Source organism: Phytophthora cinnamomi (assembly GCF_018691715.1).
Source record: "Phytophthora cinnamomi strain GKB4 chromosome Unknown Contig0, whole genome shotgun sequence".
NCBI classification, from domain to species: Eukaryota; Oomycota; class Peronosporomycetes; order Peronosporales; family Peronosporaceae; genus Phytophthora; species Phytophthora cinnamomi.
In genome coordinates, this window is record NW_027150933.1 from 2,736,770 (window position 1) to 2,879,353 (window position 142,584).

The window sequence follows — 142,584 nt, forward strand, 5'->3', positions numbered from 1 at the left end:
CTGTAAATTATCCACAAAAACGTCGAGCTTACCGAGGTCCAGCCGATCGAAATACGTCATTAACTCGTGCTCGCCGACCAAGAAGTCATCGCCGCGCACACCTTTCTTGCTCTCGCCGGGCTTGATGTAGAAGAATCCATTGGATAGGCCTGCTGGGCGCTTGGAGGCCCAGCCTGCGCGCTTGAGCTCTCTCCAGCGAGCTTGGAACGCCACGACGCGGACGTTTGGCTGGAGCGAGGGAGATTTCGAACTGAACTGAAAATGAGTGGCGCGCAAAACCACCTTCCACTTTCGATACGAATATGTGTCCCACACATAAAGTCTTCGAGATGGTATATTCTTGTAGTTCAACGTGGTTGCATCTCTATGTAAGCCTGCGCACAACCCATGCACACTTGTGCAGGAACGATGTGCGGAACCACATCCCTATTTGACGTCAAATTTGTATAAGCCCATACAAAAACTAAGTATAAAATTCCTTAACGTGCCTTATACAACATTAAGCTTTTTTCTTATCGTGCCTTATACAACGTCTCGGGTTGGGGGGGGGGGTTAGAAACACAAATAGAGATTCTGTGACCCCCCCAAAGGTCGACATGTCATAGACTCGTTTGGGGAATCCCTAACATGCACAATACCTAGGAGGAAAATGTCTTCGGGCTAATACATGATCACAAACGCGGGGAGCTCAAAACTACAGCGTTTTTCCAGCACAGCATAGTGCAAAGAAGATAAACATAATCTTACATTCCGAATTGGACTGCTCCCGTAAGCAGAAGAGCGAGTCTGGTACGGCGGGTCGCTCAACCACTACATGTATGAAGAGCAGGACGCTCATGATGACGCCGGCGGCGGCGTAGTTGCGTCCCTGGGGAGGAGGAGAGATGAGGAGCTCCAAGCCAATATTGGTGTGTTTGCCCATAGACGCTGTGCTAATTGGAAACTATGGGGATCGCTGCGACAGATGTGCCCGCCTCTTCTTCACCTTTTCTTTACAGCAGAACCTGGATTAGATTGAAACTACTTTGCATTGCACCTACCCCGGCCCACGCCCCGACCATTGCAGAACTCCGCTTCGCTCGGTTGCAAACGGTCTCTCTGAGGCCTCATAGTGCGTGTCACCAGGCGCATTGACTGAGGCTCCCGCTCGTTCGCTAGAGGTGCTTACAACCGGCACATTCGCTTACAACACGTAGTGCACTGACATCAACAAGGAACTAATGTAACGCGCCACGAAGGGTTTGCCCTCGCCTTCAAAGTACATGCACACTTACTTAAGTATTAGGAAAAGGGTATGCAGGTGGTTGACTACGGGTTGAGTGCGAAGTCGCTGCAGAGCGGTCGCATAGCGCGAGGGTAACGCGGGTATGAGCGCCATGAGAGCAAGTCACTACAAATATGAAATTTCATGTTTGGGAATTATTCATTCCGTTAATGTTATCGGTCGCACAACATTGGCAGGATTTGCATGTTGGTTTAACCTTTTGAGTCCAGGGGTTATGAATAGTGAGTCTTCCGCGCGCACGGGTAGGATCAATCTTGAAAACAATGTTTGAACGCTACAGAGCTCGAATCGACAAGCAAGATCGACGAAGAAAAAGTAGAAAACCTGACGAGTACTCAGCTTTTACCTTGGTTTGATTCGAGAAATCTATCATGTCCAAACTGCAGTCGGATGTTGTGCAAAGTGATACAAAGTTACCAAAAGTTTGTTTTGGGAAAACCAGAGATGCAACGGAGAAATGGCTTAATGCGGTAGAAGACAACCATTTAGAGCGTTAGACAATGCTCAGAGATACTTGAAACGAGCAAAGATCAATGTCTAACCAAGTTAACCTAAAAAAATATCGCGAAAACGTAGGCTAAGATTGCCAATTTTTGGTCGGGTACGGCCCGTCCTCCCGGTAGACGGCACCGAGCTGAGCCTCGGCGTCGCTCTGCGGGCGCTGCCTTCGGGTTGCGTCTATTTCCTAGAGGGCAGGCAGTGGAATCTCGTTTCGCGACCGCGTCTGGCTGACGACTACACTGCGAGCTCTACACGCTAATACAACAAGCCCAGGATGAGAATTCAGGCGTCGGACAGGGCCAAGGAGCGGGGCGAGCTCTTGTCAAGCCTCTACTACTCGACTGAAGACTTTTAAGGTGCTGGATCGAGAACACGAGGATGAGAACAGATTCTACGATCAAGGCGCAAGGATCCGGCTCCGCTGCCGCCCGCCAAGTCGGCTGGGAAAGCTATGCGTGAAGAATTCAAGAGATGCATGGAATCTCTTGCACAGCTCTCGGTGCGGGCAGATAGCGGAACCTCGATCGCCTGGGGTCGACGAAGAGGACGGACCAGGAGGAGCGACGCGGCCAGTGCTTCCTCCGCTGGACGGGCGGAGGGGGGGGGGGGGGGGGGGGGGGGGGGGGGGGGGCGAGGAGAGCAACTAGGAGATCGAGACTCTCAAAGGCACTGCGCTCTTGTGGGCGCTGCCAAGGTCAAGACTGCACAGACCACTGAGTCGTGTGGTGGCGTCCGTGAAGCTAAGCTAGGAAACACCAATATGCTCGGTTCAACTGAAAATCAATAATGATTCGTGTTCTTGTGTAGGGGAAAGCTTCGCAAGCGTCAAAACCCCGTAGACCTAATTTGACTATTCTGGTCCCTGTTTAGTGGGAGCGCACTCATGCACGAGCAATTCCGGGAAGTCCGCGGACTTCTCTTTGGAATTCTCCCTCGCAGTCACCGTCACTCACAACAACCACTTCAACCTAGCTGCCGGACACCCACTCCGCAAGTATGTTTATGCAGCCATAGCGACATGACTCGCAGCCAAGTCTCGTACTCCCACTTCGCTCTGGATGCAAAGTCCATACACACCATGAACGTACTCGAGTAGAAGAACCTATTTCCATTCGAAAGGAAAACACAACTGCACCTTGCACTCACAAAATCTGGTTTGCCATCTGGTGAAGGAAACAACATTCCTCCCTTCATGCCTCAGCGCACACACGTATCCACTATCAACGCTGCTGCCAAGCTTTTCGGACATCTTCTATGTTGAGGCGGTCGCGCAGACGCTCAATCACGCGGCACATGTCTCATCAGCTACACTGCCCTGCTTCTTGCTCTGCCAGTGCCAGGCATTATCGTTCAAACGCAGCACCCTTCCGCTCACAGACTTACTCGTGTCTGGGCCGTATCTCCCAAGTGTTGCCACCACATTAACCAAATCAGGTCGAGTACAGTGCACCAGGTATTGCAAGGAGCCAACCATTTCGCGAAATGGTAGCTTCGGGTTGTTGATCAAAGCTGGATCCTTCTGCACTTTGAGTGTCGGCTCGTTTTGCATCTGCGGAGATCTCACTGTTCTCGCCTCTGTCATACCAAACTTCTTTAGCAACCGTTCTACGTAGGACGTCTGCGATATGCATAACATTTTTCCTGCTTCATAATTAATCTCCATGCCAAGTAGGAATCTAAGACGACCCAAATCTTTCAGCTTGAATTTAGCGCCAAGGTCCGTTACCACCCTTTCAATATCCACAGTGTCGCCGGCGATCTCCAAGTTGACATAGATTGTGACGTAGATGATGTTGCTGTCACCTCGCTCCCAGTATATTCCAGCATCGAACGTACATTTCTAAAATTCTAGTGTTTCCAAGTGCTTGTGAAGGGTTTGGTTCCATATTCGTGATGCCTGTTTCAGACCGTAGAGGCCTTTCAACAGCAAACACACTCTGTCAGTACCGTCATCGTAACCCTCAGGTTGTTCCATATAAATGTTCACACCACTCAACACTCCATTCAGAAACGCTGCGATGAAATCTATCTGTCCAGCATCCAACCCAAGTAGTAGAGCTAGAAGCAAGATCAATCGCACAGACTCAATCCGTACTACCGGAGAACATGTCTCCAAGTAATCTATGCCATACTTCTGTCTGCATCCTTTTATCGCGAGTCGCGCCTTATGCCTATCTGTAACGGGGTTACACGTACAAGTGGCTGCAAGCCACTTGTGAATTTAACAGATAGGTTATCTGTTAAAAGTTTTGGATACTTCCTCACCTTGGTGTAAGACACACCAATGGATACATTGAAGTGGACCACCACAATGAGTGGTCCCCACATACCCAAAGATCCTATTGGTAGAAAGCAGCATCTTTCTACCAATCAGAGTCATGCATATTAGCGGGGCTCTGACAGCCAGCCGCTGTCAACCCTTTCATAGATGATAAACAGTTTTTAGCAGATGTTAGAGGAAGATCAATTTACAAGCAATACAGTTCTCATTTTACCTACTCTAAGTCACTTGGAATCCTATCTTACTTAACTTATATTTGTGTATTCAAATATAATTAACCTAAGTAATTACTAAGTACTTACGCTTCCTCATACACGTTGCGCAACGTGTAAGCTAAAGTAGTGAGTCAAGTTAGACCCACTACACACTACACCTGGTAGCACTTGTAGTCCGTCCAACGACCGACTGCTTGACGTTCGTACGCGGTGTACGAACGCGGAGCCGAGAACCACATGAGCACGGAGGTGCCCATGGAGAGCTCCAACACGCCTGCAACGCATGTTGCACGCGCTGACTGCCCCCACCTGTCTGACCCAGAGTGGGAGGCCCTCCAACGACTGTCAACAGTCATTGGAGAAGCGGCGATAGCTACAATGCTGCGTACGCTATCGCCGACGGAGCAACATGGTGTTGCTCTGGGATTCATCATGAAGGAGCAGCGTGACGCTGCTTCCTCAGTGACGGCGTCGTCAGGGACGACACCGCGTGCTCAACCATTAAAGTTGAGCGTAAGCAATTACGTGGGAAGAGAGGGCGAGCCTATCCTCCGATGGCTTGTCGAACTCGACACAGCCATAGCGGCTCGACGCATCGTCGACCCGCTGTCGAAGGTCGCGTTCGCCATGTCCTGCCTTGGCGGACGCGCAAGGAGTTGGGCGTATGGACGCCGACTCTCCGATCCTACGTGCTTCAGCACGTACGAAGTGTTCAAAGAGGAGCTCAAACAAGCGTTTGAGCCCCCGCAAAACGAGTTCCGGTCGAGGGCGGAGTTCCTCGACCTTCAGCAGGGTAAGCATGACGTCCATGCTTACGCGCAGCGCGCACGATATTTGGTATCAAATATCGTGACTAACCCGATTGACGAGGCGACCAAGGTCGTCACGTTCATGAAGGGGCTTAGAGATGGGCCTGTGAAGACCTATCTCTTCCGAGAGTACCCGAGTACTCTCGAAGCTGCAATCACTCTTGCCATGCAAGAAGAGTTTAGCCTGCGGCAGGCTAAACTCCATGTAAACGTACCGAGGCCGCAACCGCGCCCGGTAGCGAGGCCGGGAGGTCCGGAACCAATGGACCTCTCGAACGCAACAACTGCTGGCTACCAGCAGCAGGGAGGCAACGTGCGATGCTTCCGTTGCGGAAGGATCGGTCACTTTGCTCGGGAGTGCACAGATCCCATGCCCCCTGGAGGTGGCCGTCGTGGCGATGCTAGGCATCGCCGCGGACCAACAAAAAACGCGAACATCCAGGCAGGCGCGGGGAGCCCTACTGGTAATGCAGTCGCGCGTGCCGACATCGGGCACGCGACACTGAGGACTGCAGCCCCAGTGAGACCAGCTCTCACTGCAAGAAACAAGATGACAGGCCGAACCTAGTCATCTTGAAGGTTTACTCGAAGAGAGCGAGTGACTCTCTTCGAGCTTTGGTGGATTCAGGCGCGTCGAACAACTTTGTTCGACTACGAAGCCTGCCGAGACTTGACTTCGAGGAGGTAGATACACCTCGAAGTCTTCTGGAGGTACGCCTGGCAACAGGTGTCATCGTGAAGACCGAGAAGCGCGTCGTGAACGTGCGCTTCTCGTACAAACAACGAGTGTTTGTCGAACACTTTATCGTCCTGGACCTGGACGATAAATTCGACGTGGTAATGGGCATGCCGTGGCTTGCACGGCATGAACCGGTGATAGACTGGAAGAAGCGCACGCTCGTGCGCTTCGGTCGCGACTGCGGAACAGAGAGCGATGGCCCTGTTACCGCAGCGCACGCACCAGCAGGTGCGCGCGGCTCACCAGTCGAGACAGCGCTTAATGCCGCTGTTCCAGAATGCCCAAGAAGTGCGCGAGGGCGCGCACAAGTGAGACCCACGTCGGCAATGCTGCCGACGTCGGAAGAAAAAGATGTGCTGGTTCCGGGAACCAACACCCACATTCAAGCGTGTAAGGGACAGTCCCTGACCCGAAGAGGTCAGGTCGACAACGACGCGTCGGCTCCGGGAGCCGACGCACCCTCGGTCATGAGGGGCTCCGCCAATGAATGGCGTCGAAGTGACGAAGGCGTGTCAACTCCGGGAGTTGACACTGCAAACAGTGCGGACGGTTGCAAACGTACCGCACTGACGCAATTTGCATGCTGTCGTGCAGCCGGGCTGCACGACGAAGCGCCATGCGATCAAGCCGGGCTTGATATCGCGCGCCCGCAGACAGGGTCTGCCGGCGAAGAGACACATTACCGTGCAGCCGGGCTGCACGAAGGAACATGTGGTCAAGCCGGGCTTGATACCGCGCGCCCGCGGACAGGGTCCGCCGGCAAACAACTGTCCACGGCCGGGCCTGGACCAGAAGAACAACTGTGCGGAGCCGGGCTCCGCACAACAAGAAGACGGCGCAAGCGGAAAACGCTGCGCAAGTCTCGGTCCGGGACCGAGACGCAACAAGAGCAGTCTGCTGGGCAGACTGCGGCAGTGACGCCGGACGTCGAGACGCTAAGCGTCTTGACGCGCACCGATACTGGATTCCAGTATCAGGAAATGGAACTCGTTAGTCCTCCGACGACGGCGTCGGAGTTGACTTCGCTTCCAGCCATGAGCTGGAAGCGCTTCACGCGCGACTTGCACGATGGACGCATCGAGCAAGTCTGCGTTCTTTCGGACAGCGAAAGAACGGCAAGCGAGAGCGAAGAGCTGAGGCAGCTCTTCATGGGAAATACCACTGAGAGTGAAGACACTCTCAGTGCGAAGACGAAGCGAGAGCGCTTCGAGGAACAAGGTTGGGACTCGCTGAAGTCGAGTCCCTATTACGAACTGTTGAGGGAGTACAAAGACGTACTCCCGGAAGAGATTCCTGCGGAGCTTCCGCAGAATAAGGGCATTCAGCACGAGATTGATCTCGTGCCGGGCACGAAGTACTGTGTCACGCGGCAGTGGCCACTGCCGCGAGAGCAAGTAAAAGCAATCGATGACTTCTTTGAAAGTCGTCGCAAAGCAGGACAAGTGCGGGAATCAAAGTCCCAGCACAGTGCTCCGACGTTCTGTGTCAAGAAGCCACAGGGCGGATGGCGCATCGTTCATGCCTACAACAAGCTGAACGATGCGACGGTACCGGCGCAGACGCCGATACCGCGAAACGATGTTATCATCGATTCGATGGTCGAGAGCACCGTTTACAGTGCTCTCGACTTGCGAGACGGATTCTATCAGATCCTAATGCGTGAGAGCGATATCCCTCTCACGGCAGTGAGCACGCCAAGCGGCATGCTCTGGGAATGGTTAGTAATGCCACAGGGGCTTAAGAATGCCCCTGCGACTTTCAACAGGTGCGTGACGCACTTGTTGCGCTCGGTGCGCGATTTCGCACCGAGCTACTTCGATGATGTGTTTATCCACAGCCGGGCTGTGGACGGGAAGACCGACGTAGAGATGCACAGGGTGCATCTCCGGAAGCTACTCGAGCTTATGCGAAAGCATAAGCTCTACGCAAACCTGAAGAAGTGTATCTTCGGGGCGAGCGAGATACCCGTCCTCGGGTGTCTCGTAGGGAAGAATGGTGTCCGCCCTGACCCAGAAAAGGTCAGAGTGATTAACGAATGGCCAACGCCTTCAAGTGTCAAGGAACTGAGGCAGTTCCTTGGCTTGGCCACGTACTTGTGCAAGTACGTGGAGCACTATGCGGGCAAGATCCGCCCGCTGTCACAGCTTCTTAAGAAAGAAGCTGTGTGGAATTGGACACCCGATTGCCAAAAGGCATTCGATGCAGTCAAGCGGGGCTTGACTGAGGCGCCGATCTTGGCAGTGGCTGACCAAGATCGCCCATTTCACGTAGTGTGTGACGCATCCGATTTCGCGATCGGATGCGCATTGATGCAGCACGATCACGAGGGCCGTGATCGTGTCGTCTACTACCAATCGCGTCAGCTGAAGCCAGCTGAGGGCAACTATCCGGTGCATGACAAGGAACTCCTTGCCATGAAGTATGCACTCGCAAAGTCCCGAGTGTATTTGCTTGGGAGTAGACCATTTGTGGTATACACCGACCATGCATCACTGCGCACCGCAGTGAAGTCGCCACACATATCACAAAGAATGGCGAGATGGCTCTCATTCTTTGCGGAGTATAACTTCCGGGTCGAATACAAACCCGGAAGATTGAATGTAGTGGCCGACGCGTTATCACGTCGGCCGGACTATGCAGAAGCTGTTGACGTCAATGCCATTGACGCCATGCGATCGAGCAAACCCACATCATCTCTGTTGGATGATGTGAAGGCCGCGTTCGCGCACAACGCGGACGCGAAACTCTTGCTGGCCTATGGCACAGCGCCTTCTGACAAGTCCCGTCAGAAGCTGCCCAAGCACCTTCGTGCGCGTGCACACCGCTTTCGTGTGCACGACGGACTGCTTCTTTATAATGCAGTCGACGACAACGCGGACCGCGTTGTCGTGCCAAATGACCATGACCTGCGACTCAGGATCATGTACGAGTATCATGACGCCCCGACCGCGGGACATCTCGGACGCGAGAAGACATACGTCCTTCTCACGCGCGACTTCTACTGGCACCACCAGTATAAGTGGGTGCGCAAGTACATCCGTGCTTGCGAGGTATGCCAACGCGTAAAGCCTGCGCCATTCGCGCAGGCCCCTCTGCAATCACTACCGACTCCGTCGGAGTGTTGGAAGTCCATGTCTTTGGACTTCATCATTGGTCTTCCCCCGGACAGCGGAGGGAATACCGGTGTTGTGGTCTTCGTCGACCGCTTCAGCAAGATGGTACATCTTAGTGCCGGCAGAAGTGACCGCGAAGCAGACGGCCCGTCTGTTCGTCGACATGGTGTTTAAACACCATGGCATGCCGTCCGACATCGTGTCGGACAGAGACCCGCGCTTCACAGCGCATCTGTGGCAAGAAGTGTTTACACTTCTTGGGAGCCAGCTTTCAATGTCGACTGCGGATCATCCGCAGACGGACGGTCAAACCGAGCGCGTGAATCGCGTGCTCGTCGACATTTTGAAGAGCTACGCTCACTCGTTCCAATACTGGAGCGAGTGCTTATCGATGGCAGAGTTTGCCATCAATAACTCAGTGCATGCCTCGACCGGGCATACACCGTTCTACGTGAATGCCATGCGGCATCCACGTCTACCGAGTTTACTCGGAGTGATGGCTCCCACTTTAAGTGGGGGAGGATCTACGACTGCAATACAGCAGCCGCAGAAAACCGCTGACACTTGCACAGTGTCAGCTGCAACAATGGACAAACCACATGAGTCTGCGCAGGGCGCAGACTTCCCCAACAACATGGCCAACGACCACGGGTCTGCGCAGGGCGCAGACACGGCAAAGAACCACGCAGAGGCCGGGCCTCTAGCGGAGAGCGAGCTGAATGACTTCAGCTCGGATGCAATCAGTTTCATCACCAAAAGACAAGCCGTGATTCGGTTTGTCCAAGACACAATAGCAGCTTCTGTTGATCAACAGAAGCTGAACGCAGACAATGCGGGCAGAGGCAACACAAATGAATTTAAAGTTGGTTCATTAGTTTTGTTAGCTACACAAAACCTGCCTAGACATGCAGTTTCAGATTTCGGAGCAAGCAAGCTTGCTCCGCGCTTCATCGGGCCGTTCACTGTGTTGGCACGGCACGGCAACGCATACACGCTAGACATACCGTCTAGCATGCGCCTCCATCCGACCTATTACGTCGGACGGCTGAAGCCATACCGGCAGCACGAGCCATCTAGCTCGGCTGACCCGAAGCCTCGGCAGGAGCCGAGGCAGAAGCGGAGGACTTGGCCTCGGCGACGAGCAACCTCTCCTCCAGCGCGCGGACGCGCTGGAGCAACCCCTTCATCTGGGTCCCCAGCTCGACCTGGATATTCGAGGCGGTCTGCGAGACCGCCGCGACTTGGGCCTTCTGGTTCGCCAGCTCCTGTTTTAGGGCGGCGAACTCAGCGCCCTGCAGACGCTCCACGACGGTCACCCGGTCGTGGAGAGGCGCATACTGATCAGCCCGGGGCTGATCATACCCGGGGCGTGTTCCCACCCCCGCCACCGCCGATCCGTGACGCCCGCGGCTCAACCCGCTGGATTGTTGAGCGGATTGTTGACCATAGTATCCCGAAAACGAACCCTCAATGGGCTCGTTTTCGTATTCGTTGGAGAGGATTTCCTCCCCATCGAGATACATGGGAGCTGCGGAACGTCTTGCTGGAGGACGTTCCGGAAATGGTGAGGGCGTACGAGGAGCAGTACGCGCTGGTGCAGCGGAAGTAGTACGAGCGCTGCGATCATCGCCAGCGCCCGAACCCACACGTGCTAAGAACTTAGCACGGAGCTCTTTGAGACTCTCGGGCACACGGAACGACGTGTACCCGTTCAGGTCGCGGTCGCTCAAGCGGACCGCGTCTGGGAAGCACTTCGTGCACTGAAAGCCCTCGGGCACAGCGCACGGCACATTTGCCTCCTCAGCAGCAACGTGGAGTTGCTCCAGCTTTCCACGCTTCGAGTACGTCTCGAAGCGATCACGCGCTTGCTTAATCCGATCACGGTAAGCACTCGGCTTCTTGTTGAAGTTCTCAACAAAGGCGTTCCAACTTTGACAAAGTGCCTGCCATTCGGGCACTTTGCTGCGAGAAGAGGTCTTCTTGCTTTGAAACCATCGGAGCTCATGAAAGAGTCCGATGTAGTAATCGCGCCTTTGATGCGTTTCCGCATCAAAGTGCAGCTCGGCAGCCACAGCGTCATCTTTGATGGCGCTGCATACGTACAGCGGCACCTCATTCGGAGGTACCGAGTTCCCATACCGGTCCGCGATCTCGGACGCGGACGGCATCCATGGATCGCGCGCTGCAGGCGCAGCGCGCGGAGTACTGAGAGCCCAGCGGAAGCGAGTGGGGTATCGCTCTCAGTACGCGAACGCTTCCGACTCGAAGCGTCCCATTCGTCCCCTTCACGCGGGCGAACGTTCTTGGCGTGAGGGTCGAGCGATTCGCTCGACACTAAGTCCCTGCGTCTTGAGGACGAGTCCTTCTCGCCCTCTATATCTTCATCGTCGTCGTCGAAGTCGACGACGTCGCCGTACTTCGCCTTCTGGCGTTCGAAGTAGTCGTCGATGGAGAGATGACTCCCCACCGACTTTGTGGACTTCTTCTGAGGCGCGCTCATCGTTGAATGAGCGCTGATTTCTTCTCCAAACGCGGAGAATTGACGAATGGTCAATTCCGAAGATTGACGTGCGGAGACCCCTCGCGTCTAACCTTAAGGGGGGTGGTGGTGTAACGGGGTTGCACGCACAAGTGGCTGCAAGCCACTTGTGAATTTAACAGATAGGTTATCTGTTAAAAGTTTTGGATACTTCCTCACCTTGGTGTAAGACACACCAATGGATACATTGAAGTGGGCCACCACAACGAGTGGTCCCCACATACCCAAAGATCCTATTGGTAGAAAGCAGCATCTTTCTACCAATCAGAGTCATGCATATTAGCGGGGCTCTGACAGCCAGCCGCTGTCAACCCTTTCATAGATGATAAACAGTTTTTAGCAGATGTTAGAGGAAGATCAATTTACAAGCAATACAGTTCTCATTTTACCTAATCTAAGTCACTTGGAATCCTATCTTACTTAACTTATATTTGTGTATTCAAATATAATTAACCTAAGTAATCACTAAGTACTTACGCTTCCTCATACACGTTGCGCAACGTGTAAGCAAAAGTAGTGAGTCAAGTTAGACCCACTACATGTCGACAGACGGCGTACTCGGACGCGCAGAACCTTTCCACAAGCAGCAATGACACACGAAAGGGTACGTATTAAATGACTTGTCCTATATAACCATTGCACTGCTGACACTATCATATATTATACAGAATCGTATCAGTCAGCGCAGACCCCAGCGCTGACCGAAGGCAGGGACGACCCGGGTAATCCGACGGTTGCAGGTAAATGGTGGCTTTATTTGCCACTTCTATTCTATATACTGACAATCGTTATCACCACGTAGAGTCCCCAGTTAGCCGTGTGTTGATTGAACGTCGCCACACGTAATGAGCGAAGGGGAAAGCGCGACAAGCTCACAAAGTGGTGACAGCACAACCGGCAGGCGAGTTTTGCTGACAATGCTATTGATTTGGGTGGGAACTAACCGGTGTGTGGATACTGTCTCCAGTCGCTGTAGCTGATGATGGCAGTAGTGATGAAGGACCTGATTCATCCTCGGATGACGAAGAAACATCAAATGGGTCTACGGCTCCCATTCGCACGCACGCACTATACGAAGAAACGGAGGAAGGCGAAAAGCCCTACAACATTCGGTATGTGTATCGTGTACTTACACGCTAATGATACATGTTATCAAACTTAAAGTGTATTGTTATATTGTGTTAGACGCTTTTGCAGAGGATCCAAACATTGTCCTCTCTGGTGATAACAGACCGCTCTTGGAACGTTCCTGCGTTTTGTGGTACCCCAACTGTTGGATAAAATCGAAGGAGCGAATAATGGCTACTTTGACGAGAACGTTGACTAGAACGTTGACGAGAACGTTGACGAGAACGTTGACGAGAACGTTGACGCGCGCGTGCAAGCACAACATGTCAAGAAAACAGACCCGGCACGAAGGCGACCAACTTTTCTAGTGCAAACCGCACAACAAATCAAGACAACTGTGAGAAAAAAACTTGAAATGTCGGGTCAGAAATCCTTGCATCTTTATTGGTCTTCTTACAGTCATTCGGGCCCAATTCACTCGCTGGTGGGGTAACCAAGGGGTCTTCGTGTTCGCAGCAGGAGGCAGCGCTACGCAGGATCGCATTGTACGTCGTGATCCAGCTACCGGAGAACAAGCTGAATTAGTATATCCATGAATCAAGAAGGACTACCAGACATTCGTGGGCGGTGTTGATGTCCACGATCAACTACGCCAAAGGCGACAAGTTCCCTAATCGTGTACACACAACGTTTCGCAAAATGGCCAACGAGTAACATACAACAGGTATTCGCTTCAGCTGACCAGATGCTTCAAAAAGTACTACAAGTCGTTGTTTCTCGGCCTAATTGGCATGCCAATTAGCAATGCCTTCTTCATTCACAATGCACGCCGCATCACCGATGGTAAGAGCAAGGTATCTCGTCAACTCTCTAAGCAGCTACACATGGAGCTCTGTCAGTTCTAACCGAGCCAATGGGGATCAACTGCGGCATCACGGCCTCCAGCATTGTACATACTGACGAGTGGGGGAAGGGCAGCGGCGAGGAAATGCGGAAGCGCAGACGGCGAGCGTGCAAAGTTTGATTAGTGTTGAAGGGCGCGAGTAAAGCGCGTGAAGGGGAGACGGCATTTTTACTGTGTGGTATGTAATCTGAAGGCCGCCTCGGTGGTAAATGCGATTTGGTTGGCTAGTCGAGCGACGATTCGGCAAGTGTCGCGAAGCGGCTTCAGCGTACACACGCCATTGATGACTCGGACACAGTCCACGTAGGTGTAATTGACTCGATGATAATATACTACATCACGTAGTCGTGCTTGCACATCGCCATCTGCCGTTACTTCAACAAATTTGTGCGCTGAATACTCATCGATTGCTCCGTCTGTGACTAGACAGTGCTCGTTCCCTATCACCAAAAGACACGATTTACGTGTTATCATGTATTATCCTTTATCGAGGAGACACGTTGTAGCCGATATACACGGTAAGGAAGTTGAGGAAGAGCTAGGGGTCGGGTGCCGTACCGACTTTGATAAGGGCACGTTACCAAATATGTTGATTTCACTATAGAAGCCCATCCTAGGGATAAAAATTATCGTGTCTAGGGATTCGGTTAATGGGCGGAACCAAAAGGCCTCGGGTTGGGGGGGATAACTATAGAGTCCTGGATTTTTCTAGAGTGGCTATTGTGGTCCACAAACAATTTCTGACTGTTCACAATCTGGGATTCTGGAGATGAAAATCTTCACCTCGAAGACTTTGCGACGTTTCTGCTCTCACTCACCCGATCTGATGCAAATGGTGAATCGTCTCTATTAGTTCTACATGTAACTACAAGATTCAGCATGTTTCCCGAAAGCAAGGCCTTGAGACCGCGCAGTATTACCTGTACTATGTGGTACTTCTAGTTTACGCGGACAGTGTCACTGTTGCTTGTTTCCATAGACCGTATGTCCACATTGGACACACGGTCTATGGAAGTTTGGAAGTTTGGACTCCAAAGCCTTGAAACGTTCCCAGCTGGCTGGAGGTATAATAGTGAGGATTGGGGCAAATCTTGCCTTTCATCACGTAAGCTGGAGCTACAGCTACTGTATCTAATACAAGAACGTGAAGCTCAGTCCTTGTCACAGCCAGTAAAGCGCCCACTCTCCAACATTCCGCGTTGGGCTCAAGTCAACTCCCACCCCACGGTCGCAACAATGCGCTTTCGTGCCTTCCTCCTCGCCACCGTTGGTTGTCTCGCTGCCGTGCAAGCCAAGGTCAACTGGATCAACCACGACCAAGTCAAGCCGTTCGCTCAACTTGCGCCTACCAACGCTTCCGAGAAGGCCGCGATCAAGTTCAAGCCGCAACTGGATATCTCCTACGGCTGCCATCCTTACCCTGCAGTTCAAGCTGACGGATCGGTCAGTGCCGGTCTGAAATGGGGCGGCAAGGCCGATGGGAAATGTAAAGGTTCCGGCTGGGGTTCCCAAGTGTACTCGCGCTCGGCTTGGTACGAGGGCAAGTGGGCCATCATGTACGCTTGGTACTTCCCTAAAGGCTTTGAGAAAAGAGCTAAGTATAATTATAGCCACCGCCACTTGTGGTTGTATCTCGTTCTGTGGATTGACAACCCTGAGGCCGAGAACCCGGCGATCCTCGGAGTGTGGGTGCGCACCGCGGGCGGGAACGAGCGGCGGACTCCTCCGGACGCGAAGTTCATCGACGGTTCGAGCCTGAAACTCGACTATTACAAGAGCTCCTGGCATGGCAAGACGGGGCTGCAGCTAACGGAAAACACGGGCGAGTTCCAAGACCTCATCACATGGGAACAAATGACGGAGGAGGCTCGCAAGGCCCTGAGCGAAGCCGACTTTGACGGCCACTGGCGGGAGAGGAAGGATACAGACGTCCCCTTCATTGACAGTGAATTCACGGGGAACCTCAAGAAGGCCTGGGTGTTTTAATTCAGCGTGTACAGAGGTTCTATCTAGGTAGGGATCTCCTCTAAGACGCTAGGGATGGAATAAATGGTGCCTTAACCCCCCAACGCCCAATCCTTGCTTAACAGCTGGCAAAACCTATTACAATTATGCGTTACTCGAGTGCTTAGACCGCAAGATATTGCTTATGGGTCAACTTTGTGCACCACTGTGTCATGAGATATTCTTGGGCAAGTCTTGCCTTCCAGCGACTATATTTCGTGTAAACCGGAACTCATAACGCAAAATTGATCGCGAACGCTGGATCAAAAATCCCCCACTGAACTCTCCCCAGCCACAGAGAGCTCACTCGCTCACTCTCCAATCCTCCGTGTTCCAACTTCCATTGAGCGGTCGCAGCGATGAACTTGACGGCTTTCGTTCTAGCCACACTCGTGTCACTGGCTGCAGTTCAGACTCAGGTGACCTACATCAACTACGACCAAGTCGAGCCTTTCCCTCGACGTAGGCCAAAAGCCACCACAGAACGAGCCGCGGTAAAGTACAAGTCCCAATTTCACGTTTCCTTCGGATGTCACCCGTACCCTGCGGTTCACGCTGACGGATTCGTGAGTGCTGGTCTGATAAGATCCGGATTGTCGGGTGGCGATTGCAAGAGCCCCAGTTTCGTTTTGCAAATGTACGTGCGTTTGGACTGGTTCAAGGACAGAGGGCCGTCACGTTCGCGTGATATTTGCCCAATGGACGGTTCAGCAGGTTCCAGCGTCGTCACTTTTGGGAGGTTGCTGTCGGCTGGATCGACGACCCCGCCCTTAAGAACTCGACCATGCTGGGCGTGTCGTTGAATTACAACATGCGGCTCAGCACGCAAACTCCAAAGTATTTGGACGGTAACAGTTTGATGCTCGCCTCGTTCCTTGGATTGAGGTTTCTCAGAGAAGAAGGGCGAGTTCCAGGACATGCTTCCCGTACGCTTTCAAACCTGGAGACAAAAGACTAACGACTTCCAAAACGGTCAGGACTTCTTGTTTGTCAGCGAAGTTTCCGTCAGAATGAGTGACCATGTATCCGGATAGACTTGTTAATGCAGGTTTGAAAACTGATTTCATTTTTTGCAGAATTGGCGAGCTGAAATTCTTCATGCCCGTGACTACATGTACCACCTTCTCGCTGTCATGGCAGTCGAGCATGTTCGAAGTGGAAGCCGTCGTCCTTCAAATGCATTCTCTTCACCTTTCCCTTAAATTAAAGATTTTCGAGTCGAACGTAGACTCCGAGCGTACGAAGCCTTGTATCGTTTTTGCTGTCCATATGTAAGGTAATACAAACCTTCATATTAAACTATCGGAGACCCGCGTACGGTGGGAGCAGCTGACGGATGCGGATCGAAATCCGAGATTTGATGATGACGACGATTTACGCGTTCGCGTAAACAGTTACAATATGCTACACCTAGACTCTGTACTGTACCTGTACAAACAAAATATGGTAGACAAGATACCACTAGGTACAATGCCGGCATGCTTTCCGCATACGTCAGGATTTGTTGCTCTCCCCCCCCCCGCCCGTCCAGCGGAGGAAGCACTAGCCGCGTCGCTCCTCCTGGTCCGTCCTCTTCGTCGACCCCAGGCGATCGAGATTCCGCTGTCTGCCCACACCGAGAGCTGTGCAAGAGATTCCATGCATCTCTTGAATTCTTCACGCATAGCTTTCCCAGCCGACTTGGCGGGCGGCAGCGGAGCCGGATCCTTGCGCCTTGATCGTAGAATCTGTTCTCATCCTCGTGTTCTCGATCCAGCACCTTAAAAGTCTTCAGTCGAGTAGTAGAGGCTTGACAAGAGCTCGCCCCGCTCCTTGGCCCTGTCCGACGCCTGAATTCTCATCCTGGGCTTGTTGTATTAGCGTGTAGAGCTCGCAGTGTAGTCGTCAGCCAGACGCGGTCGCGAAACGAGATTCCACTGCCTGCCCTCTAGGAAATAGACGCAACCCGAAGGCAGCGCCCGCAGAGCGACGCCGAGGCTCAGCTCGGTGCCGTCTACCGGGAGGACGGGCCGTACCCGACCAAAAATTGGCAATCTTAGCCTACGTTTTCGCGATATTTTTTTAGGTTAACTTGGTTAGACATTGATCTTTGCTCGTTTCAAGTATCTCTGAGCATTGTCTAACGCTCTAAATGGTTGTCTTCTACCGCATTAAGCCATTTCTCCGTTGCATCTCTGGTTTTCCCAAAACAAACTTTTGGTAACTTTGTATCACTTTGCACAACATCCGACTGCAGTTTGGACATGATAGATTTCTCGAATCAAACCAAGGTAAAAGCTGAGTACTCGTCAGGTTTTCTGCTTTTTCTTCGTCGATCTTGCTTGTCGATTCGAGCTCTGTAGCGTTCAAACATTGTTTTCAAGATTGATCCTACCCGTGCGCGCGGAAGACTCACTATTCATAACCCCTGGACTCAAAAGGTTAAACCAACATGCAAATCCTGCCAATGTTGTGCGACCGATAACATTAACGGAATGAATAATTCCCAAACATGAAATTTCATATTTGTAGTGACTTGCTCTCATGGCGCTCATACCCGCGTTACCCTCGCGCTATGCGACCGCTCTGCAGCGACTTCGCACTCAACCCGTAGTCAACCACCTACATACCCTTTTCCTAATACTTAAGTAAGTGTGCATGTACTTTGAAGGCGAGGGCAAACCCTTCGTGGCGCGTTACATTAGTTCCTTGTTGATGTCAGTGCACTACGTGTTGTAAGCGAATGTGCCAGTTGTAAGCACCTCTAGCGAACGAGCGGGAGCCTCAGTCAATGCGCCTGGTGACACGCACTATGAGGCCTCAGAGAGACCGTTTGCAACCGAGCGAAGCGGAGTTCTGCAATGGTCGGGGCGTGGGCCGGGGTAGGTGCAATGCAAAGTAGTTTCAATCTAATCCAGGTTCTGCTGTAAAGAAAAGGTGAAGAAGAGGCGGGCACATCTGTCGCAGCGATCCCCATAGTTTCCAATTAGCACAGCGTCTATGGGCAAACACACCAATATTGGCTTGGAGCTCCTCATCTCTCCTCCTCCCCAGGGACGCAACTACGCCGCCGCCGGCGTCATCATGAGCGTCCTGCTCTTCATACATGTAGTGGTTGAGCGACCCGCCGTACCAGACTCGCTCTTCTGCTTACGGGAGCAGTCCAATTCGGAATGTAAGATTATGTTTATCTTCTTTGCACTATGCTGTGCTGGAAAAACGCTGTAGTTTTGAGCTCCCCGCGTTTGTGATCATGTATTAGCCCGAAGACATTTTCCTCCTAGGTATTGTGCATGTGACTGGCTACAGTATCCCCTACAAACGAATCTATGACATGTCGACCCATGAGTAGCTATTGTGGTCCACAAACAATTTCTGACTGTTCACAATCTGGGATTCTGGAGATGAAAATCTTCACCTCGAAGACTTTGCGACGTTTCTGCTCTCACTCACCCGATCTGATGCAAATGGTGAATCGTCTCTATTAGTTCTACATGTAACTACAAGACTCAGCATGTTTCCCGAAAGCAAGGCCTTGAGACCGCGCAGTATTACCTGTACTATGTGGTACTTCTAGTTTACGCGGACAGTGTCACTGTTGCTTGTTTCCATAGACCGTATGTCCAATGTGGACATACGGTCTATGGAAGTTTGGAAGTTTGGACTCCAAAGCCTTGAAACGTTCCCAGCTGGCTGGAGGTATAATAGTGAGGATTGGGGCAAATCTTGCCTTTCATCACGTAAGCTGGAGCTACAGCTACTGTATCTAATACAAGAACGTGAAGCTCAGTCCTTGTCACAGCCAGTAAAGCGCCCACTCTCCAACATTCCGCGTTGGGCTCAAGTCAACTCCCACCCCACGGTCGCAACAATGCACTTTCGTGCCTTCCTCCTCGCCACCGTTGGTTGTCTCGCTGCCGTGCAAGCCAAGGTCAACTGGATCAACCACGACCAAGTCAAGCCGTTCGCTCAACTTGCGCCTACCAACGCTTCCGAGAAGGCCGCGATCAAGTTCAAGCCGCAACTGGATATCTCCTACGGCTGCCATCCTTACCCTGCAGTTCAAGCTGACGGATCGGTCAGTGCCGGTCTGAAATGGGGCGGCAAGGCCGATGGGAAATGTAAAGGTTCCGGCTGGGGTTCCCAAGTGTACTCGCGCTCGGCTTGGTACGAGGGCAAGTGGGCCATCATGTACGCTTGGTACTTCCCTAAAGGCTTTGAGAAAAGAGCTAAGTATAATTACAGCCACCGCCACTTGTGGTTGTATCTCGTTCTGTGGATTGACAACCCTGAGGCCGAGAACCCGGCGATCCTCGGAGTGTGGGTGCGCACCGCGGGCGGGAACGAGCGGCGGACTCCTCCGGACGCGAAGTTCATCGACGGTTCGAGCCTGAAACTCGACTATTACAAGAGCTCCTGGCATGGCAAGACGGGGCTGCAGCTAACGGAAAACACGGGCGAGTTCCAAGACCTCATCACATGGGAACAAATGACGGAGGAGGCTCGCAAGGCCCTGAGCGAAGCCGACTTTGACGGCCACTGGCGGGAGAGGAAGGATACAGACGTCCCCTTCATTGACAGTGAATTCACGGGGAACCTCAAGAAGGCCTGGGTGTTTTAATTCAGCGTGTACAGAGGTTCTATCTAGGTAGGGATCCCCTCTAAGACGCTAGGGATGGAATAAATGGTGCCTTAACCCCCCAACGCCCAATCCTTGCTTAACAGCTGGCAAAACCTATTACAATTATGCGTTACTCGAGTGCTTAGACCGCAAGATATTGCTTATGGGTCAACTTTGTGCACCACTGTGTCATGAGATATTCTTGGGCAAGTCTTGCCTTCCAGCGACTATATTTCGTGTAAACCGGAACTCATAACGCAAAATTGATCGCGAACGCTGGATCAAAAATCCCCCCACTGAACTCTCCCCAGCCACAGAGAGCTCACTCGCTCACTCTCCAATCCTCCGTGTTCCAACTTCCATTGAGCGGTCGCAGCGATGAACTTGACGGCTTTCGTTCTAGCCACACTCGTGTCACTGGCTGCAGTTCAGACTCAGGTGACCTACATCAACTACGACCAAGTCGAGCCTTTCCCTCGACGTAGGCCAAAAGCCACCACAGAACGAGCCGCGGTAAAGTACAAGTCCCAATTTCACGTTTCCTTCGGATGTCACCCGTACCCTGCGGTTCACGCTGACGGATTCGTGAGTGCTGGTCTGATAAGATCCGGATTGTCGGGTGGCGATTGCAAGAGCCCCAGTTTCGTTTTGCAAATGTACGTGCGTTTGGACTGGTTCAAGGACAGAGGGCCGTCACGTTCGCGTGATATTTGCCCAATGGACGGTTCAGCAGGTTCCAGCGTCGTCACTTTTGGGAGGTTGCTGTCGGCTGGATCGACGACCCCGCCCTTAAGAACTCGACCATGCTGGGCGTGTCGTTGAATTACAACATGCGGCTCAGCACGCAAACTCCAAAGTATTTGGACGGTAACAGTTTGATGCTCGCCTCGTTCCTTGGATTGAGGTTTCTCAGAGAAGAAGGGCGAGTTCCAGGACATGCTTCCCGTACGCTTTCAAACCTGGAGACAAAAGACTAACGACTTCCAAAACGGTCAGGACTTCTTGTTTGTCAGCGAAGTTTCCGTCAGAATGAGTGACCATGTATCCGGATAGACTGTTAATGCAGGTTTGAAATACTTGATTTCATTTTTTGCAGAATTGGCGAGCTGAAATTCTTCATGCCCGTGACTACATGTACCACCTTCTCGCTGTCATGACAGTCGAGCATGTTCGAAGTGGAAGCCGTCGTCCTTCAAATGCATTGTCTTCACCTTTCCCTTAAATTAAAGATTTTCGAGTCGAACGTACACTCCGAGCGTACGAAGCCTTGTATCGTTTTTGCTGTCCATATGTAAGGTAATACAAACCTTCATATTAAACTATCGGGGACCGCGCGTACGGTGGGAGCAGCTGACGGATGCGGATCGAAATCCGAGATTTGATGAGCACGACGATTTACGCGTTCGCGTAAACAGTTACAATATGCTACACCTAGACTCTGTACTGTACCTGTACAAACAAAATATGGTAGACAAGATACCACTAGGTACAATGCCGGCATGCTTTCCGCATACGTCAGGATTTGTTGCTCTCCCCCCCCCCCCCCCCGCCCGTCCAGCGGAGGAAGCACTAGCCGCGTCGCTCCTCCTGGTCCGTCCTCTTCGTCGACCCCAGGCGATCGAGGTTCCGCTGTCTGCCCACACCGAGAGCTGTGCAAGAGATTCCATGCATCTCTTGAATTCTTCACGCATAGCTTTCCCAGCCGACTTGGCGGGCGGCAGCGGAGCCGGATCCTTGCGCCTTGATCGTAGAATCTGTTCTCATCCTCGTGTTCTCGATCCAGCACCTTAAAAGTCTTCAGTCGAGTAGTAGAGGCTTGACAAGAGCTCGCCCCGCTCCTTGGCCCTGTCCGACGCCTGAATTCTCATCCTGGGCTTGTTGTATTAGCGTGTAGAGCTCGCAGTGTAGTCGTCAGCCAGACGCGGTCGCGAAACGAGATTCCACTGCCTGCCCTCTAGGAAATAGACGCAACCCGAAGGCAGCGCCCGCAGAGCGACGCCGAGGCTCAGCTCGGTGCCGTCTACCGAGAGGACGGGCCGTACCCGACCAAAAATTGGCAATCTTAGCCTACGTTTTCGCGATATTATTTAGGTTAACTTGGTTAGACATTGATCTTTGCTCGTTTCAAGTATCTCTGAGCATTGTCTAACGCTCTAAATGGTTGTCTTCTACCGCATTAAGCCATTTCTCCGTTGCATCTCTGGTTTTCCCAAAACAAAATTTTGGTAACTTTGTATCACTTTGCACAACATCCGACTGCAGTTTGGACATGATAGATTTCTCGAATCAAACCAAGGTAAAAGCTGAGTACTCGTCAGGTTTTCTGCTTTTTCTTCGTCGATCTTGCTTGTCGATTCGAGCTCTGTAGCGTTCAAACATTGTTTTCAAGATTGATCCTACCCGTGCGCGCGGAAGACTCACTATTCATAACCCCTGGACTCAAAAGGTTAAACCAACATGCAAATCCTGCCAATGTTGTGCGACCGATAACATTAACGGAATGAATAATTCCCAAACATGAAATTTCATATTTGTAGTGACTTGCTCTCATGGCGCTCATACCCGCGTTACCCTCGCGCTATGCGACCGCTCTGCAGCGACTTCGCACTCAACCCGTAGTCAACCACCTACATACCCTTTTCCTAATACTTAAGTAAGTGTGCATGTACTTTGAAGGCGAGGGCAAACCCTTCGTGGCGCGTTACATTAGTTCCTTGTTGATGTCAGTGCACTACGTGTTGTAAGCGAATGTGCCAGTTGTAAGCACCTCTAGCGAACGAGCGGGAGCCTCAGTCAATGCGCCTGGTGACACGCACTATGAGGCCTCAGAGAGACCGTTTGCAACCGAGCGAAGCGGAGTTCTGCAATGGTCGGGGCGTGGGCCGGGGTAGGTGCAATGCAAAGTAGTTTCAATCTAATCCAGGTTCTGCTGTAAAGAAAAGGTGAAGAAGAGGCGGGCACATCTGTCGCAGCGATCCCCATAGTTTCCAATTAGCACAGCGTCTATGGGCAAACACACCAATATTGGCTTGGAGCTCCTCATCTCTCCTCCTCCCCAGGGACGCAACTACGCCGCCGCCGGCGTCATCATGAGCGTCCTGCTCTTCATACATGTAGTGGTTGAGCGACCCGCCGTACCAGACTCGCTCTTCTGCTTACGGGAGCAGTCCAATTCGGAATGTAAGATTATGTTTATCTTCTTTGCACTATGCTGTGCTGGAAAAACGCTGTAGTTTTGAGCTCCCCGCGTTTGTGATCATGTATTAGCCCGAAGACATTTTCCTCCTAGGTATTGTGCATGTGACTGGCTACAGTATCCCCTACAAACGAATCTATGACATGTCGACCCATGAGTAGCTATTGTGGTCCACAAACAATTTCTGACTGTTCACAATCTGGGATTCTGGAGATGAAAATCTTCACCTCGAAGACTTTGCGACGTTTCTGCTCTCACTCACCCGATCTGATGCAAATGGTGAATCGTCTCTATTAGTTCTACATGTAACTACAAGATTCAGCATGTTTCCCGAAAGCAAGGCCTTGAGACCGCGCAGTATTACCTGTACTATGTGGTACTTCTAGTTTACGCGGACAGTGTCACTGTTGCTTGTTTTCATAGACCGTATGTCCAATGTGGACATACGGTCTATGGAAGTTTGAAGTTTGGACTCCAAAGCCTTGAAACGTTCCCAGCTGGCTGGAGGTATAATAGTGAGGATTGGGGCAAATCTTGCCTTTCATCACGTAAGCTGGAGCTACAGCTACTGTATCTAATACAAGAACGTGAAGCTCAGTCCTTGTCACAGCCAGTAAAGCGCCCACTCTCCAACATTCCGCGTTGGGCTCAAGTCAACTCCCACCCCACGGTCGCAACAATGCGCTTTCGTGCCTTCCTCCTCGCCACCGTTGGTTGTCTCGCTGCCGTGCAAGCCAAGGTCAACTGGATCAACCACGACCAAGTCAAGCCGTTCGCTCAACTTGCGCCTACCAACGCTTCCGAGAAGGCCGCGATCAAGTTCAAGCCGCAACTGGATATCTCCTACGGCTGCCATCCTTACCCTGCAGTTCAAGCTGACGGATCGGTCAGTGCCGGTCTGAAATGGGGCGGCAAGGCCGATGGGAAATGTAAAGGTTCCGGCTGGGGTTCCCAAGTGTACTCGCGCTCGGCTTGGTACGAGGGCAAGTGGGCCATCATGTACGCTTGGTACTTCCCTAAAGGCTTTGAGAAAAGAGCTAAGTATAATTATAGCCACCGCCACTTGTGGTTGTATCTCGTTCTGTGGATTGACAACCCCGAAGTCGAGAACCCGGCGATCCTCGGAGTGTGGGTGCGCACCGCGGGCGGGAACGAGCGGCGGACTCCTCCGGACGCGAAGTTCATCGACGGTTCGAGCCTGAAACTCGACTATTACAAGAGCTCCTGGCATGGCAAGACGGGGCTGCAGCTAACGGAAAACACGGGCGAGTTCCAAGACCTCATCACATGGGAACAAATGACGGAGGAGGCTCGCAAGGCCCTGAGCGAAGCCGACTTTGACGGTCACTGGCGGGAGAGGAAGGATACAGACGTCCCCTTCATTGACAGCGAATTCACGGAGAACCTCAAGAAGGCCTGGGTGTTTTAATTCAGCGTGCAGAAAGGTTCTATCTAGGTAGGAATCTCCTCTAAGACGCTAGGGATGGAATAAATGGTGCCTTAACCCTTTGACTACCAGCCAGCTGGAGTGATTTATAGGTCCATAGGGACCCATGAGAGGTCTAATCGCAAGATGCGATTGGCCAAAACTAAAAGCTACGAGACGACGGCAAAGCACTGTACAACCTAACAGGTCTTCATGGACCTGTAAAATGCATTACCGCACGAGCCACAAACAGTTCGTGTGACCTGCCATAATTGTTTTCTCGTCTAGCTAGCAGCCCCGCCTCCCCTTCGTGGACAAAAGAACTTCGATGCGTTGTTCAATGTAGCCGACGACGACACGTGAGACTGGGAGACCGACACGGACCCTGGCCTGGAAGGGTGCGGAGCAGGTTCTAATGTATACGAGCTAATATTCAAATTCATACATCAGGCAACGCTACAGAATCCTAACCAAACTAGATAAGCTTACAGTGATAGCGTTATAGCAAGCCAATGTGAATGTTACGCAGGATTGCATGTGCAGGAGTGCGAGCGGTTGGCGGATGTAGATTGGAAACTGCTACTACATCTACTACATGGGGTGCTCGGCTAAGCACGCATACTTGGGATAATGCTATAACGAAATGACGCTGAGTCGAGAGCGCGCGGGCTCCGACGCCACCGCTCGGAGGTCAGCATCCTCAGTGGGCTCGCCGTGATGCCCACCCCAAACGGCTCCTACTTCCGTAGACCATTGCCGTTGTAGCGACACTGACCAGGGCGCGACGGCATGTAGCTCGACCTCTCAAACTTTTGATTGGGAGTACCGTGAAGTAAACCACCGTCGCCACGTGTAAAAATTGGTGTTTTTGATTGGTCGTTTTTTTCCCTGTGCGTTGAATTGATTTGCTGGAGCCATAGGTCCAAGGAGACCCGTAAGAAATCTCTGGTAGTGAAAGGGTTAACCCCCCAACGCCCAATCCTTGCTTAACAGCTGGCAAAACCTATTACAATTATGCGTTACTCGAGTGCTTAGACCGCAAGATATTGCTTATGGGTCAACTTTGTGCACCACTGTGTCATGAGATATTCTTGGGCAAGTCTTGCCTTCCAGCGACTATATTTCGTGTAAACCGGAACTCATAACGCAAAATTGATCGCGAACGCTGGATCAAAAATCCCCCCCACTGAACTCTCCCCAGCCACAGAGAGCTCACTCGCTCACTCTCCAATCCTCCGTGTTCCAACTTCCATTGAGCGGTCGCAGCGATGAACTTGACGGCTTTCGTTCTAGCCACACTCGTGTCACTGGCTGCAGTTCAGACTCAGGTGACCTACATCAACTACGACCAAGTCGAGCCTTTCCCTCGACGTAGGCCAAAAGCCACCACAGAACGAGCCGCGGTGAAGTACAAGTCCCAATTTCACGTTTCCTTCGGATGTCACCCGTACCCTGCGGCTCAAGCTGACGGATTCGTGAGTGCTGGTCTGAAAAGATCCGGATTTTCGGACGGCGATTGCAAGGGCCCCAGCTTGGGCTTGCAAGTGTACGCGCGTCTGGACTGTTTCAAGGACAGAGGGCCGTCACGTTCGCGTGATATTTGCCCAATGGACGGTTCAGCAGGTTCCAGCGTCGTCACTTTTGGGAGGTTGCTGTCGGCTGGATCGACGACCCCGCCTTAAGAACTCGACCATGCTGGGCGTGTCGTTGAATTAGATCATGCGGCTCAGCACGCAAACTCCAAAGTATTTGGACGGTAACAGTTTGATGCTCGCCTCGTTCCTTGGATTGAGGTTTCTCAGAGAAGAAGGGCGAGTTCCAGGACATGCTTCCCGTACGCTTTCAAACCTGGAGACAAAAGACTAACGACTTCCAAAACGGTCAGGACTTCTTGTTTGTCAGCGAAGTTTCCGTCAGAATGAGTGACCATGTATCCGGATAGACTGTTAATGCAGGTTTGAAATACTTGATTTCATTTTTTGCAGAATTGGCGAGCTGAAATTCTTCATGCCCGTGACTACATGTACCACCTTCTCGCTGTCATGACAGTCGAGCATGTTCGAAGTGGAAGCCGTCGTCCTTCAAATGCATTGTCTTCACCTTTCCCTTAAATTAAAGATTTTCGAGTCGAACGTACACTCCGAGCGTACGAAGCCTTGTATCGTTTTTGCTGTCCATATGTAAGGTAATACAAACCTTCATATTAAACTATCGGGGACCCGCGTACGGTGGGAGCAGCTGACGGATGCGGATCGAAATCCGAGATTTGATGAGCACGACGATTTACGCGTTCGCGTAAACAGTTACAATATGCTACACCTAGACTCTGTACTGTACCTGTACAAACAAAATATGGTAGACAAGATACCACTAGGTACAATGCCGGCATACCTTCCGCATACGTCAGGATTTGTTGCTCCCCCCCCCCCCCCGCCCGGCCAGCGGAGGAAGCACTGGCCGCGTCGCTCCTCCTGGTCCGTCCTCTTCGTCGACCCCAGGCGATCGAGATTCCGCTGTCTGCCCACACCGAGAGCTGTGCAAGAGATTCCATGCATCTCTTGAATTCTTCACGCATAGCTTTCCCAGCCGACTTGGCGGGCGGCAGCGGAGCCGGATCCTTGCGCCTTGATCGTAGAATCTGTTCTCATCCTCGTGTTCTCGATCCAGCACCTTAAAAGTCTTCAGTCGAGTAGTAGAGGCTTGACAAGAGCTCGCCCCGCTCCTTGGCCCTGTCCGACGCCTGAATTCTCATCCTGGGCTTGTTGTATTAGCGTGTAGAGCTCGCAGTGTAGTCGTCAGCCAGACGCGGTCGCGAAACGAGATTCCACTGCCTGCCCTCTAGGAAATAGACGCAACCCGAAGGCAGCGCCCGCAGAGCGACGCCGAGGCTCAGCTCGGTGCCGTCTACCGAGAGGACGGGCCGTACCCGACCAAAAATTGGCAATCTTAGCCTACGTTTTCGCGATATTATTTAGGTTAACTTGGTTAGACATTGATCTTTGCTCGTTTCAAGTATCTCTGAGCTTTGTCTAACGCTCTAAATGGTTGTCTTCTACCGCATTAAGCCATTTCTCCGTTGCATCTCTGGTTTTCCCAAAACAAACTTTTGGTAACTTTGTATCACTTTGCACAACATCCGACTGCAGTTTGGACATGATAGATTTCTCGAATCAAACCAAGGTGAAAGCTGAGTACTCGTCAGGTTTTCTACTTTTTCTTCGTCGATCTTGCTTGTCGATTCGAGCTCTGTAGCGGTCAAACATTGTTTTCAAGATTGATCCTACCCGTGCGCGCGGAAGACTCACTATTCATAACCCCTGGACTCAAAAGGTTAAACCAACATGCAAATCCTGCCAATGTTGTGCGACCGATAACATTAACGGAATGAATAATTCCCAAACATGAAATTTCATATTTGTAGTGACTTGCTCTCATGGCGCTCATACCCGCGTTACCCTCGCGCTATGCGACCGCTCTGCAGCGACTTCGCACTCAACCCGTAGTCAACCACCTACATACCCTTTTCCTAATACTTAAGTAAGTGTGCATGTACTTTGAAGGCGAGGGCAAACCCTTCGTGGCGCGTTACATTAGTTCCTTGTTGATGTCAGTGCACTACGTGTTGTAAGCGAATGTGCCAGTTGTAAGCACCTCTAGCGAACGAGCGGGAGCCTCAGTCAATGCGCCTGGTGACACGCACTATGAGGCCTCAGAGAGACCGTTTGCAACCGAACGAAGCGGAGTTCTGCAATGGTCGGGGCGTGGGCCGGGGTAGGTGCAATGCAAAGTAGTTTCAATCTAATCCAGGTTCTGCTGTAAAGAAAAGGTGAAGAAGAGGCGGGCACATCTGTCGCAGCGATCCCCATAGTTTCCAATTAGCACAGCGTCTATGGGCAAACACACCAATATCGGCTAGGAGCTCCTCCTCTCTCCTCCTCCCCAGGGACGCAACTACGCCGCCGCCGGCGTCATCATGAGCGTCCTGCTCTTCATACATGTAGTGGTTGAGCGACCCGCCGTACCAGACTCGCTCTTCTGCTTACGGGAGCAGTCCAATTCGGAATGTAAGATTATGTTTATCTTCTTTGCACTATGCTGTGCTGGAAAAACGCTGTAGTTTTGAGCTCCCCGCGTGTGTGATCATGTATTAGCCCGAAGACATTTTCCTCCTAGGTATTGTGCATGTGACTGGCTACAGTATCCCCTACAAACGAATCTATGACATGTCGACCCATGAGTAGCTATTGTGGTCCACAAACAATTTCTGACTGTTCACAATCTGGGATTCTGGAGATGAAAATCTTCACCTCGAAGACTTTGCGACGTTTCTGCTCTCACTCACCCGATCTGATGCAAATGGTGAATCGCCTCTATTAGTTCTACATGTAACTACAAGATTCAGCATGTTTCCCGAAAGCAAGGCCTTGAGACCGCGCAGTATTACCTGTACTATGTGGTACTTCTAGTTTACGCGGACAGTGTCACTGTTGCTTGTTTCCATAGACCGTATGTCCAATGTGGACATACGGTCTATGGAAGTTTGGAAGTTTGGACTCCAAAGCCTTGAAACGTTCCCAGCTGGCTGGAGGTATAATAGTGAGGATTGGGGCAAATCTTGCCTTTCATCACGTAAGCTGGAGCTACAGCTACTGTATCTAATACAAGAACGTGAAGCTCAGTCCTTGTCACAGCCAGTAAAGCGCCCACTCTCCAACATTCCGCGTTGGGCTCAAGTCAACTCCCACCCCACGGTCGCAACAATGCGCTTTCGTGCCTTCCTCCTCGCCACCGTTGGTTGTCTCGCTGCCGTGCAAGCCAAGGTCAACTGGATCAACCACGACCAAGTCAAGCCGTTCGCTCAACTTGCGCCTACCAACGCTTCCGAGAAGGCCGCGATCAAGTTCAAGCCGCAACTGGATATCTCCTACGGCTGCCATCCTTACCCTGCAGTTCAAGCTGACGGATCGGTCAGTGCCGGTCTGAAATGGGGCGGCAAGGCCGATGGGAAATGTAAAGGTTCCGGCTGGGGTTCGCAAGTGTACTCGCGCTCGGCTTGGTACGAGGGCAAGTGGGCCATCATGTACGCTTGGTACTTCCCTAAAGGCTTTGAGAAAAGAGCTAAGTATAATTACAGCCACCGCCACTTGTGGTTGTATCTCGTTCTGTGGATTGACAACCCTGAGGCCGAGAACCCGGCGATCCTCGGAGTGTGGGTGCGCACCGCGGGCGGGAACGAGCGGCGGACTCCTCCGGACGCGAAGTTCATCGACGGTTCGAGCCTGAAACTCGACTATTACAAGAGCTCCTGGCATGGCAAGACGGGGCTGCAGCTAACGGAAAACACGGGCGAGTTCCAAGACCTCATCACATGGGAACAAATGACGGAGGAGGCTCGCAAGGCCCTGAGCGAAGCCGACTTTGACGGCCACCGGCGGGAGAGGAAGGATACAGACGTCCCCTTCATTGACAGCGAATTCACGGAGAACCTCAAGAAGGCCTGGGTGTTTTAATTCAGCGTGCAGAAAGGTTCTATCTAGGTAGGAATCTCCTCTAAGATGCTAAGGATGGAATAAAAGGAGTATTAACCACCCAACACCCACTCGTTGATTAACAGCTACTAAAACCTGACTACCACCTCCGTTCGGAAATTGATAACCGTTTCCAATCATATTTCAGCCTACTCAACATAATTCCCCTTCTAAACCGATCGGGTTTGAATTCTGAATCTCACGCGCTTTTCCCTGCTCACTGGTCACCGCACACTGCCCCCCGCACACTGGCTTCTGGATTCAAATCGAAAGTTGGCGCCTGAGGGAGATTACGGATACGGGTAGTGAACGTCAGGCCGTCTGGGAAACCCTACTGCTTCGCAACGTAGGAGGCGTGCTTAGGCCCGTTCTTAAGTTCCCGGGAGGAATTCCGGGAAAACACCGTCCCAGAGTCCCAAAATAAGAATGGCAAGTGGGAATTTTGTGTTTTGAACACAACCTTACGAATGTCATAGCCCTACAATACAGCTTATAAATTTCAGCAAATTTGACACCATTCATTATTCACAGTTACGACGACGAAGACATGGTGCAGCAACTACTGATGCAGTGCGATCAAGCAGCAGGTGAGTACGCGGAGCAGGTGAGTGTGTGGGCTCTGGTATACATGGATGCATTGAACCAACGTCGTGAAAAAGCTATAGTGCCACCCTTTCGGTGGCATGAATACGTTGTTGGGGTGCTAGCACACCCTGGGCGCTTTCAGCGTCGATACCGTGTGAGCTTCGATGCATTCAGCCAATTGTGTAGTCTGCTAGAGCCTAAACTATGTGTTCTGCATCCATACTCAACTGTTTGTGTTGAAATCGTCTTGCATTGTATGTCGCGGTGGTTAGCTGGGGGCTCATATGAAGACATTTCCGCTATTGCCATGATGTCTGTACCTACGTTTTTTCGTTATGTGAATTCTGGTATGTGTGCGTTACTTGCATGTGAGGAATTGGCTATAAAGTCTCCTAAAACGAGAGATGAGATGAAAGCACAATGCGAAGCATTTGCTACAAAAAGTTCGGATGGGCTGTTAAGAGGTTCTGTTCGGTGTCCCTGGCGTTCGCGACCGGGGACTCGTGGCCAAAAGAGGAAATTGCAAAGTGAATGAATTAGCCTGCTTAGAAAAAATGCAACCGAGACTGTGAATGTTCCCTACGAGGCTCGAGGCGCTTTCACAGCGCCCTCACGTGCCTCCATGACCCAGGTGTGATATCCTACGGCCTCGGTGAGATCTCAGCTCCATCGACATGGGTGGATCATCCTTGTTTACATGAATCCAGCCCCCTGATGCTCATCATCTGGGGGCATCATCTGGCAGCCGCCAGAACACTTCCCCTCCGCAGAGTTAGCGGTGTCTGCGGCTGCGTGTCGGGCAGGTGGGGTGGGCCGACTACTCGGTGGAGTGTCGAAACCCGGATTGACGAGACCGCTGTAGACGAGGCCTTGGTTGAAGAGACACGGCTTGCAGCATCTCTGCAAACTGCGGCCCCTCCTTGTGCGCCTCGCAGTATCGAGCTAGCAGCACCGGAACATCCGTCTGGAGTGATGCATAGGATTCCCACGTATTCTCGAGCTCGTCCAGGCCAGGCCATTTCACCTCCACCTGCCACTGATTAGCAGTGGTGTTAAGGCGAATCCCACGGAATTCTTCGACACAGTGGCCGCCTTGTGCATGCAGAGCGTGTTGCAGTAGGTCTTCAGTGACTTCCCGCGCTGACTCAGCGTAGAAGCGCGGTCGAGACACGTGGTGTGTAGACGTCACGTGAGGCTTCACCAAGTCTTCGACTTCAAAGATCCAGTCACTAACGGCCTTCGTGACGCGTTTTGGACCGTGCCACTTGATCGACAGCTTGTTTGGGGCCGCTACAACCGACGCAACGAGCACAAAATCACCAACGACAAAATTCGGGGGCTTGGCTCGGGCGGCACGACGAGCTCGCGCTTGCATCCGGCGCTGGTTACTGATTTCCGCCACATCTCAGTGCATTGCCTCCAGCGCCTTGGCAGTTGACGATAGGTGTTCCTGAATCTTTACGTGCAGCGTTCCTTCATCCATCTCGGAAACGGATCCCAACGAAAAAATCGTCGATAGCGGGGTGGTGGCTGGGAGACCCACGAACGCTGTAACAGGAGCACGCCCGCCTAACTTGTCTGATGGTTGCTGGTTCAGGGCTGCCTGCGCCATCCCAACAATGCTTTCCCATTTCGCTGGGGAGAGGCGCCGCTCACTTAGCACCGCTCTCATGCATTTCAGCAGCAACCGATTCACCACTTCCACCGTGCCGTTTGCCCACGGGCAGTAGGCTGTCGTAAAGTGGTGATTTGCGCCGACGGCCTTGGCCAGTTCATCGATGACTTGGTTCTTGAAGTGGGTACCCTGATCGGAAACCCACTGCTTCGCAACACCATAGCGGTTGAACCACGCTTGCAAAGCCGTAGAACATGAGCTGGCGTCCGGGTTTGCCGTCGTCCACAGTTCCACGAAGCCACTAAAGTCGTCCTTCAGCACCAGAATATACTTGCTACCTGAATCTTCATCTTCCGGTAGCGTGAGATAGTCAAAATGCAGCACTTCGTTTGGTGCGGTGGCATGTATCGCGGGGCCGTATGGGCGTGGCTCCTTTCCATCACGCGTCGAGACGCAATGAATACACGACTTGACAAACCGGGACACATCTTCACGGAGTTTAGGCCACCAGCATAAAGCAGAAATAGCTGACGCGGTGGTGCGTTCGCCTCGGTGCCCGCTTCCTCCGGCGTGCGCCACCACACATATCCTCGGAATGAGATCGCCGTTATCTGGGATCCAAACTCGGTCACCTCCAAACACAAAACATGCCTTACTTTCGTCCCACGTGACATGCTCAGGCCTTGACTCCTGCAGCTGCTGCGCGGCGCAAATTTCGGCAAACGTTGGTTACTCAATAGAATTCTCCGTGAGTGGCGATACCGCCGGCACAACCACGACCTGATGCACTCGAGCGACCGATTGACCCATGAGCGTCGGTGGACTACCCCACCTACTGAGCAGATCAGCCCAAATATTGTCTTCTCCACGAACGTGTTCGATGACATACCGATAGGTGGTCATCGTCATTGACCAGCGTTGCAGCTTGTCGGCTTGGTACCTCTGCATGCTGGAATCAGTTGCGAACGGGTTGAACATGTACACCAGGTTCCGGTGGTCCGTGAAGAGATGGAAACCTCCTGGACGTAGTAGCAGGTACTCGAGCCTTTTCGCAGATTCGACTATCGCGTAGGCGTCCTTTTCAATCGTAGGTCATTTGAGCTGTGCCCCCGTAAATCGCCCGCTTAGAAATGCAAGAGGAAGGTGGTCTTGCTCACTCAACGGCTTACCCAGGTCCTGCTCAGATACTTGGGTACAGATGGCTCCCCACGAATCTTGCGACGCATCACAAAACAGACACACGGCTTGTGTGGGATCCGGGTGCGCAAGCGGCACCATCATCATCAAAGTCTCGCGAACTACGCCCAAAGCATCTACATGCTCGCGATTCCAGCCAACTTCAGAGAGAGTGAGACCTTGGAGAGTTGCTTTGATTTTCGACTTCCAGCTTTCTTGGCGGCAGCGTCCACGACGGCCAGTAGTGGTGCAGCGAGAGTCGCATATTGCGGGATATGCTGTCTCATCCAGTTGATAGCACACATTAGCTGCTGCAGTTGGCCGGCATTTGTGGGGTCCGGCATCTCGACCAGGCCCTGCACCCGCGTAGGGCTGTGACGGATACCCTCCTTGCTCACCAACCTTCCACACCATTTAGCCTCCTGAAGAAAAAATGGCACTTTCCCGGATGTAATTTCAGTCCAAAGCTGCGGCACGCCGCGAGCACGCGCTCCAACACCTCCGGCAGGTTAACAGGATCAGCCGCGTAGCCCAGGATGTCATCTAGCCAGGCAAGCACCCCTTTATAGAGGACGGGTCGGAATACCTCCTCAACCACGTGCTGGCAGTAGGCACCCGAGTCTGTCCCGCCCATCGACACCCTAGTAGGTGTAATAATGCCGCGATGCGTCACGATAGAGAACATCTCTTGAGAGGCGGGTTCCAGTGGCAACTGCCAATAGCCCCGAAACCAGTCAAGCGTAAAGTAGCAGGTCGATCCTTCCAGCAATCCGAGGGCGGCCTCCAGGATAGGCATCGACCACAGGATTGTCTCCGTCCTGGCATTCACGGCTCTCATGTCCACAGTCATTCGATAGGTCCCAGGATCGCTCTTGGAAACAATACGCGGCGGGGATGCCCAGCGACTCGAGGGGTTAATGAACGCCAGACCGTTATCTAGCAGCTCCTGTACATGCTGATCAAGGTATGCCATGTGAGCTGGTGGATACCGTCGTGTATTGCTCCTCACAGGAGTGGCGCCTTCGCGATGCCGAATGCGTAACGGCTCTACGCGCACTGGAGGATCTCGACCAAACTCCACGCGAAACACACCTGGTAGTCCTGCAGTATGGTTCTCAGCCGCTCGACTTCCTCAGGCGCTAATCCAGCGTCCGCAGCCTCGACGACCCGGTCCGCTAAAATCGCTGCCACCTGCGCTTGGGCGTTGTCACCCGCAACCCCTAAGTCTGGCGTCGCCGCTCTCAGCTCGGCGGCATTGATCTCGGCGGCTCTTCGAGGTGCGTGCTGAAGGGAAGGTTCTCGAATGAGATGGATGGCACCCCCGTCGCTTCCACTGAGATCCTGCATATCCCACTCGCGGCTGGTGTCACACGCTTGCGCCAAGATAGCATCCACTGAATAGCCGAGCCGCTCCATCACCGGGCGTGACAGCACCAAAGTATGCTTCTCTTTCTCATGCTCAAACATCCAAGCAGGCGTGTTGCGGAGTAGCAATGGGCCCGCTGTTGTCTGGACCTGGATAGCGCCGAACCTGACACGCTTCGTGACTTCAAAATGACTACCATCGAAGGTAGCCAACGTACAGGGACTGCAGGTCTCCTTCCGCACAGCGACACCTCGATCCTTCAGTTCGTGTATCAGCCCCCGGCTAGCCACATTGACATCCGCTCCTGAATCCAGTAGCACGTTGTCCAAGTCGAGGACATTTTCAAGGCGCGCCAGGCAGCCACTTCCGGCTTGCGGAGGGACCTCTTGAAGCTGTAGGGCCTTGACGTGGTGGACTGGTTCAGCGGGCGCGGCGGCCGGCGGCGCGCGCTTCTCCCGCCATTCTCGCAAGAGCTTTTCCGCCTCCCCTGCACCAGCGCGGGGACAATCTTTCACCCGGTGTTCTTCACTGCCACACTTCAGGCAGGTCCGCTTGCGACGCGCTGTCGGAGGTGTTTTCGTGGGGGCACCTTTGGTGGGAGGTGGAATCGGTTTCTTAGCGGGCGATTTGCCCGTAGATGGAGCCTTGGGACTTACTCGGGGCTCCCAGCGCACATACTCCTTGCAGCTGGTGCGCAACCACTTGATAAATGCAACGACGTTCTTGGTGAGCGGCTTATTCGACTCCCGCGCTAACTCGTTCTTCACCGTGCGCCGGAATTGATCTGGAGCCAGGGCATCGGTAAGGTAGCTAACGATTTTCTTCGGCTCCCTCTCCACCATCCACTCCATGTTCTCCTTCTCGAGAAGCTGGTACATCCCGTGCGCGAGCTTTGAGACACGCGAGTCCGCGTCCGCCAACTGGACGTCCATGCTCAGCTTGGTGCTCATAAGCGCCTTCACCTTGTCAAAATCGAGCTCACCCGCAATGCGCCCTTCCCAAAAGTAGTCGATCCAGTCCTCCTCCGTAATATCATCGAGGGGCTTGCAGATATCAAACAGCGCGATGAGGCGGCGACGTTCATCTTCGACACACGCGCCCACAGGCATACGGAAAGGCCGAAAGAATGCTGTTTCCAAGGCGGAGAGCTGCCGACAGTACGCTTCGTACTTCTTCATGAACATCTGCTTGTCTTGTGCCGTAGATCCTCGAAACACCGGTGGGGTTGGCAGGGTTGGCATGGTCTGCACACGTTTGCTCGATGGCGCCTCCTCCTTCCTCTCAGCGAACCCGTCGTTGGATTCGCCGCTCACGTCCACCATGTCGACGTCCTCGTCACCGGAATAATCACGGCACGGCAGCGCAAAGGGACCACCAGCATGAGACAGGGAGCGTGCTCTGGGACGACGGGGAGCGGCACCTTGGGTTGACGGGACCGCCGTGGTCGGCGCGAGGCTTGCAGGCTGGCCCTCGTCAGCCTCCACGGGGAGTTGTGGGGCGAGGGGCTCGACCGGCGGGTCCTCGCCGTCAGAAAGTGTGAACCCGGCCATCACGGAGCGGGGGGTTCAGGGCGACTTGCACAGTCAGGAAAGCGCTTGCCCAGCGACGAGTCGACTTGCACAGCCGGAGAGAGAAGCTTGCACAGCAGTCCACTTGCACAGTGAGGTCCTTTGCAATTAGTACACAGTACTAATGCTAGCTTTGTTCTCTATCCCTGGCGTTCGCGACCGGGGACTCGTGGCCAAAAGAGGAAATTGCAAAGTGAATGAATTAGCCTGCTTAGAAAAAATGCAACCGAGACTGTGAATGTTCCCTACGAGGCTCGAGGCGCTTTCACAGCGCCCTCACGTGCCTCCATGACCCAGGTGTGATATCCTACGGCCTCGGTGAGATCTCAGCTCCATCGACATGGGTGGATCATCCTTGTTTACATGAATCCAGCCCCCTGATGCTCATCATCTGGGGGCATCATCTGGCAGCCGCCAGAACAGGTTGCGTAGGAGCTGTGGATGGATGGTTGTGAAGAATTAAACTCCCTCGAAACGTGAAGTAGCTCACGTAACATCTTATTTTTCTGGCCATTATCACTGCTATGGTGTCAATATACAAGCTTCATGTGATTATCTATCTGGTTTTACATCGTTTTCCATAAAGTGCCCAGGGGGTACGAACGATGTGCGAGCCTTTCAATTATCTTCATTGCGTAACGTATGTTCAAATCTTCCACTCGGCCTGTATCTAGCGGGAGACAACGCATACATACCTACAGAAGGAATGCTGACTCCATACACGTATGCTGACGGAATAAATGAAAGTAAAGATATGTTTAATTTTTTTCTTAGTCAGTTACGTATCAGGATCGAACAGGCATTTAGACTAATGGTTACCAAGTGGAGAATTCTTAAAAAAAAACCACTTGAAGTATCCTTAAAAATGTTCCTAATCTAGTCCATACAATTATGCGGCTTCATAATTTCTGTATCAACAGTCGCGAAAATGGATATGGCAGTGCAGTCGACGTCGAGAGGATTTTTGTGCAGCACCAAAACGATACCAGAGAACTTGGCTACATTCCCTCAAGCATTGAAGTTACAAGCGAACGGCCCCGAACGTGTGTTCTTCGAGACGATATTTGCATGTTTATTTAGTCACAAGGCAACCGCAGACCTCAATACAACATCGACCGCAACACGTTGACGCGATCAAGCGACGTACCAATATAACAAGAGCCAATATCGCATAACACATGAGTTAATACAAACAGCAGCATTAGCACAATATAATGACAGCAACAAACATACAAAAGTAGGCCCCAACCATTTTTATTTGCATCGAGTAGGACAACTAGTCCTATTACAGGCATGCTTCCATCTCGTTGCGCAGCTTTGCATTGCAGCACCGTAATTCTACAACCGCTACGTCGTCATGAAGGCGCCCTGCTTCTGTGAGCTCGGAGAGGCGGCGGCGCATTTCGGTAAGCGACCGCTGCAGACTGACCAACAGCTCGATACCTTCTTTTTTTTGCGGATAGCGGCCGCTCGCATCGTCACTGCATGTTCTGTTTCGCTTCGAGCATCTTTTTGACGCTTTAGCGTCATGCTTTCGTCAAAGAAGGCGATCTGGCGCTTTGTCAGAAACGTCCTCTCTTCGTTGAACAGCAGCTCCTTCAACACGTCAACCACGCCGTCCCCACGTTTACCTATTACACACTGCAAAATATAAACACACGGGTAATTAGTTATTATTAAAAAATATTTTCTAATGCTATGTCAGAAAAAATATTACCGTTGCGTTCATGAGGCGGCTTGGCAATCATCGTCTGAGAAGTCGATGAAATCTCCATGGAATCCACAGCAATTGAGGCGGGCAACATGTGGGTGATGCATTTGTGGAGGTTTGGGCGAGTGATGGTGGTCAGTAGATGCAGGTAGTAGACGTCCATGCGTCTACCATGAAATGCAGCGAAAGGTTTGTGGTTTCCTGACTTCGTGAAATTCGCATACACCTCGCGGTACTTGCACGTCAGGCTCTTCCACATTGCCCACAACTTGGCGCCATCGTGCCGGCGGAAGTTCGCGGCGTCGATACTCCCAAACTCGTTCAGCAGGTGCAGGATAGCGTTGAAGCTTTCATTTTCCTCATCGTTGCAGTCACTAGTCACATGATTCCATATGACCGAATCGCATCCGGTAGCACGGGTGCCCAGAGCTTCACGACTAGCCAGGTCACCAAGACTTGCAAGTCGCTCACAGTGAACACCCGAAAACGGTACATTAAGGAGCCTAAACATACAATCCACCGTCTTGCGATCGGCTACCCCCTGTTGAAACGGATCCTCCGTCACCCCAGTTGCTTGAATCGACTCAGAAACGATGAGCGAGGTCCGGAGAGCTGCCAAGTACGCCGCCTGGTTAAGCGAGGCAGGAGAAACCTTAAAGTGGCGGCATTCTGCCCGCAGTGCGTTTGCTCCCCACGTCTTGTACGTCGCCATCGCGCCTTCGACTCGATCTAGCTCCTCACTTGGCTGCTGTTGCGTATGAGGCGCTGGAACCAACACCAGGACGTTGCTGTGTCACTCTATGCTCTCGTGCCTCCGCCACCGATGCTGCTCTCACGGCGGGATCGTCGACGACAGCAACCTCCCACAAGTAACGACGCTGGAACCTGCTGAACCGTCGTTTGGGCAAATATCACGCGGACGTGATGGCCCTCTGTCCTTGAACCAGTCCAAGCGCGCGTACACTTGCAAGCCCAAGCTGGGGCTCTCTAGATCAGGCCGAGAGGATGATCCGTTTTCCGACAAGGAAGGAGGCGACGACGCTATTCTTAGGGTAGGCACGTAGGCACGACAGCCTGGGCGGAGTAGGACTGGCCCACGAAGGGTCATTCGGAGTTTTGCGACGCGAACGAAACAAGTCAAGCTTCAGCCTTTCTACAACTTCTACCTCAGCTAGGATGTCCTCTGCTCAAGTTACCATCGGGGATCTTGCTTTCGTGGGACCTATGCATGTTCCGGAGTTGTCGGAGTTTACTTGCGTTCGTGTTCAGCGTGTTGATGGGGACACGACGCATATCACAACAGTGGGAGCGGAGGAAGATGTGGATGGCCAGGAGTTGTCTGCCCCAACCGCCACTATAGCTTTGCGCACGGTGGAGGCATCTGAAATCACTTTGTTGCCAGGTTCCTATGTCGGTCGACTCGTGGCGTTTGTGCACCCTGCAGGATCACGGGATGGTACTTGGGCTTATGGTGTCGTCACCCCCTACGATCATAACGTTAGCGGTGATCTTCTTCACGTAATGGCGGGGAAAATGACTGTGCCTGTTCGCGTACAAGATCCGCCCACTTCGATCATTTAGGTAGACCCTATCAACTCTATTTACAAGTCGGCGCGTCCATTTCGGACATGGTGCTCAATTCGCTAGAGCTGCTCCAGCAACAGGACATGGTCTGTGGCGTGTACCGCAAGCGTCGTAGCGTGATTCCGCGTGAGGTTCGAGCTTTGTTACCTAAGAACTTGTGCCCCTAGTGCGTCCCCATGATTTGCAAGTCGTTAGTGTCCGGCGTCAACACGTACTGGAGGTGACAATGGGATCAAGGAAACGTAATGGGCTTAGTTTATACCGTGACCCGCAGGCGACAACAGGCTTAGCAGACCGCGCGCGTAGGGACAATGACGACGCTGATAGCGACGACGCGATTCCGAGCCTTTCCAGCATCACCAGCGAGCGCGAGGACGTAGATGTCGTGGCGCTGCAACACCAGCATCGCACTCTTGGCAAGCGACAGCGGCACGTTGGGCATCCCATCGATTCAAGGGGTGATGAGGTTGAGGATTATGCGAGCGATCCAGATCAAACGCGGGTACGAGGTTCGTTTCGGCCCTCGGCTATTCAGCGCCAAGTCCATCGCGTGATTGTTAACGTGCGACACCAAGGTAAGCACCCTCAATCTTTGCTAGAATTTTTGCAACATTCTGTCCATGCCCAGTTCCTGGCGCCGCCACCCGTACTTCGGGGTCTCTACGATTTTAGCTTTGGGGTCCGAGGGCTATCCATCATGCATTGTCGGCCTGCTGATGTGCTGACCCGGGTGGAAGCCCTGGAAGCAACCTCGGCATCCGCAGATTTTTCCGAGAAGACCAAATTGGGCCCAGCAGCTTCAGCCTCGTCGCGGTCCGACGTTCTCGAGGCGCTTTGCTGCCTGCACGTGTTTGCCACCTATTTCTACAACCAAGATGTGGCCAACCTAATAGACGTGGCTATACGCTTCATTCGGCGTTCGGTTGGAAACTCGTGTTGGGTGACCAGCAAGTTCTGTAAGTATCGTGGTCTCATCGTGGAAAGCAACCTTCAAGCGGCTGTGACAGTACATGCAGAGTTCTCCCGTAATGATGAAGAACTCCTGGAGCTACTCAACGTGAGGGCAACTCACAGTCCTACGACATCATCTTCCCGTCACGCCGGACACGGCTCCGAGCCGCGACAACAAGACCGAATTCGGCGACCGCAAAGCACCGTTCCGATTGCGGTACTATCAGCCCTCCCTTGCCAAGGTGATAAACGCCTCTGCATGAAGTTTCTATCTAACATGGGATGCACGGAAACGAACAAGGAGGGTGTTTCGATCAAAAACGAGCTCATTTTCGCCCGAGTCAACTTCCAGACGTGGTCAAGACTCATATTCAGGAGAAGTTTAATGGTCTCGCGCAGGCGAACCAATATCTCTGACTAGCGGCCTCACAGGATTACGTTGCTGGGGGCAGTGGTTTAGCCAAGCGCCTACCGACTGCACTAGATCGGACAACCTGCATTCTCCAGCGGCTTTACGAGGAGGAAATTACCGCCATTCATCGTCAGTTGTCCACATTTGCCTCCCGGTACGGTGTCGTCATGCCTGCGTTTAGACGTGACTCCACGGCTATCGAAGTTGTTCAAGTTCATTATTTATCAGCTTTAGCTCGTCAGTCCAAGCTCTCCCTACCAGCATTCGTACGACTTATCCGAGGTCAGACGGAGGCTGATCCCCGACCGAATAAAGCGCTGCAAGTGCTCCCTGTGTCAGACGACCTGGCTGTTCGTGCCACGTACGAAGCATGGAACGACATTGTTCATCACGGTGTGCGCCCTATCTGGAAGCCCTCCAAACCACATCTGCAAAACGTTCGACCATCTAACCACAAAATCCCGTCAACTCATATATCAAAGGTGCGGAAACACATCCGTCAAGGTTAACTTGAAGGATGCTACCTTGTGCTCGACACGGAGGTTCTAAGTCTATGGCCGGAAATTTTTATCAGCCCTGTGGGTGTGGTGGAAAAGGGGGACAGCGATATCCGAGTAATCAACAACTATTCATTTCCGACGGATGCTTCAGTCAATGATTTCACAGACACCACCGACTTTCCGGAGATTACATATAATCCTCCGCGCGATATCGCATCCCGTATACACGTGTTCCGGGTGCAGCACCCTCACGCTGATGTGTTAATCATGCTCGGAGACGTCTCCGGCGCATTTTGGCACGTGCCGATGTGCGAATACGATGTGCATATGTTCGCTTTCCTTTTCGATGACTACGTGGTCATCGATCTATCTTGTGGATTCGGGTGGTGCGGCTCACCCGCGTATTATTATGTGGCAGGGAAAATAATCAACAATCAGTACGAGTGCTCACGCCCGACCGATCCGTCGCCCCTCGATGCCACTACCTTCAGCGGGAACGTCTGGTGCGACGACCACACCTGCGTCGAGGTGGATACTGGATCCCGGTGTCGGGACGCGAATATTGCCCTACGACGTGCGATGATTACGGTGCTCGGCCCCTTCGCCGTTAATGAGAAGAAGTTTACGCAGTGGAGTACACAGAGCAAGGCATTGGGTTTAAATTTCGATACAAAGAAGGGAACCGTTTCGATACCGGAAGACAAGATGGCACGGGCTTATCGGGATGCCCAGCTGCTTTTAAAGTCTTGGCAGGCCTCCAAAACGGAGCTGAACAAGCTTCTAGGTGTTTTCCGACACTTGGCTGTGTGTTTTCCGTCTGCACGAGCATTTTATCAAAGGATTCACGAATTTTCTATTCGATTGCATTCGTTCCAGAAACGCCAGCTGAATGAGGGTGTGGTCGACGACTTGAGATGGTTTCGTACGGTTCTCACCTTTCAGTCTCGGTTCAACAGCATCCCGGTGGAACAATTTGCACACGTCCTTCAGCTCTCCATTCACGTGTTCATGGACGCGTCCAACACAGGGCTTTGCGCCATCAACCCGATGCGGCACGAATACATCCGTGCCCAGTTTGATAGAGCAGAACTAGCGGCCATTCGATCAGAGACATACGAATTTTCGATCAATGTGCGTGAACTCACGAGTGCAGTATTGGCAGCTCTCCACTGGGGCCCATTGTGGCAGCAGTGTGCCTCAGGAGCCACAACGCACGTCCGATTCCACATTGACAACATATCGGCTGTATCATGGTCAAACCGGCGTCTGAGCAGTCATCCCAGAGCCCAGATGCTGAATCGACTTTTATCGTTAGCGGAACTTCAATACCGGTGCCTATTCACAGCCGAACACATCGCCGGTCGGGCAATATAATGGCCGACGCAGGTTCAAGAGCATGGACTCCAACGGACCCTTTATGGACTAATTGGACTAAACTCTCCGCTTCTTGGTCGCAGGTCGCTGTCAGTCCTCCCTTCGACAATCTCTCCGCCATCTGGGAAGCATGCTGTGCGACCGAGCTCTGGCGGTCACTACCACAACCAAATATCGGGGAGCATGGAAGCAGTGGTCGAAGTACTCACGAATGATGGGTTGGTCACCATGGTTGTCGGGCGTGGGGCGAACTAGCGGCAATAAATTGGGCTACTTTGCGGTGTATCTGTGGAAATTCGGATGGAACACGGCAAGCCCAGGGAATCAATACCCCACGATTCAAACGAAGATTTCGTCGGTCATATGGTTTCACAAGCGGTATCAAGGCATCGACGTTATCCGGTTGCCTCGGCTTCGCATGATATTACAAGGCATAAGACAGCTTTCCGACCCAGTCCGGAAGAAATTTCCAGTCACACCCGCTTTTCTACGCGTGCTGCGACGATCGATCACGATCACCTCCCCTCAGCATCGCCTTCTGTGGGGTAGCGTGTTGATTGCATATTTCTTCCTGCTGCGACGGTCAGAGGACCTGGTTATCGGTCATAAGAGAAGTGAATACCGTCTAAAGTACCAAAACGTCTACTTCGCAGACGAGAAAGGAACTCCGGTCACGCCTGCAAAAGCTAAAGCAGTAACAATCGGTCTGGAGGGTTCGAAGAACGACCAGTACGGCCGCGGTGCATGGCGAACCATGCACGCGTCCGGAGACAAACTGCTCTGTCCAGTTAGAGCACTTCGTCACATCAAAGTAGCAAGGAAGCAGCTTGGAGTCACAGACGCAGAACATTTGTGCGTGGACCTGAACGCAGCAACGGTGGCAAGAATGCTGAAAACGACCGCAGTTATCGCAAAGGTGCCCCCGCGAAATTACGCGACTCACTCACTAAGGATTGGTGGGGCATCGGCATTGATGAACGGCCGAGTCGACAGTCTATCAATTAAGCTTTTGGGGCGGTGGGTGTTAAACTGCTATGAAGCATATCCCGTGCAAGCGGCAGCAGCGACCAGAGGACTCGCGGGCCGAATGGTGTAAGCTTCGAGCATCCCGACGCCGTGAGTTGCATTTTCTTTGGGGGGCCGCCACTCCACGCCCTCGAGATTTACGAAGCAATACAGTATGCAAATTGACCCCCACGTCGAGCCAGTTGAGTGAGGAAATTGCAATCGCGGCCCGACAATCGGGATCCTATCAGACCAGCACTCACGAATCCGTCAGCGTGAACCGCAGGGTACGGGTGACATCCGAAGGAAACGTCAAGCTGGGGCTTGTACTTTACCACGGCTCGTTCAGCGTGGCTTTTGGACTTGGCCGAGGGAAAGGCTCGACTTGGTTGTAGTTGATATAGGTCACCTGAGCCTGAACTGCAGCCAATGACGCGAGTGCGGCTAGAACGAAAGCCCTCAAGTTCATCGCTGCGACCGCTGAATAGAAGTTGAAACGCGGAGGATTGGAGAGTGAGCGGGTGAGCGCTCTGTGGCTAGGGAGAGTTCACTGGGGGGGGGGGGATGTTTGATCCAGCGATAACGATCAATTTTGCGTTATGAGTTCCGGTTCACATGATAAATAGTCGCTGGAAGGCAAGATTTGCCTCAGCATTTCTCATGACACAGTGATAAAGTTGACCCATAAGCTTATGGCATCGATATCGTTTCGTCTGAAGCACTCGAGTAACACACAATTGTAATAGTAGTAGTCAGGTTTTAGTAGCTGTTAATCAACGAGTGCGCGTTGGGAGGTTAATACACCTTTTATTCCATCCTTAGCATCTTAGAGGAGATTCCTACCTAGATAGAACCTTTCTGCACGCTGAATTAAAACACCCAGGCCTTCTTGAGGTTCTCCGTGAATTCGCTGTCAATGAAGGGGACGTCTGTATCCTTCCTCTCCCGCCAGTGACCGTCAAAGTCGGCTTCGCTCAGGGCCTTGCGAGCCTCCTCCGTCATTTGTTCCCATGTGATGAGGTCTTGGAACTCGCCCGTGTTTTCCGTTAGCTGCAGCCCCGTCTTGCCATGCCAGGAGCTCTTGTAATAGTCGAGTTTCAGGCTCGAACCGTCGATGAACTTCGCGTCCGGAGGAGTCCGCCGCTCGTTCCCGCCCGCGGTGCGCACCCACACTCCGAGGATCGCCGGGTTCTCGACTTCGGGGTTGTCAATCCACAGAACGAGATACAACCACAAGTGGCGGTGGCTATAACTATACCTACCTCTTTTCTCAAAGCCTTTAGGGAAGTACCAAGCGTACATGATGGCCCACTTGCCCTCGTACCAAGCCGAGCGCGAGTACACTTGCGAACCCCAGCCGGAACCTTTACATTTCCCATCGGCCTTGCCACCCCATTTCAGACCGTCACTGACCGATCCGTCAGCTTGAACAGCAGGGTAAGGATGGCAGCCATAGGAGATATCCAATTGCGGCTTGAACTTGATCGCGGCCTTCTCCGAAACTTTGGTAGGCGCAAGTTGGGCGAATGGCTTGACTTGGTCGTGGTTGATCCAGTTGACCTTGGCTTGCACGGCAGCGAGACAACCAACGGCGGCGACGAGGTAGGCACGAAAGTGCATTGTTGCGCACGTGGGGTGGAAGTTGACTTGAGCCCAACGCGGAATATTGAGGAGTGAGCGCTTTACTGGCTGTGACAAGGCCTCAGCTTCACGTTCCTGTATTAGATGCAGTTGCTGTAGCTCCAGTTTCCATGATGAAAGTCAAGATTTGCCTCAATACGGTACACACTCTATTATGCTTCCAGCCAGTCCAAAGCTGGGAAGCAAGCAACACTGTAAGTTAGAAACACTGTACAGTATTCCCTGTCAAATCTGGAAAGGTCGGACCAATAGAGACTGCGAGGTAGGAAAGCTTGTACAGTAGTGGACAAACATGCAAACGTACTGAATTACTCGATTAGAGGCAAAGAATATCTCATGTCGAAAGCTGACGGCTCCGTCAGCTTGGATCGCGGGGTATGGCTGACATCCGTAAGACACGTGAAGCTGCGGCTTGTACTTGACTGCAGCCTTCTCCGAGTCGGTGGTGGGCTTGGCCTGGGGGAACGGCTGGACTTCGTCGTGGTTGATACGGGTGTAGACCTTACGTTCGGCTTGAACCGCGACGAAGGAGGCGACGGCCGCCAGAAGCAACGCGATTAAGTTCATCGTTGAAAATGGGTGCTCTTGTGCTTGGCGTGGATTTGGAGAAGTGGAGCCGCTTGTCCAGCATTCGTGATCAAATGGCTGGCTCCCGGCCCATCTGTGCGTACCAGCGATCTGGTGCGGGATTTGCCTTACATGTCTGCTCGTAGATGGTAAGAGTTCATTTTGGCTGGGTGAATGACACACATATTATTCCTATTTTGAAGATTTTTTTTTAGATTGCCTCCATGTTACTCTCTCACCGCCTGACCTCGACTGTGAGCATCGCTGAAAATTGTCAAACGACTTTCAGTCGGGCACAAAAGATGCCATCCTTCAGTGGCATTTGCTTCCCCGTCGTCTTATAACGAGCGAGTCGAAGTTGGCATTGGTCAGTGCACCACGAGCTTCATCTGTATGCTGGTCCCAAGGTACGAGTCGAGCTTCACACTCGAGCCATCAACATATTTCGATTCAGCTGGAGTTTGTGTCTTGAATTGCCAGTGATAATTGAACGACACACCGAACATAGCCGAATTTTTGAGCGCAGGATCGCTGATTCAGACGATTGCAACCTCCCAGAAATGTCGACGCTGGAACCTTCTGAATCGTCCTTTAGGTAGGTACCACGCATACATTATGGTCCACTTGTCTTTTGAACCAGTCCAAGTGCGAGTACGCTTGCGAGACCAATGCTGGAGCCCTTGTACCCGCCGTCCGAAAACCCAGTGTAACGCATTGTGTTATAATATAATGTATACCATAGTGCATAAATTCTTCGTATTATACCATGGTAGATGGCATTACATGGTAATTTAAGATGCGTATTACGGGACGACTTACGGGACGCGGTAATTTATGATGCGTATTACGGGACGACCCAACAAACAATTGCATTCAACAACGAGTGGCCATGAAGTGGGGAGCTGGTCTAGCGTACAAGAGAGTACGGACTTTAAGTTGCAATATCACTTTTCACTCTGCCCTTTTCAAAAACAAGCTTCCACTATGTTACAGCCGGAGCCTTTCAAACCAGCGCTCACGGAACGACAGCGTATGGGTGGCGTCCAAAGGAGACGTGGAATTGAGGCTTGTGTTTGACAGTGGTTCGCCCAGACGCGGCTTTTGGCTCGGGTTGAGGGAACGCTTGGACTTGGTCGTGGTTGATGTAGTTGACCTTAGCGTCAACTGCAACCAATGGAACGAATGCGGCTAGAATTAAAGCCCCCAAGTTCATCGTTGCGGTTGTGCTGAGCCGACTTGAACTCAGCGAGGAGGATGGAAGAGTGAGCGATAAGGCGTATTTGTCCTAGCAAGCAAGAGTAATCCAACGCTGGTGATCAGTTTTACGTTATGAGATTCGTTCAAGGGAAACCTCTGCTCAAAACCAAGCTTTGCCCATCCAATCATGGCACGAGGCAGTTGGAGATAAAGTGATTCTACGTAGGAAGGTAGCTGAGCCTGATGCTTGCTACGTGTACAGTACTCTACAAGCACCTATCCGTGCGGTTGCAGAATGATGTGATGCATTACTCGACAAATGTAGTGCTCTACTCAGCAGTCGTCTAGTGGCATTTCGGGTTCAAACATTAGCGGTTTAGTCAAATGCCTACAACGGCTCACACCTTTAGCTCGCCGAATTAAAACGGCCAGGCCTTCGCAATATAGGTCGTGAACTCGCCATCCTTGAAGGGGACTTTCGTGTTCTTCCGCATGAAGATTTGTGTGTCATAGTGGCTTCGCTCAGTGCAGTACGAGCCTCTTCCGTCATCTGTTCCCACGTGATAAGGCCCTGAGACTCGCCTCCTCCACCGTTAGTTTCAGCGCCATATTCCCCGCCCAAAACCTCTTGTACAAGTCCACTTTCATGCTAGAGAGATTTAAGCCACCAGAACCCACACACCAGGCTTGAGGCTTGCTCTGGTGGGGATGCCTGTGGCTATCCGACCCATTTCGGGACCGGGTTCTGATACCCCTCATTACACTATGGGGCATTTTTCGGCACTTGGGGCCTCCAGCCCACCCAACTATCCTACACCGGGGTGCGGGTTGGCAGGGCGGACCACTCCACGGAGTGGCTGCTCGTCCAAGATATTGCCTATCTCCGGCCTCCGTGGAAAGTCCCGCACTCGGCGGGGATCGATCCCGGTACCTCCCGGTCTCACCACTTTCATGCTAGAACCGTCGACGTACTTTGCTTTCGGAGGCGATCGTCGCTGGTACCCGATGGCTGTGGTCACCGACACTCCCAGGATGATCGAGTTGTCAGCCGCGTCCAAACCACGACATGTTGCCACAAGTGGCAGTGGCTGTACGAGTAGGTTTGCTGCCAGCCTTTAGGGAAGTATCAGGCGTACACGATCGCCCACTTGTCCTTGTACCAGCTCGACCGGAAATATACTTACGAGCCCAAACTTAAGCCTACGCAGTCTCCATCGCTCTCACCAGCCCACTTCAGGCCGGCACTGATCAATCCGTTCGCCTGGACTGCAGCATATGGTTGGCACCCGTAGGACACCTGGAGCAGGGGTTTGTACTTGACCGCGGCTTTCTCCAAGTCGGTGGCAGGCTTCGGCTGAGCAACGGCTGGACTTTGTCGCGGTCGATAAAGCTGACGCTGGCTCGGGTAGCAGCGACACAGGTAACCGCGGCGAGGAGAAACACACGGAAGTTCATCTCGCTCTGGTGGTTCTTTCTGACGCGTATTGTTGGTTGTCAAGTGATCTTCAAGCCTTTGTCCAGTTTGCTGTTCGCACCAATCGACTGAGAAATCTTGATCCTACCTAGGTATGACGAAAGGCTGCTTCAAGGTGCGCGCTGATCTGTAGGACAGAAAAGGTTGTCGCTATAACGCGTTGCTTGTGTACAGGATCTGCTATCTGGATATCTCTCCAGATCAGGTTCTCATTCTGCTTGGCCAAACTGACCTCTCCAGTAAGGCACGCTCGCTCTCTTAAACTTAGCTTTCCTGAGCAGCTCCGAGCAGGCTAAAGCCGTAAGTGGTAGGTGCATCTCGCACCGCGTGGGGTCAGATAACGCCAATATACCAAGGAAGGAGGCTGACTCGAATGAGCTCTCCAGGCCCATTGCTAGTGAACCTAACGCAATTTTGAAAGGCCAGTGAACGTTGCGGCGCCACCAAACTGCTCTCTCGAATTGTGGTCAACGCCAAGGCCGTTTCGCTAAGTCCGTTAGACACCGTCACGAGTTCTGACCACACCAGAGACTTTCAGCGTTAGTCCTTCCATTTGAGGTGTGTTCTTGTCAAGCATGGCACGAACACCGATCAAGCATTCTGCAAATGAGAGCACGCGGCCTACAGCATGAGGAATGACCCAAAGAGGGAAACGCGCGCTGTTTTCGAGACGCCTGACACCCCTAAAGCCACCCACAACTATGTGCCCGTGCTCGAAGGCATCGACGGCAGCACATTATCCTGGTCCTCTCACAACCCGCATGGAGTCCCGATTCTCGACGTCGAAGGGAGATGCTCGATCACGTACAACTTGGAGGATAGCGTGAATACCCTCGCTCTTACACAAGGGAGCGAACCACAGACACATCGGCCACATCCGCCGGGCCCCTTGCAGCGATTATTACGGTCCTGGATGGTGCTGCGATGGAAGCTCTCGCGGAATATTTTCTCGGTCACGGTGCCGCTATTGACTTCGGAGACCAGCCTCAAGCTTGGAGACGTGATGATAACGCTACCGATTATTGCAGGGATTATCACTTATTCAGCACTACAAGCGAAGGTTCGAGATGTAGTAGACGCCGGGACCCCGCCATCTATTGCGTTAGCTGTCGTTTTTGGTTTCGCAGTGCGAAACAATTCATTGCTGCTTATTTGCACGGGAATCCCCTTCGAGCGAGCGCTCTTCTACCACAAACTCGCTGCCTTTGTCACGATTATATTGGCAGGTCTCCATGCGTTTGCCTTCGTGCTAGGTTTACGAAAAGGCGAGCAGAGTCTGGATGATCCCAAGGTGGTCACTGGTTGCGGTGCGTTCTTCGGACTCGTGCTCATGTATTTGCTGTCGCTGAACTGCATCAGACGTAAGTTTTTCGAGTTCTTCATTCGAGTTCACTGGGTTCTCTTCCTCGCTGTTGTAGCGTTCACGATCCTACATGGGGCATGGCTTGTGGTCGTAGGGGTAGCTCCTTGGGCGATTGATATGCTGTATCGACTGTTCTACCGGTCTCGAGTCTACGCCCACGGAACGTGCAACAGGCTGACAAAAGGCGTCGTCGCGCGCAACCAGCTCTCTATCTGTGCTCTACCGGGGAATATCACGCGTATTCAATTTCCCCGAGTTCACCAAGACACGGGCGAGACCTTTGACTATGAAGCTGGGCAGTATGCCTTCCTGTGTATCCCGTCCATCTCGTATTTCCAGTGGTATCCCTTCACTGTCGCGTCTTCACCGCACGAGGCCATGATAACATTCTACATCAAAGCGTTGGGAGATTGGACGACTAAACTATTGACCGCAGCTCTCAAGCGCGAAGCCAGCGCCATGAGACTGGATGGCCCGTCAACGTTCGATCTGCTTATTGACGGCCCGTACGGCAAACTCTCGCTCGACATCATAACGCCGACGATTTACTCCCACTTTGTTTTATTTTGTGGGGGGATCGGCATGACGCCGATGCGCTCTATCGTGAACTGGTTGCATCATGAGTGCTACTACCGCAACCGTGGCGTTATTCCTCACGTGAAATTCATCTGGTCTGTGAAAGATATCGAAATGATCGCGAGCTTACTGGCACGTGAAGAACCGAGACGAGATAGTTGTCTGGAGGTGGACGAAGTGGCATCTTACTTTCCCCATATCTTAGCTCATCCGAGAAATACCAACTCCCCTACTGACGCTTTTGTCAGCGAGGTGTATCTGACACGGGATATCTTGGACGAAGAAGCCCAAGACCTCCCAGAGCTCGCGAAGTGCCTACACAGTGGATCCCGCCCGGATATCATCGCTATTCTGCGGGAAATGGGCGAAGAAGCCAAGAACAGCGCTAAAGCCCGCGTAGCTATTCTGGTTTGTGGACCGGCAGCGTTGGTGAACGACGTTCGATACGCGAGCACGAGACTTGCTCGGCAACTGAAAGTTCGCTACGATGTACACAGCGAGACGTTCGAGCTGTAAGAGCGTGAAAATAATAGGATCGATAGAAGATCTGGGCTCGCACAAGCACAAGAAAAGTTTGCGTTATCCTTGAAAAGGACAATACGGTAGTGTTGGCGCCAGCTATAGTAGCCAACCCCAATGGGTCCGCACGTGCGGGAGACTGTTGGAAAATGAGCGTATTGGCGTCAGTAGTAAGCGTCTTACGTTCAGAATGTCGCCGTGGTCCGCTTACGCCACGTGGCAAAAGTTACCACCGACTTGAAGTCAAGTTCAAATACCCACCAAAGCTTTCATTGTGCACCAACTCGGCTGCTTGTGTAGCCTGTAACACACTCCACAGACGGACCATCAGAATGCCATTCACACAAAGTTAGCAGCGGGATTCCTTGCAAGTCCTCCATAGGTTTGAGTCAACGCGACTGCAGAGTTACGTCTGGGTACAGTCTGCGCTGTAATGTCTCGTTCAAGTGGCCAAGAATTCGAGTCCAACCATGTTATCCTACCTCTTCGACGTTGCGTTACTCGACTGCTCGAACACTGAACGGATCGTCAGTGCCCAGCTGGCCCCGCGGTTTTCGACAGTCTCCGAGTGACTGACGTCGGACAATTTTTCGAAGCCGGTCTTTCTGTCGGTCTTGGTGAGAAAGACAGCAGCGTCTTAGGCTTCACTTCGCATTAGGCCTCTCGAGGGCGGCTTGCTAGCGGCGGTCATTGTCAAATTCGCCGATGGGAGGTCTAATTCGAATCTGGAGCGGAAAGTAATGGAAAACACGAACGATGGCGCTGACCCCCAGACTCCGCCGCAGACACCTCCAGGTTTGCCCATTCTCGAGGAAAGCATTTGGTCCGATCCTGGTGGTTCTTGGGACGATTTCTCACTTGAGAGTCAATCAGGTGAAGCAACTGCTGACGAAGAGTTCCTGCCTTCACGTTCAAGACAAGTGTCTGTGTCGGGGGTAGCGCAGTCTTGGGTACATCTGCGATGGAGACTTTCACGTCAACTGTTCTCCGTGCCGATACCGTTCTTCACGGCTGAGCTGGATGTTAAACTTGGTGACTTTGTGGTCACATTTCCCGTAATTTTTGGGTTATTTGTCGTGTCGGGAGTACAAGTGGCGAATGGCGACGTTAAAGGCTCCGGAATACCACCTTCGATCGCGCTCGCACTCGTGTTCGCGTTTACTGTGAGGAATAACTCGCTGCTGGTCGCGGTCACTGGGATTTCTTTTGAGCGCGCGCTGTTTTACCATAAACTCTTCGCATTCGCGACGATCATCTTTGCGGCAATGCACGCGCTTTCGTACATCCTGTCTCGGACAGACTCCAGCGCTGAGCACAACCAGAGAGCCGTGACCGGTATGATAGCATTTATCACAACGGTGTTGCTGTATTTGCTCTCGCTCGGATGGATACGCCGGCGGTTCCACGAATTGTTTGTGAGAATGCACTGGATCCTCTTCATGATGATACTTGTTACTGCAGTGCTAGATGGAGGCATGATTGCTCTAGCTGGGGTACTTCCCTGGGAAATTGACATGGTATTTCGCCTCGTGTATCGCACGCACATCTATAGTCATGGCACACCGTGTGGTACGAAAGCTCAATCCGCTAACAACGACTTGTACGTCGATGGGTCTGAACAAAGTTCGGAAAAAATAACGAATCAGCGATGCGGCGTTGTTGCACGTGAGCAAGTGGAGGTGTTTCAACTTTCACACGACATCACGTGCATTCGTTTTCCGCGCGTAAGGCAAGACACCCGTGAAGAATTCAAGTACAAGGCTGGCCAATACGCATTTCTGTGTATTCCGAGTTTGGCTGCGCTTGAGTGGCATCCATTTAGCATTTCTTCCTCGCCTCACGAGCACTTCGTCACGTTCCACATCAAGGCGGTCGGAGACTGGAGCATGAAATTCCTTCAAGCTGCGCCTGAAAGTCGAGGTGAGAGTGAGTATCCATTCGACGTCTTGATTGACGGGCCGTACGGAAGTTTATCAATCGACATTGAGGACTCGACGGCATATTTCCACTTCGTTTTATTCGCTGGGGGTGTGGGCATGACGCCGATGCGCTCCATTTTAAATTGGCTGCACAATGAATGCTACTTCCAGAAAGCTCGAGTCATTCATCGTCTGCGGTTCATCTGGGCTGTGAGCGACAGTGAGAGTCTTCAAGCGCTGCTGGACAATGAAACTGATCGGTGGCTAAACAATCCTAGAGCCCCGTACTTGCCAGATGTGTTGTTATGCTCAACGACGCTAAATGTCTCGACCGAGACTTTCTCCACAGAAATTTACCTAACGCGTGGGCTTGTCGGATCGCGTAGGAATCTGGACCCACAGCTCACAAAGTGTTTATGGTACCATTACAGACCTGACATCGAGCAGATATTACGAGAAATGGGGCGTGAAGTTGCGAAGTCTGGCAAGTCTCGTGTGGCTGTGTTGGTGTGTGGACCCGGAACCATGGCTGCAGAGGTGATAGGCACAAGTCGGCGGCTATCCCGCGAGATGAAACTGCATTTTGACGTCCACAGTGAGCATTTTTCATTTTGAGTCGACCAGTGTCCACACAAAAAACTTTATTTAAAACAATACTAAACATATGTGCAGTAACGACGAAGAAACGTACGCGTAGTATCCTGACGTCTCGACGCGCCAGCTCACGCGGCAACTGCACTTGTTCATCGAAGTTGGAAACAAGATTTCACACTCCCGACCAACTACCGGTGCGGCCAACTGCGTGCGCAACCACGCATAACGTTATCCCCAAGTGTTACGTGTTTTCTGTGAATACGTTTCTGATTCGCCCAGAATGAAGCACGAATGCACGTTCTAATGAAGTCTACCTGGTTTGCAACAATACACCGCATTGCTAAGGGCCTGGTCGCGTCATCTCCAGGTGGAGATATGCTGGAGATCATGTCTACCTGGAGATGAAAACTCGCTATCTGATTGGCTAGCTTAATGACCTCAACGATGTGACAACGTGATATCTGCATCACTACTTCTCCAGCTAGGTTAGGTGGAGACGCAACTGGAGACGATATCCAGGTAAATCAGCGGAGCCGTAATGACAGATACGGAAGATGCCGCTGTTCTCGTATCAGCACTCGTCGGGCAGACGATGGCTCTCGTTGCAGGAATGAAGAGGAGAAGGAGAAGCAAAAGTATGCTCTGGTAGGCGTACACGATTCTCTGTGTGAGGGGTGGTTCAGGAAGCATTTAATAATAATAATAATAATGATAATAATAGGTGTTTTCGCCGTTCGTTTCTTGAGATCTGTTGTTCTCTTCGGGCCCGAGGCGTCGTGTTTGCTAATGCTGTGGTCAAGAAACACTGCTGCACGCTATTTCCTAGCGTCCGTGAGCGGCTACGTGGAAACTGCGGCTACGCTTGGAATGGCTAACAGCTACGTCATTGATATCGAAGGCGAGGTCGTTCGAGTACTCTACGAAGCTGCAGACGATGTAATATGATTCTCACGTCATCTCCTCGGAGCTCCAAGCCCTGAGTCGGGCTCCGGTGGCTCCGCTTGGCAGGTTTCCATGCCGGGGACATGGGCATCTTCCTGCGAAGCGGTAGGGCCCATTGGAGACTGTAGTAATTCGACCATCGACGCTGCTTGCGCGTCCGGGGATACCACAGGAGGAGGCAGCCCCTGGCTTCGCGGGCTTCTCCGCAGGGCAGAAGTTGGAAGGGGGAAGTTGAGATGTGGGCTATCTTCATAATTGTTACGTCTAGTTATGTCTTTTTTCGTAATTACAAGTAACTTACCAACTGGCAGTAGATGGAGATACCGCGACCAGCGCACCTGGACATGGAGGTGGAGATATAAGGGTACTGGTAGCAGTAGTGCCCACCCAAATTTGAAAACTGCATAATTTTGTTTTTGTAGCACTTCAGAACACCCCGCTTACATGATCATAAACGTTTAGATGTCGGCTAACTACACCCAAAGTTTGATCGGATTTGGCGAAGAATAAAGGTTTGCATTCATCGTTTGAAAATGGTGCCTAGAAAGAAGGCAAAAAAGATGCGCGCCAGTTGTGCCCTCCTTCCCAATACAAAGTACAAGTGAACAGAGGGCGATTATGTTATTACAGACTGATCAAAAGTTCGACCGAGCATGGGTTGGCCCCGTGCCACGTAAAACAGGCCGGACAAAGCTCTAGAGCTTATAAGCGTTCTGGCCCGGTGCTGAGCTTGTTGTATCCTCAGTATTGAGGCGCTGTCTCTTGGTACAAACCTTCTTAGCTTCAGATGATGGCCCTTTTCTACATTTCAACTTCAACTTGCCTTGTAATCTGGAGCCCTTCGTCCTGCGATCTTGTTGCCTGCGGGCTTTCTCAGCGTCTGCCGCTGCTTTCACATCAGTGGCATCACGTCGTTTTGCTGCGAGAGCTTGCTTTCTCTCCTCGATTCTAAAGGCGGCTCTTATTTTCTTGCTTGCCGCATCTTCTGCCTTCATCATGATGAGTTCGGCAGCCTCTTTCTTCCTTCGAAAATGTTCGACCTCAGCCTCCATGCAATCTTCGTGCGTGAGCAAGCGTCGCGGACCCAGATCTATCATTGTCTTCCGCGCTAGTGTTTCTTTTTCCTCCCACGTGAGTGGGATGGCCACTTCGTTGACAGTCAATGAGTAGCTCCGGAGTCCTTGTAGGGACAGACCATCTCGGACTAAACCACGCACAGCACGGCCTTCAATGTTGTGAATGGGGTGCGGGTCTTCCACCACTTCATACTTCGCATACCGCGAAGTCGGACGAGTGTCCTTCGAAACGATGGATCTGTCGATTGCTTTAGGATTGGGTGGCCAAATGACGGTAGACCTCCATGATGCTTGTATGTTGTCTGGGGTGAATGCCATCAGCATCGCTTCACCGATCATTCGTGCTCGCAACGGCCGCGGGATGTTTTTGGCCTTGGTTTTATTGCTCCAGTTTTTCACTACTTCACGCCATTCCGCCTTGAACGTACGGAAACTGTAGTGGGTCTAACTTGACTCACTACTTTAGCTTACACGTTGCGCAACGTGTATGAGGAAGCGTAAGTACTTAGTAATTACTTAGGCTAATTATATTTGAGTACACAAATATAAGTTAACTTAGACAAGACTCCAAGTAGCTAGTTTAAGGTAAAATGAGAACTGTATTGTTTGTAAATTGATCTTCCTTTAAAATCTGCTAAAAACTGTTTATCATCTATGAAAGGGTTGGCAGCGGCTGGCTGTCAGAGCCCCGCTAATATGCATGTCCCTGATTGGTAGAAAGATGCTGCTTTCTACCAATAGGATCTTTGGGTATGTGTGGACCACTCACTGTGGTGGTCCACTTCAATGTATCCATCGGTGTGTCTTACACCAATGTGAGGAAGTATCCAAAACGTTTAACAGATAACCTATCTGTTAAATTCACAAGTGGCTTGCAGCCACTTGTACGTGTAACCCCGTTACACCATCCCCCCCTTAAGGTTAGACGCGCGGGGTCCCCGCACGTCAATCTTTTGGAATTGACCATTCGTCAATTCTCCGCGTTTGGAGAAGAAATCCGCGCTCATTCAACGATGAGCGCGCCTCAGAAGAAGTCCGCAAAGTCGATGGGGAGTCATCTCTCCATCGACGACTACTTCGAACGCCAGAAGGCGAAGTACGGTGACGTCGTCGACTTCGACGACGACGATGAAGACATGGAGGGCGAGGAGGACTCGCCCTCAAAGCGTAAAGACTCAGTGTCGAGCGAATCGCTCGACCCTCACGCCAAGAACGGTCGCCCGCGTGAAGGGGACGAATCGGAAGCTTCGAGTTCGAAGCGTTCGCGTACTGAGAGCGATACCCCACTCGCTTCCGCTGGGGCTCTCAGTACTCCGCGGTGCTGTTGCAGCGCGTGATGTTAAAGCTCAAGGCTCTCCGCGCGCTGCGCCTGCAGCGCGCGATCCATGGATGCCGTCCGCGTCCGAGATCGCGGACCGGTTTGGGAACTCGGTACCTCCGAATGAGGTGCCGCTGTACGTATGCAGCGCCATCAAAGATGACGCTGTGGCTGCCGAGCTGCACTTCGATGCGGAAACGCATCAAAGGCGCGATTACTACATCGGACTCTTTCATGAGCTCCGATGGTTTCAAAGCAAGAAGACGTCTTCTCGCAGCAAAGTGCCCGAGTGGCAGGCACTTTGTCAAAGCTGGAACGCCTTTGTTGAGAACTTCAACAAGAGGCCGAGTGCTTACCGTGATCGGATTAAGCAAGCGCGTGATCGCTTCGAGACGTACTCGAAGCGTGGAAAGCTGGAGCAACTTCATGTTGCTGCTGAGGAGGCAAATGTGCCGTGCGCTGTGCCCGAGGGCTTTCAGTGCACGAAGTGCTTTCCAGGCGCGGTCCGCTTGAGCGACCGCGACCTGAACGGGTACACGTCGTTCCGTGTGCCCGAGAGTCTCAAAGAGCTCCGTGCTAAGTTCTTAGCACGTGAGGGTTCGGGCGCTGGCGATGATCGCAGCACTCGTGTTACTTCCGCTGCGCCAGCGCGTACTGCTCTTCGTACGCCCTCACCATTTCCGGAACGTCCTCCAGCAAGACGTTCCGCGGCTCCCATGTATCTCGATGGGGAGGAAATCCTCTCCAACGAATACGAAAACGAGCCCCTTGAGGGTTCGTTTTCGGGATACTGTGGTCAACAATCCGCTCAACAATCCAGCGGGTTGAGCCGCGGGCGTCACGGATCGGCGGTGGCGGGGGTGGGAACACGCCCCGGGTATGATCAGCCCCGGGTTGATCAGTATGCGCCTCTCCACGACCGGGTGCCGTCGTGGAGCGTCTGCAGGGCGCTGAGTTCGCCGCCCTGAAACAGGAGTTGGCGAACCAGAAGGCCCAAGTCGCGGCGGTCTCGCAGACCGCCTCGAATATCCAGGTCGAGCTGGGGACCCAGATGAAGGGGGTTGCTCCAGCGCGTCCGCGCGCTGGAGGAGAGGTTGCTCGTCGCCGAGGCCAAGTCCTCCGCTTCTGCCTCGGCTCCTGCCGAGGCTTCGGGTCAGCCGAGCTAGATGGCTCGTGCTGCCGGTATGGCTTCAGCCGTCCGACGTAAAAGGTCGGATGGAGGCGCATGGTAGACGGTATGTCTAGCGTGTATGCGTTGCCGTGCCGTGCCAACACAGTGAATGGCCCGATGTAGCGTGGAGCAAGCAAGCTTGCTCCGAAATCCGAAACTGCATGTCTAGGCAGGTTTTGTGTAGCTAACAAAACTAATGAACCAACTTTAAATTCATTTGTGTTGCCTCTGCCCGCATTGTCTGCGTTCAGCTTCTGTTGATCAACAGAAGCTGCTATAGTGTCTTGGACAAACCGAATCACGGCTTGTCTTTTGGTGATGAAACTGATTGCATCCGAGCTGAAGTCATTCAGCTCGCTCTCCGCTAGAGGCCCGGCCTCTGCGTGGTTCTTTGCGGTGTCTGCGCCCTGCGCAGACCCGTGGTCGTTGGCCATGTTGTTGGGGGAGTCTGCGCCCTGCGCAGACTCATGTGGTTTGTCCATTGTTGCAGCTGACACTGTGCAAGTGTCAGCGGTTTTCTGCGGCTGCTGTATTGCAGTCGTAGATCCCCCCCCCACTTAAAGCGGGAGCCATCACTCCGAGTAAACTCGGTAGGCGTGGATGCCGCATGGCATTCACGTAGAACGGTGTATGCCCGGTCGAGGCATGCACTGAGTTATTGATGGCAAACTCTGCCATCGATAAGCACTCGCTCCAGTATTGGAACGAGTGAGCGTAGCTCTTCAGCATATCCACGAGCACGCGATTCACGCGCTCGGTTTGACCGTCCGTCTGCGGATGATCCGCAGTCGACATGGAAAGCTGGCTCCCAAGAAGTGTAAACACTTCTTGCCATAGGTGCGCTGTGAAGCGCGGGTCTCTGTCCGACACGATGTCGGACGGCATGCCATGGTGTTTGAACACCATGTCGACGAGCAGACGGGCCGTCTGCTTCGCGGTCACCTCTGCTGGCACCGCAGCAAGATGTACCATCTTGCCGAAACGGTCTACAAAGACCACAACACCGGTGTTCCCTCCGCTGTCCGGGGGAAGACCAAAGATGAAGTCCAAAGACATGGACTTCCAACACTCCGACGGAGTCGGTAGTGATTGCAGTGGAGCCTGCGCGAATGGCGCAGGCTTCACGCGTTGGCATACCTCGCAAGCACGGATGTACTTGCGCACCCACTTATACTGGTGGTGCCAGTAGAAGTCGCGTGTGAGAAGGACGTAAGTCTTCTCACGTCCGAGATGTCCCGCAACGCGATCCGCGTTGTCGTCGACTGCGTTGTAGAGTAGCAGTCCGTCGTGCACACGAAAGCGGTGTGCACGCGCTCGAAGGTGCTTGGGCAGCTTCTGACGGGACTTGTCAGAAGGCGCTGTGCCATAGGCCAGCAAGAGCTTCGCGTCCGCGTCGTGCGCGTACGCGGCCTTCACATCATCCAACAGAGATGATGTGGGTTTGCTCGATCGCATGGCGTCAATGGCATTGACGTCAACAGCTTCTGCATAGTCCGGCCGACGTGATAACGCGTCGGCCACCACGTTCAATCTTCCGGGTTTGTATTCGACCCGGAAGTTATACTCCGCAAAGAATGAGAGCCATCTCGCCATTCTTTGTGAAATGTGTGGCGACTTCACTGCGGTGCGCAGTGAAGCATGGTCGGTGTAGACCACAAATGGTCTACTCCCAAGCAAGTACACTCGGAACTTTGCGAGTGCATACTTCATGGCAAGGAGTTCCTTGTCATGCACCGGATAGTTGCGCTCAGCTGGCTTCAGCTGACGCGATTGGTAGTAGACGACACGATCACGGCCCTCGTGATCGTGCTGCATTAACGCGCATCCGATCGCGAAATCGGATGCATCACACACTACGTGAAATGGGCAATCTTGGTCAGCCACTGCCAAGATCGGCGCCTCAGTCAAGACCCGCTTGACTGCATCGAATGCGTTTTGGCAATCGGGTGTCCAATTCCACACAGCTTCTTTCTTAAGAAGCTGTGACAGCGGGCGGATCTTGCCCGCATAATCCTCCACGTACTTGCACAAGTACGTGGCCAAGCCAAGGAACTGCCTCAGTTCCTTGACACTTGAAGGCGTTGGCCATTCGTTAACCACTCTGACCTTTTCTGGGTCAGGGCGAACACCATTTTTCCCTACGAGACACCCGAGGACGGGTATCTCGCTCGCCCCGAAGATACACTTCTTCAGGTTCGCGTAGAGCTTATGCTTTCGCATACGCTCAAGTAGCTTCCGGAGATGCACCCTGTGCATCTCTACGTCGGTCTTCTCGTCCACAGCCCGGCTGTGGATGAATACATCATCGAAGTAGCTCGGTGCGAAGTCGCGCACCGAGCGCAACAAGTGCGTCACGCACCTGTTGAAAGTCGCAGGGGCATTCTTAAGCCCCTGTGGCATTACTAGCCATTCCCAGAGCATGCCGCTTGGCGTGCTCACTGCCGTGAGAGGGATATCGCTCTCACGCATTAGGATTTGATAAAATCCATCTCGCAAGTCGAGAGCACTGTAAACGGTGCTCCCGGCCATCGAATCGATGATAACATCTTTTCGTGGTATCGGCGTCTGCGCCGGTACCGTCGCATCGTTCAGCTTGTTGTAGGCATGAACGATGCGCCATCCGCCCTGTGGCTTCTTGACACAGAACGTCGGAGCACTGTGCGGGGACTTTGATTCCCGCACTTGCCCTGCTTTACGACGACTTTCAAAGAAGTCGTCGATCGCTTTCACTTGCTCTCGCGGCAGTGGCCACTGCCGCGTGACACAGTACTTCGTGCCCGGCACGAGATCAATCTCGTGCTGAATGCCCTTATCCTGCGGAAGCTCCGCAGGAATGTCTTCCGGGAGTACGTCTTTGTACTCCCTCAACAATTCGTAATAGGGACTCGACTTCAGCGAGTCCCAACCTTGTTCCTCGAAGCGCTCTCGCTTCGTCTTCGCACTGAGAGTGTCTTCACTCTCAGTGGTACTTCCCATGAAGAGCTGCCTCAGCTCTTCGCTCTCGCTTGCCGTTCTTTCGCTGTCCGAAAGAACGCAGACTTGCTCGATGCGTCCATCGTGCAAGTCGCGCGTGAAGCGCTTCCAGCTCATGGCTGGAAGCGAAGTCAACTCTGACGCCGTCGTCGGAGGACTAGCGAGTTCCATGTCACGATACTGGAATCCAGTATCGGTGCGCGTCAAGATGCTTAGCGTCTTGACATTCGGCGTCACCGCCTCTGTCTGCCCGGCAGACTGCTCTTGTTGCGTCTCGGTCCCGGACCGAGACTTGCGCAGCGTTTTCCGCTTGCGCCGTCTTCTTGTTGTGCGGAGCCCGGCTCCGCACAGTTGTTCTTCTGGTCCAGGCCCGGCCGTGGACAGTTGTTCGCCGGCGGACCCTGTCCGCGGGCGCGCGGTATCAAGCCCGGCTTGACCGCATTTTCCTTCGTGCAGCCCGGCTGCACGGTATCGTGTCCCTTCGCCGGCAGACCCTGTCTGCGGGCGCGCGATATCAAGCTCGGCTTGATCGCATGGCGCTTCGTCGTGCAGCCCGGCTGCACGACAGCATGCAAATTGCGTCAGTGCGGTACGTTTGCAACCGTCCGCACTGTTTGCAGCGTCAACTCCCGGAGTTGACACGCCTTCGTCACCTCGACGCCATTCATTGGCGGAGCCCCTCATGACCGAGGGTGCGTCGGTTCCCGGAGCCGACGCGTCGTTGTCGACCTGACCGCTTCGGGTCAGGGACTGTCCCTTACACGCTTGAACGTGGGTGTTGGTTCCCGGAACCAGCACATCTTTTTCTTCCGACGTCGGCAGCATTGCCGACGCGGGTTTCACTTGTGCGCGCCCTCGCGCACTTCTTGGGCACTCCGGGACAGCAGCATAAAGCGCTGTCTCGACTGGTGAGCCGCGCGCACCTGCTGGTGCGTGCGCTGCGGTAACAGGGCCATCGCTCTCTGTTCCGCTGTCGCGGCCGAAGCGCACGAGCGTGCGCTTCTTCCAGTCTATCACCGGATCCTGCCGTGCAAGCCACGGCATGCTCATTACTACGTCGAACTTATCGTCCAGGTCCAGGACGATAAAGTGTTCGACAAACACTTGTTGTTTGTACGAGAAGCGCACGTTCACGACGCGCTTCTCGGTTTTTACGATGGCACATGTTGCCAATCGTACCTCCAGAAGACTTCGAGGTGTATCTACCTCCTCGAAGTCAAGTCTCGACAGGCTTCGTAGTCGAACAAAGTTGTTCGACGCGCCTGAATCTACCAAAGCTCGAAGAGAGTCACTCGCTCTCTTCGAGTAAACCTTCAAGATGACCAGGTTCGGCCTGTCATCTTGTTTCTTGCAGTGAGAGCTGGTCTCACTGGGGGCTGCAGTCCTCAGTGTCGCGTGCCCGATGTCGGCACGCGCGACTGCATTACCAGTAGGGCGCCCCGCGCCTACTGGATGTTCGCGTTTTTTGTTGGTCCGCGGCGATGCCTAGCATCGCCACGACGGCCACCTCCAGGGGGCATGGGAGCTGTGCACTCCCGTGCAAAGAGACCGATCCTTCCGCAACGGAAGCATCGCACGTTACCTCCCTGCTGCTGGTAACCAGCAGTTGTTGCGTTCGAGAGGTCCATTGGTTTCGGACCTCCCGTCCTCGCTACCGGGCGCGGTTGCGATCTCGGCACGTTCACATGCGGTTTAGCCTGCCGCAGGCTAAACTCTTCTTGCATGGCAAGAGTAATCGCAGCTTCGAGAGTACTCGGGTACTCTCGGAAGAGATAGGTCTTCACAGGCCCATCTCTAAGCCCCTTTCATGAACGTGACGACCTTGGTCGCCTCGTCAATCGGGTTAGTCACGATATTTGATACCAAATATCGTGCGCGCTGCGCGTAAGCATGGACGTCATGCTTACCCTGCTGAAGGTCGAGGAACTCCGCCCTCGACCGGAACTCGTTTTGCGGGGGCTCAAACGCTTGTTTGAGCTCCTCTTTGAACACTTCGTACGTGCTGAAGCACGTAGGATCGGAGAGTCGGCGTCCATACGCCCAACTCCTTGCGCGTCCGCCAAGGCAGGACATGGCGAACGCGACCTTCGACAGCGGGTCGACGATGCGTCGAGCTGCTATGGCTGTGTCGAGTTCGACAAGCCATCGGAGGAGAGGTTCGCCCTCTCTTCCCACGTAATTGCTTACGCTCAACTTTAATGGTTGAGCACGCGGTGTCGTCCCTGACGACGCCGTCACTGAGGAAGCAGCGTCACGCTGCTCCTTCATGATGAACCCCAGAGCAACACCATGTTGCTCCGTCGGCGATAGCGTACGCAGCATTGTAGCTATCGCCGCTTCTCCAATGACTGTTGACAGTCATTGGAGGGCCTCCCACTCTGGGTCAGACAGGTGGGGGCAGTCTGCGCGTGCAACATGCGTTGCAGGCGTGTTGGAGCTCTCCATGGGCACCTCCGTGCTCATGTGGTTCTCGGCTCCGCGTTCGTACACCGCGTACGAACGTCAAGCAGTCGGTCGTTGGACGGACTACAAAGTGCTACCAGGTGTAGTGGGTCTAACTTGACTCACTACTTTAGCTTACACGTTGCGCAACGTGTATGAGGAAGCGTAAGTACTTAGTAATTACTTAGGTTAATTATATTTGAGTACACAAATATAAATTAACTTAGACAAGACTCCAAGTAGCTAGTTTAAGGTAAAATGAGAACTGTATTGTTTGTAAATTGATCTTCCTCTAAAATCTGCTAAAAACTGTTTATCATCTATGAAAGGGTTGGCAGCGGCTGGCTGTCAGAGCCCCGCTAATATGCATGTCCCTGATTGGTAGAAAGATGCTGCTTTCTACCAATAGGATCTTTGGGTATGTGTGGACCACTCACTGTGGTGATCCACTTCAATGTATCCATCGGTGTGTCTTACACCAATGTGAGGAAGTATCCAAAACGTTTAACAGATAACCTATCTGTTAAATTCACAAGTGGCTTGCAGCCACTTGTACGTGTAACCCCGTTACAGAAACATCCGGCATCTAGGGGCTGCATTACATGAGTGCAGTGCGGGGATAAAGATAAAGGTGGATCCCATTGTCGAGACACTTTTTGTCGCACACCCAATGCGATATGTGACCCATGGTTATCGAGTACTAGCAGGACAGGTCTCCTTGGCGGAATGTGCTGAGCGAAATGATCAATCCAGTCGGAGAATATCACCGTGTCCGCTAATGCATTCGGAGACAGAGTGACTCTGCCTGATGAGGTCCTCGTTTATTTCCTACTTCTTCTTTCACATGACGGCGTAGTGTTCGCGGAGGAACTCCATACATCCTACTTGCTTCCGTCATGGATATTCCGTTTTCTCTGACTTCGAGGACAGCTCGATCGAGCTGTTCGGCAGTATACTCTGGGAGCTTGACCGGAGACTTCGTTGGAGACTTGCCCTTGGTTGGAGACTTGCCCTTGGTTGGAGATTTGCCCTTGATCGGAGACTTGTTCTTCTTCGGGGATCGGGACTTGGTCGGAGACTTGGTCTTCGCCATTGTGGTGATCGGCAGTAAGTTGGGGACGACAGAGATTGAAGAAAGGCACTTCTTGGACTAGAAGAGCACGGTCGACGGGGACAGGATGCTGTCCGTGCCTGATCGACGCGGGTAGAAAGCTTCGGGCCATCTATTCCGGTCCGTAGTATTTTTGGTAAGCAAGATACATTATACTTAGCTTTACTATGGAAGTTGAAGTTGAAAGCATGCTGTGTGAGGTGGCCACAACTGGTGGTATGGGCACTACCGCTACTGGTACCCTTACTCGAGATCTCCAGTAGCGACCAGGCCCTAATACTTCCTCGGACGCAGCAGCATGCTGTTTCTTCGGTCGGGTCTTTCTCCTTGCCGCGGTCGCATCCATTTGTGCTGGTGTCAGCGCTGTCAATCACGATCAAGTCCAGCCGTTAGCCCAGCCGAATCCCGTTACCGACGCTGAGAAAGTCGCTGTCAAGAACAAGCCGCAGCATCACATTTCCAGTGGATGCCACCCTTACGCTGCCGTTCAAGTGAATGGCTCCGTGAGTCGCGGGTTGAGATGGAGTGGACCTGTGGATGGGGAGTGTAAGGGGCCCAGCTTGGGCTCCGAAGTGTACGCTCGCTCGGCAATCCACCACGACTAAGCTTGTAAATCACTCCAATACAAACTGAAGTCATTTGCTCAATCACCACATCATGTGGTCTACATGTCGAACTTTATTCGTATTTAGTAGAGGTGATTGTGTGCAGAAACGAACTGTCTATTTTATAGTCGGTGATTGGTTCATCCAATCACCCCTGTCCGTTTTGAGTAGAACGTAAGAGAACCAGCTTATATTATATAATATATAATACATGTATAAGCTGATTCTAATACAGTGCCCGCCAAATCAATAAGACCCCCGATTTGGCGGGACACCTTTTGCAATATCTCGCCTTCTAGGCCGAGTTAGGAGCTGCTACTTTGCTATGTTCTCTCTATTATGCGTACGGAGACGCCACTTGTGTTAACAACTTAGATTTCAATGTATCTGGCAGGGCTGGTATACAAAATCAAGGTTTTGGCGCCTGCGTCAAATTATTAAGACCACATCCTTTTTATGATGAAAAACACTTTTATACACAGACCATACAAACTTCTATATTAAAGGAGTGTTGATCAAAATAAGAAGATGGTTGGCGGAAACGAATAGTTAGCTGGAGCTGTGACCCTTTCATTTTCACGTGGGCCACGGCAAGGCCCTCTCCGAGCAAGAGCATTGGTGTACCGTCGGGCTCCACGACGGAGGCGTCTTCTAGTGGGTCTAACTTGACTCACTACTTTAGCTTACACGTTGCGCAACGTGTATGAGGAAGCGTAAGTACTTAGTAATTACTTAGGTTAATTATATTTGAGTACACAAATATAAATTAACTTAGACAAGACTCCAAGTAGCTAGTTTAAGGTAAAATGAGAACTGTATTGTTTGTAAATTGATCTTCCTCTAAAATCTGCTAAAAACTGTTTATCATCTATGAAAGGGTTGGCAGCGGCTGGCTGTCAGAGCCCCGCTAATATGCATGTCCCTGATTGGTAGAAAGATGCTGCTTTCTACCAATAGGATCTTTGGGTATGTGTGGACCACTCACTGTGGTGATCCACTTCAATGTATCCATCGGTGTGTCTTACACCAATGTGAGGAAGTATCCAAAACGTTTAACAGATAACCTATCTGTTAAATTCACAAGTGGCTTGCAGCCACTTGTACGTGTAACCCCGTTACACCATCCCCCCCTTAAGGTTAGACGCGCGGGGTCCCCGCACGTCAATCTTTTGGAATTGACCATTCGTCAATTCTCCGCGTTTGGAGAAGAAATCCGCGCTCATTCAACGATGAGCGCGCCTCAGAAGAAGTCCGCAAAGTCGATGGGGAGTCATCTCTCCATCGACGACTACTTCGAACGCCAGAAGGCGAAGTACGGTGACGTCGTCGACTTCGACGACGACGATGAAGACATGGAGGGCGAGGAGGACTCGCCCTCAAAGCGTAAAGACTCAGTGTCGAGCGAATCGCTCGACCCTCACGCCAAGAACGTTCGCTCGCGTGAAGGGGACGAATCGGACGCTTCGAGTTCGAAGCGTTCGTGTACTGAGAGCGATACCCCACTCGCTTCCGCTGGGGCTCTCAGTACTCCGCGCGCTGCTGCTGCAGCGCGTGATGTTAAAGCTCAAGGCTCTCCGCGCGCTGCGCCTGCAGCGCGCGATCCATGGATGCCGTCCGCGTCCGAGATCGCGGACCGGTTTGGGAACTCGGTACCTCCGAATGAGGTGCCGCTGTACGTATGCAGCGCCATCAAAGATGACGCTGTGGCTGCCGAGCTGCACTTTGATGCGGAAACGCATCAAAGGCGCGATTACTACATCGGACTCTTTCATGAGCTCCGATGGTTTCAAAGCAAGAAGACGTCTTCTCGCAGCAAAGTGCCCGAGTGGCAGGCACTTTGTCAAAGTTGGAACGCCTTTGTTGAAACCTTCAACAAGAGGCCGAGTGCTTACCGGGATCGGATTAAGCAAGCGCGTGATCGCTTCGAGACGTACTCGAAGCGTGGAAAACTGGAGCAACTTCATGTTGCTGCTGAGGAGGCAAATGTGCCGTGCGCTGTGCCCGAGGGCTTTCAGTGCACGAAGTGCTTTCCAGGCGCGGTCCGCTTGAGCGACCGCGACCTGAACGGGTACACGTCGTTCCGTGTGCCCGAGAGTCTCAAAGAGCTCCGTGCTAAGTTCTTAGCACGTGAGGGTTCGGGCGCTGGCGATGATCGCAGCACTCGTGTTACTTCCGCTGCGCCAGCGCGTACTGCTCTTCGTACGCCCTCACCATTTCCGGAACGTCCTCCAGCAAGACGTTCCGCGGCTCCCATGTATCTCGATGGGGAGGAAATCCTCTCCAACGAATACGAAAACGAGCCCCTTGAGGGTTCGTTTTCGGGATACTGTGGTCAACAATCCGCTCAACAATCCAGCGGGTTGAGCCGCGGGCGTCACGGATCGGCGGTGGCGGGGGTGGGAACACGCCCCGGGTATGATCAGCCCCGGGTTGATCAGTATGCGCCTCTCCACGACCGGGTGCCGTCGTGGAGCGTCTGCAGGGCGCTGAGTTCGCCGCCCTGAAACAGGAGTTGGCGAACCAGAAGGCCCAAGTCGCGGCGGTCTCGCAGACCGCCTCGAATATCCAGGTCGAGCTGGGGACCCAGATGAAGGGGTTGCTCCAGCGCGTCCGCGCGCTGGAGGAGAGGTTGCTCGTCGCCGAGGCCAAGTCCTCCGCTTCTGCCTCGGCTCCTGCCGAGGCTTCGGGTCAGCCGAGCTAGATGGCTCGTGCTGCCGGTATGGCTTCAGCCGTCCGACGTAAAAGGTCGGATGGAGGCGCATGGTAGACGGTATGTCTAGCGTGTATGCGTTGCCGTGCCGTGCCAACACAGTGAATGGCCCGATGTAGCGTGGAGCAAGCAAGCTTGCTCCGAAATCCGAAACTGCATGTCTAGGCAGGTTTTGTGTAGCTAACAAAACTAATGAACCAACTTTAAATTCATTTGTGTTGCCTCTGCCCGCATTGTCTGCGTTCAGCTTCTGTTGATCAACAGAAGCTGCTATATGTCTTGGACAAACCGAATCACGGCTTGTCTTTTGGTGATGAAACTGATTGCATCCGAGCTGAAGTCATTCAGCTCGCTCTCCGCTAGAGGCCCGGCCTCTGCGTGGTTCTTGCGGTGTCTGCGCCCTGCGCAGACCCGTGGTCGTTAAGCCATGTTGTTGGGGGAGTCTGCGCCCTGCGCAGACTCATGTGGTTTGTCCATTGTTGCAGCTGACACTGTGCAAGTGTCAGCGGTTTTCTGCGGCTGCTGTATTGCAGTCGTAGATCCTCCCCCCACTTAAAGTGGGAGCCATCACTCCGAGTAAACTCGGTAGGCGTGGATGCCGCATGGCATTCACGTAGAACGGTGTATGCCCGGTCGAGGCATGCACTGAGTTATTGATGGCAAACTCTGCCATCGATAAGCACTCGCTCCAGTATTGGAACGAGTGAGCGTAGCTCTTCAGCATATCCACGAGCACGCGATTCACGCGCTCGGTTTGACCGTCCGTCTGCGGATGATCCGCAGTCGACATGGAAAGCTGGCTCCCAAGAAGTGTAAACACTTCTTGCCATAGGTGCGCTGTGAAGCGCGGGTCTCTGTCCGACACGATGTCGGACGGCATGCCATGGTGTTTGAACACCATGTCGACGAGCAGACGGGCCGTCTGCTTCGCGGTCACCTCTGCTGGCACCGCAGCAAGATGTACCATCTTGCTGAAACGGTCTACAAAGACCACAACACCGGTGTTCCCTCCGCTGTCCGGGGGAAGACCAAAGATGAAGTCCAAAGACATGGACTTCCAACACTCCGACGGAGTCGGTAGTGATTGCAGTGGAGCCTGCGCGAATGGCGCAGGCTTCACGCGTTGGCATACCTCGCAAGCACGGATGTACTTGCGCACCCACTTTATACTGGTGGTGCCAGTAGAAGTCGCGTGTGAGAAGGACGTAAGTCTTCTCACGTCCGAGATGTCCCGCAACGCGATCCGCGTTGTCGTCGACTGCGTTGTAGAGTAGCAGTCCGTCGTGCACACGAAAGCGGTGTGCACGCGCTCGAAGGTGCTTGGGCAGCTTCTGACGGGACTTGTCAGAAGGCGCTGTGCCATAGGCCAGCAAGAGCTTCGCGTCCGCGTCGTGCGCGTACGCGGCCTTCACATCATCCAACAGAGATGATGTGGGTTTGCTCGATCGCATGGCGTCAATGGCATTGACGTCAACAGCTTCTGCATAGTCCGGCCGACGTGATAACGCGTCGGCCACCACGTTCAATCTTCCGGGTTTGTATTCGACCCGGAAGTTATACTCCGCAAAGAATGAGAGCCATCTCGCCATTCTTTGTGAAATGTGTGGCGACTTCACTGCGGTGCGCAGTGAAGCATGGTCGGTGTAGACCACAAATGGTCTACTCCCAAGCAAGTACACTCGGAACTTTGCGAGTGCATACTTCATGGCAAGGAGTTCCGTGTCATGCACCGGATAGTTGCGCTCAGCTGGCTTCAGCTGACGCGATTGGTAGTAGACGACACGATCACGGCCCTCGTGATCGTGCTGCATTAACGCGCATCCGATCGCGAAATCGGATGCATCACACACTACGTGAAATGGGCAATCTTGGTCAGCCACTGCCAAGATCGGCGCCTCAGTCAAGACCCGCTTGACTGCATCGAATGCGTTTTGGCAATCGGGTGTCCAATTCCACACAGCTTCTTTCTTAAGAAGCTGTGACAGCGGGCGGATCTTGCCCGCATAATCCTCCACGTACTCGCACAAGTACGTGGCTAAGCCAAGGAACTGCCTCAGTTCCTTGACACTTGAAGTCGTTGGCCATTCATTGATCACTCTGACCTTTTCCGGGTCAGGGCGAACACCATTTTTCCCTACGAGACACCCGAGGACGGGTATCTCGCTCGCCCCGAAGATACACTTCTTCAGGTTCGCGTAGAGCTTATGCTTTCGCATACGCTCAAGTAGCTTCCGGAGATGCACCCTGTGCATCTCTACGTCGGTCTTCTCGTCCACAGCCCGGCTGTGGATGAATACATCATCGAAGTAGCTCGGTGCGAAGTCGCGCACCGAGCGCAACAAGTGCGTCACGCACCTGTTGAAAGTCGCAGGGGCATTCTTAAGCCCCTGTGGCATTACTAGCCATTCCCAGAGCATGCCGCTTGGCGTGCTCACTGCCGTGAGAGGGATATCGCTCTCACGCATTAGGATTTGATAAAATCCATCTCGCAAGTCGAGAGCACTGTAAACGGTGCTCCCGGCCATCGAATCGATGATAACATCTTTTCGTGGTATCGGCGTCTGCGCCGGTACCGTCGCATCGTTCAGCTTGTTGTAGGCATGAACGATGCGCCATCCGCCCTGTGGCTTCTTGACACAGAACGTCGGAGCACTGTGCGGGGACTTTGATTCCCGCACTTGCCCTGCTTTACGACGACTTTCAAAGAAGTCGTCGATCGCTTTCACTTGCTCTCGCGGCAGTGGCCACTGCCGCGTGACACAGTACTTCGTGCCCGGCACGAGATCAATCTCGTGCTGAATGCCCTTATCCTGCGGAAGCTCCGCAGGAATGTCTTCCGGGAGTACGTCTTTGTACTCCCTCAACAATTCGTAATAGGGACTCGACTTCAGCGAGTCCCAACCTTGTTCCTCGAAGCGCTCTCGCTTCGTCTTCGCACTGAGAGTGTCTTCACTCTCAGTGGTACTTCCCATGAAGAGCTGCCTCAGCTCTTCGCTCTCGCTTGCCGTTCTTTCGCTGTCCGAAAGAACGCAGACTTGCTCGATGCGTCCATCGTGCAAGTCGCGCGTGAAGCGCTTCCAGCTCATGGCTGGAAGCGAAGTCAACTCTGACGCCGTCGTCGGAGGACTAGCGAGTTCCATGTCACGATACTGGAATCCAGTATCGGTGCGCGTCAAGATGCTTAGCGTCTTGACATTCGGCGTCACCGCCTCTGTCTGCCCGGCAGACTGCTCTTGTTGCGTCTCGGTCCCGGACCGAGACTTGCGCAGCGTTTTCCGCTTGCGCCGTCTTCTTGTTGTGCGGAGCCCGGCTCCGCACAGTTGTTCTTCTGGTCCAGGCCCGGCCGTGGACAGTTGTTCGCCGGCGGACCCTGTCCGCGGGCGCGCGGTATCAAGCCCGGCTTGACCGCATTTTCCTTCGTGCAGCCCGGCTGCACGGTATCGTGTCCCTTCGCCGGCAGACCCTGTCTGCGGGCGCGCGATATCAAGCTCGGCTTGATCGCATGGCGCTTCGTCGTGCAGCCCGGCTGCACGACAGCATGCAAATTGCGTCAGTGCGGTACGTTTGCAACCGTCCGCACTGTTTGCAGCGTCAACTCCCGGAGTTGACACGCCTTCGTCACCTCGACGCCATTCATTGGCGGAGCCCCTCATGACCGAGGGTGCGTCGGTTCCCGGAGCCGACGCGTCGTTGTCGACCTGACCGCTTCGGGTCAGGGACTGTCCCTTACACGCTTGAACGTGGGTGTTGGTTCCCGGAACCAGCACATCTTTTTCTTCCGACGTCGGCAGCAATGCCGACGCGGGTTTCACTTGTGCGCGCCCTCGCGCACTTCTTGGGCACTCCGGGACAGCAGCATAAAGCGCTGTCTCGACTGGTGAGCCGCGCGCACCAGCAGGTGCGTGCGCTGCGGTAACAGGGCCATCGCTCTCTGTTCCGCTGTCGCGTCCGAAGCGCACGAGCGTGCGCTTCTTCCAGTCAATTACCGGATCCTGCCGTGCAAGCCACGGCATGCTCATTACTACGTCGAACTTATCGTCCAGGTCCAGGACGATAAAGTGTTCGACAAACACTTGTTGTTTGTACGAGAAGCGCACGTTCACGACGCGCTGCTCGGTTTTTACGATGGCACATGTTGCCAATCGTACCTCCAGAAGACTTCGAGGTGTATCTACCTCCTCGAAGTCAAGTCTCGACAGGCTTCGTAGTCGAACAAAGTTGTTCGACGCGCCTGAATCTACCAAAGCTCGAAGAGAGTCACTCGCTCTCTTCGAGTAAACCTTCAAGATGACCAGGTTCGGCCTGTCATCTTGTTTCTTGCAGTGAGAGCTGGTCTCACTGGGGGCTGCAGTCCTCAGTGTCGCGTGCCCGATGTCGGCACGCGCGACTGCATTACCAGTAGGGCGCCCCGCGCCTACTGGATGTTCGCGTTTTTTGTTGGTCCGCGGCGATGCCTAGCATCGCCACGACGGCCACCTCCAGGGGGCATGGGAGCTGTTCACTCCCGTGCAAAGTGACCGATCCTTCCGCAACGGAAGCATCGCACGTTACCTCCCTGCTGCTGGTAACCAGCAGTTGTTGCGTTCGAGAGGTCCATTGGTTTCGGACCTCCCGTCCTCGCTACCGGGCGCGGTTGCGATCTCGGCACGTTCACATGCGGTTTAGCCTGCCGCAGGCTAAACTCTTCTTGCATGGCAAGAGTAATCGCAGCTTCGAGAGTACTCGGGTACTCTCGGAAGAGATAGGTCTTCACAGGCCCATCTCTAAGCCCCTTTCATGAACGTGACGACCTTGGTCGCCTCGTCAATCGGGTTAGTCACGATATTTGATACCAAATATCGTGCGCGCTGCGCGTAAGCATGGACGTCATGCTTACCCTGCTGAAGGTCGAGGAACTCCGCCCTCGACCGGAACTCGTTTTGCGGGGGCTCAAACGCTTGTTTGAGCTCCTCTTTGAACACTTCGTACGTGCTGAAGCACGTAGGATCGGAGAGTCGGCGTCCATACGCCCATCTCCTTGCGCGTCCGCCAAGGCAGGACATGGCGAACGCGACCTTCGACAGCGGGTCGACGATGCGTCGAGCTGCTATGGCTGTGTCGAGTTCGACAAGCCATCGGAGGAGAGGTTCGCCCTCTCTTCCCACGTAATTGCTTACGCTCAACTTTAATGGTTGAGCACGCGGTGTCGTCCCTGACGACGCCGTCACTGAGGAAGCAGCGTCACGCTGCTCCTTCATGATGAACCCCAGAGCAACACCATGTTGCTCCGTCGGCGATAGCGTACGCAGCATTGTAGCTATCGCCGCTTCTCCAATGACTGTTGACAGTCGTTGGAGGGCCTCCCACTCTGGGTCAGACAGGTGGGGGCAGTCAGCGCGTGCAACATGCGTTGCAGGCGTGTTGGAGCTCTCCATGGGCACCTCCGTGCTCATGTGGTTCTCGACTTCGCGTTCGTACACCGCGTACGAACGTCAAGCAGTCGGTCGTTGGACGGACTACAAAGTGCTACCAGGTGTAGTGGGTCTAACTTGACTCACTACTTTAGCTTACACGTTGCGCAACGTGTATGAGGAAGCGTAAGTACTTAGTAATTACTTAGGTTAATTATATTTGAGTACACAAATATAAATTAACTTAGACAAGACTCCAAGTAGCTAGTTTAAGGTAAAATGAGAACTGTATTGTTTGTAAATTGATCTTCCTCTAAAATCTGCTAAAAACGGTTTATCATCTATGAAAGGGTTGGCAGCGGCTGGCCGTCAGAGCCCCGCTAATATGCATGTCCCTGATTGGTAGAAAGATGCTGCTTTCTACCAATAGGATCTTTGGGTATGTGTGGACCACTCACTGTGGTGGTCCACTTCAATGTATCCATCGGTGTGTCTTACACCAATGTGAGGAAGTATCCACAACGTTTAACAGATAACCTATCTGTTAAATTCACAAGTGGCTTGCAGCCACTTGTACGTGTAACCCCGTTACACGTCTCTCTGCACGAAATCGCTAGGAAGACAGGTCGGTCCCGTACGTCCGTCCGTAACGCAGTTAAGGCGGAGCGGGGGCCGCAGGAAGACAGCGGTGGAGCGCGGAGGGCAGGGCGGCAGCCAGCTCTAACGGAAAGAGAGCTGCGGCTGCTCGTGCGTGCAGCGGCAACAGGCGAGTTCTTCGTCGCCAAGATCAGACCAAGCTCGGCATCAAGGCGTCCGTGAGGACGATCCAGCGGGTTCTGCAGCGTGTGGACCATCTTGTTTACACCAAGATGGACCGCACGCTCCCCCTCACGGCGGCGCACAAGGCTGCCCGCGTGCAATGGGCGGAAGAGTACATACTGAAGCCAGGCAAGCTTGTCACGTTATTGTTTTACTGCAATTACTTACTCTAACAATACTTTTATGTAGACACTTGGATCCATATTAGTTTTTCAGATGAAAAGGAGTTTAATCTTGATGGCCCGGATGGATTCAAATATTACTGGAGGGACATGCGCCAGCCTGCACAGTCGTATTTGCGTCGACAAAATGGCGGAGGGAGCGGGTGCTTTTAACACAGCGGGTAAGAGTGAGTTGGCCATTTTGCGTGGGCGTCAGAATTCTGGTGACTATATTTACACGGTATCTGAAGATCTGCTACCTTTCGCTCACGCTAACTATGGTGTTGACTTTGTATTTCAGCAAGATAATGCTTCGATTCATGCCTCGCCGTTGTCTAGCGGTGATCAAGAAGAAAGGTGGACTGACTAAGTGCTAACTTTTAATATAGAAGTTTGTATGGTCTGTGCATAAAAGTGTTTTTCATCATAAAAATGATGTGGTCTTAATAATTTGACGCAGGCTCCAAAACCTTGATTTTGTATACCAGCCCTGCCAGATACATTGAAATCTAAGTTGTTAACACAAGTGGCGTCTCCGTACGCATAATAGAGAGAACATAGCAAAGTAGCAGCTCCTAACTCGGCCTAGAAGGCGAGATATTGCAAAAAGTGTCCCGCCAAATCGGGGGTCTTAATGATTTGGCGGGCACTGTACTGTACGTGTATATTATACACGCTTCGCATGATGCGATACCTTCCCTACTATTTCATTTAACCCAGTACTGTGTATACGGTATCTGCCGATCAGACCGAGCAAATCCGATTTGTATCTGCACGTTCTGTGCGAGCGTCGGACAGAATCCAACTACCACCTTACTTTATGGAAACACCTGTCAAGTAGCGAAATCCTTTTTTCATTCAAGATTTGCATCAGCAACGAATTACGAGGAGGCAGCTGTATTTTTATAGTTGGTGTTGAGCGTCTTGTTGAACGCTTTAGTGACTTTGTTGGCCTCGATTGATTCCCATGCCGAAATTACTCGCTTGATCGTTGCTAGCCGTTTTTCCTTCGCAGTTGTAGCGCTAGCCTTTTCAGTCAACCACAAAGCCTTCAGCTTCGCCTTCAAAGGCCCCATGATGCCTACGTCTGATGGTTGGCGTGCGGAGGTAGAGTTTTTTTTGCAGTGGCTGGAGCACTGCCATGAGCTCCTCCGAGACTCGCAATGGCAGACTCCTCTGCGTGCTGCAGCGCCGAGTCGGCTGGCGGGGAGTCCGAGAGGGGGAGGCGGATCTGGTCTGAGGGGCCTCCATTTTACGAAGTGACTGGCATAGAAATAGCGAGCCTACGAGACAATAAAAACCAGGATTTTGGGTGATTTGATTGGTTGATAAAATATGTTTGCACATGTGATGCTGTGGCGGAGCCAAACCTTGATTTGCTGACGCGCGAAGGACACGATCATTGTGAAGATTTTGCTTGGTGGCTCGTGTTAAAGGTCGAGGCACGTGAGCCACGGGATCTTTCACGAGCAGGCGCATTTGTCGTACGAGCCATTTCCAGATTTGCCTCCGGTCGCACACAGCTCGAAGAGGCCAGCCGCGACCGGGAGACGTGGCAACATGCGAACCCCTCCACCACTAATGCTCGCGCGACCGGAGGACTTTGTGGAGTCGTCCACTTGGCGACCCGATCATCATGTCTACGTTCGTGTAATCCAAATAACTGCCGACCACGCAGTCGTTCATGATCTCCACGATACGACGACGCCAGGTCTCGTTATCTTGTCAGCCACCCAAGATCGCTCCGTGACCGAACAAGACGCTACGACTGCTACGGGGGAGTTGCTGCAAGGCAGTTTGTGGAGTAGTGCGCGGCACGTATATGTATGGACAAGTGGAGGTCCACCATGGAAGGTCCGTTACTGTGCGTCATGGCGACAATACCGACAGACTTGCGGCGTCCTGACTCGACAGTATTGCCCCTGTCACCTGTCTCCTACTGCTATTCCCCACTTTGAAAACAAGGGACATGACGCGAATGGCTCTAAAAGACTTCAACAGCACTGTGCTTGACCGTATTATTGGGAACAACGGATTTGCTGGATCCAGGAACATAGCTGACATCCTAAAAGGGATCCTGCTTCGGAACCAGCAACCCCATGCATCTGAGCTTCGCACCTGGCTCAATCCTACCACCGGCATCACGTCTACATTTCGGTTGCAACATGCTGTAGACGACGCTCATTTCATTGATGGCGACCGCCCAGACCCTGCGTCGCAGGAGCATGAAATCGGCGAAACGTTCACAGACGACCGTGATCATCGCGAAGTCGCCGCACCTACAAAGGATGTATCACCCTCTCAACCTCAACCTCGTTTGATACCATCTCGCCAGTTGGCCACCGCCAACGGAACTCGAACCAGTTCCGAAACTAGAACTCGACCCGAAACTAGAACTCGACCCGAAACTAGAACTCGAGCCCGAACTCGTAATCCGATCTCACGTCCCGTTCGCTTCGCCACTCTCACCAAGAATATAACGCTTACCGCTGCTTTCGGAGATCGAGGGAGACGGCCCCGACGAGAGCGAGAGTGTCGATAATATTCCATTGCATGAGACACCAAAGGAACTTCTGGCGGAACGCTTGTCAACACTGGCATCTAACCCTCGTGTATTGACACATTTTATCCTAGAATACCTGGACCGGAACAAACGCACTGCCGACAGTATCGACGCTAACAGTCGACCAACTCAGCGCCATGCCGTAGGGGGCGCAGCATCCGTACTGTCATTCTGTGACGCACTCGAGAGAAGCCAGTCGAGGACCAATTTTCAATCGACGGGTCTACAACAAGCCGTACACAGCCTCATTGTTCACCCCGACTATACCGGTAAGACGCCATCAGAAGCTATACAGGTAATGCTTTCATCGTCTGCGGCAGGCATCAAACCCCACCCAGCAATTCTGATGAAGCTTTTCGATTTCGCTTTCGGCATCCGCGGCCTCCCGTTGACCCACCAGGAGCGATTCGACTTCTCTGCTCAGCGTCAGTGGCGCCGTGAATGCGTCGATATGAACAACTTCTCCGCCAGTGTCGATTTGCCCTGACCTCGCTATTTGACAACCATGGCTGAACTGTTCGAAGCGTTTTTGCTTCTTCACGCCTTTGCCGTGAGATTCTACAACGCCGCCACCCGAAAATGCATTACCGCAGCGATGGACTTTGTTACAACCATCACAGGCATGGGCTTGTGGAATGTGTCGGCAGTGGACTTGATTACTTTCTGGTATGATGGAGTACTTGAAGACTATCGCGATGTGGTAGAATATCTGGAAATTTCTGGGATTGACAACCGAGATCGTGTTCGCGAAAGGCTCTCCAAACGTGATCCAGCTTTCATCAACACGTCCACATAATTCACAACGAAACATCGAGATATGCAGCCAGTGATCAAATCCATTCTGAGCGGACTGCTATAAGACGCCCTCGGGCTGACATTAAAAGTAGCCAGGTCCCTCAGAACGTTATCGCCTCGATTCCGAGTCAGAGTGGTAAATCTTTCTGCCTAAAATTTCTTACTCGAGCCGGTTGCGTGATGACCGATGTATGTTTGATCGCACGCACTTCTTTCCGGATCGGCTCAAACCCATTGTACACCAGTAAATTACTGATAAGATGGGGGGACTTCGTCGAGACATCCCCAGCGATCAATGAATCGCAGGGGGTGCCGATTTCCACGGCGAGTTTGCAGTCAATATGGCTACTGTTGATCACGTAAGGGCAAACCTAGACGCTGCGCTTCGGCGAGAGGAACAAAAGCGCCAAGACCAACTGTTTGCTCTTTTTCGTGACGCAGGACTCACGCCTCCAATCAGTACTCCAAGCACTCCCGCGAAGGCATCATCCCCACCTGAGATCGATCGAGACATGCAACGAGCACTGTCTGAGTTAACCCGCCGAGGACACCTATCACTGGTTCAACTAGTACGAATTTTACGAAACGAGACCGTGGAGGACAGTAGGTCCAACAAGACCCTCAACGTGGAATGGTCTCGAGCGCTTTCACTGGGATATATGCATCATCACCTACTTGTCGATATTGTACAGTACGGCGTTCGACACACCTTCGGCGACTGTCCGTGCGATTTCTTTTCCGAGATACCAGATAATCACAAATCGGCCTCTGTTGCTGTCAACGCCCTTCGGCGGAGCATTCGCGACGGTCAAGATGCTGGTACTTACCTCGTGATGGACCTTGCGGTAGCGCAAGGATGGCCTAACCTCAAATTTAGTCCGTTCGGATGTGTGCCTAAAGCCGGAGCTGACCCCCTTCTAGAAGCTCGGTTGATCCACGATTTATCATATCCTAAAGGGAAGTCGCCAAATTCATCTTCCGACCGTGATAAGCTTCCGTCCATACTTTACATACGTGTTCAAGTAATCGCGCGTCGAATTGAGGTCCTACGCAAGCGCTACCCGCACCAAAGAGTCAAGATGTTAAAAGGTGATGTTAAAAGAGCTTTCAGGCAAATCATGCTCGCCGCTGAAATTTCGCGGTGGTTCTGTGGCAAAATTCCCGCTGACAAGGCTGCCGTCGTCGACATAGCTCTCCCGTTCGGTGTCACACAAACCGATGCGAAGACCCGAAGCTTGAGGGCGCAGTGGCGGGCGCCCGTCGAACACTTGAGAGGAAGATTGGAAATTGAAAAGTGATTGATTGAATCGTTAGTTTGGCGTCGGCTCATTGCCGCCGCACAACCAGTAGTTCTTGGCGACCTGGACACGCAAACAAGTATCCAGGTCCCATCCTAAAGTCTATCAATCTCAGGTCCTAATTCTATCCTGATCTACCAATGAGAATCTACTAATCCAAAACGTAGCTTGATCCAAATATGCGACTCGCGTCCCATAATCAAAAGTTCGGCTCGAAAACTTGATTCTTGCACAGCTCAAGGATTTTTAGCCAATGAGGTCGCATGAAACTCCATGTTTATGCGCCCTATAATCATGATTATTCTTGATATTGACCAGTAGGATAGCATGTAACGAATATAAACCGTGCAATGTTTTATTACGCTGTACAGCGTAAACAGAAAGGTATGCATTAGCAATTGACGTGGGAGTCCTCTGCCATCTCATTGGCAGATGGACGTCCACGTCACATGACTTCGCTATTTCGAAGCTGGCTTTCTCTTCTTCGTTTCCCAGGACTTGTCAATGAGACCTGGAATCTGATTCAGGTTCTCTACTGGTTCCCACGTTGCTTCTTCGCGTGATTCACCAAGCCACCAAATCCGGTATTGGCGTTTCTTCTTCTTGTTACGATGACCAATCACTTCGCGCACAAGTTAACCTTCCGTACCGTCCTTCAAAATCACTTTGTTCACACTTTGGCTCCGTGATTCATCACTGCGATACGGCTTGAGCAATGAGGTGTGAAATACGGGATGCAACTTGAGACCCTTCGATAACTTCAGCTCGTGTGAGTCACGATGAATTTGTTTCACAACCGGGTAAGGTCCAATAAACCGCGGTGCGAGCTTCTTTGACTGTGCGAAGCCTTTATGACGAATGTCCAAGTTTCGTCCATCTAGGCGTACCATATCTCCAGGTTTGAAGTCTTGAGCAAGCCTGTTCTTGTCGTAGTAAAACTTCATACAAGTTTGGGCTTCACTCATTGCATCTTGTGCCATCTTCAAAATTGCATCTTGCTTGAGCAGAAATTCTTGCGCCGAGTTGTGCAACTGTTCCAATTCCGGGTCCCTAGCCACATCATCTGGCATATAGGGCACATAACCCAGATCAGCCTCAAACGGTGACATACCGATTGAGGAATGGACACGTCTATTGTACGCGAATTCAGCGATATGCAAATATTCATTCCAGTCATTTTGGAATGGGTTCACAACACCCCGAAGATAGTCTTCAATAAACCGATTAGTACGTTCGGTCTGACCATCAGTCTGTGGGCGAAAGGCAGACGACAGATTGTGGGTCGTCTCCAACGTCTTGATCACGTCTTGCCAGAACTTGGACGTAAATTTGGAGTCTCTGTCTGAAATGATCGTTTTCGGCACGCCATGGTCTTTCACATAATTGACCATGAATAGCGCAGCAGTCTCTTCTGCTGTCGCATTCGTATTGGTTGCGATGAACTTCGCACGCTTCGTCAACCGGTCCACAATAACCATAATGGCATCTTTTCCGGTTTCTGTGCTCGGCAGTGCAATCATAAAGTCCATCGACACATCAACCCATCTACCTCCTGGAATCTCCAAAGGCTGTAGTAGTCCGGGCGGCTTCGTTTGGCGTGCCTTATTCCGCTGACAACGTTCACACGTGTTGACATAGCGTTGAATGGATTTCGACATCTTGGGCCAGTAATACTTTTTCTGGACACCCAAGTATGTCTTAAAGTATCCTGGGTGACCTGCCGTGACCACATCGTGGTTTTCACAAATAACACGGTTCTTCAGATCTTCATTATCCGGAATTACCAGTCGAGCATTTTCATCATCTCTCGTTTGGTAAAATAACAATCCATTCTTCACAGAGTAGCGTGGTACCTCTTTACCACTAGAAATACTCTGCAACAACTCCTGGACTCTCCGGTCGGTAGAGTACAGTTGTTTGGCCGGGTGCGTCACAGTCGCACTTGGTGTTTGGATACTAGTAACAATTTCACAGTTTCGAGCAGCTTCGATGAGCTCACTGAGATTAACCTGAGCGGCTTTATGCTCAAAGAGTGGGTTTCGGGACATTGCATCCGACACTTGGTTACTTTCTCCTGGAATCCACTTGAACTGCGGTTGGAATTCAGCTAGCTCGTTAAACCAGCGCGCAACACGACGATTGGTTGTCTTTTGCGTCAATATAGTCTCGATGCTCTTGTGGACTGTCTCCACGGTAAATGGGCGATCGAGAAGGTAAACTCTCCACACACGAAGGGCATGCACGATAGCCAGTAACTCCTGCTCACGAACAGGGTAGTTGAGTTCCGCTGGTTTCATTTTGCGTCCTGTGTATGCAATCGGATGCTCCAACCCTCCCTCGTTTTGAAACAAGACTCCCCCTATGGCAAAAGTCGAGGCATCCATACGAATACCGAACGGTTTGTCGAAATCAGGAAGTTGTAGTACAGGAGGGGTGGAGAGACGGCGTTTGAGTTCATGGAAGCATTCCAACTGATGCTCAGACAAGTGTAACGTTTCCTTTGGGCGTAAACCCTTAGTACTTTCGTGCAGTGGGCCTGCAAATTGTGCGAAGTCGGCGCAAAAACGCGAGACGTAGACCGCCGTACCTAAGAAGCTTTCCATTTGTTTCTCGGTACGTGGAATCGGCCAGTCGCTGATTACGCGCACTTTGTCAGGGTCCATTCGAACACCATGACGACCCACAAAGTCACCGAGACAGGGGATTTCTTCGACGCAGAACCAACATTTCGACAATTTTACGTACAATTGCTGTTCTTGACACCGTTGAAGCACTCTGTCCAACGCGTCGACATGCACCTGCACGTCCTTGTCTTGCGTAAAAACGTAGATGTCGTCAAAATAGATGCGCATCACATCGCGCAAGTCACTGAACATTCGCTGTAACAGGCTGTTAAATGTGCCCGGACTACCGCTCAAACCCATCGGGGTTACAAGATACTCAAACAGCCCATCGGGCGTCGAAAAAGCAGTAAATGGAATATTAGCTTCACGAAGTTTAACCTGATAGTATCCCCACAAGAGGTCCATGCAGGAGAACCAGTAACTACCGCCCATCGCATCAAATGTGTCCTCCTTTCTCGGCATCGGTATCGCTGGCAAAATGGTGGCACTATTGAGTTGACGATAATCGTGCACAATGCGCCAACCCACGGGCTTCTTCACGCAGAACGTCGGAGCGCTGAATGCAGAGGTGCTAGGTCGAATAATACCTGCCTGCGCCATCTCTTTCGTCCAATCCTGGATCACCGCTCACTGCTCCGGGCTTTGGCGCCATTGTTTCACCGAAATCGGTTGTGTTCCCGGCTGAAGTTGAATTTCGTGTTCAATCCCTTCGCGGACAGGGGGTGTGGTGCTTGGCATCTCAGTGCGAAATACAGTATCGCGATACTTGAGCAAGACTTCATATGCGGGGTTGTTCACCAGCGCCTCCCATCCTTGTTGCTTAAAACGCTTAGCCTTTTCTGAGTCGTGTGGATGGACAACAAGCACAGCTTCGATATCCCTCCCTTTGCGGAGTTCCTTCAGAAATTTCTTCGTTGTGATCAGTTTCGTTTCACCGAACGCACCCTTGTGACCATGCCGACGGTAGTAATGGAAGATTTCGCGGTTCTGATTTGTGTTTTTGAAACGACGGCCTCCGATCATACGCGTTCGAGGTCTGTTAGGTACCACCAATTGAAGAGCGTGAGTTCCTCAGTCCTTGTACGCGGGCGCAATAGTAAACGTTCCCAATCGATGTCCGTGTTATTCTCCCGAAGCCACTTCATTCCGAAGAGTACATCCTTATCCTCCGGGACAGGCATGACCGTAAACGTTTCACACGTCACCGGGAAATCCGAAATCTGCAACATCATTTCGACGGTACGTCTCGGTCTTGCACTGTTTGGTTGTATCCTAGACGAACTGTCATCATGTCGTCAGGATGCTCCTTGATGTCCAACTGAAGTCGTTCAGCTAGATCTTCAGTGACACCGTTGAGGCTGCTTCCATTGTCGACGAATATTGAGTCGTCAGTCGCTGCCTCCTCCTGAGTGTAGGCTAAAGCTTTCACTTCCAAAATGGCGTAGAATGATCCGCCAACATAGTGATTGCTTTTCTTGGTGGACTTGCATTGCGGATTGATATGACCGACTTGTCCCCAATTATGACAACTGGCTGACTTTCGCCAATCCTCTTTTGGTCCACTCTTCGGTGACAGCTTTCGCTTACTTGTATGGTTAGCCGCTGATTTCACAGATGATGACGCTTTCGAAGAAGGCTGGTGATTCGCCGTGGTCTTGCCGAGAGTCCTCCATAGTGAGCAAACTCGAAATTCGTTGCAATCTCAATTACTTCAAGCAAGAATCTGGGACTGAGCTCCTTCACCTTTTTCGTTGTCTCCGGCCGAAGTCCGTTCGGAAAGTAGAACCGCTTCTCCATCTCCGAAATCTCCAACTCGGATCGAGACATCAGATCCTGAAACGATGACACATATTCATGGATGGTCCCGTGTTGTTTCAGCTGAAACAATCGCTCACGCAGATTGTATTCAAAGTCTTTGGGACGAAAGCGTTCACGTAGCTTCGCCTTAAACAATTGCCATGGTCACAAAATCGGACGTATCGGCCTCCATCAATCCGCGTTTGTTAGCGTAATATTCCTCCATGGCAAAGATCCATGGTTCCAAATCTTCACCGAATTTCCCTTCATACATGGGAGGATCCTTCTTCCGTCATTCACCTTGCGATACGAGCAAGTATTCAAAACGGTTATCGGCTTGCTGCATTTGCATCTGAAATTGTGTTTGCGTCTGCGTCTGATAAATTTGCTGTTGTTGCGTTAACCAGATCATTAACTGCTGCATTGACATTGCGTCAGGTGCAACGTTTGTCGTTCCGGTGGGTGGGACTTCGTGGTGAGCTTCCTGCGGCGTTGCCGCCTCCGTTTGAGCCGTCCGTGGCATTTGACGTTGCCGCGGGTTAGGCGACTTACTCTCAGCTGCCCTACCCCTTGTCGTAGTCATTAGGGGTAGGACAGATGGACTTTTCGGTGAATGATCCGTAAGATACGGCGAAAAAAAAAACGGAAAAGGAATTAAAAGCTCAAAAAGTCTTTTACAACTTAGTGTTGCTACGGTTTCTGGCGAATAAGGCTGTTAAGCTTCGCAGCAAGGTTGTCTTGGCACTCTAAAAGGTTCAGAAACGCCAGGTTAAGTTGGTGATCAACCTGGGACTCGATGCTCTCGTCCTTGATCCCGAAAGAGTCTTTGCGAAACTTGCCCAAAACCCGCTTAGCCGTTGTGACTTGGCAGAGGAGATCCACTTGAAGTTTAGCGAAACTCTCCGCCTCGGCTGGCGAGAAGAAAAGGCTGGTGTCAATCGTCGTAACAGGTGGAGAAGCAGGAGTGGACGTCGATGATACTTTGACATCACTCGCTTTCTGATGCTTCCTCTTACTGCTTTGGTTGTGACCCTTCTTGTAGCGGGCCATTGACCGACTCCAAAGATCGAAAAAGAGGCAAGGGACTACCACCGGGTAACCAAGGACTGTTATACTTCTACAAAGATCCGCTTTCGCAGACACAATGCAGGCGCCCTGGTGCTAAACTGGCTTCTAGTGAAAGCCCAGCACACAGCGAAGGTTGGGTACAATCCGATCTAGGCGGAGGCAAAGCCCATATGTGGTATTTCCACCGGCCACACAGAGTGGTAATGTACCCACTTCTTCGAAGTGTGCTCCTCAAAAGCTGCACGTTCGCAACCTAGAGCTTCCCCACGATGTGGCTGGCTCCAATTGTCACACGTAAAACTCGCTTCCCACGATGTGGCCACGAGTAAACCTTTCTTGAACTTGAACCGAAGCTTGACACGGCAAGTGCTACTATGTCACACAAACCGATGCGAAGACCCGACGCTTGAGGGCGCAGTGGCGGGCGCCCGTCGAACACTTGAGAGGAAGATTGGAAATTGAAGAGTGATTGATTGAATCGTTAGTTTGGCGAAATTTCGCGGTGGTTCTGTGGCAAAATTCCCGCTGACAAGGCTGCCGTCGTCGACATAGCTCTCCCGTTCGGTGTCACACAAACCGATGCGAAGACCCGAAGCTTGAGGGCGCAGTGGCGGGCGCCCGTCGAACACTTGAGAGGAAGATTGGAAATTGAAAAGTGATTGATTGAATCGTTAGTTTGGCGTCGGCTCATTGCCGCCGCACAACCAGTAGTTCTTGGCGACCTGGACACGCAAACAAGTATCCAGGTCCCATCCTAAAGTCTATCAATCTCAGGTCCTAATTCTATCCTGATCTACCAATGAGAATCTACTAATCCAAACGTAGCTTGATCCAAATATGCGACTCGCGTCCCATAATCAAAAGTTCGGCTCGAAAACTTGATTCTTGCACAGCTCAAGGATTTTTAGCCAATGAGGTCGCATGAAACTCCATGTTTATGCGTCCTATAATCATGATTATTCTTGATATTGACCAGTAGGATAGCATGTAACGAATATAAACCATGCATGTTTTATTACGCTGTACAGCGTAAACAGAAAGGTATGCATTAGCAATTGACGTGGGAGTCCTCTGCCATCTCATTGGCAGACAGACGTCTACGTCACACCTAACGCTTGAAGCACTTTGTCACTTGGCATCGAGACCAATTGCGCGGAAAGGTCCCAGTCCAGCCCTAATGCCCGACCCTTTTCGAACCAGCTTGTGAATTTCTTTTCGTTGCAAGCGTCGGGCCCGAGAACCGTAACCATAGAGTCCGCAGTGCGAGTTGAGCCTCTGCTAACCTGGTGCCGATGTCGGGTTCGATGGCTATATGGCCATCACACCAAGCCTTGGCATCAAACGTCCCCTTAGCTTCCAACGGCTGCAGTGGTCATTGGGGTGCAGAGTTAGAATATAGATGACTGATAGCTTCGCCATCAATCCAGGAGGACGAGGAGGACGAGTTTTTCCAGCCGAACGGGCAACAGAGATCTACGATCAGAATTCCCAACTCGAGTATAGTACCACCAAAGCGTCCCACGGGATCGGCGCTCATAGGAATATTTCCAAAGGCGGTTTTGACATCTCCGGTCATCGTGCGTTGCAACATTGGAAATACCCCCCGCCACGTCGAGAATACGATTAGCCAAAGCCTCGGCTCCATCGTAGCTCACGTCTGTCGCATGGTCCGCGATAGTATTGTCGTTGACGGAGTCTCCTGGTGGGAACGAGACGTCATGGATGATGCGAGCGTCAATAACGATATCCAAGTTTCTTTTCTGAACAGCACCATATGGGTTGCAAGTAACACCTTCCAATGCTGGCAACAAATCGATTTCGAGGATTAAATATCGACTCGCGTCATGACCAGCCCCGAGATGCTTTATAATGACATTCATCACACGCGATGCCGAACCGTGGTTGGGAGCGGCTGTGACTTGTGATTTAAAGGCAGTCTTCCAATCCGGTGTAACCCCATGCTGGATAATGCCACTCCGATAATGCCAGCACGCTGGGTGATGGGTGGGCTCCTCCAAGGCTTTAATAGGACGGGAGTCAAGCTAAGATTGGTCACGAAGCAGTCGAACAAATGCAGGTAAATGCAGTTTCGCTAGCCTGAGAAACTCGCTGTAGACCGTTTGATTGTTGCGATCCAGATAATACGTGACTCGACCAGCTGTGGCCGCTTCATGAGGCATTGGTCTCGGTGGCAGCAGGCCATGGTGCGTATGAAATTGATTGAGCGTAGACGTAGTCGCATCCAAATGCTCCTGTACCAGGTGTTGTCGAGTGAGTAGAGTCTTCTTTAAACGATGTTGGTGGGCGGAAGTAAAGCCGGTTGAGGTTGTTGAGTGTGGTGGAACACGTACCCGAAGGGTGGTCCGGCTCGCCAGTTTGGGTTAGTCGAGAGGATAAAGGCCGGAAGAGCTCACCATCTTGAGATAGTCGAGCGGTTCAGGGGCGGGTGTGCAACGGGGTTACACACAAGTGACAACAGTCACTTGTGCATGTCATTTGTTACTGATGGTTTAACAGATACATATCTGTTAAAGGTTTTAGATACTTCCTCACATTGGTGTAAGGCACACCAATGGATACATTGAAGTGGACCACCACAATGAGTGGTCCACACCTACCCAAAGATCCTATTGGTAGAAGCAGCATCTTTCTACCAATTAGAGACGTGCATATTGGCGGGGCTCTGACAGCCATCCGCTGCCAACCCCTTTCATAGATGATAAACAGTTTTAGCAGATTTTAGAGGAAGATCAATTTACAAACAATACAGTTCTCATTTTACCTAATCTAAGTCACTTGGAATCCTATCTTACTTAACTTATATTTATGTATTCAAATATAATTAACCTAAGTAATTACTAAGTACTTACGCTTCCTCATACACGTTGCGCGACGTGTAAGCTAAAGTAGTGACCCAAAGTAGGCCCACTACACCTGGTAGCACTTTGTAGTCCGTCCAACGACCGACTGCTTGACGTTCGTACAGGGTGTTCGAACGCGGAGCCGAGAACCCCATGAGCACGGAGGTGCCCATGGAGAGCTCCAATACGCCCGCAACGCGTGTTGCACGCGCGGACTGCCCCCACCTGTCAGATCCAGAGTGGGAGGCCCTCCAACGACTGTCAACAGTCATTGGAGAAGCGGCGATAGCTACGATGTTGCGTACGCTATCGCCGACAAAGCAACATGGTGTTGCTCTGGGGTTCATCATGAAGGAGCAGCGCGATGCTGCTTCCTCATCGACGGCGTCGTCGGGGACGACACCGCGTGCTCAATCATTACTATTGAGCGTGAGCAATTATGTAGGAAGAGAGGGCGAACCTCTCCTCCGACGGCTTGTCGAACTCGACACAGCCATAGCGGCTCGACGTATCGTCGACCCGTTGTCAAACGTTGCGTTCGCCATGCCACGTCTTGGCGGATGCGCAAGGAGATGGGCGTATGGACGCCGACTCTCCGATCCTACGTTCTTCAGCACATACGAAGTGTTCAAAGAGGAGCTCAAACAAGCGTTTGAGCCCCCGCAAAACGAGTTCCGGTCGAGGGCGGAGTTCCTCGACCTTCAGCAGGGTAAGCATGACGTCCATGCTTACGCGCAGCGCGCACGATATTTGGTATCAAATATCGTGACCAACCCGATTGACGAGGCGACCAAGGTTGTCACGTTCATGAAGGGGCTTAGAGATGGGCCCGTAAAGACCTATCTCTTCCGAGAGTACCCGAGTACTCTCGAAGCTGCGATTACTCTTGCCATGCAAGAAGAGTTTAGCCTGCGGCAGGCTAAACTACATGTGAACGTGCCGAGGTCGCAACCGCGCCCGGTAGCGAGGACGGGAGGTCCGGAACCAATGGACCTCTCGAATGCAACGGCTGCTGGTTACCAGCAGCAGGGAGACAACGTGCGATGCTTCCGTTGCGGAAGGATCGGTCACTTTGCACGGGAGTGCACAGCTCCCATGCCCCCTGGAGGTGGCCGTCGTGGCGATGCTAGGCATCGCCGCGGACCAACAAAAAACGCGAACATCCAGTAGGCGCGGGGCGCCCTACTGGTAATGCAGTCGCGCGTGCCGACATCGGGCACGCGACACTGAGGACTGCAGCCCCCAGTGAGACCAGCTCTCACTGCAAGAAACAAGATGACAGGCCGAACCTAGTCATCTTGAAAGTTTACTCGAAGAGCGCGAGTGACTCTCTTCGAGCCTTGGTAGATTCAGGCGCGTCGAGCAACTTTGTTCGACTGCGAAGCCTGCCGAGACTTGACTTCAAGGAGGTAAATGTACCTTGAAGTCTTCTGGAGGTTCGATTGCCAACCGGTGCCATCGTGAAGACCGAGCAGCGCGTCGTGAACGTGCGCTTCTCGTACAACAACGGGTTTTGTCGAACACTTTATCGTCCTTGACCTGGACGATAAGTTCGACGTTGTTATGGGCATGCCGTGGCTTGCACGGCATGATCCGGTAATTGACTGGAAGAAGCGCACGCTCGTGCGATCCGACCGCGACTGCGGAACAGAGAGCGATGGCCCTGTTACCGCAGCACACGCACCAGCAGGTGCGCGCGACTCGCCAGTCGAGACAGCGCTTAACGCCGCTGTTCCGGAATGCCCAAGGGGTGCGTGAGGATGCGCACAAGTGGGATCCACGTCGGCGGTGCTGCCGACATCGGAAGATGAGGATATGTCGGTTCCGGGAACCAACACTCGCGTTCAAGTACGCATGGGACAGTCCCTGACCCGAAGAGGTCAGGTCGACGACGACGCGTCGACTCCGGGAGTCGACGCACCCTCGGTCGTGAGGGGCTCCGCCAATAACTGGCGTCGAGGTGACAAAGGCGTGTCAACTCCGGGAGTTGACGCTGCAAACAGTACGGACGGTTGCAAACGTCCCGTTCTGACACAATCTGTATGCTGTCGTGCAGCCGGGCTGCACGACGAAGCGCCATGCGATCAAGCCGGGCTTGATATCGCGCGCCCGCGGATAGGGTCCGCCGGCGAACAACTGTCCATGGCCGGGCCTGGACCAGAAGAACCACCGTGCGGAGCCGGGCTCCGCACAACAAGAAGACGGCGCATGCGGAGATCGCTGCGCAAGTCTCGGTCCGGGACCGAGACGCCACGAGAACAGTCTGCTGAGCACACTGAGGTGGTGATGCCGGACGTCGAGACGCTAAGCGTCTTGACGCGCACCGATACTGGATTCCAGTATCGTGACATGGAACTCGCTAGTCCTCCGACGACGGCGTCAGAGTTGACTTCGCTTCCAGCCATGAGCTGGAAGCGCTTCACGCGCGACTTGCACGATGGACGCATCGAGCAAGTCTGCGTTCTTTCGGACAGCGAAAGAACGGCAAGCGAGAGCGAAGAGCTGAGGCAGCTCTTCATGGGAAGTACCACTGAGAGTGAAGACACTCTCAGTGCGAAGACGAAGCGAGAGCGCTTCGAGGAACAAGGTTGGGACTCGCTGAAGTCGAGTCCCTATTACGAATTGTTGAGGGAGTACAAAGACGTACTCCCGGAAGACATTCCTGCGGAGCTTCCGCAGGATAAGGGCATTCAGCACGAGATTGATCTCGTGCCGGGCACGAAGTACTGTGTCACGCGGCAGTGGCCACTGCCGCGAGAGCAAGTGAAAGCGATCGACGACTTCTTTGAAAGTCGTCGCAAAGCTGGGCAAGTGCGGGAATCAAAGTCCCCGCACAGTGCTCCGACGTTCTGTGTCAAATAGCCACAGGGCGGATGGCGCATCGTTCATGCCTACAACAAGCTGAACGATGCGACGGTACCGGCGCAGACGCCAATACCGCGAAACGATGTTATCATCGATTCGATGGTCGAGAGCACCGTTTACAGTGCTCTCGACTTGCGAGACGGATTCTATCAGATCCTAATGCGTGAGAGCGATATCCCTCTCACGGCAGTGAGCACGCCAAGCGGCATGCTCTGGGAATGGCTAGTAATGCCACAGGGGCTTAAGAATGCCCCTGCGACTTTCAACAGGTGCGTGACGCACTTGTTGCGCTCGGTGCGCGACTTCGCGCCGAGCTACTTCGATGATGTATTCATTCACATCCGGGCTGTGGACGGAAAGACCGACGTAGAGATGCACAGGGTGCATCTCCGGAAGCTACTTGAGCGTATGCGAAAGCATAAGCTCTACGCGAACCTGAAGAAGTGTATCTTCGGGGCGAGCGAGATACCCGTCCTCGGGTGTCTCGTAGGGAAGAATGGTGTTCGCCCTGACCCGGAAAAGGTCAGAGTGATCAATGAATGGCCAACGACTTCAAGTGTCAAGGAACTGAGGCAGTTCCTTGGCTTAGCCACGTACTTGTGCGTGTACGTGGAGGATTATGCGGGCAAGATCCGCCCGCTGTCACAGCTTCTTAAGAAAGAAGCTGTGTGGAATTGGACAACCGATTGCCAAAAGGCATTCGATGCAGTCAAGCGGGGCTTGACTGAGGCACCGATCTTGGCAGTGGCTGACCAAGCTCGTCCATTCCACGTAGTGTGTGACGCATCCGACTTCGCGATCGGATGTGCGTTGATGCAACACGATCACGAGGGCCGTGATCGTGTCGTCTACTACCAATCGCGTCAGCTGAAGCCAGCTGAGCGCAACTATCCGGTGCATGACAAGGAACTCCTTGCCATGAAGTACGCACTCGCAAAGTTCCGAGTGTATTTGCTTGGAAGTAGACCGTTTGTGGTCTACACCGACCATGCTTCACTGCGCACCGCAGTGAAGTCGCCACACATATCACAAAGAATGGCGAGATGGCTCTCATTCTTTTGCAGAGTATAACTTCCGGGTCGAATACAAACCCGGAAGATTGAATATGGTGGCCGACGCGTTATCACGTCGGCCGGACTATGCAGAAGCTGTTGACGTCAATGCCATTGACGCCATACGATCGAGCAAACCCACATCGTCTCTGTTAGACGACGTGAAGGCCGCGTACGCGCACGACGCGGACGCGAAGCTCTTGCTGGCCTATGGCACAACACCTTCTGACAAGGCTTGTCAGAAGTTGCCCAAGCACCTTCGTGCGCGTGCACACCGATATCGGGTGCACGACGGACTGCTTCTTTATAATGCAGTCGACGACAACGCGAATCGCGTTGTTGTACCGAACGATCATGACCTGCGACTCAGGATCATGTACGAATATCATGATGCCCCGACTGCGGGACATCTCGGACGTGAGAAGACATACGTCCTTCTCACGCGCAGCCTCTACTGGCACCACCAGTATAAGTGGGTGCGCAAGTACATCCGTGCTTGCGAGGTATGCCAACGCGTAAAGCCTGCGCCGTTTGCGCAGGCGCCATTGCAATCACTACCGACCCCGTCGGAGTGTTGGAAGTCCATGTCTTTGGACTTCATCTTTGGTCTTCCCCCGGACAGCGGAGGGAACACCGGTGTTGTGGTCTTCGTAGACCGCTTCGGCAAGATGGTACATCTTGCTGCGGTGCCGGCAGAGGTGACCGCGAAGCAGACGGCCCGTCTGTTCGTTGACATGGTGTTCAAACATCATGGCATGCCGTCCGACATCGTGTCGGACAGAGACCCGCGCTTCACAGCGCACCTATGGCAAGAAGTGTTTACACTTCTTGGGAGCCAGCTTTCAATGTCGACTGCGGACCATCCGCAGACGGACGGCCAAACCGAGCGCGTGAATCGCGTGCTCGTCGACATCTTGAAGAGCTACGCTCACTCGTTCCAATACTGGCGCGAGTGCTTATCGATGGCAGCGTTTGCCATCAATAACTCAGTGCATACCTCGACCGGGCATACACCGTTCTACGTGAATGCCATGCGGCATCCACGCCTACCGAGTTTACTCGGAGTGATGGCTCCCACTTTAAGTGGGGGAGGATCTACGACTGCAATACAGCAGCCGCAGAAAACCGCTGACACTTGCACAGTGTCAGCTGCAACAATGGACAAACCACATGAGTCTGCGCAGGGCGTAGACTCCCCCAACAACAAGGCCAACGACCACGGGTCTGAGCAGGGCGCAGACACCGCAAAGAACCACGCAGAGGCCGGGCCTCTAGCGGAGAGCGAGCTGAATGACTTCAGCTCGGATGCAATCAGTTTCATCACCAAAAGACAAGCCGTGATTCGGTTTGTCCAAGACACAATAGCAGCTTCTGTTGATCAACAGAGGCTGAACGCAGACAATGTGGGCAGAGGTAACACAAATGAATTCAAAGCTGGTTCATTAGTTTTGTTAGCTACGCAAAACCTGCCTAAACATGCAGTTTCGGATTTCGGAGCAAGCTTGCTTGCTCCACGCTTCATCGGGCCGTTCACGGTGTTGGCACGGCACGGCAACGCGTACACGCTAGACATACCGTCTAGCATGCGCCTCCATCCGACCTTTTACGTCGGACGGCTGAAACCATACCTGCAGCACCAGCCATCTAGCTCGGCTGACCCGAAGCCTCGGCAGGAGCCGAGGCAGAAGCGGAGGACTTGGCCTCGGCGACGAGCAACCTCTCCTCCAGCGCGCGGACGCGCTGGAGCAACCCCTTCATCTGGGTCCCCAGCTCGACCTGGATATTCGAGGCGGTCTGCGAGACCGCCGCGACTTGGGCCTTCTGGTTCGCCAACTCCTGTTTCAGGGCGGCGAACTCAGCGCCCTGCAGACGCCCCACGGCGGTCACCCGGTCGTGGAGAGGCGCATACTGATCAGCCCGGGGCTGATCATACCCGGGGCGTGTTCCCACCCCCGCCACCGCCGATCCGTGACGCCCGCGGCTCAACCCGCGGGATTGTTGACCATAGTATCCCGAAAACGAACCCTCAAGGGGCTCGTTTTCATATTCGTTGGAGAGGGTTTCCTCCCCATCGAGATACATGGGAGCCGCGGAACGTCTTGCTGGAGGACGTTCCGGAAATGGTGAGGGCGTACGAGGAGCAGTACGCGCTGGTGCAGCGGAAGTAATACGAGCGCTGCGATCATCGCCAGCGCCCGAACCCTAACGTGCTAAGAACTTAGCACGGTGCTCTTTGAGACTCTCGAGCACACGGAACGACGTGTACCCGTTCAGGTCGCGGTCGCTCAAGCGGACCGCGCCTGGAAAGCACTTCGTGCACTGAAAGACCTCGGGCACAGCGCACGGCACATTTGCCTCCTCAGCAGCAACATGAAGTTGCTCCAGTTTTCCACGCTTCGAGTACGTCTCGAAGCGATCACGCGCTTGCTTAATCCGATCACGGTAAGCACTCGGCCTCTTGTTGAAGTTCTCAACAAAGGCGTTCCAGCTTTGACAAAGTGCCTGCCATTCGGGCACTTTGCTGCGAGAAGATGTCTTCTTGCTTTGAAACCATCGGAGCTCATGAAAGAGTCCGATGTAGTAATCGCGCCTTTGATGCGGTTCCGCATCAAAGTGCAGCTCGGCAGCCACAGCGTCATCTTTGATGGCGCTGCATACGTACAGCGGCACCTCATTCGGAGGTACCGAGTTCCCATACCGGTCCGCGATCTCGGACGCGGACGGCATCCATGGATCGCGCGCTGCGCCTGCAGCGCGCGGAGAGCCCTGAGCTTTGACATCACGCGCTGCTGCAGCAGCGCGCGGAGTACTGAGAGCCCCAGCGGAAGCGAGTGGGGTATCGCTCTCAGTACGCGAACGCTTCGAACTCGAAGCGTCCGATTCGTCCCCTTCACGCGGGCGACCGTTCTTGGCGTGAGAGTCGAGCGAATCGCTCGACACTGTGTCTTTACGCTTTGAGGGCGAGTCCTCGTCGCCCTCCATATCTTCATCGTCGTCGTCGAAGTCGACGACGTCGCCGTACTTCGCCTTCTGGCGCTCGAAGTAGTCGTCGATGAAGAGATGACTCCCCACCGACTTTGCAGACTTCTTCTGAGGCGCGCTCATCGTTGAATAAGCGCGGATTTCTTCTCCAAACGCGGAGAATTGACGAATGGTCAATTCCGAAGATTGACGTGTGGAGACCCCACGCGTCTAACCTTAAGAGGGGGATGGTGTAACGGGGTTACACACACAAGTGACAACAGTCACTTGTGCATGATAACGGTCACAAGTGACAACAGTCACTTATCGTTTTAGATACTTCCTCACATTGGTGTAAGGCGCACCAATGGATACGTTGAAGTGAGCCACCACAATGAGTAGTCTACACCTACCCAAAGATCCTATTGGTAGGAGCAGCATCTTTCTACCAATTAGAGACGTGCATATTGGCGGGGCTCTGACAGCCAGCCGCTGCCAACCCTTTCATAGATGATAAACAGTTTTTAGCAGATTTTAGAGGAATATCAATTTACAAACAATACAGTTCTCATTTTACCTAATCTATGTCACTTGGAATCCCTTCTTATTTAACTTATATTTGTGTATTCAAATATAATTAACCTAAGCAATTACTAAGTACTTACGCTTCCTCATACACGTTGCGCAACGTGTAAGCTAAAGTAGTGAGTCAAGTTAGACCCACTACATCCCTCCCCAACACGACACGTGGGAACAACGGAACGTCCTGATGGAAGACGTTCCGGACATGGTGAAGGAATACGAAACCCAACGCGCACTACCAGCAAGAAGGTAGTGCGAGCGCTGTAGTAATCTGCAACGCCTGACGACTCGCGTGTTAGATAATTAGCACGGAGACCATGAAACTTTCAGGTATACATATAGTATATCTGTTGTGGTCGCGGTTGCTAATACGCACCGCCACCTGGACGAACAGTGCGCACGGCGCACGGACACCAGCCTCCACCGCAACAGCATGGAGTTGCTAATACTTGCCTCACTTCGAGAAGGACTCGAAGTGCTTTGGCGCTTGCTTACCCGATCACGGTAAGCAACAAAAATTCGCTTAGAGATGTCGACGCACAGACGCGGTCGACATCGAAGAATCGTACACAGACACTGTGTTGTCTGTCCCCGTGGTAGCGACGCACCTTGCCCTACCGCGCATGGTACTCAGCAACAGAGAGTTTACACTCTGTTGCAATAGCCGTTTTCAGCTTGGTCGTGCTCATTGCGGATGAGCACGGAAATCCCCAGCACAAACAATTGACCAGCAGTCAATATGAATTGACGTGTCGAGACCGACACGTCTAAGCTTAACGGGGGGATGGTGTAACGGAGTTACACACACAAGTGACAACAGTCACTTGTGCATGATAACGGTTACAAGTGACAACAGTCACTTATCGTTTTAGATACTTCCTCACATTGGTGTAAGGCGCACCAATGGATACGTTGAAGTGAGCCACCACAATGAGTGGTCCACACCTACCCAAAGATCCTATTGGTAGAAGCAGCATCTTTCTACCAATTAGAGACGTGCATATTGGCGGGGCTCTGACAGCTAGCCGCTGTCAACCCCTTTCATAGATGATAAACAGTTTTAGCATATTTAGGAGGAAGATCAATTTACAAACAATACAGTTCTCATTTTACCTTAAACTAGCTACTTGGTGTTTTATTTGATTTATATTATACTTGTGGACTCAAGTATAATTAATTCAAATTATTAATAAACTCCTACGCTTCCTCATACACATAGCGCGACGTGTAAGCTAAAGTAGTGAGCCAAAGTAGGCCCACTATAGGGTGGGTTCGTCGACATGAGTCGACTCAACGGCCCCATGGTGGACAGACCCAATGGCTGGATCCGATTTAGCGTCAGAGTACTCGGGTTAGAGGAATCAACGTCTTCTAGAGATCGGTACGCCACCTTACATCGGGGTACGCACTTTTTCGCCGACCCGTCTCCCAATCCTGGAGTGGCTAGACCGAGTGCCACTTCCTGGCACCTTTACGCAAAGTCTGGTGCAACCCCTCCGTAGTTTTGGTAGACAAATTCACGCACAATATCCGGTAGAGTGGCCGGTTTTAAGTGGCATAAGGTCTTGATGATACACTGTCCATTTTCACCGCGGCACCCTTGTCAGAAAGTAACCACACGCAAGCTTCTTTCTTTCCTTGCTTGTGCAAGGCTTGTCGGACTTCAGCTGGAATTGTTAACCTCATTTTTTGAGTCATGATCCCGACCTCCTCGAGATCGGTTGCTCTGTCGCTTAGAAGAACCAACGGCTGCCTTGGCAGCTGCAGGGACATCCTGCCGGAGGATGTGTTGGTGTGCGCGAAAGAAAGACTCGTGTGAAGCACTAAATTGATCTTTGATTTGGCCGATACCCAACCCATTCTCCTCATTGATAAATACCCGGAACAACTCGAGGCGATCGTCCACCCAAGCCGCCAACTCCACAAGAGCGTCTTGGCTGGTTGGTAAGTCGGTAACACGCAGTTCGCCAAAAAAACGAGATGCAGCTACGAGAGTATCGTGAAGGACGGGCTTATAGAGCTGTTGCGTCACAACGCATAAGACTTCAATTGCACCACATTTCTCCGAGAACTCTGCTGGGGTGGGCGCTGCGGGTAAGGTGTTCTTCCTCGAAAAATTGCGCATATCGTTACCTCGAACACGGACTCGCTTTTCTTGCTCCGTCACACGGACAAACTGTAAAATCGACAAACCTCGCGTACCGAAGTCTCACCCAACAAAGCGCAGAACAGCAGGATGTGGGAAGAATCCAAACTTCCTCCAGTAGATCTGAACGGATTCCACAAAGTGCTGCGCAGTCATCTGCGCGTACTTACCGTTAATCAGAGCCAGATGAATTGTCGACTGCTTTCCAGTGGGCTGAAATTGTTGAGAATCTCTAGCTTCGTCGTCTCGAATTCCCGTCACCCCACCGGAGCCAGCACTCTGATGTAGAGATATAAGACGATCCACATCACGCTCCGGGTGTGTTCGTTCCTCAAAAATACTAGCCGCTGGTGTTCTCGGCGTCGCAGTCGCGGGCTCGGTGGCTTCTAACCACCTGCGCTTCGGGGCTGGTTGCCGACTCGACGCGGCATGCCGGGATCTCGGTGGGTTCGCTCCCTCGTACTCGGAATCGCCCAGCCCGTCGCTGAGTGTGCTCGCAGTGTCGTGTGAGGTTCTAGGCGGATCATTCTGCGTCTCAGTGGTTCCCATGTCAAAAATAGTATCACCGAAACTGGCGCCGGCTGGGTGTTCCCGGCCACCTTCTTTGTAGAAGACATAGTCAAGAACATCTCGAATGGGAATCTCGCTCACTTCAAAACTGGAGATGTCAAGAAGTGCCACAGACTTGGACTCATCAATCGCACTACTTCCCACGGCTGCTAGTAGCCCGTTCGAGTCACGAGCAGCGACCTGATTGATCGCGTTAAACACATTGTAAACTTGAAAATGCTTCTGCCTCGTTTTTGAAGCCATTCCAAGGCGGGTACTCATTCCAGCGCACGGCGGTCGGGCGTAAATTTCGACGGCAACTTCGTGAACCGATTCCGGAGAATAAATAACAGCGACTTCGCCTCCATTCAAGTCCACGTGGAGCCATCCCTGTCGCTGCTTCGAATCCCACTTGTACCCAACAACTAAAACTCGTAATCCCACACGCGTGCGTACCCTCGATACGCAGATGTAATTGGCCTTTTGCAACCAAGGTAGTATTTCCGCTGAGCGAGCGATCCTATTGGTGGATAACGGCTCTAGGCCGTGGTATCGCCCCCAAAGATGGCGGAACCCCTGCTAACTTTGAGGTATCGTTTGCAATTTCTGTTGCTCTAGGCGTTTGTATTGTCGCATGGATATGCTACCAGCTCCATACAAAAAAGACGTGGTCATTTTTCCCCTTGTTGCAAAACTGGCTTTGCGGTGTGGAGTGCAAGACGGAGAAAAATGAGACCGAAGCGCTACAGAGCGATTTTGACGGAGTTCATGAGCTTTAACGATGCTCGTGCCTACACTGCGGAGACCGTATTTACGACTGAGATGCTGCTAACCATCACACCTGAAGATGTTAGCCGGTGGATGAATTTTCGTGCGTTTGGTGAGCCATACCCTGGCGAGGACGCTAAGCCAGTGTTTGCCAGATCTTCCACTCTCGCATTCGCCAAAAAAGCTATCTCGTGCTTTATGCCTCGTGTTGCTGTTACCTGGGACCCGATTCGAAAAGAAGGCAATCCGACGCGCTCGGAGCTGGTGAATAAGGTGATCAAAACGGTGAAACGCTTCGAGGTTCGCCGAGAAGGAGTGCGGTCCACCGCCCGGCGTCCCATCGAATACGAAGAGTTCATTAACCTCCTCGAGGTTGTGCGCTCTAATCATGACAAAGACAGCATCAAGTACGTCATTAGCAGTGTTCTCACTTTGCAATGGCACATGATTACAAGAATCGACGACATGATGCAGCTAAAGTTCGACAGCTTCACTCCTAACATACAGCACCCTCACACATTACTCTGTCAACTACGCTGGTCAAAGAATATTTCCGAGGAGCGTGACGCCCCGGAGCAGATTTTGCTGGGTAGCTTAGACCCACGAGTGTGTGTCCTGTTGAATTTGGCTGTTCACCTTGAAATGGCGAGTAGTAGTGCGTCTCCCTACGTGTTTGGGAACGCGGTGGACGGAGATCGTGTTGTCCGACGCTTTCTGCAAGAGATATTTGACGGTGATAAATTTCACAAGCTAAAGCAAGGCAACCTGGGGACTCACAGCTTGCGTAAAGGGGCAGCGACTTACGGGACAAGAAGTGGTTTGACCAGAGATTTTATAAATCGTCGCGGGAGGTGGCGTGCCCAGAAGAGTGTCGTCGACATTTATATTGATAACACGTAGCCTTATCCGGACGCCGCAACGGCCAGCGTGCTAACAGGTCCACTGGGCCCGTGCTTTTACGTTATCGAAGATGGCATGAGATTTGTCACCGATAACTTGCTCGTCAACCGAATCGGCAGCGTCATCAAGCAGAAAATGGGAGAAGGCGTAGCACACGAACTGAGTATAGTCTTGTTGTGGGCGTCGCTGGTGCCCGACGGCTCGTTTGACTATGCATTAGTCCCTACGGCGCTGAAACAGCGCGTGATTACAGCGTATCGGGATGCTGGCGGAAACCCTACGGTAAATCCCGTCAAACGGGTTCCCATTCAGGTCGTGGGGGAGGGTGCACAACTCCAGCTTATTGGGCTCACAGAAGACGGCCCATATTCTGATAGCAACACACCTGTAGAACACAGCAACATTCCCACCAGGATGAGCGCAGACAATACTCGAACGGAGTTCACAGCATTACACTCACAGTTATTTGGAGTGCAGCGCCAGCTCTCAAACACCATGAATGAGGTCCTTCGGCTGAGAACAGAAATGCAGCAGGAGCACCGAAGAATGATGGCTGTGATGCGACGCATCGCATTGCAGCCTGTTGTCCGAACGCTGACAGAGGGCAGTGAGGTTTCTGACGTTACTGCTGGTGTTGGTGCAGTTCGCAGAGTCGTGCGTCTGGCCAAGAGGCCGCGAGATTTGTTCCAGTTGTGGCACGAGTATGAGTTCGGCTTGAATGGAACCAAACCTGCAAAAGAATTCACACGAGCAGAGAGAGGAGCAAATAAGTTCGCATATTCGCGACGGAAAGCTTTCTGGGATAGTGTGGCGTACCTCGTTCGAGCGGGACTCACGAGCGACGTCGCTATCGACAGGATCTACGCAGCGTACGGACGCCAGCGGCCAGTGACAGCGATCCTGACAGCTCTTCGCCGCGACAAGAAGAATGGCGGACACCCAGCGCTCCGCGTGTAGTTTAGAGCGATTTTTTACCAATCAAAACGCAGTTGCACTGATTGTTGCACCGATGGTCGATATTAATATGGTACTTCCCACGAAGGTGCCGACACCGTCCAGAGCCTCCTCGTCAATTACCGCTGGAGGGCTGAGCTCGTCCTGAGTCAGCTCTATCGACTGCACTTGCTCCTCCTCCCAGCGCCCACTTGGAACTAACTTCACCTTAAGCTTGCCCCCGCGGGTTGTTGGGCATTCTGGCTTGCCGAAGGCTCAACCAACCATATCGAAGGAACCCGGGCGAAGGTAGAAATAGCTTGGTTCCATGAGCGCTCGAAGAGACGGCCGAGAAGGAGGGCCGTTGATGTTTTAACTGAGGCGAGGAAGATCTCGAACGAGCAGTTGCTCACTTCGGAGTTTCTCCGCCCTATCTATAGTGTTCTTGCGACAGCGGGAAACTACGCCTTCGTCAGCAACCGCATGTAGTCATGGCCACTTAGAATTTCAGCTTGCTAATTCTGCAGAAAAACAAAAAAAAACGAAAGCAGTTTTCAAACCTGGATGAACAAGTCTATCCGGATACATGGTAACTCATTCTGACGGCACTTTTACTGGCAAACAAGAGTCCTGACGGTTTTTGGAATTCGTTAGATTTTGTCTCCAGGCTGAAAGCGTACGGGAAGCACGTCCTAGAACTTGCCTTTCTTCTCCGTGAAGCAACGTTTCGGCTTGGGAAAGCTCAATCCAAATAACCAGTCGAGCGTCACACTCCAAATATTTCGGAGTTTGCGTCTTGAGTCGCTTGTTGTAATTCATCTACACGCCTAGCATGGTCGAATTGTTAAGGGCGGGATCGTCGATTCAACCGACAGCAACCTCCCAAAAGTGACGACGCTGGAACCTGCTGAACCGTCGTTTGGGCAAATATCACGCGAACGTGACGGCCCTCTGTCCTTGAACCAGTCCAAACGCACGTACATTTGCAAAACGAAACTGGGGCTCTTGCAATCGCCACCCGACAATCCGGATCTTATCAGACCAGCACTCACGAATCCGTCAGCGTGAACCGCAGGGTACGGGTGACATCCGAAGGAAACGTCACGTTGGGGCTTGTGCTTTACCGCAGCTCGTTCAGCGGTGGCTTTTGGATTTGGCCGAGGGAAAGGCTCGAGTTGGTTGTAGTTGATATAGGTCACCTGAGCCTGAACTGGAGCCAATGACGCGAGTGCGGCTAGAACGAAAGCCCTCAAGTTCATCGCTGCGGCCGCTGAATGGAAGTTGAAACGCGGAGGTTTGAAGAATGAGAGGGTGAGGACGGAGGACTCGCGCTTCCCGCTGCCAACGCCCATGGAGCATATCATGAACTCTAATGGTGGAAAAGATTACCGGGTCGGACATTTGCATAAGGACAAACTGATGCGAACGGACAGTCTTCCAACGCCATTGCCATGGGATGCAACATCTCTCGCCAATGCGAGCGCCTCCCTGCTATCCATCGCAGCAAGTGGGATCCTCGTAGCACCCGAAGCCAAATCAAGTGCCCCTCAAGTATGTACTACTAGTAGTAGTGAGATCTTAGATCCATTTTGTGTATGTAGAAGAAGAATTAAATTTGATTAACTATTTAGCGGACGTTTCGTTTTGCTAGCTACAAGTAGACCGATTGGCTACAGTAAACAATTTGGTCTTATCTTGGGATCCAAATTGGTTGGCATGGTGTGGGTAATCGTATTGATGTCGGCGTATCAAAACCTAGTTGTTTAAGCACGTCAGCAACTGTCTGTTTGGATAGCTTGAGCGTATCGGGATGCTGGAAGATATACTGGCAATGTCTATCAAATGACTTCACCAATCTCTGAATATTTGGCTGGTTATCTTCTGTTTCATGAAAGTGCAGTTCATTGCGTAATCGCCACGTTGAATGAAAAACTATTGCTGTATGAACTCTCCATAATATTAGTAAAACCTTGTGTAGGTGTCTCCATCCCGCTTCGGTGTCTTGTGGTTGTGGGAAAAGCAATAGCCGCCAGCATAAGTCTGTGCGGAAAGCGTTTCTCCATGGATTCCAAAGAGTCACCCACATTTCATGTATTGCAGGGCATGTGAAGAAACAGTGTTCAACTGTTTCAATGGCTGTACATGATTCCCGAACACATTCCTGTACTTTTGGAATGCGTGACTTGAGAAAGTAGAGCCTTGAACCAACAATCAGATCTCCAAAAAACAGTCGAAGCATGACGTCATGGATTACAGGAGTAAGACGTCGGCGCAGTAGATTGTACTGGGATAGTGTCGAATGAATTCGTATTGTTGAACAACTTAGCTCTTCCATTGGATGAGTGCTTATCACGTTAGCAGGTCGTAGAAGTTCGTTCCAATCTGTCAACTGAAGGTTCGGGAAGAATCTGGTTCCTTTGTCTGTTATCACTCCAAATGTTGGTGGAAAAATCCCCATCGTAGCGACACTCACTCAACCAGCTTCTGGGTGAGGTAACACTCGACGAAATATTTGAGTCATTTGATGGTATAACGTGAATATATCAGACACAAAAATTCTTGATCCTAGCATCGGCCGTACCAGTGTGCGAATCTTACAGAAAAACCCGTAAGCAGTGGGCCAGGGACGACATTCATCCAGAAAGTCAGCTACACATCGAAGTTGTTTATGCGCTAGTTCACGGCACAGGAATCTAAAGTTATTTGTTCCTGTTCCCAGAGGTGTACGAGCCGCTTCTTGTCGATGAAAAACTTGAAAGGTTGTTGATATATTCCACTAGATTGGACTAAACAGCGCGTATTGAACCTATTTTGCTCTCGTGTACTGTAAAGTGTGACGGTGAGGCCATTTTAAACGGTTCCAATCCTTTAATAGCTGACGCCACCAAATGGGTAACTTCGTTGCCCTCCAACCAGGCGGTTTTGGTGGGTTCTGGATAAGAAACTCAACCGACCACTTACGAGAAAATGCTCCGTATCGTTGGAACAATAATCCCGTTATTGGACGGTACCACTCAGAGTCTGTATCTTCATCGTGAGTTTGCAGCGCCTGTATAAATTGTTGAAGTATCTTAAAACGCTGTCTTTTGACAATTACTGCGATGTCCGGTACTCCAATTCCATCTTTTTCTCATGGTAATATCGCCATTCCTTTTTTTACTATGTTTATTCCCCCGGATCTTGTTGACACTCTATTGTACAACACGTATCGGGTCACAACACCTTGCCACCGATTAATAAAACGAACTGGGATATTAACTGTGGTTGTGAAGTACCAAATCGTTGATACTATCATCGCTTGAACAATTAACTGGCGCCCCATTAGAGTACGTGCCCTTCCCTTCCACAAGCGAAGACGATTCATTAACTTTTGATCCAAAGTCTCGGCTAGTTGGGTGGAGGTATCAAAATTTCCGAACGGAATTCCAAGGTATTTTACGATCTCGTCATCCTGCAGCAAATGTAGCGGTTCAAGCTTGGGTGCTGAGCGATGCCTATTTAGACTCATAATCACACTCTTGGCAGGGTTAAGCTTAGCGCCTGATCCAGCACAATACATGTCAAATATTCGCAATTGTCGTTGTAGATGTGTTACATCCATTGAAAATAACACAGTGTCGTCTGCGAAAAAGGCCACAGGAATCGATACCTCCTCATCAACCGCAACACCCCATTGCCGTTGTGCACGAAGCAAATTTCCCAAAGGTTCCAGAGCTAAAGCAAAAAGAAAAGGTGATAACGAATCACCTTGCTTAACCCCTCGAGAGGGCTCTAGAGCAGCTTGCGCCCATCCATTTATCATTAATGAGCATTGTGACCGATTGTAGAGGAGCTTTATCCATGTTAAATACTTGGGTCCAAAACCTTGACGCTCCATTACTTTCAGTAAATAGTCTCTATTCACGCGCTCATACGCTTTGGCAAAATCAAGAAATGCAGCAACAGCTTTCCCCCCCTCGACTAGTACCAAGTGTTGAAGATCTCGAACTAGCATTACTTGGTGATGAATGGATCTTCTAGGAATGAAACCTTTTCATCTGGATGAACTAGCAATGTCATGAAAGGTTTTAGTCTTTCTGTCAGTGTTTTGGATAGTGCCTTGACTTCCACGGGCATTAGTGTTATCGGTCGAAAATTACCAGGGTTCGAACGGTCCCCCTTTTTGAAAAGGAGCACTACCGATGAATACCTCTGGTGTGGTAGATGTTCTCCCTGTTGCAGTTGATATCGAAACACAATGTGTAGTATTTCTCCAAACACCGCAGAATCAATTTGATAAAAGGCTGTGGTGAATCCATCGGGCCCCGGAGCAGAATGCCCACGCATGGATCGTATTGCATCAGCTACGTCTTCCCCGGTTAGCTCCGAATCAAGAATTTGTTTTGCTTCCGTTGTAAGCGTACGATCAATTGAGTCCAGTAATTGTTGTTGGGCATTTTCATTTGGCTGTGATTCATTCTGCGCGTATCGAGAATCTCCGAGGATTTCCCCCCAATGACGTTGAAAGCCACTGATAATGTCTACTGGGTCTCTAGATACTGTTCCATCTGAGCGCATTATCGAATCCAACGGTGTATGTCGTGGTTCAAAACGTGGAGAGCGAAAGAAAAACGTCGAGCTTTTCTCTGATTCAGTTACCGTGCGCTCAAATCCAACTGTACTTTGAAACGCCTCCCATTCTTCCTTACACTCCTCGTATCTCTTCTTTGCAAAATAAAGATCGAAAGAGATCTGCTCGTTGTCGCTATCTCGACCAGCAGCCGAAGCACATTCTTCCAATTGCTGTCGAGCATGGGTGAGTTCAGCTCGTGCAGTTGATTTTAAATTATTATGGCATTTTTTGAGGTAGCTCTTCATTCGCTGTTTCCATGTTTTCCACACAATTCCGGGGTTCCTCGAGGTTTTTAGAATCTGGAGGACCTTTTTAGCTTCCTCCCGTATATCATCTCGGAGTTGTCGTATCTGAAGTAACCAGCCAGGAAGTCGCCAAAAACCCGGGCCAGTGGGGTGATGCCACGATGTGAGCTCAACATGGTGAGCTCTGTGGTCACTACCTTCCCAATCTTTATATCCAGAATCATGATAACTTGATGATATCAAATCGTCAGAAATAAAGATATAGTCTAGCCGATTCCGCCGAGGAATTGGACCCGAAAATATGGTTGAGTCTGGATGATGGAGTCTCCATGCATCTACCACATTTAGGTCTGTCATCCATGATATCAAAGCATTCCTACTGGAGTCACGTCGAGAACATGCAGTGATCGTATCAACTAGCGGATCCAAAGCAAGATTAAAATCTCCACAGATCACATAGATCACATGAGTATTGCCTCCGTCACTATCAAATCGGTCGGAAGTCGTTCAAATAGTGCCTTCCTCGAAGCCGCATCGTTTGGTGCATATATGTTATGAATATAGCGTATAGTTTCTCCCCAGTCCATCTTCACCAGCAGGTATCGATTCTGAATTGTTGCTGAAGAAACAATCCCCGCAGTTTTAACACCCGGGCAAGATCCGTGAATAAGGGTTGCTACACACCTACTTCTTGGATAAGTAGTCTGCGGTGCCGCACCATTTCAATCCGAAATAAATACTCGTCCTCCAAAACTATGCTGCACCAAGTAGCTAAATCGATTGACTTGGTGTCGATTTTTAAACCGCGTTTCTTGAATACATGAAAAATAAAAATATTTAAGGTGCTGCGATATAAGCGAATGTCCACCCTCTTTTACTCCATGCACATTCCAGGTCAAGATCTTGCAAGATTGACCTAGATCGATTTCGGGGGCCATATTAATTGTCGGCGGCGCCTTCGTAGCTGGCGACAAACTTTCCAGTGTCACACTCGAAAGTTCCTGAACAGTCAGTGAGCTTGAACATAACTTGAGCATGCCAACAATTAGTGAGCTCTTTGGTAGCTTTTGACTCAGCTTCTTCAGCAATTGCTGGTCTAATGAAGACGCCATCAATTTCAAAAGGGTCTGATCAGTAAGGAGAGTGTGTTCTCCGCATCGAATAATTTTCTCATTTACCCCAGTCATGCACTCGATCCATTTACTGGAATTGGTCAGAAATGGGCACATCGCGTTTAGCAATAGTTCAAACGCACTAAGCAGCCGTAAAATGCCCCATTTGGCATTAACTTCTTCACTTCGGTTTCCCGTTCCTCGACCAAAAACTGCATGAACGTTTTCTTTGTTTTTCCAAGAGGTAGATGAGATGCAACCACGCGTTTGTTAAATGATGGTTCACATTCGGACCCGCCCGTTTTGCGAGGATGAGGTTGAGCAAGTGGATCGAAGCAAGCTCTTCGACATATTCTCCACCTTCTGCAAGGTCCGCACAAAGCGCAGTAGACCATGCCAATGGCATCGCCGTGATAGACGCTGCAATCTTGCCCATATTCTTAGAGGTCTTCAGAAGTGTTTCACTTGCCTTCAAGTGCTGCATGTTTTGGGCAACGCGGTCCTCATGAGATTCGAGTTCTGCTTCTTCAGCAGCGACCAGGAACTCTTCCTCCGCCACTAACGTGTTACTAGATGGGTTTCCAGAGGTAGAGGAGCGACGCTTCGTTGGTAGAGGCTCACTATCCTCTTGGCTTGCCCCCGAAGGTGATAGATGAGGGATTACAAGAATGCCAGTAATTGTGCCTAACGTGAAGTCTGGTTCAAAGGTTTCAAACTCATAATCCATAATTTCGAGAGACGAGTATGGAATTTCATCCGCAAACGACGCCTGGGATCGATCAATGCGCTTGAAACCGGTTTCCATACGCCTGCCCATGTCCACATCCTCGTCACTTGTTGTTGATTGCATTTCAACGTCAAACCCATCCGTTTCTAGCTCTGTGGAGCATGGGTTGTGAAGATCATCATTCAGGTCTTCTGAGCACTCATCCACCTTATTTTCGCTTGATGATTGAGAATGTTGGTTGCTTACAACCAGCTCAAATGGTTCTCGTTCATGCAAAGAACTCGCTGGTAACTCCGAGGTTACCGTAGGCTGCAGGACACTTCTCGGCAACGTTTCGCAGCAGCTGAGTCCATTTGCTTTTTTTTTGCAGTCGGGTTCGTATTGTTTGCCTGTTCACCGTCTGGTGGAAGTACCACCGCATACGGCGACTTTCGGAAGCCAACGGCACGTGTCGGCGGAGCACCACATCGTTTTCCTCGAGCAATGTAGTACTTACGACCACAGACCAACTGGTTGGTGACGTATCCACCCACTTTCAGGCACGCATGAACTTCTTGTCCAAAGTAGAATCGCCACGTGGGTGTAGTTACGTGCGCTTCCATGTTAACGTCACGCGGCGTCGGGAAAAATGGTCTGGCGCCAAGTCGAGTTAAACCCATGAAGAGTTCATTGGCAGTTTCAGTGGAGCGAACTCCAAAAACATCAAGGTAGAACTTGTTGTCAAAAGGCGATTGTCTCGTGATCTTGAACTTGCGACCAAGTAGGTTGACTTCTTGACCTACCAGCTTTCGTTCGGCTTCACCGGAACGAACATGAACAAGTATCCCACCAGCAGGTGTTTTTTCCACAAGAACGACTTGATAGCGCGAGAGTAGTTCTTGCACAACAGCGTTTCCATGGTCCTGAAGGAAGGCGTTGAAGATGACAGGCATCGCGACGGTCGTGCAGTACGTTCCGGAGTCAATGATCACAGCATGCGTCGTCGACGTTGGCGTGAATGGACGGTTCTCCGTCACTAGAGCGAGGTATTCCGACGCCGATGTGTTGTTGCGCTCGTACGCTTCAACTAGTCGCGCCGCGTCTTCATCACACAAGCGCAGCTCAGCTAGCATCGACTTGGAATGGCGCACACGCTCATATTCCTGCGATCGGAGGTGATCCGCCATGGAGGCCATTATTCTCAGAGGGGTTGAGTTAGGGTTCGTTCTTCTAGGGAGGTAGCAAAACGATTTGTCCATTTTTGTGTGTGTAGTGCGGCGGAACAAGAACGCCTGCGCCTCTCTGGACTGTGTCTTGCTTAGTGTCACTCTAGATCTCCAGCCCTCCCACAATTTAAACGCCTGCGCCTCTCTGGACTGTGCCTCGCTTTGTGTCAACTCTAGATCTCCAGCACTCCCACAATTTTATAATGAGGAAAAAGAACGAGGCGGAGCGTTGCGCAAAAAAAAACAAATGGTTATCTATTTCCGAACGGAGGTAGTATTACAATTGTGTTACTCGAGTGCTTCAGACCAAACGATATCGATGCCATAAGCTTATCCTTTTGTCTCCAGGGGTAGGATAGTGAGTCTCCCGCGCGTACGGGTAGGCTCAACTTTGAAAACAAAGTTTGAGCGCTACAGAGCTCGAATAGACAAACAAAATAGATGAGGAGAAAGAGGAAAACCTGAAGAGTACTCAGCTTTTTCCTTGGATCGATTCCAGTTACGCATCAGCCAACATTGCTGTCTGAAGTTGGACAAATCGATAAAAATCACCATTTTTTTTTTAGAAAACTAGAGATGCAACGGAGAAACGGCTGAGCACAGTGGAAAGATGATCACTTAGAGAGCTAGTCACAACTTAGAGATACTTGAAATGAGCAAGGATCGCACGTAAAATTGCAAACAAAGTTCTCCTCAAAATACCTCGAAATCGTAGGCTAAGATCGTCAAATCTCGGATTTCGTATCCGCGTAGCGTTTTTGCTATCCATATGTAATTTTATACAAACTTTCATATTAAACTATCGGAGGCCGCGCGTACGGGTAGGAGGATTGTACCCATGCTACCCGTACGCTTTCAGCCTGGAGACAAAAGGAACCTTCGATGCCATAAGCTTACGGGTCAACTTCATCACTGTGTCATGAGAAATGCTGAGGCAAATCTTGCCTTCCAGCGACTATTTCTCATGTAAAACGGAACTCATAACGCAAAATTGATCGCTGTCGCTGGATCAAACATCCCCCAAGTGAACTCTCCCTAGCCACAGAGCGCAAACGTCGCTCTCAGCCTTCGCCTCACGCTTATCGTCAGTAACCGAGTCGGATCCCGCATCGCTTCCAGCACACGACGCGCACCAAGTCGAGCGTTGGGCACGTAGCGCATGTAAATGCAAGACACGGGGGGAATCGGTCCGGGCACGAAAGGCGGGCGCTCCTCGTCCACCCAGGAGAACTCCAGCGGCAGCCTCGGGTTCAGCTCCATCGTCTCCGTCGAATCCGTCGAATCTGCCGTTCCAGGCCTCGGCGCAGTAGCGTCAGCGCGTGGTGTCGACGTGGTGGGGGGGGGGGGGGGGGAGGCGAGAGTCGTGGCAGGGGCAGCGGGGCGGCGGTCCATCTTGCACTCTTTCTTGACGTGACCACAGCTGCTACTCGATCTCCCATCGAGTTAATTCCACGCTTCCAAATGCGCTCGACAACTTGGCGGCCCACGTGGAAGTACATTGCAACCCAGACAATCTCCCCATGTGTAAGCACGCCTCCTACGTTGCGAAGCAGTAGGGTTTCCCAGACGGCCTGGCGTTCACTACCCGTATCCGTAACCTCCCTCAGGCGCCAACTTTCGAAATGAATCCAGAAGCCACCAGTGTGCGGGGCCAGTGTGCGGTGACCAGTGAGCAGGGGAAAGCGAGGAAAATTCAGAATTCAAACTGGATCGGTTTAGAAGGGGAATTATGTTGAGTAGGCTGAAATATGATGGAAACGGTTACCAATTTCCGAACGGAGGTAGTAGTCAGGTTTTAGTAGCTGTTAATCAACGAGTGGGTGTTGGGGGGTTAGTACACCTTTCATTCCATCCTTAGCATCTTCGAGGAGATTCCTACCTAGATAGAACCTCTATACACGCTGAATTAAAACACCCAGGCCTTCTTGAGGTTCCCTGTGAATTCGCTGTCAATGAAGGGGACGTCCAAGTCCTTCCTCTCCTGCCAGTGGCCGTCAAAGTCGGCTTCGCTCAGAGCCTTGCGAGCCTCCTCCGTCATTTGTTCCCATGTGATGAGGTCTTGGAACTCGCCCTTGTTTTCCGTTAGCTGCAGCCCCGTCTTGCCATGCCAGGAGCTCTTGTAATAGTCTAGTTTCAGGCTGGAACCGTCGATGAACTTCGCGTCCGGAGGAGTCCGCCGCTCGTTCCCGCCCGCGGTGCGCACCCACACTCCGAGGATCGCCGGGTTCTCGGCCTCAGGGTTGTCAATCCACAGAACGAGATACAACCACAAGTGGCGGTGGCTATAATTATACTTATATCTTTTTTCCCAGCCTTTAGGGAAGTACCAAGCGTACATGATGGCCCACTTGCCCTTGTACCAAGCCGAGCGCGAGTACACTTGGGAACCCCAGCCGGAACCTTTACATTCCCCATCGGCCTTGCCACCCCATTTCAGACCGTCACTGACCGATCCGTCAGCTTGAACTGCAGGGTAAGGATGGCAGCCATAGGAGATATGCAGTTGCGGCTTGAACTTGATCGCGGCCTTCTCGGAAGCGTTGGTAGGTGCAAGTTGAGCGAATGGCTTGACTTGGTCGTGGTTGATCCAGTTGACCTTGGCTTGCACGGCAGCGAGACAACCAACGGCGGCGATGAGGAGAGCACGAAAGTGCATTGTGGCGACCGTGGAGTGGGAGTTGACTTGAGCCCAACGCGGAATGTTGGAGAGTGGGCGCTTTACTGGCTGTGACAAGGACTCAACTTCGTGTTCCTGTGGCAGATACAGTAGCTGTAGCTCCAGCTTCCGTGGTGAAACGCAAGATTTGCCCCAACACTCACCTCCAGCCAGCTGGGAACGTTTCTAAGCTTTGAACATACGGTTTATTGAAGAAGTAACAGTGTCAGTTAGAAATACCTACTGTAATACGGTCCAAGGCGTTGATATCGGGAAACATGCTGAATCTTGTAATAGAGGCGACTCATCATATCTGATTCAGATCGGGTGAGGGAGAACAGAAACGTCGCAAAAGTCTTCGAGTTGAAGATTTTCATCTCCAGAATCCCAGATTGTGAAGAGCACGATCCTCAGAAATTGTTTGTGGACCACAATATCTAGTCATGCTCATAAAGAGCTCGACATGTCATAGACTCGCTTGGGGAATCCCCCAGGGGATACTGTAGCCAGCAACATGCACAATACCTAGGAGGAAAATTTCTTCAGCTAATGCATGATCACAAACGCGGGGAGCTCAAAACTACAGCGTTTTTCCAGCACAGCTTAGTGCAAGGAAGATAAACATAATCGTGCATCGCACATTGAACTGCTCCATTAAGCAGAAGCTCCAATAAGCAGAAGAGTGAGTCTGGTACGGCGGGTCGCTCAGGCAGCATGACTATAGCAGGACGCTCATGATGACGCCGCCGGCGGCGTAGTTGCGTTCCTGGGGAGGAGGGCTCCTAGCTGGTATTGGTGTGTTTGCTGCTGGGCGATAGACGCTGTGCTGGTTGGAGATTGTGGAGATCGCTGCGACAGATGTGTCCGCCTCTTTTCACCTTTCCTTTACAGCAGAACGTGCTGCCATGTGGTGCATGTAAAGTAATCACGCTCAACTAAACCGGGCACTGATTGAAAGCAACATTGAAATACATGTATTGCTTTTGCCAACAAAAGTTACCGTACCGCCACTATTTCAAGTTACAAGTTTGACAATAGTAGGAGGACACGTGTCACCACGGCAGCCGTGCGGTAACTTGCTACCGGCAAGTGTGTCCTGGCGGCCTCCATCATAGAAACATGGGGTTGATCGCTCAATCGACTCATAACAGCACACGATCCAGTACTACACATTTATCCCCAGGTGACGCATAAGGGGCTGGTCGCACTCGCTGGTGCGGGTTCTCGTTCTGGTGCTCGAGAGATATGCGAAATGAAGCTATATTTGCGTTGCTCATTTTGCACAAAGCCATCGCAAATTTGTCGAGAACCCAAAACTCGATTCCTTATTTTCAGCTACCGTACAACCCCGGATAGCCTAGTGTTATGCCACTTCGTAGACACAGCGTGGATCTTCTATTTGACTGCATTATATAATATATTGAAGTTGACCAAATTGGTAACCCTGGGTTACTATCTATGAAAACTTTAATTGGCGTTCGCTCTTAAAGACACGGACCTTAAAGTCGGTAGAATAGCATCATAGAATAATCCGAAAGTAAATGGAATATATAATACACAAGGAAAACTAAACATGGAAGCTGACTTTGCAACTTTCCCATTTCGGGCCGTTACTATCTGCCACCTGTTGACCCATGTGCCCTGGTTATAACGAGGGTCCTCCTGATGAGGGCCCTCCTTAGCAATCCCAGTGTATTATACACGAATCGAAATCCGAGATTTGACGGTCTTGCTAAATCAGCAATGCTGATGATGATAATACGCGTTCATGTAAACAATTTTGCTGCACCTGGACTTTGTAGAGACGAGGGCGTGACTAAGGAACGTGTAGTGGGTCTAACTTGACTCACTACTTTAGCTTACACGTTGCGCAGCGTGTATGAGGAAGCGTAAGTACTTAGTAATTACTTAGGTTAATTATATTTGAATACACAAATATAAGTTAAATAAGAAGGGATTCCAAGTGACATAGATTAGGTAAAATGAGAACTGTATTGTTTGTAAATTGATATTCCTCTAACATCTGCTAAAAACTGTTTATCGTCTATGAAAGGGGTTGACAAGGGTGGGTGTCACAGCCCCGCTAATATGCATGTCTCTGATTGGTAGAAAGATGTTGCTTTCTACCAATAGGATCTTTGGGTAGGTGTGGACCACTCATTGTGGTGGTCCACTTCAATGTATCCATTGGTGTGTCTTACACCAAGGTGAGGAAGTATTCAAAACTTTTAACAGATAACCTATCTGTTAAATTCACAAGTGGCTTGCAGCCACTTGTGCGTGTAACCCCGTTACAGAACACCTGATTTATAACAACTTTCAAGTGGTAAGAGCCAATTAGAGGGCAAAAATTGCCATTGATGGGACAAAATACTTGATTTAGTTCATTATGTGACTAATTCCACGTATAATCCGGCGTGGCGCCAACAAGATTTGATGGTGTTGGCGTCCAGCGCATTCCATGCGTTGCTGCACCACGTGACTTCGTCCGATGTGTCGATTTCAAAAGGGTCCAGCAATAGCCTCCGAAAGAGGTCAATGCCAGGTCAGGTCAAGATAGGTCAATAGACATTTGGTTGAGCCTCTACACAACATATGTCAACCACAAAAATACATTTGCTTAGTGTGTAATAAATGTTGAAGCAGAAATAGAACGAACACACGCATTTGGTCGCACCCACGTGAGTGTGCCACCGTGGCAGTGGGGCACCGCAGTTTGCATGTACACACTAATACAGCAATTCTATCAGAGCCGATTCGTAATATATGAGTGTAAAGTTTCCGGCAGTGGCATAATTCTGCTGTTTCGTGATTATTGGGTGTTGAAGTGTAGATGTAGCACTTTAGAAATGGTACCCCGGTGCGAATATTGCTCGGTTGGCTTCTGTATTTGCTGTTGACGTCACTAAAGATTCGCGCTAGTGAAAAAGACTCTTATTCCGAGATAAATACCCTTGGAAGTGTCTGACTTTGATTTTATTGTATAATAATAGCGGTTCGGGATTACCCCGGTCGATTTAGCGTGAGGTTTTGAGTTTAATTTGCATCTTTCGCCACTTCATTCGCATGAAGGTCCACCTAGCGGTCTGGTTTTATGCTGAAACGAAGGACAACGCGTATGCCCGTGCCTACGCCAAGAAAAGAAAGCTCTTTGACTCTGACCAAAAATGTATTCAGACTCCAAGTGGCTTCGTGGTCGTGGTAGTCAACGACTACGAGAAGCATGGCTGAAGCTTTCGAAAGCTGTTTAAAGCTTTGGTTCGTAGCTCATCTGGATCGTGATGTCAAAGGAGAGTCCAACGCAATTCAAGATGACATGAAATCGAGGGAAAATCAGAAGGGGCTTCTCGAATTGAATTCGCAATTCAAGAAGAAAGACATCAACCGTCTCGGGCAGACGCCAGTACACGGAATGTACCTCTACGATAGACCGATGTCGCTCCAGAGCCTCCAGGGAACCAAGTACTCGAGCAAAAAAATGCAGCTTTTGAAGAAACATCAGTCAACCTACCATCAAGTAGTTTGTGAGGAAGGGAATCTGCGACTAGACACGGCATACAATCGCGGAAACATGACCGGGGTGATCACTTCTCTAGCTTCGGACGTTCAGAACGCCATCCTGCTTGCTCGCGCGAAGAATAACTGCCAGACCCCCGATGCCGTTTTCACTAACCACATACTGACATTTTCCCTTGCAAATTTCTAAAAGTGCTACATCTACACATCAACACCCAATAGCCACGAACAGCAGAATTATGCTACTACCGGAAACTTTACACTCATATATTACAAATCGGCTCTGATAGAATTGTTGTATTAGTGTGAACATGGATAGCTAGCGAAACACAAAAGCCAACCGAGCAATAGAGAGTTTTCGCTGCGGCTCCCATTGCCATTCCCACAGCAAAGTAAACACAAAAAGGGCACCTCTATGGGAACCCCCCTCCGCCACCCACAGAATTCGGAAATCTGTGGGAGCCTTCCCATTCCCAGAGTTGCCGCCTCCCACACGACCTCATGGCTGCAACGACTGTGGCTTCGAAGCCTGCCACCGAGCCACCTCGCTCGACAGCCCCACCACGCCGTAAGAACTACAGCGAAGAAGACGATGTCGCTCTGCTTCGCCAAGTGCTGCTTGACCGGCCTTTTGCTAAGCCACGGGGCAAGGTCATGCAGCACTGGTACAGTCTTGCTGCAACGCTCGTAGCCTCGCCGGCCTTTTCGCGCAGTAAGCTAAGTGGCAAGAACGCACAGTCACGCATGAACCAGCTTGTTCAAACTCACCGAGAGGCGATGAAGGAGGCGGAGCTACTGTCTGGCGTGGTGGAGGAGGTCACGGAGAGAGACCAGCTGCTTGATGAGCTTGTAGAGCTCCTCGATGATGCTAAACAGGAGCAAGAATGCAAAAAGCAAAACGAACAGAAGAAGCGCGAGCGAGACGAGGCAGCGTCGCTTGTGGCTCGCCGGGTAGCCATGGAGCGACCGGAGCAATCTTCGGCCGCTGACGAAGCCGGATCCCCACCGAAGAAGCATGTTCGCCTCGCCCAACTTACTATGGCCATGATGGAGATGAAGGAGCGTGACATAGCAGCTCGCAAAGAAGAACGAGCCGAAGAACGTCTGGATCGCGCTCGTGAGAGAGCTGAGGACCGCGCAGAGCAAGCTCGTTTACGCGCCGACGAGAACGAGCGCATGGTGAAGTTGCTGGATGTGTTCACGCAACGCATGATGACCGCGATGCAGAGCAAGTAGGGAGCAGCAGTTGTGTTTATTGCACGGTTATCTAAGCCACGGCTAAATATACTTGCAACGAGGGAGGTGCTAACGCAAAGAACGAGCTAATTTGATTCCCCTTGTAGTAGCAGCAATGACAGTTTGTCATGAGCATTGAGATCATGACGTACTTCCCCACTGGACTTAGTCTAATCTTGTTCGACTTTTTGAAGTCGATGAATGCCCAGAGCGTCTTCAGTCTACCGAACGACCACTCGACACTCTCACGCACAGAACTCATTGCACTGTTGAATGCCTTTTCCCTAGTTGACGTACTTGCACCACGAAAACCGGATACAATATACCGGGATATACCGTAGGCCGGATCACCGTATACAGCATACCCACCAAAAATATCTTGGTTCTGCTCGAAATAGTCCAGCAGCTTGCTCTCGCGCAGCAAGGTGACATCGTGGCGTCGCCCTTCAATAGGACCCCAATAATGAAGCGCTAGCCCGTCTGGTGTCGTAATGCACTGGTAATTGAGACAGTGAACACGCTTGTGTCCCGAATACACTTGGCGTTGCAGGTTTTCGTTGCTTCCGGCGCGTGGTGATGGACGGCAAATTGCGTTCTTCGTTCTGTCAATGAAACCAAAGATGTTGGTCATTGGAGCACCTTTCTGGTTGATAGCATCGGCGTAGATAGCAATACGACTTTGAATTATATGCTTGTGAAAGTAAATTGTTTCTTCATATCTATCGAACAACACTTCAACTAGTAGAATGTTAGATTAAATCGCCAGCTCCCCACATCATACAGCATTATAACCTTACCCATGTGCAGAACAATACGACTGAGCGCGCCCTCTGACCGTCCGAATGTCTTGCGCATGTCCGCTAGTCGCTTGGGGTAGCTGAGGCGGTGCAGTAGAATGCAGAGAGCTTCCGTATTATGCACACAGTCACGATGCTTCGTCATCACCCACTCGGGCAGCTCGAACAGCGAAGACAGCTGCAATATGCCCGCCACGTCGAAACGAAAGTCGAACTCGGCGTCCACATCCGTCGTAGCAGTGATGCAGAAGCGGATGTTAGGCACGACAGGGCGCTCGACGGGCGGGCGATAGAGAGCTGCAACCATAAGAACCATGGCGTCACTGCATCCTGTGTCCTCGAGTAGAGCGCACAGCAGAAGAATCTCGTCCGCCATCATCTTCACTTGTTCAGGAGTGACTGGAAGCAAGGGGCTCAGTTGAGCCTTCTATAAAGCATGACATGCTATTTAATAAGGTGATTTGCTGGGACTGGGAAACCGCGAAAAGTGGTTTTGATCTCCCATAGCCACACCTGAGAGACTATCTGGGAATGGGAAAGGAAAACTTGCAAAAACTCTCTAATATTCGCACCGGGGTACCATTTCTAAAGTGCTACATCTACACTTCAACACCCTATAATCACGAAAAAGCAGAATCATGCAAACGATGGTAATTTCAACGGTTTAATTGTTGGAAACGAGGCGTTTGCTAGCTGGATGGCGGCGCGTTTCGAGTTGATTCTTAGGGTTCGCCTCTAATAGAGCTTGTGTACGTCGGTGCGCTTCCACACTTTTGTGGGTTACATTAGTGCATGTTCCACATGCAGTAGTATTTTTAACGGATAGATGTGTATTCCAATAGTCGTACACCATCTGATGCAACAGCTGTGACTTGACCTACTTTGACTTGACCTGTCATTGACCTGTATCGGGCTCTTCCTGACGAATCGTCATAGGATCGAGAATTCTCAGTCGATTGGTGCGAACAGCAAACTGGACAAAGGCTTGAAGATCACTTGACAACCAACACTACGCGTCAGAAAGAACCACCAGAGCGAGATGAACTTCCGTGCGTTTCTCCTCGCCGCGGTTGCCTGTGTCGCTGCTACCCGAGCCAGCGTCAGCTTTATCGACCGCGACAAAGTCCAGCCGTTGCTCAGCCGAAGCCTGCCACCGACTTGGAGAAAGCCGCGGCCAAGTACAAACCCCTGCTCCAGGTGTCCTACGGGTGCCAACCATATCCTGCAGTCCAGGCGAACGGATCGATCAGTGCAGGCCTGAAGTGGGCTCGTAAGAGCGATGGAGACTGCGAAGGCTCAAGCTTGGGCTCGCAAGTATATTTCCGGTCGAGCTGGTACAAGGACAAGTGGGCGATCGTGTACGCCTGATACTTCCCTAAAGGCTGGCAGCAAACCTACTCGTACAGCCACTGCCTCTTGTGGTAACATGTCGTGGTTTGAAATCGACGATCCCGCGGCTGACAACCCGATCATCCTGGGAGTGTCGGTGCCCACAGCCATCGAGTACCAGCGACGATCGCCTCCGAAAGCAAAGTACGTCGACGGTTCTAGCATGAAAGTGGACTTGTACAAAAGTTTATGGGCGGGGAAGATGGCGCTGAAACTAACGGTGGAGGAGGGCGAGTCTCAGGGCCTTATCACGTGGGAACAAATGACGGAAGAGGCTCGTACTGCACTGAGCGAAGCCAACTATGACAAACACATCTTCAAGCGGAAGAACACGAAAGTCCCCTTCAAGGATGGCGAGTTCACGACCTATATTGCGAAGGCCTGGCCGTTTTAATTCGGCGAGCTAAAGGTGTGAGCCGTTGTAGGCATTTGACTAAACCGCTAATGTTTGAACCCGAAATGCCACTAGACGACTGCTGAGTAGAGCATTACATTTGTCGAGTAACGCATCACATCATTCTGCAACCGCACGGATAGGTGCTTGTAGAGTACTGTACACGTAGCAAACATCAGGCTCAGCTACCTTCCTACGTAGAATCACTTTATCTCCAACTGCCTCGTGCCATGATTGGATGGGCAAAGCTTGGTTTCGAGCATCGGTTTCCCTTGAACGAATCTCATAACGTAAAACTGATCACCAGCGTTGGATTACTCTTGCTTGCTAGGACAAATACGCCTTATCGCTCACTCTTCCATCCTCCTCGCTGAGTTCAAGTCGGCTCAGCACACAACCGCAACGATGAACTTGGGGGCTTTAATTCTAGCCGCATTCGTTCCATTGGATGCAGTTGACCTTAGCGTCAACTGCATCAACCACGACCAAGTCCAAGCGTTCCCTCAACCCGAGCCAAAAGCCGCGTCTGAGCGAACCACTGTCAAACACAAGCCTCAATTCCACGTCTCCTTTGGATGCCACCCATATGCTGTCGTTCCGTGAGCGCTGGTTTGAAAGGCTCCGGCTGTAACATAGTGGAAGCTTGTTTTTGAAAAGGGCAGAGTGAAAAGTGATATTGCAACTTAAAGTCCGTACTCTCTTGTACGCTAGACCAGCTACCCACTTCATGGCCACTCGTTGTTGAATGCAATTGTTTCTTGGGTCGTCCCGTAATACGTATCCGCGTCCCGTAAGTCGTCCCGTAATACGCATCTTAAATTACCACGTAATGCCATGTACCATGGTATAATACGAAGAATTTATGCACTATGGTATACATTATATTACATGTATAACACAATGCGTTACACTGGGTTTTCGGACGGCGGGTACAAGGGCTCCAGCATTGGTCTCGCAAGCGTACTCGCGCTTGGACTGGTTCAAAAGACAAGTGGACCATAATATATGCGTGGTACCTACCTAAAGGACGATTCAGAAGGTTCCAACGTCGACATTTCTGGGAGGTTGCAATCGTCTGAATAGGCGATCCTGCGCTCAAAAATTCGGCTATGTTCGGTGTGTCGTTCAATTATCACTGGCAATTCAAGACACAAACTCTAGCTGAATCGAAATATGTTGATGGCTCGAGTGTGAAGCTCGACTCGTACCTTGGGACCAGCATACAGATGAAGCTCGTGGTGCACTGACCAATGCCAACTTCGACTCACTCGCTATTAAGACGACGGGGAAGCAAATGCCACTGAAGGATGGCATCTTTTATGCCCGTCTGAAAGTCGTTTGACAATTTTCAGCGATGCTCACAGTCGAGGTCAGGCGGTGAGAGAGTAACATGGAGGCAATCTAAAAAAAAATCTTCAAAATAGGAATAATATGTGTGTCATTCACCCAGCCAAAATGAACTCTTACCATCTACGAGCAGACATGTAAGGCAAATCCCGCACCAGATCGCTGGTACGCACAGATGGGCCGGGAGCCAGCCATTTGATCACGAATGATGGACAAGCGGCTCCACTTCTCCAAATCCACGCCAAGCACAAGAGCACCCATTTTCAACGATGAACTTAATCGCGTTGCTTCTGGCAGCCGTCGCCTCCTTCGTCGCGGTTCAAGCCGAAGGTAAGGTCTACACCCGTATCAACCACGACGAAGTCCAGCCGTTCCCCCAGGCCAAGCCCACCACCGACTCGGAGAAGGCTGCAGTCAAGTACAAGCCGCAGCTTCATGTGTCTTACGGATGTCAGCCATACCCCGCGGTCCAAGCTGACGGAGCCGTCAGCCTTCGACATGAGATATTCTTTGCCTCTAATCGATTAATTCAGTACGTTTGCATGTTTGTCCACTACTGTGCAAGCTTTCCTACCTCGCAGTCTCTATTGGTCCGACCTTTCCAGATTTGCCAGGGAATACTGTACAGTGTTTCTAACTTACAGTGTTGCTTGCTTCCCAGCTTTGGACTGGCTGGAAGCATAATAGAGTGTGTACCGTATTGAGGCAAATCTTGACTTTCATCATGGAAACTGGAGCTACAGCAACTGCATCTAATACAGGAACGCGAAGTTGAGGCCTTACCACAGCCAGTAAAGCGCTCACTCCTCAATATTCCGCGTTGGGCTCAAGTCAACTCCCACCCCACGGTCGCAGCAATGCACATTCGTGCCTACCTCGTCGCCGCCGTTGGTTGTCTCGCTGCCGTGCAAGCCAAGATCAACTGGATCAACCACGACCAAGTCAAGCCATTCGCCCAACTTGCGCCTACCAAAGTTTCCGAGAAGGCCGCGATCAAGTTCAAGCCGCAACTGCATATCTCCTATGGCTGCCATCCTTACCCTGCAGTTCAAGCTGACGGATCGGTCAGTGACGGTCTGAAATGGGGTGGCAAGGCCGATGGGGAATGTAAAGGTTCCGGCTGGGGTTCCCAAGTGTACTCGCGCTCGGCTTGGTACAAGGGCAAGTGGGCCATCATGTACGCTTGGTACTTCCCTAAAGGCTGGGAAAAAAGATATAAGTATAATTATAGCCACCGCCACTTGTGGTTGTATCTCGTTCTGTGGATTGACAACCCTGAGGCCGAGAACCCGGCGATCCTCGGAGTGTGGGTGCGCACCGCGGGCGGGAACGAGCGGCGGACTCCTCCGGACGCGAAGTTCATCGACGGTTCCAGCCTGAAACTAGACTATTACAAGAGCTCCTGGCATGGCAAGACGGGGCTGCAGCTAACAGAAAACAAGGGCGAGTTCCAAGACCTCATCACATGGGAACAAATGACGGAGGAGGCTCGCAAGGCTCTGAGCGAAGCCGACTTTGACGGCCACTGGCGGGAGAGGAAGGACTTGGACGTCCCCTTCATTGACAGCGAATTCACGGAGAACCTCAAGAAGGCCTGGGTGTTTTAATTCAGCGTGTATAGAGGTTCTATCTAGGTAGGAATCTCCTCTAAGATGCTAAGGATGGAATAAAAGGTGTCTTAACCCCCCAACGCGCACTCGTTGCTTAACAGCTACTAAAACCTGACTACTACTATTACAATTGTGTGTTACTCGAGTGCTTCAGACGAAACGATATCGATGCCATAAACTTATGGGTCAACTTCATCACTGTGTCAAGAGAAATGCCGAGGTAAATCTTGCCTTCCAGCGACTATTTCTCATGTGAACCGGAACTCATAACGCAAAATTGATCGTTATCGCTGGATCAAACATTCCCCCCCCCCCCACCCCACCCCACCCCACCCCACCCCACAGTGAACTCTCCCTAGCCACAGAGCGCTCACCCGCTCACTCTTCAATCCTCCGCGTTTCTACTTCTATTCAGCGGCCGCAGCGATGAACTTGAGGGCTTTCGTTCTAGCCGCACTCGCGTCATTGGCGCTCAGGTGACCTATATCAACTACTCAACTACTGTACAACCAACTCGAGCCTTTCCCTCGGCCAAGTCCAAAAGCCACGCTGAACGAGCCGTGGTACAGTACAAGCCCCAACTTGACGTTTCCTTCGGATGTCACCCGTACCCTGCGGTTCACGCTGACGGATTCGTGAGTGCTGGTCTGATAGGATCCGGACTGTCGGGTGGCGATTGCAAGAGCCCCAGTTTCGTTTTGCAAATGTACGTGGGCTTGGACTGGTTCAAGGACAGAGGGCCATCACGTCCGCGTGATATTTGCCCAAACGACGGTTCAGCAGGTTCCAGCGTCGTTACTTGTGGGAGGTTGCTGTCGTCAACGATCCCGCCGTGAGAGCAGCATCGGTGGCGGACGCACGAGAGCATAGAGTGACACAACAACGTCCTGGTGTCGGTCCCAGCGCCTCATACGCGACGGCAGCACGTCTGGAGATGATCTCTGAACTGGGGTTGGGCGCGGACTTGGGGCTCGTGGTAGTGGGCTCGGAGTTGAAGAACTTGAAGCTGTAGTTAGTTGCGGCCCTTGAGCCGGTGGTGTTTTCGAAGCTGGAGGTGCTCTCTGGGCTGATGGTGCTCTCGTGCTCGTTGGTGGTCGGCGGCCCCCAATGATGGCGAGGCGGTTTGTGGAATTGGCAAGGACCACTACGGCCGGCAAGGATCACGAGAACGACTAGGAGCACAAGGGATATTGTAACTATGACGAGGACTACAAACGGATGCGGCTACAAGAACTATGGTGGAGACTGCGATGAGTACGGGATGGATGACTACGACAAGGACACTACTACAGCTACGGCAAGAACGTCTATGGATACAAATACAAGTACGGCTTCGGCTACTACCCGGACTTCTGGTACGAATACGGTTATCCGGTTACCTACAACAGGTGTCATCACCAGGCATATATAGAATGGGCATTCGTCGCTAAAATGGGCAACAGTGCCACTTCCTAATTTTAGAAATTGCCCAGTATAAGGAGGGGGGTTACAAGCGCCGCCAAAGCACTGCGAGAACGCCTTCTGCACTGGCGGCAGCACAATGGGGGAGAGATCGACAACAAGAACCGATATCTCTCTGTACGACGCGATACAGCAAACACCCAAGCCTAAGTCGAAGCAAAGGTCGACTCCTTTTCAGAGTGCCCATGAGCTCGAGTTTGGGCTCCAGGTTAGCGAGCGAGAACCATCAAATGGGAACAACGCGCTCAGCGTTATTTGCCGGTTTTGCGCCGTATTCGGCAGGGAAGAAAAGGTAGGCGCTAAGCGCAAGAAGACGACAAACATCAAGTACTTCCGCCGCCCCTTTCGTCGTGAGCACTATCGAAAACACCACTACAATCAGCATCCCAACAAGTGGAAGCAGTACCAGCTTCTGACTGAAGCCGAGTGCAAAACGTTCTTTGACGACCGGTCTCTACATCGCTCCAGTATGCACCTGTACCTGAATAAGAACCAAGCTCCACTGGTCATCGAAGTTGACCGGGCTATTGTGGAGGGCATTATCGACAGTTTCCTCGTCGGAGACGACGTGGATGATATCTCGTTGGATCGCATTCGCTCCCGCCTGTGCTGCAATGTTGCCAACACTCATTATGTGCTGAACATCGTGAACCTAGTCCAGTTTCACCTGATCGTTGACTACTTAAGCATTGGGATGTCTTTCCGCATGGCGTTGGCAACTTTGACTAAGACAAGACATCGAACTGGTTTAGCTTCGCTGGGCTCCTGTACACCCGAGTTACCGGCAAAATATGCGCGCTTTGCGTGCATGATCAATCTGCAGAAGTTGAAATCTCTAATGGCGGCCGAGTGGACGTTTGCAATTGCGCTTGACATGTCAACGCATCTTTCCGTGTCGTATCTGGATATTCGCGTTCGACTCTACTTCAACGGGCGTCTATTTAATTTCCACCTGCCAGCCATTCCGATAAACGAACGACACACTGCCGAAGTAATGTTTGGTGCTGCCGCGGCAGTGCTAGATGTGATGTGCCCCCACTGGAGGGATGTGATCATCGGCATTACCACTGACGGCGAAAGAAAGATGACTGGCCGAATCAGTGGCCTTGCCACGCGCTTTCAGCGTGTATGTCGCGAAGGCTTCGTTCGTGTCTGGTGTGGGTTGCACCAGCTCGACCTCATATTACAGTCAGCCTTCAAGACGCTGATGAATGGAAATTGCTATCGTGTTTTTACTCGAATGATAACCACTTTCGCCGACAGCAAAACCTGATCTCCAAGATGCAAACTACCGCACCGCTACTCTCGGACACTAGGTGGGAATCAATGGGAAAGTGCTGCAAGTGGTTCAAGAAGTACCGGTCAGAGCTTGAGGCTCATCTTCGCGACAACGATTCAGGTTGTCGGCCACCTGAAGGCTGGTGGTTGGTGCTGACCATCGCCGAATCAGTATCAAGCAGCGCTATTATCTCCTTTCGTACCCTCGAAGGTAAAACGGCGCTCGTGGCCGAGCAGTCCGCGCAATTTCAAAGTCTTTTCGACAAGTACAAAGAGAAATTCAACGAGAAAGTAGGCCTCGACGATACTACACGCACGGAGGTCAAGCTCATAAATTGTGCGGCGCCCGTATGGCCGCCACTTCCTTGTATCTGCTCGCGGTATGCCTTCTCACCCAGTGGAACTATTGCGTTTGACGCTAACAGTCTGCTCGAATTGCTACGAGACGATGGCAATTTCACTTTCGCTGCCATGGGCGTGGTTTCGCCGGACGAACTGTACAACCTTTTGTTTGAGGTCGCCCGCGTGTTAGCTAAAATTATGGAAGGGCTTAATCAGCTTCAACCTGAAAGGGATTCTAACAACATGCCTCTCGAAAGCGATCCACCACCGGTATTACCCCATCACCTGGTCAGTTTGAGGGGCCGCGATCTGTCTACAAATCATTGATCAACATCGCGCGCGCATGACTAGGCTCAGGAAGGAGTCCGATCTCGATCAAATCGAGCAGGAATACTCAGGAATGCGGCAAATGTACGCTTCCAGCACTGAGTTCCGCGCGAAGGCGGAGTAAAACGTCAAGCTCGACTTTACAAACTGCTGGGACTCGCTGGATGCTCAATATCCTGCGTTGAAGCGGTTTGCAGGTGGTTTAGCCACCATATTTCCGGGAACATCTACCATAGAGAGCGATTTCTCGCTACTTAAGTGGGCGAAGCCGTCGTGCAAGAGTCGACTGACGAATTTTTCTCTCGAGGGCGCTCTTTACACCAAGCAGTTTGAGGAGCTAGATAGCATTCCGCTCGATTAGATCACGGTCTGTCGCGAGGCTTCGCCTGGATATCTTGTACTTTGTATAATGCCCACCAATGCCCCTTCCAAACTATGCGATTTGCCCACTTTAGTTTATTTTCGTACAAACCGGCAATTGCCGATCTTATATATATCTGGTCAGCGCCTAATTTGGGACTGTGTCACCCATACTACCTCTCAGTGCGGGCGACAGAACGTGCAGATTCAAATCGAATTTGCTTGGTCTGATCCGCATTTCGGTAGTAGTAGTAAACGGTGGTGTCGCGTTTTCACTCGGTTATCTGTGTGTCTACACTAAATAGGGACCGTCTCCACCCCAGTAGTGGGCGGATCGCTATTTGAGCTACCACAGGCTTCCTCCTGCGTTCGCATCCGTACGAAATGAATGGCTCCCCCTGCATGGACGACATGTCGGCCTTGGTGGCGGCACGTCTTCTGCTTCGGTCCCTCCGCTGGTTAGTAGATATTGGTTTGCCCTTTGTCAGGACACTACCCCTTTCTCCAAGCAGCTGCAGTGACCCGGATCCACGGCAACTCCAGCCAGTACGCCGGAAATCTATGGTCTTGCATGATGCTGCGCCTTATGCCGGTCCCCTTGATCTCCTTCCCTAGCGAAAAGTCTTCCGCGTCGCCCCCCCCCCCCCCAAGATATGCTCGTGCCTCGCCGTCAAAGCGTCTCCCTGCGCGATGCCGTAGTCATCAGACCGCTGGAAGTCGACGGCTGAGCACTGAGCGGCCTTGGTTCGTCCGCGTCCACAGTCGAGCTGTGCCCTGCCAGGTTTTCTGCCGGAGACCAGTGGCCTCTGCAATCTTGTTCGCTGTAGAGCAGGGGTGTTGGAACCCCCTCTCAGTGAGAGGCTCCATAGCGCACTTCGGCGGTAGAATGCAAAAGGGAAAGTTAGATTGAGAATCTGTGGCCCTACGCTAGTCCTGCAAAGTGGATACACAAAGCTGATCGCAGCTGCCCGGTGCCCCCAGATCTGTGGTCGGAGATCAATCTTCAACAAGGGGGCGCCCGCGTCTTCCGCATTAGCGCCCCCGGGAAGTGTCGCATCATGCGAAGCGTTTATGTAATATATATAATACAAGGGCAGAGATTATTGACACAATCTATTCTACCACAATCTCAATACAATCCGACAATCTGTACAATCTCGGCCAATCTGCCATAATCTACCACAAGCAGCTTGTACCAAAAAATACAATCCCATACAATCTTATCGCCATTCTACACGCGCTTAAAGCAGATGACAGCTAAAGACAATGCATTTTGAGCAGATGACAGCTAAAAACAATGTATTTTGAGCAGACGACACCCGAATGTCTGGTCGGTGTTATATTCGAAGCGCGTAACAGGACGTTTTAATTGGCGTTAATTTGTGTACCACACACCCATTATCTGGGACTTAGATCTTTGGGGCATATCCTGCAATGAAGTTATGTATTATGGAGTTACGCTAACAAGACCTTAAGCAAGTATCTGTACCTCAGATAATCAACATCCATCGGAGCGTCGTAGGATTGGAATAGGTAGCTTTCAATGAAAGTCAGAACCCATATTCCGCAACTAACACGGTCCATTTGCTGGTAATCCCTGCTGACAACGCGTTTCCATCTCCTGTCATCTTTGAGTAGGGGGCGGAAGATGTTGTTGAATAATGTATCGACGGCGTCGACAACTTTCCTGTCGTTTCGAGGATTCATCACTGTATACGTCCATCTCTCCAAGCTAATGCACGACGCGCACCAGTGATCTCCCTCGAGAAGGACGGCACCTACGATGTTGTCCTTAGCATCTGCGACTATCTGGTTCGTCTCCAACCATGCAATTCTTTCAGTATCGGTATCCATGGCCATTAACTGGGGCGAAAACGTACAGGTAGGTAGCAAGTCTGCACGGGCGTCTGCCTCACCGCAAATGACATCGAGCCGCAGTGATACATACATCTTCCAGTTCCCTTTTCATAGCGAATCGAAGCAGTGCTAACTCCTCTTCATCTTGCAGGTTTGCATACTGAATGCACGTACATACATCAGCGAGGTCAACATCCGCCGCGTCGGCAAATACTGAGTTAGGATCCGCGTCATGTAGGTTGATCGTATGGACCCACGAAATGGTGCTCTCGAGCCAGCGGAATGGGGCCCAAAGTTTGTGCCAAATATCCATTGCCCGGATGTAGTCACCTGTAAGTTGTTGATACAAAGTATCCCGTCCAATCTCAAATTTGAAAAGAATTCCTCGTCTTTCAAAACAACTTCCTTGTGGGTGTAATACGTATTTCCGCACTCTGTCAGCAGCTCCAGACACTTCGTAACCCAATCTCTAGGAAGTACCGCCTGGCAAATTTCTGCGTTTCGCCGCCACTTAGTGGAATTTGCACCAGGTACTGCAATGCATAGTCCTGGTTGTTCTGCAGTTGTTGGAAATTGTTCAACAATCTTAAACTTGCTAAGGAAGGAGTTCCATTCACGAGACGTGAGTAGATCTCCGTATACAGCTTGAGATAAAGCGTCAATACTGTCGCCATACTGTGACTCGACCCTCTCTCTCTCTCCATGCAGATTTTTTTGATCTCATCCAGTTTCTTCCGGCGAGCGAACTTACGTTGTTTCACTGTACGTATTGGCCTTCCTACAGCCTTCAAACCCCGCATTACAGATCATAGATGAACAGATGTCGTTTTGGGTTTTTCCGATTGCAGAATAGCAGGAACATCAACTCCATCCGAATCTTCTCCAAGTATGACGACCTCAGGAGCAGACTCTGAGCGGAAAGGTCTCGTTTCACCTCCGACAGAAACGGTGTCTTCGCATGGAGATGCTCCAGGTTCATCGCTACGCACAACGCTACCACTCGTGTCTCGGCCCGAGTCATTCTGTTGTTCTTGGGGCGCATCCAAGTCGACCACACTCCTGTCTTCACAAAATATCTCTTGGTTCGCGAAGTCGTGCAACAGCGGCATCGACGTCGTCCAACCTACCCTCCGCATATGCGCTCGTAATTGCATCTAAAATTCTTCGACCTTGTTCATATTGACGTCCTCCATATTGACATACCGCTTCTGCTATTCTCTTAGCCTGTACAAGACAATCGTTGTACTTCTGAGTAGGCTCTCGTGGCGGCCGTAATCGAACAAAATTACTTTCTGAGTATCCCTAATTTCGTAGTCGCTGACGAGAAATCGGTCTAACATCGCTGCGGAGTTAAATCTCCAGCGATCGTCAAGATAACCAAACGGAATTAGTGCAGGAACATTCATGCGCTTTCGTAGGTACAGTAGGTGTCGACAGGGTAGCTTCTGAGTTATTCCAAACATGTAATAGGAGGTCCACACCGACGTGTCTACTTTGCAGGTGGTAGAGGCACTAGCAACCACGTACAATTCATTTCCCTCATCACGAATATCGTAATACGTATCTGCCTTCGTCGCGATGTCATATTGCCCCTTTATGATATCAAACGCATAGCGGCTTACCATCTGTGCCAGCCGTGTCAACTCCACACTCGTATGATGGACAGGGTCAAAGACTTGTCCGACCGTGGCCACCTCCGCAGTGAAGGCCTTTTGTTTAACCTTAGCCCACCAGATTAGACTTGTAACAGACTCATCAATATCCACATTTTGATCAACTATCGTCTTGATCTTTTGCCAGGATGATTCCAACCTGTTATTGGTATTGTTGCCGAGATGGACTGCGTTGTCGCGTAAATATGAGCACCCCAGCTCTCGGCATTTGTGCCAATCCTCCACAAAGTAAGTCCAGAATAGAGGAGCACCAACGTCTTCAGTTGTATTGCTTTCAGCAACGCCAGGGTCAGGAACCCCAAGTTCTTGGCGCATGAAGCGAAAGCACTCGTCATACTCTGCTTCGGGTTTAGCTTTAACGATAAGGCTAACAACAGGCTTGAGTCGATTCCTTTGAATAGCGGAGAGTCCGTACGCTGCCTTAGCAATTCGTTCCTGGATATACTTGACGGCATGGAATTGGCATAACAGCACTCTTGCTTGCGGTAGTTCGGACTTGAAAACCTCAATTTCAGTAAAACCTTTGTCAACAATGACGCACTGGATTTCTGATTGCATCGCTTGAACTGGCGGATAGCATGCCGTAGTGTTTCAGACTGTTCATCTGTGAGGAGGGCATGCTGACAGCAGAACATGGAATAAAGTTAGGAAACAATCTAGTACAGTCTTTTGCCTGAATAAAGAACAGGTAGAAGCTGATATCCTGCTGTTTCTGATGTTACTGAAGTTGTAGCCACTTGCACTGCTACAAGAAGGGTTGAACTTGGGATTCCGCCAATTAGATGGTATCTACAACGATTCCGCCGATCACAGACCGCAAACCGAGGACATCGACGAAGAACTGGTATCCATGCATTGCACCCGTAAATGACCTTGGAAGGCGCCAAGATTGATTCACTTCCACACATCCTCTCTCCAGCAACCATGCCTGTGATACCCACATGAAAAAGGGCGTTCAAGAAGCGTGTTAGATTATCGAAGCAGCAAGAACTGGCTGTCTGCAAGCGGCACCGCACGATACCAAACGAGACTTACAAGTCAGTTGCCGCTTGGGCCGAGGCCCAGTTCGGTCGCCATCGAAGCAGATGATTGGGTGCGTGCTGAAGTCGGAGAGCAGGCTCTGGGGAATGACCCCTGAGTATTTGGTTCGCAAGAAGCGCCCCCCCCCCCCCCCCCCTCAGCAGCTGCGCCTGGACCAGAGCGTCAAGTATTTTGCCTGTATAGTCCAATGACCTTGGGCTTTGAATATATATCATGTTGTGGGTCTAACTAGACTCACTACTTTAGCTTACACGTTGCGCAACGTGTATGAGGAAGCGTAAGTACTTAATAATTACTTAGGTTAATTATACTTGAGTACACAAGTATAATATAAATCAGATAAAGACTCCAAGTAGCTTGGTTAAGGTAAATGAGAACTGTATTGTTTGTGAACTGATCTTCCTCCTAAATCTGCTAAAACTGTTTATCATCTATGAAAGGGGTTGACAAGGGTGGGTGTCAGAGCCCCGCTAATATGCATGTCTCTGATTGGTAGAAAGATGCTGCTTTCTACCAATAGGATCTTTGGGTAGGTGTGGACCACTCATTGTGGTGGTCCACTTCAATGTATCCGTTGGTGTGTCCTACACCAAGGTGAGGAAGTATTCAAAACTTTTAACAGATAACCTATCTGTTAAATTCACAAGTGGCTTGCAGCCACATGTGCGTGTAACCCCGTTACACCATCCCCCCCTTAAGGTTAGACGCGCGGGGTCTCCGCACGTCAATCTTCGGAATTGACCATTCATCTATTCTCCGCGTTTGGAGAAGAAATCCGCGCTCACTCAACGATGAGCGCGCCTCAGAAGAAGACCTCGAAGTCGGTGGGGAGTCATCTCTCCATCGACGACTACTTCGAACGCCAGAAGGCGAAGTACGGCGACGTCGTCGACTTCGACGACGACGGTGAAGACATGGAGGGCGAGGAGGACTCGCCCTCAAAGCGTAAAGACTCAGTGTCGAGCGAATCGCTCGACCCTCACGCCAAGAACGTTCGCCCGCGTGAAGGGGACGAATCTGACGCTTCGAGTTCGAAGCGTTCGCGTACTGAGAGCGATACCCCACTCGCTTCCACTGGGGCGCTTAGTACTCCGCGCGCTGCTGCTGCAGCGCGTGATTTCAAAGCTCAAGGCTCTCCGCGCGATCCATGGATGCCGTTCGCGTCCGAGATCGCGGACCGGTATGGGAACTCGGTACCTCCGAATGAGGTGCCGCTGTACGTATGCAGCGCCATCAAAGATGACGCTGTGGCTGCCGAGCTGCACTTTGATGCTGAAACGCATCAAAGGCGCGATTACTACATCGGACTCTTTCATGAGCTCCGATGGTTTCAAAGCAAGAAGACCTCTTCTCGCAGCAAAGTGCCCGAATGGCAGGCACTTTGTCAAAGCTGGAACGCCTTTGTTGAGAACTTCAACAAGAGGCCGAGTGCTTACCGTGATCGGATTAAGCAAGCGCGGGATCGCTTCGAGACGTACTCGAAGCGTGGTAAGTTGGAGCAACTCCATGTTGCTGCGGAGGAGGCTAATGTGCCGTGCGCTGTGCCCGAGGGCTTTCAGTGCACGAAGTGCTTCCCAGGCGCGGTCCGCTTGAGCGACCGCGACCTGAACGGGTACACGTCGTTCCGTGTGCCCGAGGGTCTCAAAGAGCTCCGTGCTAAGTTCTTAGCACGCGAGGGTTCGGGCGCTGGCGATGATCGCAGCGCTCGTATTACTTCCGCTGCACCAGCGCGTACTGCTCTTTGTACGCCCTCACCATTTCCGGAACGCCCTCCAGCAAGACGTTCCGCGGCTCCCATGTATCTCGATGGGGAGGAAATCCTCTCCAACGAATACGAAAACGAGCCCCTTGAGGGTTCGTTTTCGGGATACTATGGTCAACAATCCAGCGGGTTGAGCCGCGGGCGTCACGGATCGGCGGTGGCGGGGGCGGGAACACGCCCCAGGTATGATCAGCCCCGGGCTGATCAGTATGCGCCTCTCCACGACCGGGTGACCGCCGTGGAGCGTCTGCAGGGCGCTGAGTTCGCCGCCCTGAAACAGGAGCTGGCGAACCAGAAGGCCCAAGTCGCGGCGGTCTCGCAGACCGCCTCGAATATCCAGGTCGAGCTGGGAATCCAGATGAAGGGGTTGCTCCAGCGCGTCCGCGCGCTGGAGGAGAGGCTGCTCGTCGCCGAGGCCAAGTCCTCCGCTTCTGCCTCGGCTCCTGCCGAGGCTTCGGGTCAGCCGAGCTAGATGGCTGGTGCTGCAGGTATGGTTTCAGCCGTCCGACGTAAAAGGTCGGATGGAGGCGCATGCTAGACGGTATGTCTAGCGTGTATGCGTTGCCGTGCCGTGCCAAAACAGTGAACGGCCCGATGAAGCGCGGAGCAAGTTTACTTGCTCCGAAATCTGAAACTGTATGTTTAGGCAGGTTTTGAGTAGATAACAAAACCAATGAATCCACTTTGAATTAATTTATGTTGCCCCTGCCAATATTGTCTGCGTTCAGCTTCTGTTGGTCAACAGAAGCTGCTATTGTGTCTTGGACAAACCGAATCACGGCTTGTCTTTTGGTGATGAAACTGATTGCATCCGAGCTGAAGTCATTCAGCTCGCTCTCCGCTAGAGGCCCGGCCTCTGCGTGGTTCTTTGCGGTGTCTGCGCCCTGCGCAGACCCGTGGTTGTTGGCCTTGTTGTTGGGGGAGTCTGCGCCCTGCGCAGACTCATGTGGTTTGTCCATTGTTGCAGCCGACACTGTGCAAGTGTCAGCGGTTTTCTGCGGCTGCTGTATTGCAGTCGTAGATCCTCCCCCACTTAATGAGGGAGCCATCACTCCGAGTAAACTCGGTAGACGTGGATGTCGCATGGCATTCACATAAAACGGTGTATGCCTGGTCGAGGCATCCACCGAGTTGTTGATGGCGAATTCCGCCATCGACAAACACTCGCTCCAGTATTGGAACGAGTGAGCGTAGCACTTCAGAATGTCGACGAGCACGCGGTTCACGCACTCGCTTTGGCCGTCCGTCTGCGGATGGTCCGCAGTCGACATGGAAAGCTGACTCCCAAGAAGTGTAAACACTTCTTGCCACAGGTGCGCTGTGAAGCGCGTGTCTCTGTCCGACACGATGTCGGACGGCATGCCATGGTGTTTGAAGACCATGTCGACGAACAGACGGGCCGTCTGCTTCGCAGTCACTTCTGCCGGTACCGCAGCAAGATGTACCATCTTGCCGAAGCGGTCGACGAAGACCACAACACCGGCATTCCCTCCGCTGTCCGGGGGAAGACCAAAGATGAAGTCCAAAGACATGGACTTCCAGCACTCCGACGGAGTCGGTAGTGATTGTAACGGAGCCTGCGCGAATGGCGCAGGCTTTACGCGTTGGCATACCTCGCAAGCATGGATGTACTTGCGCACCCACTTATACTGGTGGTGCCAGTAGAAATCGCGCGTGAGAAGGACGTATGTCTTCTCACGTCCGAGATGTCCCGCAGTCGGGGCATCATGATATTCGTACATGATCCTGAGTCGCAGGTCATGATCGTTCGGTACAACAACGCGATCCGCGTTGTCGTCGACTGCATTATAAAGAAGCAGTCCGTCGTGCACCCGATATCGGTGTGCACGCGCACGAAGGTGCTTGGGCAACTTCTGACAAGCCTTGTCAGAAGGTGTTGTGCCATAGGCCAGCACGAGTTTCGCGTCCGCGTCGTGCGCGTACGCGGCCTTCACGTCGTCTAACAGAGTCGACGTGGGTGTGCTCCTTCGCATGGCGTCAATGGCATTGACGTCAGCAGCTTCTGCATAATCCGGCCGACGTGATAACGCCACCACATTCAATCTTCCGGGTTTGTATTCGACCCGGAAGTTATATTCTGCAAAGAATGAGAGCCATCTCGCCATTCTTTGTGATATGTGTGGCGACTTCAGTGCGGTGTGCAGTGATGCATGGTCGGTGTAGACCACAAATGGTCTACTTCCAAGTAGATACACTCGGAACTTTGCGAGCGCATATTTCACGGCAAGGAGTTCCTTGTCATGTACCGGATAGTTGCGCTCAGCTTGCCTCAGCTGACGCGATTGGTAGTAGACGACACGATCACGGCCCCCGTGATCGTGCTGCATCCACGCGCATCCGATTGCGAAGTCGGATGCGTCACATACGACGTGAAATGGACGATCTTGGTCAGCCACTGCCAAGATCGGCGCCTCAGTCAAGCCCCGCTTGATTGCATCGAATGCCTTTTGGCAATCGGGTTTCCAATTCCACACAGATTCCTTCTTAAGAAGCTGTGACAGCGGGCGGATCTCGCCCGCATAATCCTCCACGTACTTGCACAAGTACGTGGCCAAGCCAAGGAACTGCCTCAGTTCCTTGACACTTGAAGGCGTTGGCCATTCGTTAACCACTCTGACCTTTTCTGGGTCAGGGCGAACACCATTCTTCCCTACGAGACACCCGAGGACGGGTATCTCGCTCGCCCCGAAGATACACTTCTTCAGGTTCGCGTAGAGCTTATGCTTCCGCATAAGCTCAAATTGCTTCCGGAGATGCACCCTGTGCATCTCTACGTCGGTCTTCCCGTCCACAGCCCGGCTGTGGATGAACACATCATCGAAGTAGCTCGGTGCGAAGTCGCGCACCGAGCGCAACAAGTACGTTACGCACCTGTTGAAAGTCGCAGGGGCGTTCTTAAGCCCCTGTGGCATTACTAGCCATTCCCAGAGCATGCCGCTTGGCGTGCTCACTGCCGTGAGAGGGATATCTCTCTCACGCATTAGGATTTGGTAGAATCCGTCTCGCAAGTCGAGAGCACTGTAAACGGTGCTCCCGGCCATCGAATCGATGATAACATCGTTTCGCGGTATTGGCGTCTGCGCCGGTACCGTCGCATCGTTCAGCTTGTTGTAGGCATGAACGATGCGCCATCCACCCTGTGGCTATTTGACACAGAACGTCGGAGCACTGTGTGGGGATTTTGATTCCCGCACTTGTCCTGCTTTGCGACGACTTTCAAAGAAGTCGTCGATCGCTTTCACTTGCTCTCGCGGCAGTGGCCACTGCCGCGTGACACAGTACTTCGTGCCCGGCACGAGGTCAATCTCGTGCTGAATGCCCTTATCCTGCGGAAGCTCCGCAGGAATCTCTTCCGGGAGTACGTCTTTGTACTCCCTCAACAATTCGTAATAGGGACTCGACCTTAACGAGTCCCAACCTTGTTCCTCGAAGCGCTCTCGCTTCGTCTTCGCACTGAGAGTGTCTTCACTCTCAGTGGTACTTCCCATGAAGGGCTGCCTCAGCTCTTCGCTCTCGCTTTCCGTTCTTTCGCTGTTCGAAAGAACGCAGACCTGCTCGATGCGTCCATCGTGCAAGTCGCGCGTGAAGTGCTTCCAGCTCATGGCTGGAAGCGAAGTCAACTCCGACGCCGTCGCGGAGGACTAGCGAGTTCCACCTCACGATACTGGAATCCAGTATCGGTGCGCGTCAAGACGCTTAACGTCTCGACATCCGGCGTCACCGCCTCAGTCTGCCCAGCAGACTGCTCTTGATGCGTCTCGGTCCCGGACCGAGACTTGCGCAGCATTTTCCGCTTGCGCCGTCTTCTTGTTGTGCGGAGCCCGGCTCCGCACAGTTGTTCTCCTGGTCCAGGCCCGGCCGTGGACAGTTGTTCGCCGGCGGACCCTGTCCGCGGGCGCGCGGTATCAAGCCCGGCTTGACCGCATGTTTCTTCGTGCAGCCCGGCTGCACGGAAATGTGTCCCTTCGCCGGCAGGCCCTGTCTGCGGGCGCGCGATATCAAGCCCGGCTTGATCGCATGGCACTTCGTCGTGCAGTCGGGCTGCACGACAGCATGTAATTGCGTCAGTGCGGTACGTTTGCAACCGTCCGCACTGTTTGCAGCGTCAACTCCCGGAGTTGACACGCCTTTGTCACCTCGACGCCAGTTATTGGCGGAGCCCTTCATCACCGAGGGTGCGTCGACTCCCGGAGTCGACGCGTCGTTGTCGACCTGACCTCTTCTGGTCAGGGACTGTCCCTTACACTTGAACGCGGGTACTGGTTCCCGGAACCAGTACATCTTTTCCTTCTGACGTCGGCAGCATTGCCGACGTTCGCTTCACTTGTGCGCGCCCTCGTGCGCTTCTTGGGCGATCCGGGACAGCAGCATTAAGCGCTGTCTCGACTGGTGAGTCGCGCGCACCTGCTGGTGCGTGCGCTGCGGTAACAGGGCCATCGCTCTCTGTTCCGCTGTCGCGTCCGACGCGCACGAGCGTGCGCTTCTTCCTGTCTATTTCCGGATCAAGCCGTGCAAGCCACGGCATGCCCATTACTACGTCGAACGTATCGTCCAGGTCCAGGACGATAAAGTGTTCGACAAGCACTCGTTGTTTGTACGAGAAGCGCACGTTCGCGACGCGTTTCTCGGTCTTCACGATGGCACCTGTTGCCAGTCGTACCTCCAGAAGACTTCGAGGTACATTTACCTCCTCGAAGTCAAGTCTCGACAGGCTTCGTAGTCGAACAAAGTTGTTCGACGCGCCTGAATCTACCAAAGCTCGAAGAGAGTCGCTCGCTCTCTTCGAGTAAACCTCCAAGATGACTAGGTTCGGCCTGTCATCTTGTTTCTTGCACTGAGAGCTGGTCTCACTGGGGGGCTGCAGTCCTCAGTGTCGCGTGTCCGATGTCGGCACGCGCGGCTGCATTGCCAGTAGGGCGCCTCGCGCCTACTGGATGTTCGCGTTTTTTGTTGGTCCGCGGAGATGCCTAGCATCGCCACGACGGCCACCCCCAGGGGGCATGGGAGCTGTACACTCCCGTGCAAAGTGACCGATCCTTCCGCAACGGAAGCATCGCACGTTACCTCCCTGCTGCTGGTAACCAGCAGTTGCTGCGTTCGAGAGGTCCATTGGTTCCGGACCTCCCGGCCTCGCTACCGGGCGCGGTTGCGGCCTCGGCACGTTCACATGCAGTTTAGCCTGCCGCAGACTAAACTTTTCTTGCATGGCAAAAGTAATCGCAGCTTCGAGAGTACTCGGGTACTCTCGGAAGAGATAGGTCTTCACAGGCCCGTCTCTCAGTCCTTTCATGAACGTGACGACTTTAGTCGCCTCGTCTATCGGGTTGGTCACGATGTTCGAGACCAAGTACTGTGCACGCTGCGCGTAAGCATGGACGTCATGCTTACCCTGCTGAAGGTCGAGGAACTCCGCCCTCGACCGGAACTCGTTTTGCGGGGGCTCAAACGCTTGTTTGAGCTCCTCTTTGAACACTTCGTACGTGCTGAAGCACGTAGGATCGGAGAGTCGGCGTCCATACGCCCAACTCCTTGCGCGTCCGCCAAGGCAGGACATGGCGAACGCAACCTTCGACAGCGGGTCGACGATGCGTCGAGCCGCTATGGCTGTGTCGAGCTCGACAAGCCATCGGAGGAGAGGCTCTCCCTCTCTTCCTACATAATTGCTCACGCTCAACTTTAATGGTTGAGCACGCGGTGTCGTCCCTGACGACGCCGCCAGTGAGGAAACAGAGTCACGCTGCTCCTTCATGATGAACCCCAGAGCAACACCATGTTGCTCCGTCGGCGATAGCGTACGCAGCATTGTAGCTATTGCCGCTTTTCCAATGACTGTTGACAGGCGTTGGAGGGCTTCCCACTCTGGGTCAGACAGGTGGGGGCAGTCTGCAAGTGCAACATGCGTTGCAGGCGTATTGGAGCTCTCCATGGGCACCTGCGTGCTCATGTGGTTCTCGGCTCCGCGTTCGTACACCGCGTACGAACGTCAAGCAGTCGGTCGTTGGACGGACTACAAAGTGCTACCAGGTGTAGTGGGCCTACTTTGGCTCACTACTTTAGCTTACACGTCGCGCTACGTGTATGAGGAGGCGTAGGAGTTTATTAATAATTTGAATTATTAATTATACTTGAGTCCACAAGTATAATATAAATCAAATAAAACACCAAGTAGCTAGTTTAAGGTAAAATGAGAACTGTATTGCTCGTAAATTGATCTTCCTCCTAAATCTGCTAAAAACTGTTTATCATCTATGAAAGGGTAGACAGCGGATGGCTGTCAGAGCCCCGCCAATATGCATGACTCTAATTGGTAGAAAGATGCTGCTTTCTACCAATAGGATCTTTGGGTAGGTGTGGGCCACTCATTGTGGTGGCCCACTTCAATGTATCCATTGGTGTGCCTTACACCAATGGGAGGAAGTATCTAAAACCTTTAACAGATATTTATCTGTTAAACCATAAGTGACAACCGTCATGCGCAAGTGACAGTTGTCACTTGTGACCGTTCCCATGCACAAGTGACTGTTGTTACTTGTGTGTGTAACCCCGTTACAACAAGTGACAGTTGTCACTTGTGACCGTTGTTACTTGTGACCGTTGTCATGCACAAGGGACTGTTGTCACTTGTGTGTGTAACCCCGTTACACAAAGTGCACAAAACTTGGCTAAGATTCTTTCACAGGAACGTATAGGAACAGGCCAAACAGTGTTTGTTTAGGGCTCGTTTGTTGCAAGTTTGAGCATAAACTGAAACTACGGGAAACGCTTCCTACCAGTTGTCAGTCTCGCGAAACGTTATCAGGTCTAATGCGAACTGATAAAACACTTTTTATACTGAGCAGATGATCTATCGTCATTATACTGTACTATATTGTACTTTCGGCTAAGTTTGGCGAGTACCGTGAATCGCTCCAATACAAACTTAAGTCATTTGCTCAATCACATGTCAAGCTTTATTCGTATTTAGTAGATGTGATTATGTGCAGAAACGAACCGTCTTTAGAGCGTGTTCGCTATGGAAATGGCACCCAAAATGGATTCGTCTCCAGTGGCCTGAGTCAAGGTAGCGAACAAGCTGGAGCGGACGCTTCGTCCATTTTAGCCTTTGCACCCCAATCTCCAGCTACCGTATCTCCAGTTGTGTTGTTGTAATGAGCGTTGTTTTGACCAATGAAAACTCAATATATTTTTGTTTTCGGGTCCATCTCCATCTCCAGAACACGCTCTTAGTCACTGCAAGTGCGATTGGTGGGGCGATTGGAATCGGACGATTCATCCCATCGCCCTGGCCAGTTTTGAGTACACCATTTCCCACCCTACTTGCAAGTTTTACAAACCAAGGTGCAAATGACTGGTCCATGCGATTTTTAATTTAAGGCTACGTTTTCTGGCGATTTCCAGAAAGAGCCACATTTTTCATGACTTGCAAAAACATCCGGAGAACTTTTCAGGCAATTTGCAAACCCGTGCAGCAGCATCTGGTAACTCCACTACAGTTCTACCGGTACGGTCACCCATGTATTATGAGAGTGCCTAAAGATACCATCTAGATATCCGGTCTGGCGCACATCTATATTCAAGGGGAAAGTGACTCAAATCAGGGTGTGCTATCCCAACCGGATGTCTGGATAAATAACGCTCTGAATAAAAAACGTTATTAACTGCCGCGATTGCTGGCTGCCGTCCATTCAGAAATTCCCCCTCCATTGAACAAGCGCTGCCAGGATGGGACGAGAAAAGCATCGAGCCCACGAGGAATCCGACTCCTCCGACGCGGAGCTTGTCAGTGAGGCTGAGCGTTCGGATACCTCCGATCTCGATACAGTCTCCGTGTCCACGCCGAGCCTGCTACACAAAACTTTCGACACCCCCAAGGAGTTGGAGGCGGTTTTTGCTGATTTCTGCCGACGGACACACCAGGTGCACTCGCCTATTGCGTTCTGCTCGCTATAACGATCTAACTCCCGTCTGTCGTAGAACTTCTACAAGCGCACATCAACTACTCGACAGCAGCGGAACAAGCAAATACAAGCTACGTACGCCAAGAGCGGCAACGAGCCCCCCGATTCTGAGCTTTTGCGGAACCCGGCGTTCCCGCTTTACCTGACTTCATACCTGTGCCCCACGCTGGAGAGCCGAGAAATCGTGGTGGTGGCAAACGACCTCGACGCAATGTTCGTCCACTGGGCTGCAAAGCCAAGGTACACGCATTTTGTATTATAATTTTCATTTTGACAGTACTAACGTTACGATTTGATCAGCTTCATATACGGCAGCGCCGCGAAGGCGACCGCTACTTCCTGATTGTATCTCAGCATCACTCGGAACACAACCTCCGCGTCGGAAAAGCCGAGTACGAGCAGATACCTCGGAACCACATGCGGTTGAGCAGCAGCGAGTTGTCGGATGTGAATGCGTTGCGGTGGATCGGGGTGACAAGGAAGAAGTTATTGAAGTACATCTGGGAAAACACGGATTCAGAGCCGTGCATGGTGGACGTTCACAATCTCCTAACGAAGTTGAAACGGGAGGAGATGGCTGGAACGACGATTTCGGAGCTTTTAGCTGGAACTTTGAATCGATTTTGCGAGGAGGAAAAGTATGGTGTCGCCCACGTCGACATCGACCGAGTCGGCAAGGAGGTAAGGCGAGGCTGGAGTTCACATTTTTGAGAAATCTATTAACGCAGAGGCTATATTGTTGCGTAGGTGTATCGCATTGCAAACATCCCATATGCGCTCACTGTTTGCAAGTTTTCCTGAAACGATTCTTGCGGGCGCTACGCATGGGACGAACGCGGAGCGGTACCGACGGTTCTCTTTCATGATCCATGATCATTTTGGCCATGGTCAGCATGTGCAGGTAAGCCCCTCAAGGGCAACGACCGACGCAATACTAGACACGCTCTGTCTTTAGTTCAACCTGTCGGCTAGAACTTAAATTATGGTGGTTTGTATCAGATTGTATTGGGTTGTAAATGAGATTGTAGCAGATTGTATTAATTTGTACAGTCTTTTGCCTGAATAAAGAACACTGATATGTAACGGGGTTACACGCACAAGTGGCTGCTAGCCACTTGTGAATTTAACAGATAGGTTATCTGTTAAAAGTTTTGAATACTTCCTCACCTTGGTGTAGGACACATCAATCGATACATTGAAGTGGACCACCACAGTGAGTGGTCCACACCTACCCAAAGATCCTATTGGTAGAAAGCAACATCTTTCTACCAATCAGAGTCATGCATATTGGCGGGGCTCTGACAGCCAGCCGCTATCTACCCTTTCATAGATGATAAACAGTTTTAGCAGATTTAGGAGGAAGATCAATTTACAAGCAATACAGTTCTCATTTTACCTTAAACTAGCTACTTGATGTTTATTTGATTTATATTATACTTGTGGACTCAAGTATAATTAATTCAAATTATTAATAAACTCCTACGCCTCCTCATACACGTAGCGCAACGTGTAAGCTAAAGTAGTGAGCCAAAGTAGGCCCACTACACCTGGTAGCACTTTGTAGTCCGTCCAACGACCGACTGCTTGACGTTCGTACGCGGTGTACGAACGCGGAGCCGAGAACCACATGAGCACGGAGGTGCCCATGGAGAGCTCCAATACGCCTGCAACGCATGTTGCACTTGCAGACTGCCCCCACCTGTCTGACCCAGAGTGGGAAGCCCTCCAACGCCTGTCAACAGTCATTGGAAAAGCGGCAATAGCTACAATGCTGCGTACGCTATCGCTGACGGAGCAACATGGTATTGCTCTGGGGTTCATCATGAAGGAGCAGCGTGACACTGTTTCCTCAGTGACGGCGTCGTCAGGGACGACACCGCGTGCTCAACCATTAAAGTTGAGCGTGAGCAATTATGTAGGAAGAGAGGGAGAGCCTCTCCTCCGATGGCTTGTCGAGCTCGACACAGCCATAGCGGCTCGACGCATCGTCGACCCGCTGTCGAAGGTTGCGTTCGCCATGTCCTGCCTTGGCGGACGCGCAAGGAGTTGGGCGTATGGACGCCGACTCTCCGATCCTACGTGCTTCAGCACGTACGAAGTGTTCAAAGAGGAGCTCAAACAAGCGTTTGAGCCCCCGCAAAATGAGTTCCGGTCGAGGGCGGAGTTCCTCGACCTTCAGCAGGGTAAGCATGACGTCCATGCTTACGCGCAGCGTGCACAGTACTTGGTCTCGAACATCGTGACCAACCCGATAGACGAGGCGACTAAAGTCGTCACGTTCATGAAAGGACTGAGAGACGGGCCTGTGAAGACCTATCTCTTCCGAGAGTACCCGAGTACTCTCGAAGCTGCGATTACTTTTGCCATGCAAGAAAAGTTTAGTCTGCGGCAGGCTAAACTGCATGTGAACGTGCCGAGGCCGCAACCGCGCCCGGTAGCGAGGCCGGGAGGTCCGGAACCAATGGACCTCTCGAACGCAGCAACTGCTGGTTACCAGCAGCAGGGAGGTAACGTGCGATGCTTCCGTTGCGGAAGGATCGGTCACTTTGCACGGGAGTGTACAGCTCCCATGCCCCCTGGGGGTGGCCGTCGTGGCGATGCTAGGCATCTCCGCGGACCAACAAAAAACGCGAACATCCAGTAGGCGCGAGGCGCCCTACTGGCAATGCAGCCGCGCGTGCCGACATCGGACACGCGACACTGAGGACTGCAGCCCCCAGTGAGACCAGCTCTCAGTGTAAGAAACAAGATGACAGGCCGAACCTAGTCATCTTAGGTTTACTCGAAGAGAGCGAGCGACTCTCTTCGAGCTTTGGTAGATTCAGGCGCGTCGAACAACTTTGTTCGACTACGAAGCCTGTCGAGACTTGACTTCGAGGAGGTAAATGTACCTCGAAGTCTTCTGGAGGTACGACTGGCAACAGGTGCCATCGTGAAGACCGAGAAACGCGTCGCGAACGTGCGCTTCTCGTACAAACAACGAGTGCTTGTCGAACACTTTATCGTCCTGGACCTGGACGATACGTTCGACGTAGTAATGGGCATGCCGTGGCTTGCACGGCTTGATCCGGAAATAGACAGGAAGAAGCGCACGCTCGTGCGCGTCGGACGCGACAGCGGAACAGAGAGCGATGGCCCTGTTACCGCAGCGCACGCACCAGCAGGTGCGCGCGACTCACCAGTCGAGACAGCGCTTAATGCTGCTGTCCCGGATCGCCCAAGAAGCGCACGAGGGCGCGCACAAGTGAAGCGAACGTCGGCAATGCTGCCGAC

The 142,584-nt window shown here is 51.9% G+C and overlaps 14 protein-coding genes across 14 annotated transcripts; 10 read left to right on the plus strand and 4 right to left on the minus strand.

Moving 5' to 3' along the window:
- Window positions 1-14,690: 14,690 nt before the first annotated feature.
- On the plus strand, window positions 14,691-15,440 carry IUM83_02056 (necrosis inducing-like protein NPP1 type; the record flags this gene model as incomplete). The annotated part of the gene is made up of 1 exon (XM_067925952.1): window positions 14,691-15,440. One exon carries the CDS (start codon window positions 14,691-14,693, stop codon window positions 15,438-15,440), a length of 750 nt encoding a protein of 249 aa, XP_067800651.1.
- Window positions 15,441-19,308: 3,868 nt separating this feature from the next.
- On the plus strand, window positions 19,309-20,058 carry IUM83_02057 (necrosis inducing-like protein NPP1 type; the record flags this gene model as incomplete). The annotated part of the gene is made up of 1 exon (XM_067925953.1): window positions 19,309-20,058. One exon carries the CDS (start codon window positions 19,309-19,311, stop codon window positions 20,056-20,058), a length of 750 nt encoding a protein of 249 aa, XP_067800650.1.
- A 3,875-nt stretch (window positions 20,059-23,933) lies between these two features.
- Window positions 23,934-24,683, plus strand: IUM83_02058 (necrosis inducing-like protein NPP1 type; the record flags this gene model as incomplete). Its single annotated transcript, XM_067925954.1, has 1 exon — window positions 23,934-24,683. The coding sequence occupies one exon, from the start codon at window positions 23,934-23,936 to the stop codon at window positions 24,681-24,683; it is 750 nt and encodes a 249-aa protein (XP_067800657.1).
- A 4,757-nt stretch (window positions 24,684-29,440) lies between these two features.
- On the plus strand, window positions 29,441-30,190 carry IUM83_02059 (necrosis inducing-like protein NPP1 type; the record flags this gene model as incomplete). Its single annotated transcript, XM_067925955.1, has 1 exon — window positions 29,441-30,190. The coding sequence occupies one exon, from the start codon at window positions 29,441-29,443 to the stop codon at window positions 30,188-30,190; it is 750 nt and encodes a 249-aa protein (XP_067800656.1).
- A 14,735-nt stretch (window positions 30,191-44,925) lies between these two features.
- Window positions 44,926-45,675, minus strand: IUM83_02060 (necrosis inducing-like protein NPP1 type; the record flags this gene model as incomplete). Its single annotated transcript, XM_067925956.1, has 2 exons — window positions 44,926-45,251; window positions 45,318-45,675. 2 exons carry the CDS (start codon window positions 45,673-45,675, stop codon window positions 44,926-44,928), a joined length of 684 nt encoding a protein of 227 aa, XP_067801022.1.
- Window positions 45,676-45,828: 153 nt separating this feature from the next.
- On the minus strand, window positions 45,829-46,263 carry IUM83_02061 (necrosis inducing-like protein NPP1 type; the record flags this gene model as incomplete). Its single annotated transcript, XM_067925957.1, has 2 exons — window positions 45,829-45,871; window positions 46,001-46,263. The coding sequence occupies 2 exons, from the start codon at window positions 46,261-46,263 to the stop codon at window positions 45,829-45,831; spliced, it is 306 nt and encodes a 101-aa protein (XP_067801023.1).
- Window positions 46,264-49,028: 2,765 nt separating this feature from the next.
- Window positions 49,029-51,389, plus strand: IUM83_02062 (Superoxide-generating NADPH oxidase heavy chain subunit A; the record flags this gene model as incomplete). Its single annotated transcript, XM_067925958.1, has 4 exons — window positions 49,029-49,049; window positions 49,109-49,139; window positions 50,188-50,295; window positions 50,392-51,389. The coding sequence occupies 4 exons, from the start codon at window positions 49,029-49,031 to the stop codon at window positions 51,387-51,389; spliced, it is 1,158 nt and encodes a 385-aa protein (XP_067800973.1).
- A 48,558-nt stretch (window positions 51,390-99,947) lies between these two features.
- Window positions 99,948-100,409, plus strand: IUM83_02063 (uncharacterized protein; the record flags this gene model as incomplete). The annotated part of the gene is made up of 1 exon (XM_067925959.1): window positions 99,948-100,409. The coding sequence occupies one exon, from the start codon at window positions 99,948-99,950 to the stop codon at window positions 100,407-100,409; it is 462 nt and encodes a 153-aa protein (XP_067801025.1).
- Window positions 100,410-110,192: 9,783 nt separating this feature from the next.
- Window positions 110,193-110,942, minus strand: IUM83_02064 (necrosis inducing-like protein NPP1 type; the record flags this gene model as incomplete). Its single annotated transcript, XM_067925960.1, has 1 exon — window positions 110,193-110,942. The coding sequence occupies one exon, from the start codon at window positions 110,940-110,942 to the stop codon at window positions 110,193-110,195; it is 750 nt and encodes a 249-aa protein (XP_067801021.1).
- A 4,017-nt stretch (window positions 110,943-114,959) lies between these two features.
- Window positions 114,960-115,694, plus strand: IUM83_02065 (uncharacterized protein; the record flags this gene model as incomplete). Its single annotated transcript, XM_067925961.1, has 1 exon — window positions 114,960-115,694. The coding sequence occupies one exon, from the start codon at window positions 114,960-114,962 to the stop codon at window positions 115,692-115,694; it is 735 nt and encodes a 244-aa protein (XP_067800972.1).
- Window positions 115,695-116,432: 738 nt separating this feature from the next.
- On the minus strand, window positions 116,433-116,870 carry IUM83_02066 (Kelch domain-containing protein 4; the record flags this gene model as incomplete). Its single annotated transcript, XM_067925962.1, has 1 exon — window positions 116,433-116,870. The coding sequence occupies one exon, from the start codon at window positions 116,868-116,870 to the stop codon at window positions 116,433-116,435; it is 438 nt and encodes a 145-aa protein (XP_067800971.1).
- A 1,047-nt stretch (window positions 116,871-117,917) lies between these two features.
- Window positions 117,918-118,274, plus strand: IUM83_02067 (necrosis inducing-like protein NPP1 type; the record flags this gene model as incomplete). Its single annotated transcript, XM_067925963.1, has 1 exon — window positions 117,918-118,274. The coding sequence occupies one exon, from the start codon at window positions 117,918-117,920 to the stop codon at window positions 118,272-118,274; it is 357 nt and encodes a 118-aa protein (XP_067800658.1).
- A 2,204-nt stretch (window positions 118,275-120,478) lies between these two features.
- IUM83_02068 (necrosis inducing-like protein NPP1 type) lies at window positions 120,479-121,228 on the plus strand (the record flags this gene model as incomplete). The annotated part of the gene is made up of 1 exon (XM_067925964.1): window positions 120,479-121,228. The coding sequence occupies one exon, from the start codon at window positions 120,479-120,481 to the stop codon at window positions 121,226-121,228; it is 750 nt and encodes a 249-aa protein (XP_067800970.1).
- Window positions 121,229-122,877: 1,649 nt separating this feature from the next.
- Window positions 122,878-139,654, plus strand: IUM83_02069 (uncharacterized protein; the record flags this gene model as incomplete). The annotated part of the gene is made up of 4 exons (XM_067925965.1): window positions 122,878-122,900; window positions 122,975-123,347; window positions 139,328-139,524; window positions 139,612-139,654. The coding sequence occupies 4 exons, from the start codon at window positions 122,878-122,880 to the stop codon at window positions 139,652-139,654; spliced, it is 636 nt and encodes a 211-aa protein (XP_067801024.1).
- Window positions 139,655-142,584: the final 2,930 nt, after the last annotated feature.